Source organism: Gavia stellata, chromosome 18, assembly GCF_030936135.1.
Source record: "Gavia stellata isolate bGavSte3 chromosome 18, bGavSte3.hap2, whole genome shotgun sequence".
NCBI classification, from domain to species: Eukaryota; Metazoa; Chordata; class Aves; order Gaviiformes; family Gaviidae; genus Gavia; species Gavia stellata.
This window is the reverse complement of record NC_082611.1, coordinates 4,879,140-4,983,136: the sequence shown is the minus strand read 5'-3', so window position 1 is coordinate 4,983,136 and position 103,997 is coordinate 4,879,140. Positions and strand designations below refer to the sequence as shown.

Below are 103,997 nucleotides of genomic sequence, written 5' to 3'. Positions count from 1 at the left end.
ACTCGTCCCCAAAGCTGTAGCGTCGCATGGGGTTGTTGTGACCCAAGTGCAGGACCCGGCACTTGGCCTTGTTGAACCTCATACAATTGGCCTCAGCCCATCGATCCAGCCTGTCCAGATCCCTCTGCAGAGCCTTCCGACCCTCCAGCAGATCAATGCTCCCACCCAACCTGGTGTCATCTGCAAACTTACTGAGGGTAAGTTACTAACTTCCAGGGCCAGATCTTTGTCACCTGTCATCACTTCAGATCAAGACCTTTGTAAGAGAAATAGTAGCAAAAGACCTCTTGCACTGGACACTAAGGAGGACAGTGGACTTCTATTGGGGACGATTTTACTTCTCAACGACATAGTCCACATAAATGTAAGTGCTGATGAATGCTGAGACCTTGAAGCTGTGAAAGCCATTTATAAATATCTGTATAGTGTTCACCCATCTGATGCCTTGAGGTCGACAGCAGGTCCTGGAACAGGACCTGAGGACAATGTTGGCACCCAAGCTCTGCCTGGGTGTGTTGAGAGCTATCCCTTCAGGGTTAGCAACATAGATTAGGGACAGGTATGTGTATGGGTGGGATCTCCAATAGCCCAGATCCAAGGACTGAAAATACTTGGATACTTTACCTGGAGGGGAGATTTTGAAGTATTAGCACTTTATAGTTCTCAGTGTTGCTGATAGTATAAATCTCTGCTTTCCTTCTTATAAAAATAGTATTTTTTTATTTTTAACTTGGTACAAAACCATTCTAAACACCAGTAACTAAATGTGGTCCCTCTCAGCTAACCAAAGCTTGAAAGGCTAACATTTTAAACTCAAAGGCCAATGTTTCAAAAATTTATAGTACTCTTTTGACCCATTTTAATTGTCTTTCCTGATACGTGCTTGAATGTCACTGCCCCTCTGTAGGGAGGCTGAGAACTGCTCAGTTTTGCTATTGCTACTGAAAACAGATTTCTGCAACTGCTGTTGCTGGTGTTACACAGGAGCTCAGCACAGCAAGAAAATAACAACTAGGAACTGGTGGTAAGAAGGTTTCTTAAATTCAGGTTGTGGGTTAGTGAAGAGCCCGAACTGACCAATTCTATTTAAGTCACACAAAAAAACCCTGAAGACAGCAGTGTTTTTTGGTATTTAAATGTCACTGGTAAAGAGCAGTTGTATACCTTGGTCGTGCAGAGCAGGTAAATGCACTATGCCATGGTCTGGGCGCTAAGCTCCTCGCCCCCGACACTCCCCAGGTGGATATCAGACCTGGCATTGGAGAGTCTCTCCAAAGATGAAACAGATACCCCTCTGCCCTTTGTGTATGTATATTTGCACACATATGTGTGTGTGTATATATATCTACACATGCTTGCTAAGTCTGTAACAGCACAATCTGTCTGTGTTTGCTGAACATTCTGTTTCTTAGGGCAACATTTAGACTGTGAACTCCCTGATGAAAAGACTATCTTGCTGAGTGTTTCCAACACACCTAACCCTCCTGGGCTTTCATGTCCTGACTGGCTTTTAATGTAATGTAAAGAACAGAACTAATATCTTCCATTAAAACTTTATTAGGTAGCTCTTCCACTTAAGAGAGCTGTTTCACTTACTCCCAGCCAAATGAATTCCAGTCATTGAAAGCTAAACAGGAAAATTCAGGAGGGGGAAGCAGAAAGCCACCTGCAGTCTTGAAAAGATGGGGAAAAACAAGAGTGGTGGGTTCAGTGACCTGTCTGAGAAGATGCGCATAGCTCAGTATGGAGTCCTGGGCTGGAGCTATATATGAGAGGGGCATAAGTGCAACAGCCAGCGTGGAAACAGTTCATCTCTTAGCAAGAGGAATCTGCGAATGTGTGTCCCCCACTTCTACATCCTGCTGACTTCTACAGGAGTCTGTTCTAATTACTGGGAGCATCAGACATCTGCTTGCTTCCATGGATGTTGCTAAGGCTACTGGTGGGCTGATTGATGTGTGGTTACCACCAGAGAGCAGCCTGAGTGGCAGCAGCTGACCTTCTTAGGAGCATCTGTGTTGCTTCTCACCTTCCCTCTGGCTTTTGCTGTGACCTTTGGATACAGATCGATCCCAGATTAGTGTTTGTTAACAATAAATACCTTAAAAATTAGGATATGAGTAGTCAAGTTCTGAAAAGGTTAGACAAGCTGGGGGCAAGTTAGTGCAAGACTCTGCTTGCCATGCTGGCGGTTGGTCTGTGTGGTCTATTTTCCAAAAGTATTTTCCAGTCCTATTAAATACGATTCCAAAGCAAAACCAGCTGGACAGCCCCAGGATGGAGGAGCTGCAGTGTGGCACCTGTGCCTTCTCAGCTGGGCTGCACAAAGCCCAGACATAGACCGGGGATGGACTATAACTTACTTTTCTGGGCACTCTGTGGTGTGTTGATGGAAGTAGGATTTTGCCAAGCAAAGATGGGTAAATGCATCCAGCTGTACTGGACCGGCTTCAGTTCATAAGTGGCAGGCAAGGTTTTTCATTTTCCCTTGAACAGTTATATTGTCCTCCCCACTCCGTTTGCAAACTTCTAGCTGCTGCACAAATATATCTAAGTACACTTATACATTTTATGTATATATGATATGGAAGCTGTAGGCCATGTAACAAAATAAATTTGTATCTAGATGTTGTACCCAGCCATGTAGGAAAGCCCATAGAGAACATTACTGATCATCAACTATGAACTGGTTAAATGAAAACTTTGATCCATATCATCAAAGGTATTTTGTGCACCTTTGCGATGTCTTCAAGTGTTCAGTAACAAAAAAGCTCTGAGGGGAAAATTAACTGTGTCATGGGTGATATAAAGCTGTATCAGTACCTATAAAGTGCTCTAGCGATACAAGAGAATTGAAGTAATGAACAGAAATGCTCAGTTAGAGCTTTTTCCATATTTTATGTTAAACATTAGGGTAGAGCTGAAATTAGCTTTAATTGATATTAAGGTTGAAAAAATGAATTCTCTGGAGAATGAGTCTCTTTAACCTCTAATGATGCAGTAAATAAAATATCCTGTCAACATTTTTGCAGTAGTAAGGGTTTTCAAAATACCATATCTGTATGGTGAGCGATTCAATATACCTCATTCTCTCCGTAACAGCAGACAAAGGTGATGTCAGTGCATAAATTCAGCTACAGGTTTTCCATGTTTCCAAGCTATCTCTCGTACCCTGGTAATTCCCCACACTGGCTTGTTGCTTCTAATAGGGAGATGGAGAGAGGAAGGAGGGACTGTGAGAACTAAATAAATTCTGCATGCTGGCTTTTTCATTTGTGCACCTTCTGACTTGTAGGCTTCTGAAGCCAGAGTATCAATAGAGAAACTGTGCCTCAGTAGAGGGGAAGGTAAAAGGAACAACGCTGCTTATTCTTCTTTTCAGGTGAAATATGCCTGAAAAGGTTTCATTTTTCACTTTAAAGGCAAGGTGGAATTGCGAAAGACTTCAATACTTTAGGGACACTTAGTTTGGTAATAGTCAGACCATTCTTCTACCTGTCAGGGCTCAGCCTGGTATTGAAACACCTAATAACTGACTTGGTGAAGCACATGAAATATTCCTCTGCTGTAAGCAGGAAACCTGTTTTTCATAAAATCCATTTGATCATTGCAATCAACTGGAAGTATTACATCATTTAGGCAAGTTACTGTAACATTGATAGTTACTCCGCTATAGTTAACTGAGAAACAGAAAACAAATCTCCCCACTTATAACCATCTTTGTCTTTCATCAGGACTGATACAATAACAGTTCTCATGGGGTATTTATCTCCTTTGGAAAGTTCCCAGCAAGTCTTCCTGTATTAAGGGGAATATATTTCTGCATACTTATGGAAGTCTTCCTGAGTGATGCTTGTGTTTTACCGGGGTGTGAGTCCATTATGCTTGCACGGTGATTCAACAATAACTCCTGTGATGAGACACAGTTGTAAAATCTTTAAGAAAAGTGTATTTTTTTAGAAATGCTGGTCTAACATCCATTTTCTTCATTCTTTTTTCCTTCTTGCTCAGAGTGTGGGAGGATTTAGGGGGGGAAGTGAAACAGAAGTGTCCCCAAAATTAACTTCTACCTTTACTGTGTTTGGAAGCTCTTTCTTCTGACAAAGTCCCAGCTCTCTTGGGACAATACGGTGTCCTAGGCCTGCCAAGGAGATGTTGAAACAGTTAAAAGAATCAGCAAGGTCTAGGTAAAGTAAATATATTTACAGCTGAAACATTCGAAAGTCGAGTTGAGCAGTGATATGTCTGGCTTAAAGAGGAAACAGCCAAACCAGTGAAAACAAATCTGATGAATGCACAGCTACCAGGACCAGCAGACTCCTGGCCAAGTCGCATCCATTTCTGAGAGATGGCCAACAAAGCAATGGAAAGTGTTGGGTATGACGGAGGCAGCCCTTACAAGCACAGTAATTTTACGGATTTAAGACACAGAGGATCTAATTTTCTTCTAGAAGACTCATTACCATGATTTTGTTACACATTATTTATGGGCTGTTATGATAGTCCTGGCAGGTCATAATTGGCTGAAGCCGGAGAATTAGTCACATTTTTCACATTTGGAAGAATGATCTGTACAGTTACGCTAATGACTTCATTCCCGGAGATGCCACGTGCTGGGCAGGGACTGCCTGTCTTGGGGTATGGCTGGATTAACTCTTTCTGGTTCTCAGCACCATGTAAAGGCACTTGATTTTTGTCCATAAGATACCAAAATGACTTTACTTCAAAGCAGTGGTTTGGCATGCAAGTGACTTGCTGCTTTCATGATGGCTTCCCCGTCTTCCCCTTTCCTTGACTCTGGAGTTAGTTTTGCCTAGCACTTTTTTCTATGGGGAAAATGCTTTTTTTTAACTAGTCTGTCCATGCGTTGCACTCTCCCCATCAGAGCTGCTGCAGCATTACAGCAGTAAGACAAGCCCAGCTCTTCCACTGATGGTTTTTAACCCCTGGTAAGAAATGAGCAACCGTTTAAGCTGAGGAAGGGCCTTACTGGCAGCACTCCTAACTATGCCTTTCTGTGTACACAGCAAAACCCAAACAATTTTTCACAGATGATGAATCAGAAGGGAGCACTATAATTGTTTTATCTGCCTTTTGGGACAGCACAAGCTGCTTACTCTTGAATTAGAGCCTGGTGAATGTTGCTGTATCTTCCTGAAAAACGGACAGCTTTGATTTGGGGATTTCCAGTGATCAGGAATCCACTGCGCCGTTGGTTGACTGCTCCCAAACCCCTTAATTGTCACTGTTGTTAAAGAATGGACATGAATTCTCAATAAATTTGTACTATGTTGGATTGTAGCATTTGGGTCATGTTGCAGTTTTGTCCGCTAGACTAAAGAGAAAAGCATGTGGCCATGGGAGAAAATTTTTGCCCATGATTTGGAAAATATTGCCTTGGAGTGAAGGATGCTGCAAGAAAGTTAAGGGGTGACTTGATCTGGTTTGCAGCTCTCCTAAAAAACCTTTCCCATTTTCCTAGCATCCTTCTTTGTTTGTAGGTGTCAGGACCAGCACAACATACTGGGGTTAACTGGCATGTAAAATTCAGACCTGGGAGAACCTCCCACCTGCTTTTTGACATTCCCTGTTTATATGGTCAGGGATGACATAAGTCCTTTGGTCAAGGCATCACACTGATGGCAGGACCAGCCCGTAGCCCCAAGCCATAGACCGCTCTGGAGCAGTTCAAGAGCAAAGCAGCTCGCAGCAGGCTAACGTCCCCCATGGGCAACATGTAAACCCCAGCCGTGGCTCTGGGAGGCAAGGCTCAGCTACGAGCTGTGTCCAGGCTGTTTCTCCAGGAGCAGTGGCCCTCCTGCAGTGCTGTCACCACCTCCTGTGAGCTGCTCCTGCTGCTCGCTGCAATCCATCCTCTGTCGCTCCAGTGCGGAAAAGGGTTGGCCAGTGCTGAACTGAAGGCAACCTCTTAATCAAACTAAGAGGTGGGAGTTATAGTGTTTGTAAAATACTGTACAAATGGGAGGGTTTGATTGCATTAAATGAAGGATCAGATTCATTAAATTAAGTGGAAAGCAATGTACATGGATAATTTCAAGGGTTGAGGCTGAATATGGTTTTTAAATAGGAAGTGATCAGCCGCTATACACAACACCGAGCAGCTCTCAAACATTTTTAATGACAGTATTTGTACACACTTCAGTTAATTAACACATGGCACAAGAGAGGTTTGGTAACTAGGATGTAGTCTCACACCAGTTGTCTCAATTATAACATGTGAAACTTCAAGCATCGATACACCAAGAATGTCACCTGTCCCTGCCCAGCAAGGTCTGGCAATTTGAATTTCCATCACACCTTGTTTCTCTCGGATGCGACAGTAATTCCTTCTCTCCAGATGGAGAAACCCCCTTAGAAGTAAGTGGATGATCAGCTTCTCATTTGGATTTATTTCTTGTTTTCTGCAATCAAAATTAAGGGGACTGTGTATTGTCACTGCCCAGTGATCCACATTACATTTCTGACAGCTATGTTTATGGTAAATATGTAGTAATTGCTTCCAGAATTAACTAGAGCTGCTCTTTTGTGTCTGTACGTACAGGAGCGATTTCCTGCAATGTGTAATCCCTTTGTTAGCACAGCACTTGTTCAACGCTGGAGAATTGTTGCAGGCGCGGCTGGGTTTTATGCCTCTGCAGGTGCGGTGTTGGTCCGGGGGACTAACTTCAGAATAATCGGTTTCACTGGGCTTAGGAGTCCCTTTGAACTCAGCTTGAGAGGGATCTGCAACAATAAGAGGAAAAACGCCCTTGGAGATAGACAAATTAAATAAGTAGAGATTAAAGGATAGAAACTTGGTCACGGTTTGGACATAACTTGATCCATAGTGCCTGAAAGTGCACCTCCCCTGAAAGTGCAAAGCATCTGGTGTTAGCACCCGCGGCGCGAAGCTAGGCACCAGGCTTTTCCCGTGCGAGTTTCAAAACGTAATGTGCTCCTCACCTGAGTTTCTTTGCAGGTCTGGAAGGTGAAATGTTGCAACAGGATGGTGATGGCAACTTTCAGAGTCAGGAGAGCAAACCGCATCCCAATGCAGTTCCTGGGACCAGCTCCAAAGGGCAGGTACGTATACGGGTCTATGGTCTCTCTGTTTTCCTTACTGAACCTGGATAATGACATGGTTGGGGAAAAGAAATGAAGGCAGCAAAAAACCAAAAAGCTACATATCTGTATTACTTATCCAGGGATCTCTTGCTGGTGCCCTACGGAGACTTGTTTGTTTTTTCGCTGTGGTATCTCAGCGTACCCCAGCAATCGAGTGCTGTGTCAGAGCCCTTGTCCAGGACAGGGTGGGATCCCACTCCAGCCTTTGATTTTAATTCTGTCTGTCCAGACTAGCAGCAGTTGGAAGTAAGGTGAAAGTCTAGGCAACACATTCTCCCAAAGTGACTGATATTTCCTATATGTTGTATTTAGTGAGAGAGAAACCAGGAGTTGTCTTGGTTAGGAGCAGCCTATGGCTTCAGTCTTGCTGTGAATGAGAGGTAGATACCGATTATAAAAATAACCAACTAGGGAAAGTTATCACTTCCTTGAAAACAAGGAGGGAAGGCAACTCTGGAAGGATCAACTCCGGTATATTTGGCAGCAAAGCCTGTGTGAAGGAAACAGGTTCAGCAACGAAGATGGTACAGAAGGATGGCTATCAGTTACAAAAAAGTCACCAACTACCCACGCTGTCAACAAGCCTAAAAACTGCGTGCAAGATGTTGTGAGGCATCAATGTTATTCTCCCAATAAGATTATGTTGTTTGAAACCCTGCTTTAAGTGCAAAGCTCATTTTCTTCTTAAAATGACATTCCCATGAGCCTGCAATTTCTCATCGGTATTGTTTGTAAAAAGATAGGAAGAACACCATTAGGAAGCTAATCAGAGATTAATACTTAATTACTACATGAGGAAAAAGCAGAATGACATTTCTTCCCTTTCATTATGCTTTTTGTACCTTTCTGGTCTGAACTCTTCTGGGTTTGGCCAGTACTCGGGGTTGTGGTGCAGGGTGTAGGGTGGGATTATAACAACAGTTCCTTTGGGAATGGTTACTCCATTTATCTCTACATCTTTCTTGCAGACTCTCTCAATCCGTCCTCCGAGGGGAAAGAGCCGAAGGGTTTCATTCAGTGTCATGTCAAGATATTCCAATTGCATCATCGCTTCGTATGTGAGAGGAGCCTGTAGGACAACAGGAGCAAGGTGACCAGGTATGCTGGCATGAGCATTGGCTTGTCCTAGAATGACTGCTGAGACCAGAGTGTCCCCAACCCCTACTGCCCCAACTATGACTCAGACTCACTGAAGAACAAAATGCAAGGTAGAAATTGCATCACAGGTTTCATTTTCCATCCCTGAGTGATGAAAATGCCTACAAATCCACCTCTGCTTGTGCATGAGTGCAGGGTATGGCAAACGGGTTTGTGCAGTGGGGTGGCCTGGAAGGTTTCAGCTGCCAAAAGAAAATCGCTACAGGGCTGAGTTGTCTCAGTGTGTGTCTCTTAGAGCTCTTGGAAGATCCCAGGGGGAGGGTGTTCAGGAACTAAAGATTTCTCATTGTCTTGACTGAACAAGGAGGACAGCAGGGTCAGAGGGTCTTCATCACTCAACGTCCCCTTACCTTGTTGGGTAAAACTGTGTCGATTTCCTCCAGCAGTTTTTGCTGCACATCAGGATGCACGGCCAGTTCATACGCCAGGTAACAAAGTGTGTTGCTGGTGGGCTCGTACCCAGCAAATAAAAAGATGAATGCTTGCGACAGGATCTCTGTGTCGGTCAGGGCTGTGAGGAAAGAGGATGTGGGGAGGTGAGCACAAAACCAGTGTTGGCTGATGGTCTCAGCAAGGAACAGGTAGCAACGGGTGGGGTTGAGGCAGGTTTGTTGTGGTTGTTTTCTGAGAACACATTTTTAGCTACTCTGCTATCTGTCTGGAAAAAACCATTTGACAGAGGAACCAGATGATTTCCTGGGTATAAATGATTGACACAGCAGTCCTACTCCCTGGCAAAGGACCTTGGCAATTCCCCTTAGCCCCGGTGCTGGCAACAAGGGACAGAGACTTCTGCCTGGAGCTGCTCAGTGGAGATGGTGGTGACCCATTAAGCCTTTCTCTGGGAAGCAGGTCCCCATATTCTCCTTGCTCCCACAGCCCCTGTGCCCATGATGAGTATTTGGATGTTGTTACTTTTATATGGAGCTGCTCAGTGGAGATGGTGGTGACCCATTAAGCCTTTCTCTGGGAAGCAGGTCCCCATAGTCTCCTTCTCCCACAGCCCCTGTGCCCACGATGAGTATTTGGATGTTGTTACTTTTATATGAGTGATTTGCTTCATTGCTCCCGTGACTGGTTGAGTTCTGGGATTCGATCATCAGCTGCAGAAAATCTACTCTGCCCTGAGAAGAAAAGCAGGAGAGTTTCTTTGGTGACAGGTCCCTCAGGGAGGGCTTAGATAAGCAAATTTCATAGCCTAAGCACAATTTTTAAACTGAAAGCATCCCCAAAATGCAGTTTACTTCCTTCTTGTAAAACAAAACACTGGCATTTTATTTTGGAAACCTATCTGTCCTTTTTGTGAAGCCATTGGCTGGGAAAGCAGTGTCCCAAATAAATTTTGAGAAAGGGATTCAAACTCTAAGAGGGATAATTTTTCCCAGGAAGCCCATTCAATTTTTGAAAAGTGAGAGGGGAAGGCACAACCCTGAAAGGTGGGATTGTTGCTCTTGTGCTGCTTACTCTGCTCTCTTATCCTCTGCCTAATCTTCTTCAGGGAGTCTCTTACTTTGAGTTATTACAAGCTGCGCAAGCCCAAGCTTAATGCAATTCTACCAAGCCTTTATCTGGATTTAGCTTCAGATCATGGATGTACAAAGTCCACTTGCTTCTCTGCCAGGACTGGTCAGGTGAGGCTTTTCTGACAGCATTAAAATCAAGTGTTTACCCTTAAATAGATTCAGGGGTTTGCTGAGTCATTGTACTTTGGCTTCATCTTTGATATCATCGCCCTAATTGTATTTCACTGAAGTGTATTTTCTGCTACAACTGCTAGCAAATTCACACTTGCTTACTTTGTGAGTCTCCTTTTCACGATCCTGCTTAATTTTGGAGATGGATCTCATGAAGAAATCTACAGCATCACTGGGGAATAAGCTTACATTCATCTTGACCAAAAGAGGAATAATGAATGGGAATATAACTGAAAAACAAATGGAGAATGAAATCACACACTGGAAACAAACTCCACCTCATATAAGATAGCTATGGATGTTAATGAGGAAGTAATGATGCTACTGAGAAATTATTTCCTTTCTTGATTTCTTTACCTGGGAAAAGCCTGCACTTTGCCTTTTTTCCTCTTCCTCCTTCCCTTGGGATAGGTTGTCATGTTGCAACCCTGTCCCAAGTTTCTGTCAAATGGGCACAACTGAGCAGGGTATAACCATTGCTTTGAGAGGTAACCAAAGCATGTGCCACTTTCTTTCTCTAAGGCACCGTTTTCTAAGGAGAGCTTACTTCTGTACATTGTACAGCACTACAACAGGAATGTGGTTCAAAAGAGAAATATTGCAAATTCTGAATTCTTTTTTCAGGCTGAGCTATTCACTGCCATAATGTGCTCATACAAACATTTCCAAGGTTCCCTTCAGAGCATTTCCTTCATCATAGAGAGTGGATCTTGAGCTTGTCTATAGATTCATAAAATCTACAGCACCAGAACCTCCTCCATGCACAGATCACAACTTTCCTCATGTTCTTGCAAGGTATCTAACCTTGATTTAAGGTTGCAAGTGATTTAAGGTCCATCACCATCACTCCTAAGCTATTGCACTGCTAGGAAATTGCATTTAATTACAGTCCCCACTCAGCACTCTCTTCCAGAAAATGCATTTCAGATAGCACCACTCTCCTCAAGCCTCACAGCTTAACTTGCTTTTCAACCCTCAAATCGTTTTCCAGCACTTATTTGGATATTGGCTGGGGTGTTCATATGTTTCTTGAATTGTGGATGCCAAAGGTGGAGGAAGTTTTTACCCATCTCCTTCCCAGAGTTTTAGCATGAAGCTAAAAAGGAGGCAATGATGAGACAAGAGCCATGAGGACTTCCATCCTAGCTAGTGAAGTTATCTAAGCAATAGTTGATTGGTTAATGTATAGGATGCCCCAGTCTCTGATATGCTTGCTAAAGTCACGCTTCAGTAGTACTCTGACACCTGAATGAAGTTTTCAACAATGTTATTTACATGACACGATGAAGAGTGGGTCAAAAAAGTCAAACTTGACCAGCTTCTGCATCTCTCTGACAAAGGGGTCTTTGGGGTTGTTCATGGAGTCGATGTTCACACCAAATGAAGTGCTGGTGACGACATCCATGCTGTAGCTTCCAAAAATGCTGAAGAAAGATGGAAAAGATAGACTGTGGTGAAACATTTGGACCAGGTGGATGTATTTTCCTAATGCCTATGTGACATTCAAATATAAAGTCTCATAAGACCTCCTGCCCTGGTTTTGAAAAGTATATTGGCTACATGGTAACTGAAAAGCACTTATAATGAAAGGGAGAGATTTTTAGAAAGCTTTGGTTTCAAGCCTGCATGGGTTCTGAAATTGGACAGCTTTTCTGAGGATTTTAAAACAGCAGGTAGCTACATGAATGGGTTAGTGCAAGGACGGTACATGGTTCTCAAGCATGTTGGCTTCTTGTGGAGGGGTGGTTACACACCTTGCTTCCAACGTGCCATGAAAATGGTCTTGTTCAACCCAAAACAGCCCTATAATATTACAAACTGTCCAAGCCCTCTCCTTATGGGGTTTTTGATAGGGGAGAGCTTTGCTGATGTGTGACTACTGGTGTGCAGTTGCCCCTTCTGCATCTGTGCTTTGAAATTGGGAGTGGAGTACACAGGTTTTGTTCCAGAGCCCATATGGAGGGCATAGATGAGGATGACACACCTGGGGCCACACTACAGCCTCTCTCCCTGCTCTCCCCAACAATGGGGCAAGGGATGGACGAGCATCCCACAGTGCTGGGGGCAGGGCAGAGAGGCCAGCAACCCTGGTGTCGTATAGTATGAGAAGGCTGTGCACAGAGATCCTGAGTATATGCAGGGAAAACTGGGTTTTCCTGGTGGATTTGGGGTTATTTTGGATCTGTGGGTTCACAAAGCTGTGCTGGAGCATTTTTTCTCCTCATCTAATTCCCTTTGGAAGACTTCTGTCTGGGTCCTCAACCTCTAGGAAGTTTCACTAACACTCCAGCTTAAATTTTCCCTTTCAAATTTCCAGCCAGGCTTTCAGTTAGCCCTGTTCCTCGTTTCAGAGATCTGGTTTACCCAGCGAGTGATCTGCGTTGCCAGTAACGAATGAACCACAGCACTTGCTAACAAGGTTTGCTGCTTAGCCTGCTGCTCCTAGCAGCTACTTACTCCTTTACAGATAGAGTGTTGTCCTTTTCCACTCGCTTTTGAACATTTTTCATCAAAACTTCCCCGTAGTGCTTCATTATAGGGAACATCTGTAACACAAACCAGAGATGGTCACTTAAGTATAGTACATTTTACTCCTTTAAGACAGGCTTATGAAGACTACAGGGAGTTTCATGAATATTTACAAATAAGATCTGTCTGCTAAGATTTTATTTTAAGCCTTTTTGTTTTAAATTAGGCATAAATTAAACAGGCCAGCTTAGTTGCCAGGCTCTGACTAAAGAAATCAGACCCCTGTGACAATCTCAGCCTGAAAACACTGTCTACTGACTTTCTGATTTAGTTTGTACCTGCTCCTCTGTATTTTACCTCCTTTAGTTTCCCACTGGTGAAGGTTGGAGAGAGCACGGTACGAATCCTTTTCCACTGTTCATCTTCAGCTAATGAGACAGCGTTCTTCAGCACCCCTGCTAGATCTATACGCTAGAGGGGGGAAAAGGCAAGGTGTTAACACCAGCAAAGATAGTGGCTTCCTTGCAAGGATGGGAATGTAGCATGCAAATCCCTGCCCAGGCTATTTCAGGGGCATTACTATTGGCAGCAGGCTGAGGCCTTACAAACAGCCTCTCTCAAGACACGCATACATAGATAATCCCCTTTCCTGCAGTAAACCAGCTGTGAGATGCTGTTTCCATATCCAGAACAAGTAACCCAAGGAGCTGAACACCCATATGTATGTGTGTACCTACACCTAACCCTGCCACCCAGAGCCTGCATCCCAGCTGGTGGCACATGTGCTAGCTGGACCCTTATAGATTCCTGTATGCTTACACAGATTCAAATTCATCCCTATACACATATAGGTGTGAGAGCAGAATTTGTCTGATGTGCAGGCAAACAGCTTCCTCTGCCAACCTGGGTATGGAGTCCCCAGGCTGTAAGGCAGGGGAACAGTGACATACAGTGGCCATTTACAGTAATCCCTATAGTGCAGTCACTTGTCCCCTATGGGAAACCCTGCTACTTGGCTGGCATGCTTGTCTCCTCCTGTACTTTGTTTTTTGGACTCTGTGGTACATACATCACAATGCTTCTGCTCTTACCCTCCGGTTGGTAAAGGTGGAGTAACACTCTTTAACCAGCACAGATTTAATGATCTGGGGGTCCATGACAGCCACCACAGGTTGCCTGCCATCGTAAATCCTGGGGGGGGGGGAGAGGAGGAGACAGATAAACAACCCCAGGTAGTTGAAGTGCCCATGAAAAAAAATGTGTTAAACAAATGCTCCACCATCACCAGCCTTGCTGTTCTGCAGGTGCCGAAGTACAGAAACGTAGAAATTAGAGACAGAAAAGGAGTTCCAGGCCTTCTCCCATCTGGTTTTGTAAATGATAAAGGGGGCTAAACACCTTCTAAATTCACTGGGAAATGAGCAGGGCTCAGTCCCTCAAAGGACCAGATACGAAATGAAGCAAGTGTCTTCACTTTCTCCCCTGACTCCCTGTGTTTTTCCAGGCACTTAAACACATTACAGTATTAGAAGGAAACTTGTTCGACCCCCTTCAGGCTCTTGAATTGGGTGTCTGGAGACGGGCTGACAGCACTGCAATATCCTTGGAGACGCAACTTGATCCTTGTTTTTGTCTTTTTAAGCTGCCAGTTCTAAATGCTTCCCTGGAACAGATGTAGATTAAGCAGATTTATGCACTTCCCCATTTATGTAAAGATATCTTCTCCAGGCTCTGTTTTTTGAAGTTGCTATAAGAACTCAATGGATGCATCATAGAGAATATGTGCAAGTGTGTAGCCCAAGTTATAACAGCAGCGATAAAAGCCATAGGAGATGTCCAGAGCAGAGCAACAATAGCTGCACTAGCTCCCACAGCAGCAGCTAAGGACCAGCAGCCCAAGAAAGTCGGCAGACTTTGGATCTGCTTCTTCTCTTAGTGTTGGGAGTCACTCACATTCCTCTGCTGTTGGTAAACCACAGGAACGTGACCTCCCAGTTCCAGATTCTTCCTTAAGTAAACAGTAGTTTTGCTGCTGATTTTGTTAGGAGCAGGTGAGGACCTTTTATTATCAGCTTTAAAACAGTTTTCATAGTATAGGTCAAAGCAATGTCCATATAGCGTGACAGCGGCACAGCCGTGCAATCATCAGGCTTTAGTGTAAGCCACCATGAGCACCCTATCGTTGCTGTGCTCATCGTGCTGGGACTGTCAGGGCTGCAGGCAGAGAAAAGGGACCTTTCCAATGACTTTTTTTCTCCCCTTTGTGTTCTGGTTTTACCTTAAGAGATCAGTGGTTTATACTCACCCCCAGACTTTCCCATATTTCTGGAAACATTCATTGTCAAACTCCAAGAAACCCTGTGAAAAGCAATTCAAAAGTCAACTCGGAGCGGATGCAGCAGAGGGGACGAGGTTGGAGATGGTGGGTCAGGAGGGATATCTGTAAACTGATGTTCAGAGCTGCCTTCCAAGTACTCTTCCCCTCTAAAAATATCATGAAGGACAGCATAAATGTAGATCATGCTTGTGAATGAGCTGTTGGCCGGGAACCTGGCAAAGGGCAGCTGTAAATCAGCCACCCATGAGTGCTCATTTGGAGATGCTGTAAAGGCAGAGCCCGGAGGTCTGCGTTACTGAGCCCTTATCCCACACTGGCCTTTGCACAACCTGTGCGTTAGCGCGAAGCTTGGCATTTGGAGATAACTTATCATCGCCATGTATCTGTTTAGCTACAGCTGTATGAGCAAAGGCAGATATTTCTGGAGACAGGAAGGTTTCAGTCACTTACTTTGCGATATTCCAGGCACGTCCCAAAGAAAGGCAGAGGTCTTGGCCCGGGAATACTCAACTTCTGGAACAAACCAAATGGCCAGATCCCATAACTGTGGGACAGAAAAGACAGCTGAGTGCTACCTCACCGTGGCATTGGGGCTGCAAGCTCTCCTAAACCTGGAGACTGCAGCAACATCCCTTTGGCTCTAAGTAGAGGAGGTTGATCCAGGAGCTGGAAAAAAAGTGGCCCAAAAGAAAATTGCCCTGTAAAAACTACTTAATAAACATGGTAAAGCACACTGCTGCCCCAGAGAGTTTCAGACAGATCACTTGATGTAAAAGCAACTGTCTCCTAAAGGCATAGGTGCTCTGGTGGAAACAGGACCCTAAAGCCTTTAGCAAAAGTTAAAAGAGAAGCTCATTGCCAACCAAAGAAGAGGCAGAAAAAGGAGCTGGAAGAAGGAACACCAAGCTTACATGTTTCTACTGAAGAAAAATCAAAGCAGTGCCAGAAGTGATATCCCAAGCAGGGCTTTTGTCAAACTGCACTTTAATTTCATTTATTGTTTTTCCTCCCCTTAGCCTGGCATTAGCTCAGTGGTGCGTCAGGAATTCTTGTCTTGATGGTTTTCTTTTTAGATTTTATTGACAGCTTTGCAGGTTTCTTTCCTCTGAAGCACCCTTTTTGGCAGCTGTAAAGTTATTACTTCTACCTCGGGGCCTTCTGCTTCTCAACAAGGGCCTGGGCTGCAGCCCTTTGAAGTTTGTCTTGGGCTGTGTTGAAAAAGCTCCTCAAAATATTTGTTTTTAGTTAGTAGTGCAGCTTCCCAAGTGAGCGGTTCATTGCAGAAGGGATGTAAAACTGCAAAGGTTTGGCAGAGGGATGTTATCAGAGATCCTCTTTGGGCCATGTGGCAGCAGCCGTTCAGCCAGCATCTTGGGGATGCTTTCCTGAAAAGCCAGGGTCTAGGCTGAGACTTAGGGAAGTTTTCCTTGCAATTAGTAATACTCTTCTACATCTGGAGGACCCTAGATGAGATCAGTCCCCCCAGCACATGTTCTGCCAGAGCACAAAAGCGGACCCCATCTTACGGTCCAACCAGAGCAGGCAAAAACCAGGGAACCGGGTGTTTGCAGGTGCAGAAAGGTTTCACAGAGCTCAGTTTGTCAATGTTTAAGCTTTTCTGTCAAAGGTTAATTCAGTACTAGGTATAAAATGTTTGTGGATTCTCATTTGTATTGTTCATGGGCAGCCGGGGCTGCGGGAGGACCAGGAAATGCCAGGCTGGGCTGGTTACAAAGCCCAGAAACACTATAGGAACATAGGCTGGGCTTAATCCATTTGAAACACAGCCAGGAAAAGGCAGTCTAATGCTCTTACGTCTAAAACGTGACAGGGTTTTCTGTAGGCTGAGAAGGACCATTCAGTGTAAAGCTGGAGAATAATCATTACTTCTTCTTACCATGGATGTGAACCAGAAAAGCCTGATATTCCTTCATGTGTGAACTGGAACAGCATCGCCCCAGATGGACAAGAAGTATCTGAGCAACCTCCCTGGGCTAATGGGCAGTGAAATTTCTGTTTTAGCTCAGGTATCAGAGCACAAAGATCTGGGCTTTGTCCCTTTTGCCACAACAAAATTGTAAGTGGCTGCAGAAGGTGGGAATCTGGTAACCAGCAATCTTAGATGGCCACAGAGTTATTGAAATATGAGGGTTTGGGTCAATAATGAGGGTGGGTTTTTTTGTTTTGGTTTGTGGTTTGGGTTTTTTTTAAGCGTCTCCCCCAAACAAGCTTTTGAGTGATCCAAAACACAGGAAAGGGTTTGAAAAACAGGGCTAAAAGTTTCAGAGCTTACTGAACTGCTGCAGTTGGAGTATTGCCAGGGCAGACAAATGGATTGTGTTTGTGTGCACCACATTAATCATTAAGGTTTATGGGTAGCAACATGATGTCTCTGCCTAAGGGTTTTTCAACGCTACAAAGATTGTCAGTCCAGCCTTGTTGGCAGTGGCTGCCAGTAGAGACACTGTATGTCCCAGCAGAAGGGGATTTTCAGCCAGCCCTGCTACACAGCAGCGCCCAACAGCATCAGCAAAGCAGAATCACTAAGGTTGGAAAAGACCTGTAAGATCATCAAGTCCAACCATCACCCCAACCCCCCCATGCCCACTAAACCATGTCCCACAGTGCCACGTCCACACGTTCCTTGAACACCGCCAGTGATGGTGACCCCACCACCTCCCTGGGCAGCCTGATCCAATGTTTCACTGCTCTCTCAGGAAAGAAATTTTTCCTAATATCCAGCCTGAACCCCCCCTGGCACAACCTGAGGCCATTTTGTCTTGTCCTGTCACTCGTCACTTGGGAGAAGAGACCAACACCCACCTCACCACAACCCCCTTTCAGGCAGTTGTAGAGAGCGATAAGGTCTCCCCTCAGCCTCCTCTTCTCCAGACTGAACAACCCCAGCTCTCTCAGCCGCTCCTCATCAGACTTGTGCTCCAGACCCCTCACCAGCTCCGTCGCCCTTCTCTGGACACGCTCCAGCACCTCAATGTCCTTCTTGTAGTGAGGGGCCCAAAACTGAAGACAGCATTCGAGGTGCGGCCTCACCAGTGCCGAGTACAGGGGCACGATCCCCTCTCTGCTCCTGCTGCCACACCATTTCTGATACAGTCCAGGATGCCGTTAAAAGCATTTCCTCACTAGCACGGCTCCCCCGAAGCAGTGGGGTACACTTCTGCCTGATGGAGACTTTGAAAAGCCAGGAGCAGAGAGCTGACCGTGCTCCAGGCTTCATTTCTTCCCCCAGCAAAGGTGGGCTGTGGGTCGGGCGTGGGATGCTGGCCCCGCAGGCGTGTGGCAAATCTGACTTCTGCAAAGTATCCCTGCTGGTCCAGGTGCCCGTGCGTGGAGCATCTTACCTGGGCGCTACAGAAGGAGTCAGGAGGACTAAGAACTGATCCTACGAATGCTCTTTTTCTGGTGCCTTTCTGCTGCTCTCCACCTTTGCAGGTCACGCAGTAGGGTCATCTACTGCCTGCTCCACTCCGTAGGGCAACCTCAGACAGGGCGGCACAGCCTTCCTTATACTGTATTTCTGTGGAAAACAGCCTAACGGATCACGATCCTCACTGAAGCCAGCACCCTGCTGGTGACGAATGCCTGGCACCATCATTATTCAATTATTGCTTTGGTGCTTAGCAGCAAGATTGTAACAGTGCACGGGAACGTTCTAAACCTTGGAGCAAGATCACGCGTCTGTACAGTCTTTAGACTCCTCTGCTGCGTCCCAGAGCCTCGTTGGAGGCTGGAAATCTGGAAATCACACCTACCTGTTTGCTCTTCAGCAAACTAGCTGCATGAAAATAAACGATGGCAAGAACAGGAAAATGGCATGGGCAAAGAACCAATAAAGAATATTTTACTCACGCTATCAGGAGGGCTACGAAAATAAGCAAAAGGGCCCATGTTTCCATAGAGAAGGAGGGAAGAAGGTTCATTTTGGCTCTTCTCTGGTTGACTTTGAGTTCTGTCTTGATGTGTTTGTCCCAGGCCTGTGGGAAATAGGAGCGTTTCACAGTGTGCAATCTTTTGTCTCCAATCATACGATTTAGGGGCTGTCCTTCTGTCGTGAAGGAGGAGGAGTGGAAGGCAAAGGTAGCAAAGTATGCTAATCTGAAAAACACGATTCATGTGACAGACAAATGCCTGCCTGAACGGTCTAAGGTTCAAATTATTTAATACGTACGTTGCCAGGCATTTCTGCTAGTTTCTCTGTTGTAATAGTAAGTAATAACTGACTTCTTTTTGAGTGATGCTCCTGGGCTCCTACACCAAAATAAATAAAACCAAGTTACAATGAAAAGGTAAATCCCAAAGCAGGTGTCAGATTTGGTTTACAAAAGTGAAAGAGAAGTGAAAAGGTTATTCATATATAGTATGACAAGATCTTTTCTGGCAGCTGAATTAACTTTGGCAGAATATAAGATTTTGTTTAAAATATCTTTCTTTCTGCCTTGTGAAGAGCAAGCACTGCCTGCTTCTGCCTGTGGTGGGTCAGAAGCAGCTTCTAACAAAGGCAGGAATTTGCCCCCATAAAGGCTTTAGAAGTCCACCTTGTTTGCTGGCCTGTGGCTGGGCATTTTGTAAGATAAATACTGTTGTTCCACAACTGTAAGCAGTTCAAGTACCATCATTTCCAAAACACCAGCTCATGGCTCATGGATAAAAACAGCACCCACCCTTCTGCAGCAGCTGGCAAAAAGACGCAAGCAAAGGGGAAACACAAATTTTGTTGTGGTTCTCCTGTAAAGAGGTGCAGAAAAGTGATAGCATCCTGGAGGTATGGACGTGCTAAGAGAAGGTTAAGATGGTGAGAAAGCTGAGCTATTTGGATGGTGTTTGTTAGTGGCCGTAATGTTAGGGCAGGAGGCTACATGGTTTGCACAGATGTGTACTACAGCATCTTCAGGGCTACATACAGAACTCTAAATTGAACAGTTCTCTTCTTATTGGCAGAGCTGCTGTCTTCAAAAGGGAGTTTACTGACTGCACTGGGTGCAAATAACTGGGTGTTATAAACATTTGGCACATCAAATGCCTCATGTGTCCAAGGATGTTGCTGTGATTGATGCTCGGTTGACTGATAAGTGGATCTCAGTCCACGTGGTGATAGGAGAGACATTCTGAGAGTCATCATCTGACTTATCTCAGCAGCATTTGTATCTCATTTCACCTTTGCCTGGCCTTTGCTCTGACCTTCAGAGACAACTCAGTTGCAGATTATTTTGTAATAAACACAGTCTACTTTAGTTTGACATGAACAGGCAAGTTCATGACGTAGTTATAGAAGCCTGTGTCAGGTCCTACCTTGCTTGATTCAGAGATATTGAAAAAGCATGGGATTAAATAGGTGCTTTCCCATTCGGGAGCTTGTCACAGCAATGCTTGTTTTTCCAGGGTTCCCCTTTGCACATTTTGACATAGCCTTGAAATCTGAATTTACTGGGCACCGAATGTTCCTGACTCACTGTGCTGGGAAACAGGTTAATACAGTTTACTCATGAAATAGGATTGCTGTAGGGTTCTCCATCCTCAGTAAAAATAAGCCTCAATCCTTCTCCTGTCGGGTCATTTTTAAGGGTAAGAACAGTCTCTGGAAAAACTTGTGAAAAACCAGATAGGTGCCAAGTCTTGTTGCTGGTTTTGCATTGCGGTCTTACGACCTCCACCAGATGGACTGAGCCTATTGACTTCAAACAAACAAACAAAAAAACCACCACCCCTTGAGAAAGCTGATAGATAAACAAAAAAAACCACCTCATGCGATTAATCCATGCCAGAGGAAAGTCAATGACCCAGGAACGTCAATGACCCAGGAACGAATGACCGATTTTCACATCACATCTAAGTCCAGCTCAGAGCTGGCTTTATGCCCTAACTTGCCCTGTGTTAAAACTGTAAACCTCCAACTCCAGGCTGTGGTGCCCCTAAACTGCTACGGGGTATGGCAAGCCAGCTGGGAGGCCATGTTTGAGAGGTGGCTTGGGCATCTTCAGAGGGGAGCCCGGGGAAGACTTCTCTTCCTGCCCTCCATCTCTGGGAGGGAGGAGAAACATCAGCTGTTTGGAATCATCTTCAGCCAAGGCTGAACAGCACCTCACAGAAATGGTGGGAAGGAGGAGAACCGCATGGTCAAGCCCCAGTCTATCCTCTCCCTTCCCAGCTGAAGTCTCTGCCCACCTGGATGCAGCTGCACCGAACCATCACCATTGTCCCTTCACCCTATCCAAGTATTTTAGACGTGTCTTACTCCTTGCCGCCTTCAGCTTTTAGGCCCTTTCTCTGTTTCTCCTGGACATTTTGAAGTGCACTGCATCCCATCATGGGTTTTGGTGAGCACACCACCCCGGGGCATCTGGAGCAGAGGCACACTGCTCAGGGGCATGAGAAGGTGCAAGCCCATGTGGAGGTGCAGTTAAACCTGTGGGAACACCCTGCTAGTTACACAGCTAGTCTCGTTCATGGCTGACAATGTCACACACGACGTGCAGGGCATAGTGGATATGCAACGTTCACCCTCGTCATTTAGGCTGCTGCACCATATGGTAACTCCCGTGTTGCCACTGTGCTTCCAGGACAGCCACAGGCTGAGGGCGAGAGGTTTAAAAAGCCGAAGTTTGCAGCAAGTTCAGAAGAGAACTGAGCTGCTTTTCCATTTCTAATGCCACTAAGTAGCTCAGATTAATGGATTAATGGCTTTCAGGAAAGCAAAATAACACCGCGTTGTTATTTGCAGTGTAATGAAAGGACTGCTCCTAATCCAGGTTGTGAACAAGGTGTGATGAGCAGGAGGGATTTCTTATACAATAATGACTGGGGGCTGGGCAGTGAAATGGAAGAACATGTATTTCTTCTACAAGCTGTGAAACTAAATGATGTAGGGTAAGAAAAACAGTGCAGAATAGCAATTATGACTGGGGCACAGGTGTGGAGAAGAAAGAGCAGTTCAGACGAGAAAGAGCTATTGGCAAAAAAAAAAAGCCACAGTGGGTAACATTTTGTGTTCATGATGAAAAGGACTGCACGGGCATAAGGAGGGCCGGGCTGGATAAGCCTGAGTCTTTAGGTCTAACTCACTTTTGAGTACGATCATGAAAGAGGTTCTCCTGAGATACTTTGGGGAATTTGTTTTATGTTCCCAGGGCTGGACTGGTTGCGGTAGAGACTCTGCAGTGCTACTTGAGATATAAATATTGCTGGGGAGTTGTATCATTATGGAGTACTTTAAACTCTCTAGATACAGATCATAAAAAATGCTACTAATCATGCAGCATTCAGATAATTTCTGTATGGGAGGTGGCAGATTTCTGCACTGGAGAAATACCACACTGGCAAGCAGTGGAACTGGTTTAGCTTCTGTGCTGATGAGTAATTTAAGATATTCTAGAAGAACAGTTAGGAGCAAAATTACCTTGGGCCAAACAAAATGCATTCCGTTAGTTTAACATAAGTAGAAGTATAAAAAAAATAAGCTTATAATTAAGGCTCTCTTTTTCAAGAGGAAAAATCAATGAAACAAACCATTGGAAGACCTCAGGGTCTTTAAGGTAGACTCTGCCTAGCTTCCTTTTCAAGTCAACAGTGCTGGTACTAGCAGCCAGTTGTACACCAAGGGACTTGCAGGAATGGACTTTACACCCAACTGGCTGAACAGCTACGTTAAAAAGGATGCTCAGACTAAACCAACCAGGTAGGAGGTGGAGAAAAAAAAAAAAAAACAAACAATGATTTTGTAGTTCAAGGTATACTAGCATATGTTCTGCCCATAAGATCTTCTGGGATGGGAGCTTGTTTCTGTGTCCGACTTGGAGCAGCCCAGTGTTTGAACATACCAGCTCACTGGGGTCCAATTAGGGGGGGTCCAGCATATCGGTGGCACTTCTCGCCCCCCTGGAGACATGTCCCTGAAAACCTTTGTTTGTTTAGTCTAGCTAAAGGATAGCTGGGCTGGAAGGTGGTTGCTATGAGATAAATGCCAGGTAAAAGAGCTATTTAATCAAATTATGATGTTGGCACAGGGACAAATGGGTATAACCCAGCCACAAATAAATGCTAGGCTGGAAATGAGCACAGTCCTGGCCTGGAAAGCTCAGGAGTCTTCCCATCATGGGGTTAAAAGAAAGAAAAAAAGCTCCGATAATGGAAAATGGGGCTAGATAAGGCAGCTGCTGGTGGGAGGAGGGAGCAATACATTAAATTTCTTACTAATGCTCTTCTGCCAGAGTGATGTGGGGAGTTCACTTTCTGCATAGGCAGAAGATGTAGGGGGGCAACTATTTATTCTCCCTGGTACACAGTGGTTTAGTTACCCACAGGAAAATACTTCATAATGAAGGCTACATTTTGTTGTCAGTGGTTAAAATATTGATACGCTGCTGCTGGATAAAAAAATCAATGTATTTGGAGGGCTCTCTAATGATACTTTATGTAGTTCTGTGTATAGATGACTGATACACTCCTGCACATAGATTTCCTTGGGATTTAAAAAGCTCACAAAAAACCTCAACAAAAAAGTAATTCATTCCCCTGGATGTTTTGTTCCATATACTGAGCTTTGGAACTACACAGAAAGTAGGACATTTTTCTGATGTTTTTTCAGTTAAGGTAATATCCCTGACACATACCAATCTTCCTTCATAATCTTTACAGTATATCATTATATTCCTTTTCATTCTAAGAAATGACAGCTACAAAAACTCTATGGTATCTGGATAGCTAATTAACTCTGCACACTGCATTCTTCTGCCCAATCCAATACAAAAGTATGTTTGAGGTTCTCTCACTTTAACCTTATAAAGTTAGTTAAGAAAAAAGAAAGTATCCTGCTAGCTCTGCACATGATTTCTTACCTGCGATGCAATGAAAGATGGGGTTACATCCCACAAGGGAGCAGCAACAACAATCCCGGACAAACGCAAACTAGAAGAAATGTATTTCCAATACCAGGTGTAAGACCATGTTCTTTTCTGGATATTATAGGATACCTTGATGGGGCAGCTGTGTGCAAGTGCTGCTTTGTTCTGCCATAATTTGGGCAAAGTTATTTCAAGAAGTGTCTGCGCACGTCATTGCCCAAGCAGACTTCTGCAGTGGTATGTCACAGCCCGGTGAAGTCAGCACACTTGACTCATTCAGAGTGATTGATGTTTTAAAGGGTGACAAATCAAATTGTTCATCCGGAGTGTAAGGATTTTGTTATGCAAAGCACTGCATAAGATTGTGCCTAAAGCAGGAAGAACGTAATGTCTTCAGTCAGTGCCCTGCCACCGCTGCAGCTTTCCACAGGGTGACCTGCTCTGACTATCTCAGCAGGTTCGGCTCTAACCGTGGTTGTAGTTATGCTGGTTAGTGAGGAACATGAGACTCAAGTATTTGTAATACAAGAAACCAGAATCCTTCCTCAGCGTGCTTTTAGACCACAGATCACTTGCCTTTCCATCATTTGACCAGGTGGGGTTTGCTTTCTTCATTGTTCTTTGGTGGACTGGGATAGATGAGGCAGCCTCTCGTGATGAAGACGTGCAAAAGCGGTCCATGTCAGGGCTGTCATGCATGGAGGTTCATGGAAAGGGTCATACATGATAACACAGATGGCTGCTTTTTAACGCATTTCACCTGAATAGGAGTGTTTCCAGATTGCTGCTCCCTCATCCCCACTCCCTCTGGTCAGCTACTTGATCTGCTTCCGGCTACCTGTAATGTTAGACAAGGATTATCTCAAGGTTATTTTCATATCACATGTCAGTGCATCCTGATATATCCTTTTTCTCTTCTGTTTTCTAAATAGCATTTCTTCAGGGTCTGAAGTTTCAGCTTTAAGTCAAAGCTTCTTTTTGTTAAATGTAAATGGGATTATTTTGAGAACCAGTCCCTAAAATTTTCTTACGTGAGCCAAACACATGGGCAACTCAGCTGTACAGGCTGTTGTTTGAATCACTGTGTGATAAATTCTTTTTAATTGTGATAAGTCCTTTTTAGTATGCATTTGTGTTAAGATAGTTATGCTGTAAAAAGAAAAAGTAAAAAAAAAAAAAAAGTTGTGTCATCTCTGTTGCAGGTTGGAAATGAGTCTGAGAGGTCAAACGAGTTCTAAGTACCCAGCAGCATGGGTCAAAGAGTCCCCGGAATTGGCTTATCTGAACTCAGGAGCTCATGCGAATAAGTTGTTTGAGATATCACAGGTTCTGATCTCAGGTCTGTGTGTAAAAACATCTCTCACTGCCCGATTTGCCCATGCAGTTTACCTTGTTGAATATTTAACCAGTTACTAGTCTATGTGATGATACTTCAAATCACTGAGCCTGGAAATCCCTAGTGGAGGTGTGGGAAAGGACGGGTCCCACCAGAAAAATTTCCACCAGTCCCAAGAAACTAGTTTCTCCAAACCAGGGGACTTTTATTTGAGCTTTCTGTGCTTTTATGCAATTTTGTGCCCCTCTAGGTTTTGACCTATCCATACCAGCTGCCCCTCCCTGGCAGGAGGCACCTTGGCTGCATGCAGAAATGCTTGGCTTGGCAGATGAGGGCATCGCCAGCCCCAAAGCCCCAAATCTTTCAGGCGCTTTGAGGAGTGGAGAGCTTATCTCTGCAGCAGGGACACTTGCGCTGCCCCCAGCTTTGTAGGCTGTTCCTGCTGCTCTTTTTAAATTAGAGAGAAGTGTATTTTGGAAAATAGCTCGGCATGCTCTCACCAGAGAGCTCCGGCTGTGGTTCCGCAATGGCTGGTACCGATGCCTTGGAGGTGAAGTCAGGTGCAAATCTGACAAGACACAGATAAATGGCAAGGACAGAAATAGTAGCTTTAAAACACAATTACTCCCTTAGGTTGACACTCCTGCCCAGCAGCACGGCAGGTTCTCGAGGAAAAAGCAGCAGTAGGGAAAGCAGTTTCAAAACCTTTTTCTGAAGTTGCATGGCCTCATCCTGTAATCCTTATACACCCGAGAAATCCTTACATCTGTGAGCTGAGTTACTTGTGCTGAGTGTCTGAGTGAAGAGTGAGAATCAGACCCTAATTAAGAGATATGGATCACTACAAACAGTTTGGCCAGCGGCCCTCGTCCACCTCCGTGCTGATTTATGCATTTCAAGAAGAATTGCAGAAATAACATGACGTTCAGCAGCTCTGAGAGCTGATGCTGACCCTCCAGTCATTTCATCCCTTCACCAGGATGGTTTCTGGTGGCCACCGTGCCGTTAATTTTCCGTGTTAACTGAGGGAAGGGTCCTTTGGAGCCCCCACCATACACTTCTATTTCTCTCACTCCAGCACCAGCAGCAATTCCCACCCTTCCCAATAACCTTCAGCTTCCCCGAGCCTATATGTATGACAAAGACAGACCTTTAAAATGTTGGACAGAGACCCAAATTGAAGGGCACTGTGATAAATTCTGGCAGCGGTTTGACATGATGGGAAATTCATTCCTCCCACATAAATTATTTTCTGCACTTTTCAGGCTTTAGCCTTTTACTGTGCATTTTCAGCAATAAACAGTGAAATATGACATTATTTACTTGTGAAGCACTAATAATGCGTACACACCATAAAACCTGATGATGCTCTGGAGAGCTCGCAGTCACCAGCATAAACACAGGGAAGACAGAACGTGCCGGAGACCCTGCGCAGGGATGGCCGCGCGTGCCCCGGCTGCTTCCCTGCTTTATGCCTCCCTGAAGCATCACTTATTGCAGGCAGCCCAATTTATTCCCTGCTGACTTAGCTCCCCAAACGCATGGGATGCCCTCTTTAGGGTTCATCTCCCCTGATTTTATAAACATCCCTGAGCTACTCGATTGCTACCTGACCCAGCTGGTTTAGCGACACATCGCCGGTGGAGCCGAGCTCCACAGAGGCTGTGAGACGGGGTAAAACCTGAGCCTTGCTAAACCCCACCGCCGGGGCTGCGATGCTCGGGCACGGTTAACTTGGCGTGGCTGGCTGCAGGGGTGAAGTGTTGGAAGTGATTTTCAGCATATTTGTGTGGATAATGCCGTAATGAATTCCAGATACTCTAACTTTCCTGCATGATGTTTTGTTTTGTTTTGTCTTGAGGCCTTTCATGTTGATGTGGCTTGACTTTATGTTACTGAGCTTCAGCTTAGCTTACCCTGGCTTTGCGCGTTCAGACGTAGCCATGCCCACACCGCGTCCTCGTACCCACACCCTGTCCTTGGCACTTCTGTCCTTGGCTCTGTGGGCTGGGAGCTGCCTGGGACTGCAGCAGCAGCCTCCTCCTGGAGAAGAGGTTCGTGGGATGCCTTTGTGGCATCCCAGTGGTACCGTTTCTTTTGTTACGCCAAGCCAGGAAAGTTTCAGATGAAATTAAAGGTGAAGCCTGGGATGGCCCTGGGTGCTAGCAAGGCACTGTCCCAGAGGGATTCCTGCAAAAACCCCGGTAAGGGCTTGGGCTAACTGTGCGGGGTAGCTAGGTCATCCTTTGTCATCCTTTTGGGCTTTGGCAGCGTGAGGAGTGCGGTTTGCTTGTCGAACCCCGAGAGCCGAGAGCTGGCAGCGCGGTTAGCCTGTCTGCGAGCGGGGAGGAGGAACGTGGCCTCCTCCAAAGAAAATACAAAACAGCTTTGGCCGTATCTATTATCATTATTGGACCTGCCAGCTGAGATTCAATACAGAGCTTTAGATAGATGTTTCGAGGCCAGCTGACTTACCACAGCAGCGAAGGAGCCAGCTCCTATCTCATTTGTGCTCATTTAATCCCGTTGATTTTACCGGAGCTAAGGGTGAGGAGGAAGGCAGCAGCGGGCTCTGCAGACCGCAGCTCAGGGCACCAGCTTGGCTCAACGCCCTCATCCTCCCTGCACCATCCTCAGGAGATGACGGGGGGATTTGGGGCCTCAGTGTCTTGTGCAAACCCCAGGACCAATGCGCTGGGATGAGCTCTTCCAGAATAAAAGATTTTGCCCTAAATCAGGTCACTGGGAACCTGAACCCTCTCCTTTTCTGATTTCTATTATTCTCGCTCTGTAGTATGTTCTTACAGCTTAACTGTTCTGCTCCATCTTAAGGTTGTACCGAGAAAGGGAGACCGTTCGCTATTTTAGCAGAAGTTAAGCCAATATTTCTCTGTTTTCCAGCCCATTTCACAGAGCTGTGCAGCAGTCGGTCTGAAAGAAGCAGGGCCACGTCAGTTCTCCTGTCTCTTATAAAAATATTGTGTCAGGAGTTAGATCCCTGTGGGGTGCTGACTTACCTCGAGTATCTATATATTTCCGAAGAAAATGAGAATATTCAGGAGACGTAGTCTGTTCTAGGACTACAGCTAGAGTTTGCTGTCCAGATTAATTAAAGGGCTGCAGAGGCTGTGAATGTGATTACCTCTTCTTCTTATCTTGTTCCAAAGTCCTTGTAATATCTACAGTGTTTCAAAGTTATATATGTTTTTAAAAAAATCAATATCAGTGGAGTTCTCATTATCACCAACCTACAAATAAAGTTATATGAGAAGCAGAGAAGGGAAATCATTGGTGTGGAAACAGGCTTTGCCTTTACGTTTGTGAGTGGATTTTCCTTCTAAGAAAAACCATTGAAAACCTCAAAAATTACTAATGCGAAACAAACCAAAAACCCCTGTCACCCACCATAGTCACCTCCTGTAGGTAAGGCTTTAAAAAGCGATTGCCTGAGTACTCAGCATCAGGTACTTGAGGTGAAACAGATGCTGGATTTTGGCTTGGCCACCAAATTCCAGCCTGCGAAATTCTTCTGTATCTTTTTTTCCATGGACAAGGACAGTTTAACAGTAGGTCCCCACAGATGACCTGGTAGGACCGAGAGAGAGAGAGAGACAAGTCCGTTCTTTGGCCCCAAGAGCTGAATAAAGATACCTCAAATCTTCCCTTCTCACAAGGCAAGTGGGTCTTAAGTAATTGCTGCTATTCAAATCGCTCTCATTAATTGAGAGTGTAGCATTTGGTACGAGGCGAGACTTTATACCTGCGAAGGATGCTTTCTGCCATCCATCTCATGGGGAACTCACCATTGCTCCACTTGTGCCCTCCGTTGCTGCCACCACCAGCCGGACCTTCGGATGGAGGAAGGCAGCTTTATTTCACCCAGGGGCTCTGCTGATTTGGGGCATCTGTTGGTGGCTCAGCACCAGGCTGGCAGGCTGGGCTGGGACCCTCCAGCCTCAGAGGGGTTCAGGCGTTGCCTCTGCCATCGCGTCTCTTCCAAAAGCCACTGCCAGAGCGCTGTCAGCTCCAGGGCTGCCACGCACAGCCATCTGCAAGCAGTAAGGTCAGCAAAGCTGCTAGCGCCCTTTTAGCCTGCTGTGATAAACACACAGTCACAAAGGTTTTATAACACAGCTCAGAACAGGATCTGCCCTTCGTTATCCAAACGAGGTCAAATTTGTGCCGGCACATAGCTATAAGTCACGGCAGGTTTCGATTGGGATTTCTGATTCCTGAACAAGGACTGATGAGGCTCCCCGGTAGCTCCCATTAATCTTCCCTGCAAGCTCTTCATGGCTGCCGTTGAAGAGGTTTTGTGTTTGCTCTCACTCATTTGCACAAAAGGTGATGGTGCAATGGGCCTGACAGCCAGGACATGGATGGGAAGGATCTTGTCTGGGTTTCAGGCCATGGATTTCACAGTGGTCCTTTGTCATGTCTCAGAAGTGCCTTGGAGAAATGCAGCTGCAGGGAGAGGTCTCGCTCTGTGCTCGTGAGACATGGTGGCTCGAGACAGCTTCTCCAGAGATGAAGGGAACTGCTTCTCGCCAGTGGGGCCAGGGCATCCCAGCCCTGGAGAATTTCTTAGCATGACAGCAGTGCGAATGACTGTCCACCACACCAATACCGGTGTCCATAAGCAGCAAAGCCACCCGTGCTTTCCAGCTTGGGAGGCTTCCTGCTCGAAGTTGTGTGGTTTAGGTCTCTCCTCAGTATTTCAGGAAGCTTTCAGACCAATTAAATCTTTAATGATCGCCTCTCAGCTCTTTGCACAGTGGCTTCGCTTCTGCCTTTGTTGCAGACTAGCTGCGTGCCCGTGTACAAACCACCTTAAACACACCCGGGACAAGACAAAAATTCATCTCCCTGCTCCCCCACTCTCCTCCCCGGACCACACTCTGCCAAGGAGAGGAGAAACCAGCAGCACTGGGTTCACAGTCCCGGGAAGCTGAGGGAATTAGTTTTCTATTGAACCTTCCATTCTCCAGATATCAAAACACTTTGTGAAGTCGGGGCCTGTGGGGAAGCAGAGCTGCTATTTATGTGATCAATAAAAAGTTTTACATGGAGCCTTGGATGCTCACAAAAGATGGGAAAGAATGTAGCTGAAACAGCTCTTCATGTGAAAACACGATGTTTATTGGTATTGAAACACCCTGCTAGGCTGAAATCAGGTGCCAAGCGATGTGAGCTCAAGCCAGGATGGTTCTCGTTGGGGAGGGGAGAGGAGCAGGATGGCTTTTTGCATAGGACTAGCTAAAATTTCCCTGTCATTACGTGTAATAACAGAAGGATAAACGCACAGCATGGTGAGATGATTGAGGCTGCAGCCAAGGGGGACAGAGCCAATAACATTTTATATATTCTCCTGCCATATGAATTCTTCGCACCTTGAACTACTTTTCCTTGATTTTCTTCTTGTTTTTTCTTTTTTTTTATTGAGGCAACAGCCAATAAAAGAAACTAATGGGTTAGAAACCACGTAAGCAATCTCCCACTGAGCTCTATTCCCCACAGGCTCATTGCATCAAAGGGAAGGAAGCAAAATAGGGCGACCAAACGCTACGTAACAGTGAAAACGAGTTGGCTGCTGCCTGCTCTGCCCCAGGTTCGGGGCAGGTCACGTTGCCTGCAAGGGCTGTTGGACTCGGGACCGTGGCAGCCGCCTGGGCTGGGGTGAAGATGACATTTAGGGCCTTTAAACAAGGCAGCACAGCCCGTGCCTTTGCTCTGCATTCCTCCTCCCACACCCCCTTGAGCGCAAATACGTCTCCACTGCGCTCGCGTCTGCCCCGCTTCCTCCCGTGCCACCTCCACGGTTGGGGCAGAGGTTTCTTGCTTGCTGTGATGCCTCTCTCGCTGTGTTTCAATCCTTTTTTCTGGCTAGGAGGTGCAGAGAGACTATTTATGCCACATATCTCCTGCCTGCCCCTTCATCAGGAAGGGTAATTTCATCCCACTCGCCATGTCTTCCTTTCCTCACTCCACCTTACTGACCTCAGCAGTGTCCAATTAGCAAATCTGGGCCTCTGGTACACAGCAGATATTATTTCCACCTCATTTCAAGTTTACCGCTCCGCCGGTTTTTGTTATGCTCTTTCCAGCACTTGGTAACTTTGCTCCATATTAATGGGGTGAGCGTCTCATCATTAGTGCAAACCATGGTGTGACATCCTGGGAAATGAGACACGGTGGGAATACGCTGACTGTCCCCAATGCTTCCTGGGAGACATCAACCCTGAAGTTTCAAAGCAATCTGGAGGGGGCAAACGCTGGTTATTGCACACAAACGTAGGCTGTGGAAAGGGCAGCACTAAACCTTATGGTCTGGGTACGAAGCCTTACAGTCAGCGCAGAGCAATAGCAGCAACACGATACACAACTTTACTAGGGGCTCCCAAAGTTGGAATAAGGGCTTTGTGCAGGATAAACTCAAGGCTTTTTGTAAAGGCTCATCCTTCCCCTAAACCCTGCTAACTCCACAGCCAGTGCATTTGCTCAGCAGGGTGGGCAAGACAGCTCAGGGTGTCCTGCACCCACTGCCCCGGGCACCACGTCTCACCTGTGCTTCTCTCCAGAGATCTCCTCTCTCACCCTGTGCAAGCCACAGTCGTGGAGCTGCTCTTAATTTCCTGCGTTACCTAGCCACAAGCAGTGCTGCTGGTAACAAGCTCTGAAAAGATACAGCGAAAGAGCATTAGGAGATAATAAGTCTTATTTACAGCTTGGAGGATCTGCATTTTACAGTGAGACACTGTACTTGAAAATCAGGAGAGACAAAGGGGCACCTAGCAAAAGTGAGTGTTGCCTGGGCAACATCAGCATCTGCATCCCTGCCTCTCCCCAGCCCCATGCTTAGCAAATATCCTCACCGTGGTGCTTCCGTGCACGCTCAGACTTACACCTTGCTCCCTCTCACTCACGTCCGCATCTGCTTCTCCAAGGTGAATGTACAGGAATTGGCACAAGAAGTCCACATATGTTGCTGGCAAGAAATGAATCTTCCTTCAGCCTTTTGGCTTGTCTCACCTGCTGTGCTCTGCGAAGTCCCAGGTCTGTGCTTGCACGCAGCGCGGGCTTCACCCCACACACATGCCTTCAGACGGAGCCAGGCGCAGTTGTGCCCTCCCTGTTTGGAGCTGAACCATAGATCCTGTGTATCTGGCTGTGTCTTATCTCAAAGTTACATTTATGTAGTAGTTAGGCTTGAGGACAGATGCTTCCCCCCTCCCTTGCTTTTTTTTTAACACTGTAAAAGAAAAACACACTCATCTTCCAGAGTTGGGAGTTCTCTTGACAGCAGAACAGTGTGATGGATGTGCCAGGGCATCATTTCATCAGAATATCAAGCCGTGAGGTTGGCTACTGCCATTCATTCTTGTCATTTGAATCCTCTTGATGTGTAAAATCACATTAAATTCCTGTAAGAGAAAAGTGCTGCATATCTCCTTGTCAGAGAGGACTATGCCGGCTCATCCATCCAGTCCCGGGACAATGCAGGTGGAGGGGAGCTCTTCGTTGGACCATTCATTGAAGGTGAAACAAAAAAGTCTGCAGGTACCTAATCCTAATCCAGCTCCATTTTCCGAAGGAAGAGAAGGATAACTGCCATGGCACTTATTGTTTGCAGTCTTCTCCACCCCAATCATTAAAAAAATTGGGGTTTTCCTTTCATCTTGCCAACGACAAGAGGAATTTGTCTTTCTCACGTCTTTTACTCTTCTCTGATTTTTTTTTTAACATCTTGAGCAGTGGGCTGGTGGCCAGATTTCTGAAGGTGTTTAAGCATCAACAGATGCAGCTGGGTACCTGGAGGGATTTTTCAAAAGCATCTTGCTGTAATTGTTTATGATATTCTTCACTTCCCGTCATGATCTCTTTGGTAGGATCCCAATTCCTGCCAGCATTGCATCTCCTATTGCAGAACTGAGTTGGATTTTGCCTCTTTTCTTACTTTCAGTCCCAAAACTCCAGGAAACTGTATAAAGGGGAAACAAAGTGGGCAAAATTTGCCACAAATGGTTATATTTGGGTAGATTTTAGTGTCCTTATAAATACCAATGGGACGCTGAGAAGGTGCGCGCTTTCATTTATGGCAGCAGAACTCCAGCATGAGCAGAGTCTTTTCATAGTTGTGATCTTGCACTGAGAAACTACAGAGAAATCAACTGCCTGCTCCCTTTGAAATGCAAAATATTCCTGTGTTGCAACATCATGGCCAAATTTGCCAGTGGATTTTGGGCATTTGTGTGTTGTCATAGAAGCAGCAGTTAATTCGCAGAGAGCTTCCTTGTCACTTTTCCCCACTGTAAATTCTGGGGGTCACATTTATGGTAAAAAATTGAGTGAGATTTGCAGGCAGAGCTGCAGAAAGTAGTGAGCTGAGGTTGGCCTCCTCCACCGGGACAAGCTGCAGGAGCCATGGCAGCCCAGGGCTGTTATTAAAGAGCGAAGGGATCTGCAATTTCCATCCTGCACTGCCATCTATAGCGCAGCGCTGCGCACAGCAAACAGCACCGCAAAAATCAAACCAGAAGCCAAAAAAAACCCCAGCTGAGGCGGCAGGCTCTGAGAAACCCCGGTGCAATGAATTAAATTGGCCATTTAGGGCCCATGGCCCATGTTGTGTTGGAGTGGATGGGAGTGGAGGAGCTTGGGCGGTGAGTCCCACCTGCCTTCATGTCTGGACGTCCCTATTTTTGGGGGGTTTGCAACACAATTTCATCCCCTCCAAATCAACGCAGAAATGGCCAGCTTTCTCCAGGGGACAGCTCAAGATATACTAAATCAGAGGCGTGAAACCAAAACCCATTTTGACTCTGATGAGCAAAGGGAATTTCTTTTATTTTTGATTTTTACACCAGATGTTGCTTTCATGCTCTGAAACCTCTGAAACAGCTGAATGGATTTTCTTCAAACTCCTCACACACACAAAAATTCACCTTTGGGCTGCGAACAAGCTTAAGAAATTGCACTGTGATGGAGATTCTTTTTTTCCCCCCTCTCCTCTTCCTTTTTTTGATTTGGAAAGTTAAAAGGATCCTAAAATAGAAGCTGAGAATTGGATTAAACGTCCCTTTGTTAACTCTTAGCACTGCTCCAAGTCTGCAATTATAATTCTTTAAGGTGCCTGGCTCCCATCCTTCTCTACGCTTCCAGCTGCCACCATTTTTATTAAAATAACTGCTAAAATAACACTGAGGACCAGCTCATCTCCGGCGCAGTCTGAAAGGGAGCTTTGCTGAGAAAACTAAGAGAAAGCCCAGGTTTGGCCCAATTTCACGTGCCTCCAAAATTGACCTGTGAAATTGGGGAAGGAGATGGAGGTCACAGGAGCTGGGGAGCCCTAAATGAGGAGAAAATCCCTGTGCTCCTCGTGGCCCTCCAGCATCCTTTGGCAGGAGGGGCAGAGGAACGGCGCGGTGGTGTCAAGTGCTTTGGCCTGAGCCGTTTGGTATTGAAATACGTATCATGAGACCTGCGATGCTAACAGAGCAGAAACATAGCACAGCCTGTTCACAGCCAGGAATGGATAAATTCCTCTCAAGCAGCTTTCCTGACCTAAATCTAGCTAGAAAGGGACATGAGAAATAAAAGGTGTAGTTACACCATATACATACCATATGTAGTTATCTAAGAAACCTTGTAATACTGTGGAAATCCGAAGGTTTGTTCCCATCAGTTCTCTGTTTTTCAAGATCAACCTCAAGAGCAGCTTCCAACAGCAAGGTCGTGCGGGATGCCTGATCCCAACATCAGCCTCATGGTAATATTCATTAATGATCTTGGGAAATGCATATCTAGCTTATTACAGTCCCTTTCTGTATCGTATGGGAGTATCTAGGAGCGCTGGATGCTTGGGAAATGCTTTCATTGACAAAGGATGGACCAAAATCACCAGCTTCTGCTCTCACCATTAATTTTCAGTGCCCCTCATTTCTGCTGATGAAATGTCTTGCGTGAGTAATTACTCCCAGTCTGAACACGGAGCAGATGAAGCCCTGTGTTGGTACGGGAGGAAAGCGGGGTGGGCTCTGCTGGTCTCCACATATGGGATTTCAGACATCCAGGAGCGCTGGAGATTGAAGGGGAGCCGTTCGTGACCTCTGGAAAGGATTTGGTGAGAGCAGCTCTTCGCGTGGACGAGCCAGACAGGCTCTGTGCAGATGGATGCATTAGTCAGCTTGGCCACTAGCTGTTTTAACAGAAAATTATATGCTAAATCAAGCACTGGGAAACAAATCGCACACTCCACTTGGCTGGAAGGCCGGCCTCTGGCACAGACAGCCTTTCTCAGTGGGGCACGTCCACCTCCCGCAGGACCTGCCGCCGGGATTTGCCTTTAGCAATGCTGAACGGACGGAGCAAAAGCTGGAGTCTCAAGGGCAGCTTCAGCACATGGGTGCTGTGTTTGCTGCCAAAGTGTGGGTATTTTTCCAGGTTTTCCACTAAGGAAAGTACGGCATGGGGCTGCCTGCTGGAGGTTTGGCTTGCAGGGGGAAGCAAAGCACAGGGCTTGCCCAGGGAAAGGCTGGAGCCTGCTCGGCTAAAGCCCTTTTGGCAAGCCAAGGTGTTCCTGGAGGGATGAGATGCAGATTCTTGTGCCCTCGTGAAGGGGCAGCATCTCCTGCTCTGGAGCCGGAGGCAGGAAGGGGTAAACCTGAAACTCACTTTAGCCTCATAGCTAAAAAAATCAGCAGTAAACCCCCCCTGTTTACACCTACAGTAATTCCTCCCCTTGTTCTTGCAAGCCTAGTTCAATTCTCTTTTTATTCTTGTGCATGTATCTGCAAATAGCCGATTACTCGTCTTAGACCCTGCCAATAAATTGTATGCTTTTTATTTGTTTCCCTTCCTTCCGGAGTCAGTTTGCATTAAGTACCGCTGCAGCGTGCAGAAGGGGTTGAGGCAACGCCTTGGTGGCCACATAAAACAAGTTATTATTGAACATGGCCCCTCTTTCTCGCAAAAGGAGCCCTTGGAAGATGCAAGCAGTTGGAATATGGGTATTTTCATGACCATAAAAACTTCATTTTACTTTTATTGCTATTGAAAAGCCCTGGATAGGTGCATTTCTCATCCAACTGATTAATCCGAGGTTAGAGGCCACCGCACCAACAATTACACAGATATGTACCCTTGTGCGTGTGGAAGCAGTGTATCTCAACCTCTTCCCAAAAGAAAATCAAAGGCAAAGTGTTGCTAGCACAGAGACACAAAGAATGCCCTCTCTTTTTCATCTGAGACTCCAGCGCAGGCTCGCTACGCCCACTTAGGCTCCTTTCAGCTCCCAACATGCCTCCGGGTTGCCTAGCAATCCTAACAATATTTTATGAGGCCTTATTCCAGAGACATATTTTGCTAATGCCGAATTTTAGCCAGAAGCTCCCGGAGAAGCACAGAGGAAGCCTGAGATAGCATCGCTCCAGTTTATTACAGCCAAGATACGGGGGAAAAAAATAAAATACCAAATTATCGTGACGGGCATTTAGCAATAAGGTCTTGCATCGTAGCCCATGAGCCAGTGCACTGCCAGGGGTGGCCTCCGTGCCATCAGCCAGCTGTGGCAACAGAACCGCGGATCTGTGAATGTGCCGAGGCTCCAAACAGGCACCTCCAAAAGGAACCAGCTGCAGGCAGCCAGCTTTCCGAGCAAACATCTAATGGAAAGAAACGATGAGGGAAAGCAACTTCTGGCTGAATGCAACAGAAAGGATTTGGTACAACCAGCTGTTGCCATCCTGATGCTGGGTGCCTCCAGGGGAGCCTGCCTCCATCGCCCGGGGTCGCGCCCCAGGGTGACCGATGCTGGGAATTACATGGGCTGAAGGGACCCCGGGCTCCAGCACAGCTCCGAGAGCCTGGGGGGAGCTGCGACCCCCAATGCCTGGGCTGGTCACCCCGCTCCACCCCGGCGAGGCCCCCAGCATGTACGCAGCTCCCCAAAATCAGCAGGTTGAGGGTTGCATGCTCCCAGGTCTGCGCTTGGCGAGGTGATGCGCTAGGCTGGCACGACCTGGATGGGACACCCGTGGCAAAAGTCGTCCCGGCGGGGCCGTGGCACTGCTGACTGCAGCGTCCCGCCTGGGTGGCTGGTTCGCATCTCTGCGCACCGGCGAAGTTCGGATGCTGAGCGGGGACGGGATGGGGACAGGTCTGCTGGCGGAGCGGCGGGCGGGTGGAAGGAGGCTGGTGGGAGATGACATCCACCAAATTACTTTCTGCTCTGAGCCATATGGAAAATAAAGGTACCAAAATGCATAAATCTCTTTCAAATCACATTCCCTTGGTTTCTCCTTCTCTAGCCCCAAACAAACGTATAACTCAGGCATAAAGGAGACCTTGGGGTTAGAGTCAATGTTTCTGAAGGCTACAGAGTTCCTATTTTTATCTTTTAGTTTGGCTAATGCAAACTTTGTCCAAAACCCAAACTTTCTATACGTTACTTTTAATGGATGGGGGTTTTAAATCCTACCTTTGAAAAGAAAAATAACACCCTTAATTTCATCAAAGATTACTCCACAATATCAATCCCTTGCTAACTTAAACTGAATTCGATTCAACCACTAAAATCTTACATGATTTTTTTTTTGTTGATGAAGAATGACCTTTGGTTAAATTCAGCAACTGTTTCTTTTTTGTAAAACAGGTATTTATAAAAAAAAAAAAGATCAATAGACATGTTTTCATGCCTTCTTATTTCTCTCTCCCTGTTTCTGGAGGGTTTTTATTTTTTTCAATTTCCAGGGTGCACAGGTTTTTCCCTAAGCAGGTAAACGTGCCCCCTCCTGCCTGTAAAGCAAGCACATTAGCATGAGGGAACTGGTAAGTGAAAATTACTCTATACAAAAGCGAGACCCATTTCATTGATTTTTTCACTGGCCCAGCTGAAGGACAAGTAAATTGGATTTTTAAAATCCTTTCACTTTTAATACTGTATGGTATTATTAGTAATGTAGGTAAGTAAAAGTGTTTATAGCAGATGTTTTTCTAAAGTTGACAGTGTGCCCTTAAAGTGACGCATGATGATTGTAAATCTAGGGTTTTCCAGCACTTACAGCAAACGCCCTTATCACACTAATGTATCTAACTAATGCAACCAAGTGGAAAGGGGAGCACAGAATGGGAAAAGGAGAGAGTTTCGCAGTTAATCCAGGATTTTACGGGGAACCCACGTTAGTGCTGGAAATATAATCTAAGGTTAGATTTGCTCAGAGCTTTAGAGGTGTCCGCAAAACAGCAGGACATTTTCAGGAGAGGCCCTCCCCCAGCATCTGCTCCCTGTTGAGATGCTCCAGCCATCCCAAAGGATGCTCAAGACCCACTGAAAGCAAATATGGTTTACAAGTGCCTTTGCTAGTCTCTACTTCAAGGATAACCTGTAGACAGCCAAACCCAAGAACAGATCATAGAAACTTCAAATTTCCTCTACTGGGATGCCACGCAGCGGCTGAAGTCCAGGGCTGTTCCCACGTGGGTCGTTGGGCACCTCGGTTGGACCCGTGTTGGGGCACCGTGCTCTTCACCTCTGCCCTCAGTCCCCTGTCCCTTATTTGAGAAAAACCAGAGCCGCATGAAGACAGCCACCACATCCTTCCTCTAGGTCTAACCCAGCCGGGAGGGTGTCCAGCATGTACGTGCATCCCTGGGGTGCTCTGAGCCAGGAGACCTGAGCAGGGACAGAACGGCTGAATCCAGACCTTTTCCTTTTTTCCTGGCATGGCTTAGCCCAGTGGGGTTTTTTTGCCGTTCGGAAGGAAAGTTTTGGTATCCAGCAGGTTGATAGGTGATGGCTATTAAAAGAGAAAAGGGGGTTGTTAATTTCTGGAGGGGGAATTTGGTGAAGAAGCACTTGAACGCAGCCGTCCCCGATGCTGGGGGTAATGTGGCGTCCAGGCTGCTGGGTCAGATGTTCACGACATAGAGGCGACGTAGCAAGGAGGGCGTTTACACACAAGACCTGCTGTGGGTTATGGATCTGATTCCAGATTGCCCTGACCTTCCCTGTGTGGTTTCTGCCTGTGAAAATACAGGAAGGAAGTCGGGGTCGGGTGTGACCACTGTGGTTTTGGCAGCACATTACGCTGGCTGCATATCATGATAGATATATCATCATAGGTGTGAATCGTGATAAAAGGTTTCGGACAGTAAACATGCAGGTCCTGTGTTTTGTGTTTAAATGTTTTGTAATAATACAGGGCAAATTCTGTAGCTTTACTGGCTCCTCTAGTTTCTCAGGCAGGTTGTAGAGCAAGATATTTAAGATAAGCTGCTTCCAACCCTCCAGACAACGTATGGAGCTTGTTTTCAGCGACAACAGGCAGTATATGCTACAGGTGCTCATAAAAGTCCAAAACCATATTCCTTTTGGGCTGAAATGCTTCATGTTAGATAACAGATTTTATACTTATTGGTTCAGTTGTTTGTAGCTGTTGAAAACTATGTGGGTTGGTTTTTTTTTCTCTGTTCGCATCAACGGAAAGTGAGAAAATGAGATCATTCAAAAATGACTAAAGCAAATAATTCAGACCTGGCTTGTGTTATGTATTTCACCGAGGTCTAAGTTTCAAGCCAAATTGAAAGAAAGTTAGCTGAGCAGGTTTAAAGCACGAAGCGCACACACCAGTGTAAATTTTATAAATTATTTTAACTGCAACCCATGAAATGGCATTGCTTTTGTAAAATTATCTTGACAACAAATGGTCTTGTTCAAGGCTTTCCAAAATGGACTATCATACATCAGACAGTCTCTGGCATGGATTCTAGAAAAGCGACAGCATTTCTTCATGGGGAATGAGGAGATCATATAATATCTTAGGGAATGGCAGAGTCTGGCATCCGATGTTCCCAGGTCTTTATTGTGTTTCAGAGAACTTGCTGTGAAAAGATATTCTTGATAAGTATGATTCGAAAAAAATCCCTGTGAAACCTAAATAAACTGTGATAGAAACATTTCCAGCATACTGGAGTTTACAGTAAACAGGATCACAGCTGATTTAAAAATGAAAAAATTCATTACTATAGAAAGAACAATCTTTCCAGGCTGTGCTGCTCTTGGGAGGGAGCTAACAGATGCAGCATCTCATTTAGCCCCATCTCGCCAGGCACCGAGGCCGCTGCTCAGCACCCAGCATGAAGCACGCAGCACATTGCAGGAGGCAGCCCTGACGGAGCAGGGTTTAAGTGATGCCCGCGTTGTGCTAGGTCCCACTGCCTGCATGCCTTTTTCCGTCCCCGGTACTCCTCCCTTCAGCACAGCAGCCTATTGGCATTAGGAAAAAAATGGTGGGTTTGCATCCTTTGTGAGCTTTCGGGACCTTGAGTGCTCCCACCACATTTCCGACTCACTGGTGTTTTCTTCAACCTTCTGCTGATTAAAAGCTGTGCGGGAAAAGAAAGAATTACTCCATCAATGTATCACCTCCTCCACAGGCAAACCCTTTCTTATCAGGCCATCTGGATTAAAACCTGGCTCAGAGCCACCATGAAGGATTTGCAAAGCTGTTCTGATTGAGAAGGGGTATTTACGGGTGTCCCAGATGGTATCAGGGCTCCGCTGGTCTCCCCAGACCCTCAGCGGCAGGTCGCATCCTCGATGCTGCTGCGAGCCTCGCGAGTGCCCTCCTGGTCAGAGAGCTGTGCTGTGGATGCAGCCTCTGCAGGCAGGCAGATTTCTATGGGCTGCCCCAGGTCAGGGCCAAGGGATGTCACTGGAGAGAGGTAAGGATCGGGGTTAAAAGCACAGAAAACAGGTAGAAATCCCATGGGAGGCTGGGTTAGACACCATGAGTGCATTTGTGAGACAGATACTATCATGCGCCTGAATATGTCTCAAAACAATGAATTTTATTTAACTTCTTGCAGCCGCTTGGTTAAGAAGAAAATCCTACCAGACGCGTATAAGTGCAAACCCCTTTTTGCTCCTGTGCCACAGCACTGTGATTTCCCTGAGACAGAAAGCAAAATTAAAACCCACCCAGCTGGAGAAAGAACTGAGGCTGCTCCCGAGCGCAGGTGCCTTGGGGAAAGTAGCTCCACAGATACAGGGCACATTGTTCATCACTTACATTGCTTCAAATCAGTTTGGACAAAAATCAAAACAGCATTTAAAACCTACTTGATGGCTGAGAGAAGGGAAAGGGAAAAGGGTTGCAGAGAGCGGGGCAGTAATTTCAGGGAACACTGCCCTCTTCTTTTGTATTTTATCTAAGTATTTGTGTGATGCAGGTCCTGAAGTCTCTGCTCGCTTGCCAATGATGCATACTTTACATCCGTGGAAGCCCTATCGCCCTTAACCCCATCAGATTGGCACCGTGCTCAGGAGGAATGCCGGACTGGGCTAGCACAGAGAGAGCAGAGTCTCTTTTCCTTAGAGTAATTGCTTTCCTTCACTCTTCTCCTCCTCCTTCCCCAGGTCAGGGCTGTGCACATTAGGCTAGCTTTCATTGTGAGCATCAATGTGCTGTCTAGCTGCTGGGTAAATACATCAAGCGGCTCACGCCCAGCGTGCAGCTCACATCGTTCCTTTCTGTCGAAGCTGCTTTTCAATTACGCTGTGGTCGGGGGGGAGACCAGATTTCCTGTGGTGTCAAAGCCAGGCAGCTTCTTTGCTGAATTGGGGCTTGATAAATATGTATTCAGTCTCATGCATCAGGATAGTGAGCAACAGCCGTATGAAGTGGTCTAGAAATGCAGCATTTCACTTACAGAAACTAAGTGTTTTTAAGCAGATGCCAGTCAGCAGATAAATGCAGAAATGTACCCTTTTATGACTGTTTTTGCAAGATTTGTGTTTGCCCAATGCAGTGGTATCTGGGTGACCATAACAACCCATTACATTCATTTGCCCACAACTGATAGCGCGAAACAGATTCCTGCTGTATATCGTTGTATTGAGACAGTCAGCGATGACACACTGCCAAACAAATATTTGACAAAGCACAGCAGGGTTTTGCACTGCTCTCTGAGTAACACCGACTCTATCCCAGCTACTTTCTGCTCTCGCTGTCCCTTTCCCACCTGCTTTGTTTGAATGTTTAATTTCTCCTCCCGGTTCACATTGATCTATTGCACAGATGCAGTGGACCAGGGCAGCATCTCAAAATGGCTCAAGGTGTCTCTACGAAGTGCCAGGAGGGATTATTTCTGCACGTGCACAGGCAGTCATGCTTGCACAGGTTCTCAGCATCGCACCATGCTAGTGCCCGAGCACAGTCCTGGCTGGAGCAAGCCCACAGTTGGCCAGTTCGGATGGTCGGGGATGGCCAAGGTGCCATTCCCGCATCCGAGCGTTGCATCAGTGCCTGGGCATATCGCAGGGGTGGCACAAGGATCGTGCTGTCCCCGGCGGCCCCAGCTCCCGCCAGAGCTGCTCCCCACCTCGGCTCCCCACAGCTCACGGTACCTGGCTGCCAGCTCCCGGCCATCTGAATATACTTATAGAGTTTGGCCACACCTGAAGACATATTCATCTAAAACCCTGCCAAGGAAAATGAACCACTTTAAAGTCAATCCAGCCATATGGGATGAGATTAATTTAATTCAAACAATTTCGAGTGCATTTACATCAGGCATTTACACTAGGGCAGCCAGCTTGACTTTAAGCAGGATTAGTTGACTGGAGGAGCGCAAAGCATTTCCTTGTCTGAAGGGCCCTCGGTTTGATGCTGTTGCGGGGTGGATTAGAGCCGAGTCGAGCGTCGGAGGCTGCCGAGCACAGCGCTCTGTTCCTCACAGTGCAAGGAGCTTAGGGAGCGGATGCCGCAGGCGGACAGGCTGGTGAGACATGATGCTAAGCACAACCCATCAAGCAGCTCAGAGGAATCCTGTTTCTGTACACCGCTTGATCACATTTTGCATGAAGCCAGGATTTATCTCGGCAGCGGTGCTATCTTAAGCAGCAAATTACCCTCAGAAGAAATTTGCAGGCAGAAAGAAAAAGACTTGTTAGAAAAAGACTTGTTAAAGGAAGAATCTCACCAATTAGTGCGGCAGGAGTGTCTCAGAGGCTGCAGAGTGACCGTGACACGTGTAGACGTGCCCACTGGCATCCCCAGCTCCGCAGCCCTGGAGCAGTGAGGCTGTGCTGGGTCTGCCCCCGGCGCTCGGGAAGCCTCTGAGCGGCGCGAGGATCTTTACAGCCGGCCTCACATGCCAGCCCTGAGGTTATTCCCCGACTGGAGCTGCAGAAATCCGTAGCCTGTATCCAATGTGGGAGAGGTAATGGGACCCAGCCCTGGCAGCGACACGCCTCTTGGCCCCACATCAGACGGTCGCATGGGTCCACAGGGCTGCCTGCAACTCCTGTATTTAGAACCACCGCCCCGCTCCTGCCCATGCCGGGTTGGCTCCTGCCTTGCCAGCCGGCCTGCCCGCAATGTGTTTTCCCATGCAGCCGTGGAAACATTTACTGACAACATCTGGTAACAGCCTCACCCTATTTCTGATCCTTTTGGGGCCCTTCTGGTCAAACGAGAGGATTTTGGATTTTAGAAAAGCCTTAGACGGGAACTAAAATCTCTCCAGTGCTGCTTTCTCTTTTTTTTTTTTTTTTGACAGGTCAAACGCTGCTCTGATATGAGGTCTCACCTCGCCAGCTCCCACACGCCTGCCTACCAGCTTGGGTCCCTTTTCAAGCACACTTAACAGCACTCTCATCCTGGTGTGAACGGGCAGAAGGCATGAGCTAGCTCTCCTGTCAGGCAGTGTGCGACTCCAGCTCTCACCTATCAGATGGCCACATTTTGCTTTCTGGCCACGAGCGCTGGCTGATGCTGAGCGATTTGGGGCAGGAGAGGAGCTCAGGCAGCCGGGTGCAAGCGAAGCAGCTCCCCGCCAGGGCCCAGGTTATGCCGCTGCTGTGTGCATGACCCCGCTTATTTGTTCCTTGCCGTTTGAGAGCACTATTTCAGCTGGAACTTAATTCCAGGCCTCCACAGTGGCCACTTCTTGTGTCCACCTCCCTCCTTCCCATGCCCCGTCCAGGGATGCCTTTCCTTCCTCTCCTGCCCTGGGGACTGCAACCTTTTGCTGTGCCCGGCTCAGCTGAATCTCGCTGGAGAGCGGATGCTGCTGCGTAGGAAGCAGTATCGGTGTTTTTAGACAGTACTTTTCTTTCTTCCTCTTGGTTGGTATTGAACTGTAGTGGCAGAGAGCACTCTTACTGAAGATGATGTCTCGGGTGAGATGTCTAACTCAGGTCCCGACTGCTCAGCAGTCATTAAACATTTCAGAGAAGATGTTCCAGGAACAGGGATGGTAACCTTGTGGTCCTGGACCGATTCCAGCTCGTTTAATTACAGTCTTCATAGCTGAAATTTGCTCTGCACTTTTGACCGGTTATGGGATTTTTTTTCCCCCATCTCCTCTAAGCTGTTGAGCAGCCTGGCTACGAGCTGCCACAGTCTCCCCATAAGCTGAAGCAATAAGCAATTATGTCTGCTCCCTCTCCCAAGATTTTCAAACTCATTATATTTTCTGGTTACTTAACAATTCAGGATTTTACAAAGTGTCACCGGCTCGCCTATACAGAAAAGTTTTACCTGTTTAATCTGGATAACCTAGCCAGTACAGACTATTCATGATCCACATACGTGCCGTTGTTGCAAAGTACATGACCTTTATCATTCATACAAGTAACGTATAATATAAATAACTCCTGTGAAAAAAATATAAAAATGTAATAATATAAAAAATATAAAATGTAAATTGAAGTGAGAAATAACGTAACGCAAGCTAAACAACCTACACGCACTCCCTTCTAATGAAAAACTATGAGAGAATGAACACACTATATGAGTACATAGAGTATAGATATATAAAAACTATGCGAGTATAGAAGTGCTAATACACTTCACAGCTGTTTTAAACTCGCACCTTTGTGTGTCTGGGATGAATTTCCCCCCCCCTTGGGCAAGCCTTTGCAAGCAGTCCAGGGGTATTAATATCGCGTTGCGATTAAATCCCCCCGAACACTGCAGCGGGGTTTTGGAGGGATGACATGAAGAGGCACTGAAACGCCCTCTCACCCGGCCTAAGTCGGTTTGGGAACACGGGAGCCCTGTACCGAACCGCGGGCGATGCCCTGGGGCCCGGCTGTGGGGGGGACGCGCCCCTGCCCCGCAGATAGCCCCGAGCGGGGACGGTTCTGGGGTGGGGGCACCTCTCCAGCACAGCGGCGGGGGAGTTTCTGAGGCGATTCAACTCACGGGCCCGGCAGAAAGCCATCTTTCTGCCGGGTGCGGGGGCGAGGCGGCGGGAGCCCCCTCAGAGAGGGCCGCGCTCTCAGCACCTGCCCGAGGAAGGGGCCGGGGCCCGGCGCCCAGAGCAGCCGGCCCGCCCGGGCCTGCAGGCGGCGCCGCGCCCCCGCCGAGCCCGGCGCTGCCAGCCCCTGCCCCGCCCCATAAATCGCGGCGCGGCGGCCGGGCCCGGCGGTGCTGCCGGGGAGGCAGGGGAAGGCGGCGGCGGCGGCGGCGGCGGGCTCAGCTCCCGCTCCGCCCCGCTTCCCCCCGCCCCGCCGGCTCCGCCCCGGAGGCCGGCACGCTGGCTCGCTCCCTGCCTGGGAACATGGCCGAAGTCGGGGAGGACAGCAGCGGGGCGCGGGCTCTGCTGGCGCTGCGCTCGGCGCCCTGCAGCCCCGCCGCGGCGCCCCCTCCCGGGCCGCCGCCCCCGGCCGCGCCGCCCGCCTCCGCCGGGCCGGTGCTGGCGCGGCTGCAGGGCCGCGAGTTCGAGTTCCTCATGCGGCAGCCGGCCGTCACCATAGGCCGCAACTCCTCGCAGGGCTCGGTGGACGTCAACATGGGGCACTCCAGCTTCATCTCCCGGCGGCACCTGCAGCTGAGCTTCCAGGAGCCGCACTTCTACCTGCGCTGCCTCGGCAAGAACGGCGTCTTCGTGGACGGCGCCTTCCAGCGCCGCGGCGGCCCGGCCCTGCAGCTCCCGCCGCAGTGAGTGCCGCCGACGCGGGCCGGGGGCGCGGGGGCGGCGGCCCGCGGGGCTGGGCCCGCTGCGGAGGGAGAGGGAGAGCCCGCGGCCTGTGCGGAGGGACGCGGGGAAGGGCCTGAGGGGGCGGAGAGGGGCCCTTCCGCCCCGGGGAGGGGACGTGGGTCTGTGTGGAGAGGGGCCTTCTCCGAGGAGAGGGGTGGTGAGGGGTCCCTCGGCCCCCCCGAGGAGACAGTGAGGTTCTTCTGCCCCACGGAGGGGATGTGGGTCTACTAGGAGAAGGGCCTGAGGTGGTGGTGAGGGGCCACTGCTGAGGAAGGGGACAGTGAGGGATCCCCCTGCCCACAGAGGGCCTGAGGGGATGGTGAGGGACTGCCTCTGAAGAAGGTGGCCTTGAGACCCTCCCCAGACCGCAGAGAGCCTGAGGGGATAGTGAGGGGCCCTTTGCTTGAAGTTGGTCATGGTGGGTGAGGGACCCTCCCCTGATGGAGGGCCCGAGGTGGCTGTGAGGGATGTCCGCCTGATGACCAGCCAGTGGATCCCTCTCAACATCAACAAGAGATGTCCTCACCTTCCTGGCCTTGCTGCCCTCCGTGACTGAGAAAGGGGATGATGTTCGTCAGGGCTGAGGCTGCTCCTTCTGAGGGAACTACCTCTGGGAAAAAAGTGTGAGCCCGTTGCCAAGGGGCACTCCTCCAGCGGGCTGTCCACCATGGTCATCATCCTCCATGCCTGCCTGCCAACAGACTCATGTTCAACTGGTGGCCCTTAAGGGGTTTCCAAAAGATAAATGAGAGAAGAAGGACTCGTGTCAGTGGGCTAGAGCTTGCTACACCCAGGGCTTCTCTTTCCTGGTAGAGGTCTAGTGGAAAAAATTGGAAAACCACTTTGCCAGAGTGCTTATTTTAGGGTTGGCAAGTTGGGTGTTGTTCCTGGTGTGTCTCTGGGGCAACAGAAAAAGAGGAAGTTGCCCCAGGCCAGAGGTGATGTTGCTCACCAGGATGCCCGGAGAGCAGGTGTCCAAGGTGTCTTTGCTTCATTGAGGAAGGCGAGAGGGTTGTAGAAGGGTTTTCTGTACTAGCAGGGAGGTGGTTGTTTGTGCTGTGTTGTAGATAAACTCTCTTGCAGAAAGAAGAATTAGGCTGATGTTCATCTATTTCTTCCTCTGAAAACATCGTTTATGGTTGCTGAGCACTGTCCTACAACTGCAGTGCTTCACCCCAGGGGCGGCAGCGTGATAGTGGTGGGTGATGTAATTCCTGCGTGCATCTTTTCAGGTCGTACCAGACAGACTGTGTCTAATGCTGTCTCTGAGTGAAAACATGCTGTAAAGGCAGGAGGTTGGGTTTTTGATGTTCCACTAGGCTTTTTGTTGTTTGTATAAAACATCTGTTTTCATCTGGCAGGTTTTGGCTTTCGTACTGTTTACCTCCAGCACCAGGGTCCTTGAGTTATCCCTCTCTCGCCAGCGTGTTGCTCAGGGGAGGGTTTTTTAATTACTCATTTCCTCTGCAGGCTGCTTCATTTTGTACTTAGTAATCTAGTTATAACTCCCTAGCTGCTCGCTTTCCGAGGTGTTTTGGTTTGTAACGTGTTTCATTTTCTAGGAGATGTCCTTTAGTGTCTGTTTAATTAATCTCGCTTTGTAAAACAAGACCACCCGAAGCCCAGGGCACTTCTGTTGTCACTCCCTCTGGCTCTGGGTTTATCTGTGTGAGCTCTCCCCTCCCTGTCATTCTGTTTCTTCAGTTGGTTAATCATAAGCATTGTGCTCCAACTCTCTCAAACAGCAACTTGGTTGCTTATTTCTCTCCCCTTCCATTTGCTCGTGACTCCTGGAGTGGGAATGGCAATTTTCCTTCTTCATCGCTTTAAAGGGAGGAGTTTAATGTACAGTTACGAAAATCTGCACAATAAGGCATCCTCTTTGCTTGGCTGCTGTTTGAGCTGTATAAATAAACTTGATGCTCCTCCCTTTCTGACTTCCAGAGTAGGAAAAAGTTTTGCATCAATCTAAAGGAATTTGCCCCCTTGCTTCTATCAGGTAAACAACTCCTTGCCTTCTACTGGCCAGTCAAGGGTTTGTAACCCAGACCAGGAAGAAGAAAATCCTGTTGAAGCTTGGTATACACAGTCTTGATTGAGGCTTTAAACTGTTGTCCTCTTGAGAAATCAGACACTCCAGACATCAGAATCTCCACTCTTGAAAAATCAGACAATTCCCTTCCAGTCACCCCCTCCACACACACACATACATACACAGATCTCCCCCCCCGCCCCCGGAAAACAGTAAGCACTCGTTGGTGCCATTTCTTTTTCTGTAGAGAAGCCTGTATGCTTGCTGCTTAGCCAGCTAATATTGTCAAAAGTAGGACAAAGTGAAGATAGGTTGTAGTACACAGACTTTACAGTACAAACCATGATTTTTTCTGAATATTATTTTATGGTAACACTACTGCCCTGTTTGATACAGCCACACCTTCTCCATGTATCAGCAGAATTTACCATTTATGTTAAATTTCAGGAATTAATGGCCGTGCCATTCAGTGATTTAGATGGCAGGTTGTTGTGATGTGTGGAGCTCTTGCTGGTAATCTTCTAAGAACCAGTTGTTTGAACAGTTGTCCCTTTCCCTCCCCACCCCACCTGTAAAGTATAGCAGAACTATGCAAAGTCCTATTTCTTTTGGACCAATGCAGTCACTTCTGCTGTTATATTACAAGCGAAGGAGATGTTGTGCATCATGAGATCGTAAATGGAAGCAGAGAGTTCCAGGAAAAAAAGTGTCTTTCAGCTGTAATTCATACTATTTGTTAAAAAAAAAAAATAGATCCTGGATTCATAAATTCTATTTCTGAAGTTTGTTCTCACTTCACTTTTTCTGTATAAACTTCTCTGTTGTAAGCCCTCTTCTAAGTTTAAAAGTAGTTATTCCTAAAATTTTTGGAAGATTTTGTCAGGAGGGGTGGGGAAGGGAGGAAAGAGGAAGAGTTTGAGACCTTTCTTGAAGACCGTATATACCTCCTAACACAATAAACCTGCTCAAAATCAAGGGCCTTTGAAAAGTTTCATATCACTTCCTCCATCGACATCATGTGTATGTGTAATATGCTGTAACCAGAATTTCACTGGTGGGCGGGAGTGTCATATTTCACAGCTGTGTTGTTGTAGAAGATTATATTTCACAGATGTGATGACATAACTATGAAGTAGAATTAAACAATAATGACCAACAAGGAGGGCATTTCCTAGAGGTTAATGACAGTTAGAAACAAAGTGGGCGGAAGAGTGGAGGGCCTGCAGTACAGATGAAGACCCCTTAATCTATCTAATTAACATGAGTGCCACACTACAGCATGCATTACAAATACAAATCAAGATGAAATTATGGAAGTACTTACATCAAAAATAAGTGCTTTAAATCAAATTAAGGATTGCTAGAAACTCTTTTTTATCTGTGCTAGTGGAAACTGAAAATCTGTGGACAAATATCTGGGTATTTTTCTATAAAAAAGAGAAACTCAAGACTACCAGTAGAATATGCACTAGATTTTTAAAACTATTGATACAAGCAAAAACGTAAGATACAGCAGGAACCATTGGCTGGAGTACTTTTTCCTGCTGAAGACAGTAATTTTTTCAAATTTATAGTGTAATCAGGTGTTTACAGGATCAGGTTAATGCTGAATTATTAACTTTTTGTTATCTTCAAATTGATTCAATTTTTAAAAGATGTAACAACAAGTTAGAGACTTCCAGTAACTAAAATAAGCATTTATTTTTATATTTTTTCCCCAGATTCAAAGGAACTGAAACAGTTGAACGTTAAGCTTGCTAACCTGAATTTTAAGCAGCTATGGGTCAGGTTTTCAAATGCTCCTAAGTACAAAAGTTCTATTGGCTAAAAACTGCGAATGTTGATTGAGCGTAGCCTGGTAATAGGTCTTGAGCTTTCTGAACTGGGAACTCAATAGATTGGAAAATGGTGCTTGTCTGTGAATATTTCATGGTATATTTGCTTATTGCTTCTGTGACTACTTTGTATTTTTGCAATAGTGCTATTAATGGAGCCTGAAGTTTGTGTCTTTCAGTGTAAATGGATACTTTCAGTATGAGATTACTAAGTGTAAAAATAAGTTTGTGAACCTGTAGTTCTTTTAGCATTTAGGAAATGGAAGGAATAAATGGAAGAGGGAAAAAAACAGGTGGATGTACGAAATCAAATTAAAACATGGAGTTAAAATTAAAAAAAAATTATGTATATAAGCCCCATTATAAATTGAAAACTTACTGTGCATGTGAAGTTTTATTAAGAGCATGCTGCTTTATTTATAATGGGATTTTCCTAGGTACTTAATAAACTTGACAAAAACAAATAGTCCAATACTCTGAGCACGTATCAAGGTGCTGATCCTGCAAAATTTTATGCCTGCATTAATCTTTCTGTATTGTGAGTACACAAGTTCACTTCAGCATTTGGGTAGTGGGGGTGTCTTCGCAACTGGGGTTTAGTAACCAAGCAGAAAATTGGGAGCTGGATCCAACAGGTTTTTTCATTTCCCTTTCTAAGGGAGATTGTACAGTCTGTTAGCCAGTAACTCGAGGCACTAGTTAAAGTGAAAAAATTGACATGATCTAGAAAAATGGAGATACACACAACGTATCGCAGTGTTTTGATGACCTCACTAACCACTCGGCCTCCATTCTTGTGGTTAGAATGATGCCATCATGGGGTGTGTGAGTGCGGGTATCCTTACATCTTGGAGGGAACTGCAAGTCGTACCTACACATACTAAGGAAATGCTTTGACCACATAACCACGACTACAGAACTAGTTGTTTCTGAAATGCTGCATATGTATGTTGACTCTGATAATGCCTCATATAGTTTTACTTCTTAAATATTGCATAATCTGCATTTGCAACCATTTTTTTGTTCTTTGAAATGCGTCGTTTGCTTTGCTGCAACTTGTGGATGGTGGTTTTACTCTCACTAGAAACTCTTTAAAGATTTGCTGTCTTAGTGCTTCGTCTTATATTTTTCATGCTCTTATTTGATTTCAAAGACTGTCTTTGAGAACAGGTTTTTTTGTTGCACAGCGAGATGGTGATAAAGGATTACTTGATTTTAATTATGGAATTTATGTCAAGTAATAATTTTTGGCTAAGCAGCTCAATTTGTCATGGGTTATATTAAACATTTAAGGAAAGTTTCTCTCATGTGAAACTCCTGCTTGATTTGTTGAGTCAAAAATAGCTGTGCTGTAAGTCAGGTTGTGAATATAAACCAATGCTATGCAAACCTCAGTGTATGTTCTCTTACATATTTTTTTTAAACCAAGCTTGGTTCAGTTTAGCTGATATGTTGATTGTCAAAAGGTTAATCTAGCCAGAACATGCCACACTTGTACGTTCTTGTACAGAGCCTCAGCTATAAAGGCTTCAATGTAGGTTCGAGTTGTGCTGGTGTAACTTCTTTGTGTTAGCAAACTCTCAATCATGACATGTGTGCTTAGCTGACTGTGGGATTCTTCCAGTTGGTACTGTTGTGTTTATATAAAATCTAGGGGATGAATGAGTGTGAGTTTTTGCTTTTATGAAAACAGGAATAAAAATTACGAAATCTGTAGTAATTCGTATCTTAGTTTGGTGCCAGCTGTGTGAGCATCCTCACTGCAGAGTGTCTGGTTTGACTTCTGGTAACAAATCGAAACAATGCTTTTTTGCTTTTTTCCCCTCCAGAAAATGGAACACGCAATCTTGCACCAAATAACTGAAGCATAAATGACAACCAGATTAATGGGATTGTTTTCTTTGTAAGCAAGCTCTTAGTAACTGTGCTCCGATAGCCATTTGGCGTCAGAGCTGTTCTGTGGGATGCCAAATTCTCTTGCTCGGTGTTGCAGTTTCCTGGAGGAGTAGATGTGGCAACAGGATGTTGGTAAAGAACAGGAAACTACTTGAATTTGCTACTTATGCCATGCAAATAAAGTCTTATTACTGGCCCATGTGTAGTAATTAGTGTCTGCTATTGACAGAAGTTTTTGCAGCAATTGCAGAGTGTGGAGCTTGGCAAGTGTGTTCAGCTGTGTGCTTTGGGGGGGGTTGCACTCAATACTGTGGGGTAACAAAAGGGGTATGGACTGGTTAGGTCCTTGTTAAACCACTGCTAGAGATTTGACAGTTACCTCCAGCTGGCTTTCTTACTCGGGGTGGATCTCTGCTAGCACTCAGCTCCGTATCAATTCTTCTGACATGTGCTAATTTACTTTGAGCTCCTTCTAGCTCTAACAAGTGTCTGAGGAGGCAGTGTCTGGGTGTTCTGCAGTCAGAGCCAAGGGGCACTGCAACCAGAAATGCTTAACAGACCAAGGTTTGCCTTACTGCTGGTTAGATGTGGATGAGCCAGCTTTCCCTTCCTAATCCAAATGGAAATGTGGTTTAAAAAAGAAAAATCATGTGCTTTTGAGCTGGCGATTTTAATGAAAAGGGAAGAGAAATTATCTCATTTGCTTTCTGTACAGATTCTTTCCTCTCCTTTTTCTTAATAGCAGTCCAGAGCACAGAAGCCTCTCACATGTAGCCATACCTAACACCAGCTTTGTTTTATGTGTCTGGTTCAGTCCCCATGCATCTAGCGGTTTCCTGAGGTTGCAGACTCATGGCTAGGATATCCACTTCAGGATTACTACTTTAAAACAACCAAAAAAAAAAGTGAAAGCTAAATATGCTGTAGAGCTTAGTCCGCAGTGCATCGAGGGGTTAAGGTCTTTGTTGTCTTACAATTGTGTATGTTTAGGATGGGCAGTGAATGCCATGAGAAGACTGCTGAGCTTGTGTGGTGCTTTCTGGCTGGTAAGCTTAGGTAGCTTTGAAACATTGGTTTATGTATCTGAAGTGGCTGGTGGGCCCTGATGTACCAGACTGCAAGATGGACACCAAGAAACAGGGGAGTCAGAGGGTTTGCAGTGGTGTTTTGAACAAATCTGTAAGATAAAAAAGTTGAAGCAGTTTTTTGTCTCCTGAATGTGGGCTATGAGAAGACATCTTAAAGTACTTCTAGATTTGGTTAATCAACTGATTGTGAGTACAAATTACTGTGTGGTCTTAATGCATTCACTTCAGTCAATCTAGTATTAGCCAATGAATAGTTTTTTCAAGTATTTATAAGTCTCCCTGTTTCAGTTGACTTGCAGACTCCTTATAAAAGCAGATTGATGAGATGCTTTTAGAGCAGATGTATCTCTCACTTAGGTAAATGTGAGTGAAATTTTCTATCCAATAGTATATTCTTTGTTTTCATAGTACAGATACAATTTTACTAATGTCTATTCACTTTTGTCCACAAATGTGTTTTGCTAGTCATTCACATCTTCAGTTTCTTCAGAACAGCTCAATAAAATGCATGTGTGCATTCCTTCTGCATGGCATTAGTTTTTATGAAATACATATTTTATTGGGCAGTAAAACATTTAAGGATCTTAATGGCCTAATTAATACTCTGTATCCACTTCTGTCTTGTGTATTTTGCTCTTCGTTATCCTACAGCTTCTTTTTTCATGTCCTCGTGCATTTTTTATCATAAAAATTTCAAGCAGTCTTGAGAGAGCACTCTATTAGAAGCCTGTTCTTTGAATATTCAGCAACTCTAAGTAAGATTTGATTGATAGTCCCTTCCTTCCCTACCCAGTCTATTTTTAGTCATTTAAAAGCGAGTTTAATTTCTTGGGTTGTTTGTTGTGTATGCGCAATTTACTTTGGTTTTCCTCTCTCCTTTAAATGTACCAGATATGTAATTTTCATGTTGTTTGAGGACATCTTGACAGTTTGGGAGAAATAATGTAGAAATTAACTGGGAGCTCTGCCTTAGCTGAGGGAGCAAAGATGGACAATCTTTGTCTGGTTCTGTTAATATACACTGTGTGATTAGGATAGGAGGGTAAGTGGAAGAAAACTGAGCACATTGTTACCACTTACTATCCTGTTTCAAGAATCTTGTAGCATAAGAGACTATTTTCATGTAAAAGTACAATCCGCTCCATCTTTTTAGAACAGAATGAAGAGACAAAAAACCTTGCAGAGGTGGTCTAAGCACTGTGAGAAACGACGTCCCTCCCTTTCTCGCTGAAATTTAACATCATAGCTGTACCCCTTTTTTCTGCTTCGTGCCACTTTAAAGAGAGCCTTGGGAAGTCTTCCCACACGAACTGTTTTAATCTTCCATCTCCCTTAAGGCCACATACAGAAGCCACCAACATTTTGACTAAGCAGCACTGGACTCCCTGCAGAGCCAGTTTGTGCACTTGCTAAAGGAATTGCTCTTGAGCAACTTCAGGCCTTTCCTCTCTCGAGGGCATGAGAACTACGGACTCTTAAACACTCAATCCTGATTGTGTGGGAGGAGAAAAGGACTAGACACAGAAAGCAAATTTTGTTTCCACCTGACGGGTAGACCAAAAATGTTTTTGCTTTTCATATTTGGTTTGAGGTGTAGCCCAAACTAGTAAGGGTAGACTCTTGGTGTGGGAGATGTGCCAACTGCTATTTATTTATTGATCTTTTTCTTTTTTTAATTGTTTCATGGCTTGCGTAAGGTGGTGTACCTTGGATTGGCTGCCTGCCCACCGTGCGTAGAGGGGTGTTGACTGTCAACAAGCCTGGCAATTGGGTGGTTTTGCCTCCGTCTTGTCCATTCAGCTGTGTAATTGCTATCTCTCTCCTTCTATGTCTCCTTCAGACCCTGTCTAATGAGACAAGCCATAACGAAACTGTTCTAGCACTGCGAAGACCTGCAAAGGAAGTCAAAGGCTGGGACATGCTTTGTTGCTAATGTCTTTCTTTGTGCAATATTAAGGCAAGCACTGAAGTTTTCTTCAGGCATAGGAATTCTTAGGAGAAAATTCCTAATGTGTAGTGGTTCAATAGAAGTGTTGGTAGCATTTTTTGTATTTTGTGTAAACAAGGCATATGCAAAATGCTGTTAGAAACAGGCGCAATCAAGTAGTTTAGACTTGCACATGATCTGTTTACAGTTGAGTGTCCCAGATCACTGCAAACAGAACCACAGAATGAACTTGGGGAAACAAAATTGTTTTGATGGACAGTGATTCCAAATCTGAGGTCTCCCGGTGACAAGTGGGTGCATCCTCTTCTCCAAGTGGTTCACAGTTTCTTCTCAATTTCATCCTGCTTTGTGCTCCACCAGATAGTATTGCGAGTATGAGAATTCTTACTAAAAATACCTGTAGCAGAGAAGGGCTAGAATCCTGTTCCCCAAAAAGCTGATACTGCAAACTATGAAGTTTTTATGAAGCTTCCAGGTAAGATACATCTGTTAAAGTAAAATGTTTCCCTAATTCTGTATACTATACTGAAGCAAAGGAAGGAACGCATTAGAATATGCCGGTAATACGACAGGTTAACTCTCTAAAATTTCCTAATTTAAAAATAATGAAACCACTGCAGCAGCAACTTACATATGTGCTGTCGTTTTGCAAGAGTCATTGTCACTTTAGTTGGTTAAACTCCTTTCAAGAAACCCCTCAGCACAGTCATATATGCTGGCAGGATTTGAAATACCTTAATAATCTTGGGATTGTTTTACATTGTTCGCAGTCTTAGCCATGTCTTACTAGGTGGTTTTTCACAAGCCAGTCTAGTACATCATCTTCTCCTGAATCACAGTAAAATTTTCTTTTCCTCTTCTTTAGTAGGAAGGAAAGTTGTTCCTGGGATTCTCTTCTAACCTCTCTCAATATCAGTATTTTGGAGGCTGCAGGTAGATGTCACTTTGTAGACATTTGTGTGAGAGGTGTTCTGTGTTGCTGCAAACATTTATTTGGCTGTGAGTCCAGAAGATGTCATCTTTTAAAATGTTTAAATTACCCTCAGAGCCGCTTTTAAAACGGTAATCCTGGCTTCCTCTACTGGATATTGAATGGATTGTGAAATGTCTTCAGAGGGAGTGGAACGGACTTGAGTGAACATTTTGCAAAAAGTCTGACTCCATATGGATCGTTTTTTATAATGTACATAAATAGTACATTAGCTCTTTCAAATCACTTTCTAAATGAACTGAACCAGCCTCAAAGGAAAATACATCATGGTCATGCTCTGCATCTTAGAGCCCTCTTAGAGAGTCTGATTGAATTCAAAGGTTAGTAACATCCCACATGCAAGCTTATTCTGGCACATGTATGTGGGAATTAGGATCTTTTCCTGAGCTTTACAGAGGTTATCTTGTTTTGCACAGGCTTTGCTAAGGTGTTTATCAGTAGTTCCTTAGATTTGGAAGGGAAAGTCTTCTAGATGGCTTGTGAGACCTTTCAAGGAGATGGGCTGGCTCCTTGAAAGCAAACCCTACAATGATGAATGGCCCATTAGAAGAAAGTTGATGGCACTGCAAATGAGATTTACATGAATATTAAACTGCTGTAGCGTATCCAGCAAAGATGCTGAAACAAGTGCCTCTCTCTGATGGTTATTAAGAGATTTTATGAACTGATCTTTTCAAACTCCTCCTTCTCTGGGGTATAAAAATTTCCCAAGGATCCAGATACCTGTAGCAATAAAGGAAGAGTCTTCCGAGAAGATGGGAGGTAGGATGAAAATAGGAGGAGAATCAAAGCTGCGTGTTGCCTGTGGCAGCCATGGCCAGACTTGTGTGGTGAAAGCGGCAGGATCTGCGGCAAGCTGGAAATTCCCCAGCAATTGAGCAAAGTTTTAAAATGCTTGGTGTTGAGTTAGGTATGGAAATGAATAACCAGTGCTACTTGTAGAGGCCATCTGTGGCACTGCAGTTAGTTCCATGCTGTCACTACATATTTAATTCTCGGTGTACTGCTTAATTTCTGATTGAAAACAGAACAACTTGTAGAAGCTGCTATAGGGAAGTTCCCCAGAGTGTGGGTGCAGGTGGGGCTTTTTTTGGCACTGAGGTAGGTGTTAATTGTGGTTTATGATTGAGGGAGGAACAGACTTAGTTGAGTGTTTCTGCCAAGAAGAGCAAAGAAGTAAAATAGTTCATATTGACCTTTTTCATTTTAGCCAAGATCAGTGTGAGCAGCGGAGGCTTGGAAAGCCTCTCAGAAGGGCTCTCAAATTTCACAGAAGCAGGGAAGGAGTGAGAGATGCTGGTGGTGGCCATGCTCTGCTGAGTCACTTCTTGCAGTCTCTGCTATGGTAGAATGGAAGCCAGACTTAGGCTCTTATCTTAAGGTTTGTCTTGGAGGGAGGGAAAACTCAGCACGTCATGAATGGGGGCTAAGTAGCCTTTTCTGGCGCAGAAACACTGTGGGCCAATGTGTGTGTTACAGAGCTGGTAGTCACCATTTCTGTGACATCTCTGGAAAAGCAACTGAATATCAGACTGACTGCTCATTGCCTGGTGCTGTCAGAATAGCCATGGTCCAGGGGTCCTGAAGCAGCCGAAGGCCCTGTGTCATCACTGGGGCTGGGAGCTGTGGTTTAGCAGTACTTGCCTAGGACTGGGGAAGGTGAGATGTGAGAAGTCCTACAAGAAGGTGAGATGCATTGTACCTCTGAGCCCTTGGCAAGGGCTGAGTAAAACTTACTCCTGATCCAAGACTGTATGCGGTGTCTGCCATTTCAGTCTCACAGTGGAGAGTTTGCCGCTGCCTCGTGAAGGATAGGTATAGGACAAGGGTGATGACAGCAGAATATAGAAATAAGTATCATCCTATTTTATTTCATACAAGTTGCCTTTCATTGTGCGCTTGAATTAACTTGGTGGGACAGCAAGTTAGCATGGGGGTGGATGGAATAACCTTGTTTGTCACTGTAGGGTGTATTATATTTTTTTAATAGCATAAAACCTTGGCTGCTGTCAAGCACATACTTGAAGAATATTTCTCTCCACAGGGTGCTTTTTTTATTTTAAGCTTCTGTTCCACTCCATAGTTCTGCCAAATTGATCTGTACTTTAGCTTTATGTGATAGGTATTATCTGGTAGGGTTGGGATTTTGTTTTGATTTGGCTTTTTTCCTTTGAAACATCACATTGGGATCTAAAATGGAGCTGCTTTAAAACCAAACACTAGGATATGGTATATATTTTTTTCAGCAATGTTGTCAGAGTGGCAACCATATAAAATGAATTTGTGTCCTCCAAATACGCCCCAAACTTAACTAAGTGCCATGCCAATGAAGAGTTCTCCAGGGCTTTGTGGAAATGCTGGCTTGAGACACATCTTCGCTCTCTGTCAAAGCAGGAGTGACAAGTATGGTGTTGATTTTTCTAAAATGGACACTGGCTTAACAGGACTGAAATCCCCACTTTCATGCAGCCCATTTTAGAGGTCCATAGAGGCCAGTAATGACTAGAAGGTGTTCAGAAGTATTTGAACTAGGTTTGTAAGAGCTACTTATTCTGTTGCCCAGTCTAAACAGCAATCCAGCCCCACGATGAATGCGGTTAAAATCCCATTGGGGGTCCTGTAGGTCCTAAATATGCATCTACCATGTAAGCAAGGTGGGCTGCACTTGTGGAGAGAGACAATTGATCCTGCCCTTGTGTTGATTTTCATGGCACTAGCATGTGCACTAAGCAGGAAGAGAGGAGTTAATTTTAGCTTGATTAGCAACACAGAAGGGAATCAAGATGACTGCATTGTAAATGGCAGTGGGATGAAATCAATGAGTGTGGTTTATTTCCATGCATCTAAGTGGGTGTCCTAAGCAATTTAATTTTTCTTTTTTTGTTTGTTTTTAAGAGAACCAAGAATGTTAATGCATTTAGTCCTTGAAATCCTTCTGTGGTCACAATTCTGGATACTTTAATGTTGTTGCATGGTGGTTGTTTTAAATGAACACCAGGTGCTTGTATACTGTTCCTTAGCAGTTCCTTGTTTCTCTGCTCTCTGTTACCTGGTTCAGCAGCAAGTGGCGAGTGATTCCTAGTACTGGACTCTCAGTTCTCCTACTCACCTTTGTTTATATTCTGGAGCATGTTCAAAACTGTTTATGATTAAACATTGCTCAAACAGCCAGGTTAGGATTTATTGACATAAAGGAGGTTGGGAAGAGGGAGTGGCTGGCTGGTCATCTGTGTCTACTTGAGCCGATAGTGATGTTATGGAAGTTGTACACGTGTCTGTGCAACGGCTGTGGTGTGTCAGGCCGCTGTTCAAAAGCATGGTGGCAAGGGACTGATACCTGTTGGCACAGTCTTATTTTCCTTTGTATGGTACAGTAAAAGCTCAAACAAGACAGTGTATGTAGGTGATGCACTCCTTCGTCTTGAGTTTGAGGTTCTGAAAATATCCCCCGGCTCTTGAGCAGGGAACCGCTATTTTTCTTCTCGGTGGGAGAGGCTTGCACACCTCCGAGGAGAGAGATCAGGCTTTGAAACATGCTAACAGCGTTATGACCTACAGGAGTTTTAAGCAGGGATCCTTTTAAAAAAAGACACGTACCCCTTAAAAGGTAATGGTGTTATATGGAAGGCAAGGAGGTTCAAAATAGAAGATTGGAAGGTGAGCACTATTTAGGAAAATAAATTCAAATGAAAATACAGAAATATCAGAGTTAGAGGGTAAATTCATAAAAAAAACAAACCCTACCATCTTTTCTGAAGATAAAACAATTTGTTTCCTGCCCCCTCTTAGCTACATAACACCTCTGGTTTGTAAATAGCTATTTAGCTTTTGAAGGAGTCTGTATGAAGCATGTTGGGGTTTGTTTGTTTGCTTTAGAATCACAGATATTGATGATTTTCAGGCTTTAGGAAAAAAAATGTGATGCTGGCAATATACTAAAAAAAAACCTAACAGCTTGATCAGCCTGACATGGAAAGGATTTTTGCAGTTAAAAGGCTTGATAGTAAAAGTGAGATACACACATAAATGTTGCACATAATTTACATTTTCTCTGAAGATCAAATATTTATTGGCTGGTGAAAAAATGGTTAAGATAGGATCTAGACCTCTACAGGCTAGAATACCTGATTAGAGCAGCAGTGGTACGCAGGCTGTTGTGTGTTTTATAGAGTCTCTTAACTATCGTTACTTTTATGTATACAGCTACACACACAACAAAATAACATAATAGGCTTGCCATGTGTTACAGATGATATCAGGCATCTGCAGTGCTGATAGCGAAACTTTCTGATGCTGGCAGCCAACCTCATTTAAATAAAACCATCATCTGCTCTTTGTTCCAGCCCACTTCTTCGGTGGCAAACTTTCCTATTAAGTATTTGGTGTCAGGCCACTCATTCTGACTCTTAAAATAACTCCCCTATTCCCAACCATCAACATAAACAGCAGCTTTATGGTTAATTTTAGACTTTAAGGACAGCTTACTAAGTGTTCTCTGCAGGTAGCTAGCTGTTGACATCCTTGGGAATGCAACTGCAAAGTTTTTCTCCATTGTCGTTATACTGAGAGGCATGATAAATGAGATAGACTTTAATTGACTGGCAGAGTGGTGTCAGGTTAAGATGTGGCTTACCGTATGACACACAGAAAAAAGTTCACTGTATCTCAACAGTTTGCTCAGAGACATGAAGTTGTTTATAGTAAGGACTGCACAGGGAAACAGAGCAGCTTCTGTAATGGTGTGGTCGAAGTGGGGCCAGAATTCACCCTCAGGAGACTTTAATAAAAAAAAAATCAGACAAAGAAAAACCCCAACCAATATTCATTAAAAGATAATGTCACTGATGCTGCAGATTAATTTATATTGATTTAAAATCACATCTGATTTTTGCGGGTGTAGGTAAGACCTTCGAGCCTCAGATGTTTAGCATGTTGGCAGACTTGAGTTGGATCTTGCAATGCTTCAGACTGGCTGTACTCCATGTAATCTGCCCTACGTGCTGCTGAACTGTAGCTTGCTAGTTTTTAAAGGAATAGGAGAGCTTGGGAGGGGGAGAGGAATTTGTCTTCTGATAGTGAGCCCTGTGCCCAGTACTCCTGGTTTGCAGTGAATGGCATATTTTGAAGCTGACTCTAATGTTTTGAAATGTGAAACTAAGTGAGGTACAATTACAGCACCACCTCTTTGTTTCTCTGTGGCTGGTGGATGGGCACCAAGTAACTACCATGTTGTCTTAGCATACATATTTAACAACGTGGGCTTTAACAGAGTCCCTGACCAAAGTACCAAAAATCTGCCTTAATGGTATTTGTTATAAAAGCCCATTAATTATATTCCTTTGATGATACCAAGTCTTGGTTTCTGAGGTCATCTTACATATTTAATCCATCTGGAAAAAATTGTCAGGATTTTTCCAGATTAATTTTAACGTAAGTGTTTATAGTTGGGGTTTTCTGTGTTTTAAATAGAGAAGTGAATTCATCCTCAGTCAGGTGTGGATTGACCGGTGTTCCACTGAGTTTGTAAATAAGTAGTGATAATGATGGTATTTCAAGAATATCCCTTAGCTTTTTTGCAGGCATTAAAGTGAATGAAGGACACTACTAGCTGGCTTAGAGTGGTTTCTGCTAGAAAAGTTTCAGAAAGGTCATTTTTGAAACAGCACATTCCTGGTTCTTGCACTCTGATAGCTTTCTGTAGGAGACTGGAGCAGCTTCTGGTAGGGTTTTTGGCATTGGACTGAGCAGGATTATTATAAGACCCATCCCGCAAAGCTGGGGCTGGTAGACTCTGGAAAAGACCTATCCATAATGTGAACTTCCCAGGCAGGGTGGTGACTCCAGAGGAAACCTCCTACCATTCCTGCTGGCTCTCCATTAGCTGATTGAAAAACCCTTCTCAGCCATTTTGGTGATATTCTTTCCCAGTCTTCTACGAGATGCTATTTTGATACTCCGTGAATTTAGTCCCTGACCTTGTTGTGGTATTTCATTACTGAAAAAGTGGCAACTACAGTATCTTATGTGTTGGTTTTTCCTTTCCTGCACTGTGCTTTACTCCTCAAAGGGAAGAATCTGGAAGTGAAGCTGTGTTTGATGTTTCAAATAATTTTCGAAGAGTAAAATCAGAGCATTATTGAAGAGATGTAAGGGATGTGAAAATAAAAATACAGCTCTTGATTCTTTACTACTAATTCTCCAGTGTGAAACAGCCTTGAATGTTCTCACTTGAATGAAAAATTAACTGCCACTGTTTGTGTTGGTGGTGTTTCTCGATTTATCGGTTTGCTCTGTGACAGCAATTAAAAGGCTTGCTAGATAAGAAATTGTAGGGAAGATGTGTAGAATAAAATGATTGTTGAAGTTTTACAGCATGGTATCATAGTGCATACTCTCCTGAAGGTTTTGGTTTCAACACCTAGTTGTTGGAGCCTCAAAATCCAAAGTGCTTGTCTTCTCCTGTGCACTTATAAAGAAGATATATATGAACCAAACCAGCATTGTGATGCTCTTCGAGTTGGGCTTCTGGTATCTCTTTTCCTTCTTAGCCTTCCTGATCAGCCTAGGGGTGTTTACAGTCTTGCCGCTCTGCCACCTGCTTGTCTCAGTTCCGCTTGCTGCCTTTTCCTGGGATGGGCAGTGGCCGAGACCTTGCTGTTCATCAGCACAGCAAGGTGGGGTGTCTGTGGAGACTGGAGGGACTGAAGAAACAAAAATAACTTTTGTGTATGTGTGTGTGGTGCTGGCAGGGAGAGGAATCCCAGAGTTTGCCCAAACTTTCCTGTGAGCATTGCTGTCTTCAAAGGATTTTGCTAAAATACCTATTTGAAAATCTGCCTGTGTGTGGAAGTGTTTCTCGGTGTGTTTGAACCTTGATGAAACGGCATAAAGGGAAGCCCTGTGCAACTGAGCTCAATAGAAACATTCATTACAGCTAATTTACTTGCTGCTTTTAAGAGACATAGCTATTCATAAGTTGTGGTTTTGCCTGATGCTGCTGGTAGTATTTGTTTTAAATAGATGCACTTGCCTGCACACGCTCTTTGCCCATCTGAAATCTTGTCTGGCTGTGTCGGAAACCTCGTTTTAAACATGGTAATATGCAGTGTTAGGCAAATACCAGTGTAACCTGTGGTGCCTTCTCGTTAAGGGAAAAAATCCTTTACTGTGTGTATGGTTCCAGATAAACAGTAGCAAGGACCGTAAGGAAAAGGTCTTGTCTGTGACAGAGAAATGGCAATTCTAATTTTTTCTGAAGCATTGTCCTTGTTCAGCCATCTTACTGCACTTGCTTTTCTCAAGGACAATCGGTGAATAAACTCTGGAAGCACAAAGGTACTAAAAAGCACTTATTTTGCAGCATGCAGAGGCTGTGTATCCCACCTGAGATGACCACAAACCCGCTCCTGCTGGTTGCTATGGGAGAATTGCCATGGGTACAGGGCCATGGAACTTGTTGGAACACAGAAAACACTTTTGGTCTTTGTTTGGTCCTCTTGCATACAGCTGAGTGACTTTGGGTTTGAAATAATTAAGCTGAATCAAAAAAAGAATCGTGACTTTTCTGTTTCAGGAACTTTTGAAAATTTCCAGCCTTAGAGCAGCAGCATGGTGGCTGATGTGATTTACCTGATAAAGACCAGAGCTTTTCTCAAAATGAATGAATTGCATTTCATTTTCTGAAAGGAGAAGGCAGTGTTTGGATCATGTGATGCTTAAATTTGAGTCTGTGGTTACATGCTCTGTTTTTTATAATCTGTTATAAATCTGCAACACTTCTGCTGGTACCTCCTCCTTTCCTTCCTCCCCTTGATGCTTGTCCCCTCCACCGCCTCTGTGTTGGTGCTTGTGTTGCCATGGTAGGCAAGATCAGGGAACTGATCTGCCTGACAACTTACTCCAGTAAAAAAAAAGAATTATTATTTCAGCTACCTGGTTTGACTTGCTGTGCAGTTGTTTGGGTGGTACTTTTGGCACGAGGGTGACATGGAGAGGAAATGGCTGAGGGGAAGGAATGGTGGTGGGGGTAAAGGAAATGCCTCTTACAGCAGAGAAACAGATTTAGATTGTGCTAAAATAAATCTGCATGAGATTGAGTGGCATAATTGATATCTCTTTGGGGAGAAGATTATTTTTCAGGCAGAAGAAACCAGTGGGCCATCCATGTGAGCTGCAGAATTTTACCCAGTTGTCCAGTTACTCACCCCAGCAAGTCCAGGGTGACCATGGAAAGACGAGGATTTCTAAGTAACTCAGATGCATATCAGCAGAAGGACAGAAAAACCTTCCAGTAATCTGGAATTATAGGCTAGTTGATACGAATTCCACTGGATCAGGTATGAGGAATTCCAGTGTGAGCTTGCCTTTACTAAAACCAGGCTTATACTATCTCTAGTACAGGAACAATACCTAAGAAGCAGTTGATGCCAGGGAGCCCAGTACACTGAAGTTGAGCTCCTGGTGCATCTGGCATAACGGGGCAATGGAAATAGTTGCTGGTACTTTTTCTGGAAAAAGTTCCCAACAGAAGAGAATTAAAATTCATGAAGTAGCAGTAAGAATACTCTCTCTTGAATTCAACTAATTATTTCAAACTTGTGCTCACTCACGTATGCACACGGACAATTTTAGTTCAGTCCCAGCTGATATATGTACTTCTTTGTATATCTGTAATGTTAAGCATGACTATATATTAAATTGTGCTACAAAGCATGCAAGGCAAGTGATTTGTGAGCGCAGGGTAACTGAGGTTAGAAACCAGTCCTCCTGATGTAAACTAATGTTGTGGCTTGATGATCTTACAGGTCTTTTCCAACCTTAGTGATTCTGTGACTTACGGAATAATTATGACCAAACATTTCACCAGGTTGCTCTGTCTTTTCAGCAGTGATGGAGATCACTGTACTCCTTTATTTGCAGATGATCTCAGTACTTTCTAAATCTTGTTTTCCTTCAGTTGTGTTAAAAACACTAACAGTGACTTTTATAGCTTTTCCTCTAATTAAGCAATAGTGGATAATACCAGAGGCGTTTTTTCAGGGAGCTCTGCAGTTTATTTCCTTGTCCTGCTGCTGTCTGGCAATGTGCTTGTCTTGCTTGTCTTCAGATTGAGTTGATTCATTCCAGGAAGAACAAATGTGGATTCTGGGCTTCACCATTTACTTGCAGACCAGACCCTTGCTTATCTCTTCTTGAATGCAACAAATTATTTTACCATCATATTACAGATATTTCTCTGATGTGTGTTTGATAAAGGACTTTATGGTAGGTGTTCAGTAGGATTTCTGTGTTAAATCTGGTCAGATCAGTAGAGCAATTGAAAGGGAAATAGCGAGTTTTCAGCATTTCCTACTTTAAGACTCGGGTAACCTCCAAAATGAACAAAGCACTCTTAAAAACCTGGCAGTTATGCTGCCTGTGTCCCCTAGCCTAAAGAGATGTGTAAAGAAGAGAATTACAATGACTCTTATACTGCCATGGTGATAGGTACATGCTTGTTTTGTAATGTGCATTTAGACTTAAGAGAATAAAATGTATTTGTCTTCGTTCCTCCAGAACTTTTCCTGTAGTCTCAGTGCAATTAACTTTTTCGTTTGGAATGCAGATAACACTAGCCAAGTGGATGATATAACTGGTTTCTTATTGGTATTGCTTACAAAGTGTTATTTAGGGAAAAAAATGCTAAGGTAGGGAGTGAAACAGGAAATGTTGGATGATTTTATCATTATTATTATTTTATTACAAAGGAGCGGTGAATAGTACCTAGTCTCCTGTGACAGCTCAGACAGCTTTCAGAGCTTGTTGTACGGTTTTGACATTCATTCAAACTAATATTCGTTTTAATTCACTTGTGATTGAAAGGTGGTTTTGTAACTCATGTTTTTGCCCACCTTGCTGCTTCAGTCTGCTGTGGTTCCAGCAAAATAATCATTTTGAGCACAATACTTCGGTTTTTCCCATTGGGGAGTAAGGGTCTAGTTTATTTTTGTGAAGATGGAGAAAATTGATATGGTTATTTTAGTTACTGAAATGGGGGGGAAACCCTTCTAAATATTTTGCAGTTGAAGTGTTTTGTTTTGTGCTGGGTAATGCGGTGAGACTTGTTGTAGAAAAGCTGAAGTTTCGAAGAGCGTTGCTCTCCCTGGGCAGAGTGCAGCATCACAAAGCAACAAATCTTGGTCAATAAATGTTCCCAGCTCAGCTGTTTTGCAGTGGTCACAGCAATTATCAGAGCCTTGTTTTTGAAGAAATGTGGATCTGAGGTGGTTGTTCTTGTCTCAATTTGCTTATCTCTCCATGGGCAGACCTTCAGGGCTTAGATACATGTTTAGTTAAGTGAAGCAAACTCTTATCATTTTCTAACCAAATTTAGTTTGATACTGGGTGCACTGGTGCCTAAACTTTCCCAGTGAGTCTTTTATGTTGTCCAGGGCAGCTCCTTTCAGACTGCTTCAAAGTATTATGAGAATAGGGAGTGGATTTATGACTTAATGGGAACTTGATTTTCATAGATGCAGGCATGTGGTTCTTTCCTTAGCTGATTACAGAAGACGAAGAAAATTAGTTACAGGAGGTAATTGGGACACTTTGCTGTAACGGCTGCTACGTACAGTACCTGCACATTAATCGTGGCCTGAAACTTTGGTATATACCCTACACATTGACTGAAAGGGTGAGAAGTATCCGCCTTGCCCTCCGATAAAATCACGTCAAGTACCTTGAAATAACTGGTAACGATAATAGCTTGACAAAGATGACGGGCAAATTCTCACTTGAGCTGAGAAACCCAACATGTTTTTGGAACTTTGTGCATGGGAATAATACCGTATTCTTCTGAGTGAATTACATGTAATTGACACACACAAAAAACTGGTTTCAGAGCAGTTACAGGGGACAGAGTAACAGCTGTTGTATGGGGCTTGTTTGGGATTTTTTTCTCTTATGAGGGTTTTTGTGGGCATCTTTGGTCAAACTTTAGCTAGTAATGACACACACTGTTTTATTGCAACATGTGCTGCTGTAATTAGAGCTCTGGCTGTTCATGTTTGCTGAATCAAAGGAATTTACTGATTGTAGAGATAACTGCCTAATCCTTAAGAGTTGGGCTACTGTCCCCTCACATCATGTGGCAGAGGGAAAGATTTAGATACTGAGAGTCAGTGATGCGGTAACAGTATCTGCAAGTTTAAAAAAAAAGTGGCAGTTACAGCACAGGGAGACAATCATGCTTAACTAAGTTTTCTGAATGAAACCCCAGGACTGTGTAGTGTTACTGTTCTGATTCAAATTGTGAAAAGTGTTATTTTTAACAAAGCATTTCATAAAATGTTCCTCGTTCAACCTGCATCTCGGCGCTCTTTGTAAAACAGATGCTACTGGTGCATTTAAGTAAGTCTTCCAACTTACTTTTCTGGTTATTCCTTTTGCATAATAAACTGGAATGATGTTTATCTATGACATAACATATGATATTTTGTTATGTTTATATATGTTACATAATACATAAATATCATTCCAGGTTTTATATATACGTTTTTGTATGTATATTTTTATGTATGTTTCAGCTTGACTTTTTCATTATTTGTCTTCTCCATTTTTGTCACTGTGCTTTTCCATGGTGTAAATGTAAAAACAGAAATCCAGCACCATTTCCTGTTTCCTTTTAAAATCTCTTTAAATGGCCTTTTCTTGCTCTTATGCAGCAGATCTTAGCAGAAGTCATTTGGTGTTGAAGAGCACTCAGGGTGCTCTAACAAAGAAATTGGTGACTGCAATAGCTTCTATCGAACCTGGTACTATGTTTTGGCAAATGCATCTCCCTTTCCTTTGCATCTGTGAGTAAAAGGTGCTTTGAGGAGGGGGAGAATATGTCTACTTTTTAGAGTCATGCAGGGTATGGACTTTTTCCTGAAGTCTGCTTTGGGGGTGACTGTTGTTGTAAAGTCTAGTGTTTCCTAGCACTTTATTTTCAGACCTTACGTAGATGAAATGCTTGTGGTCACTGTCACTGGTTCACCACATGAAGGATGCCTAATAGCATGGGTGCTATGTTCTCAGTGTGAAGAGCTTGTCCAGGAAATTTTTGGTAAATCTGTTCTGTTTAAAAGAAACAAACAAATTCGAGCAACAACTTCTATATCTCACTAACCGTGTGTGGCCTGTGCACTCCTTCTCCTCCCCTTGGTCTCCAATGTATATATAGCATGCATTCAGTGAGTGCTACGGAGTCTGTGAACTCAAGCATGCAGCTGGGAGCCAGCAGTCCGTTTTCTTTGACTTTCTCCTGCTTGTAATCTCATAAGGCAAGAATTGTTTCTCTGCAGTTTATGGAGGTTGTGGTGTGTGTGTTTGTGTGTGTTTAGCTTTAATGCAAACTACAAAAAAAACCCAACTTTTCTCACTGCCTTGCAAGGCATCCTAGAGAAATGGGAATCCTTTCCCACAAGGAACTGAGATGTATGCAACATACTATAACTGTGTATGAGTACAATATATATGGTTTATATGGCCAAGGATTACAGGATGTATCTGTCTGTAGCAGGTTATTGAGTAAAACTCAGCAGTTGTGGACCTGAAGCAGTTTGCTTCCTGCCTGTACCAAGACCAAGAGATTTTGCAGACCATTAATTTACTCCTCTGTAATCAGCTGGAAATTTCAGAGGTGCATAAAAGAGCTGCCTCTTGGGCACCCTTGGAAATACCAGTTAACTTCATTATGCTTTTTATGTTGAGTCTAATCTGTGCTTTCAGATTGATCCTTTTCTCATGATGGAAATGTTAAGCAGCAGTAGTAGTAGTAATTGCTATGCATCTTTCATAGGAATCATACAACATGGATCAAATAGAAGAAGTCAGTTTAAATAACTTGAGATGTATGCAGTAGTCTTAAGGAATGCATGCTCAGTTCTGCTTGGGCTGTCTGCCTTGTCCTGCTTATCTTCTGTAGAAGTACAATTCTCATAGGCTTAAATCCTGCACTAATGTGCCTCACTCCTAAATAGGACTACCTGATATAATTTGAGTTTATCCTCTTTTGGTCGGAAAGAGGTTAATTAAGGGAGCAATTAGAAAAGCTCATTAAAACTGCATTCAGGTTCAGTGTACTGAAAAGTGAGCTTTCTGTAACAAGATGATTCAGAAATCGTGCTTTTCTGATTTCTCATTGAACACAGTTCACCAGTATTAGTGCGTGTATGGTGATTTGAAGCAGTGTCTTGGGTTGTGCTGTTACTGTTTGCATTGCTGTGGTGGTTGTGATAGAGACTGGAACAATAATGTTAATCCCAGGCACCTTCTCACCCCTGAGGGAGGGGAGGAGTTTGGCAGGAATTTACACTGTATTTTGCATTGCATTTCCATTTCTTGGGTCCTGGGTTTTTACAGCAGTAAAAGCATAAATTCAGATAAATGACCCCCACATTGGTTTTGCAGGCAGTGTCAATAGCGGAAGCCAGCACAGTTCAGGCTGCGGAAGCCTTCTAAAGCTGTGAGCACCCTTACATATATCCACGCTCTGATTTTCCTGGGACTGGTTCCTTACAAAATGGCCATGTACGTGCTAGCTAGCATAATGTGTGAAAGCGAGTTGTATGTCCTGGGTTCTGCTTCAGTGGATTGGGAAGCCTGTCTTTCTAAAAATGAAATCACAGTAGCCAATAAATTGTTTGCTTGTGTAGCCAGCCCAGCCTCTCTGATTCTCTTCCCTCGTTCCAGTCTGAGGTTGTGGGTAGGTCACGTGGCTGGATCGGATAGCTTTGGGGAGGCTCTCAAGGAAAAGCAATGTTAGACGGGCCTTTTCAGCACACGTTTATCGGGTTAGTTTAGACTTTGTATTTCAGGTTGACGCATGATTTTGGAAAAGTACGAGTTAGCTTTTGTTAAGATTGCCCATACTCGCAGACTGATGGGGCTGCCTCACAGTGTTTTGGGTGCAGGTATCAACTTACCTAACACTGTTACAGCATCTGTAAGTATACTATTGTTGAGGAGATAGTTGCACTGTCACCTGGAAGCAGTAAAGTGTAGATGTGGATCTTTCATTACTGAGTCCTTCTGAAAAGGAAGACTTAAGTGGCAGTGGAATAGAGCTTCTTACTGCTGTGAAGCTGTAGTGGGGGTCTTCTGGCCTCAACAGTGCTGCAAAACTGCTTGTCTGTGCAGTCAGACCTGTTGAGATCAGCAGCAGGTTGGGATTGCACTGAACACTGTTAAACAAGGGTGGATTTGTCCTTGACTCAGATGTTGAAAAATGCTGAGCACCTGGCGTTACAGCAGAGAATTCCATTGCTCCGTGAAAGAAAGCTCAGCTTTTCCCCGGTAAGGTCTTGAGAAACGATGAAACTTTGCTCATACTGGTATTGAGCCTTAGTCCATGTGATGCTCATTGCGAATCTATGCATTCTCTGCTTTTTTTCTGTAAGCAAATCCATGTAGCAGTACAAAAACTTAATCCTGAGTAGTGCTTCAACAGCCTTGTTTCAGGTTCATCTCAGTAAGCGGTGTGCCTGCTGCTGGCAGACACTGCAAGGCACGGACACTCTGCTGTTTTGTATTGTGCGTTTGTATTGAGTCTGCAGGGAACCATGTTTAGAAGGGTTAGATAAACATGATTAGGCTGCATTGCCAGCAATCATGTTCTTATTTAATGTATTAATGAGTGCAGGTGACAGGACCTCTGAAGTGAATTAAATGCAATGCAAACTCCTGCTGTACGTAGCAGAGCCATTGTGAGTCCAAGCTGCTGAATGCTGAGCTAGCTCATTTGAGAGATGAGATGGGAGATGGGAATGAGCTTCCTGTGCTTGAATGATAATGTTGCACTCTTCACAGCAGGTTTCTGAACACTACCTTACAGCAGAGCTAGCTTGCGTGGAAGAACCAAGGGCAAGAGAGTATGTTTTTAGAGCTGTAATAGGATGTTTCTCTGTTTCTGTCGATAGCATTAAGATGAGGTGGTCACAAATATGAATTTTCTTGCTTGCCACCTTGTTCTGCTACCTGGCAGGATTCAATAATGCACTGGTTAAAAGAATTATGTTCAGCCTACACCTGCACTTACAGTGCTAGAACAACTGCCAGAGTCCTTCGTTTCCTTCTGTAGGCAAGATGCTGGAAGTCAGCACAATTACTGTGCTCTGCTGGCCTTTCTCACGGTGAAACCTGGTTTTTATTTCCTGCTTCTTTAACCTTAGTATCAGTGAAATGATCCCTGGAAAGCTTGTATTGATTGCACATTATTGTCTAATTAAAGTGCAATAAGAAGAATTGCAGAACGCTCGCTCTTACAGCCCTGTGCCTTTTGTAGACGCAATAAACTAGCTTTCCATTCAAATATGGAAAATGTCAGTGCTTATTTCCTTTTGACTTTCCCAGCATCTCTTGAAGGCTACACTTGTAGATGCATGATTAATTTTTTTCTTAAATAACAATTCGAAAGAAGTGTTATTTAGAGAAAAAATGAGGCCCTGTAGGCTTGCAGGGGCCCTGTTCTGACCCTGTTAGCTATAACCCATGCTGTCTAAAGGGAGGCACTTCTAAATGAATGTATTTTAATCTGAAACCTGCTGGATGATCCTTTAGCATCATGTGCAGAGATATAAATGGGTAGTAGTTATACAATATGTAGAGGCCAGTCTTTAAATAGTGCTGACTGGTCTTACCTGGAGGCTGTTTGCTTCTCTGGCAGGACTTTATGGCTCTTTTGCTCCATGTTGTAGTTTGACACTTTCTAGTAACTTGTATCTTCCTGAGTTATGTGCAAGGAGCTAATAAAAGATAAATCCTAGTCCTTGATATAGCAGGAACCCAAGGGTTTGTCATTGTGGTTCTGCATCTTGCTTAGTCATTGATTGAATACATGGCCTTGGGGAAATGACTTAACTTACCCAAACCTTCAGCTTGTGTCTAATCACTAGGTGATACATGATACACTGTGATGCATTTACAGAGATTTATAGATGATCAGTAATTCTGCCCAGGATACTGGGCATTCTGTAGAGAATGGTGGACTTCTATGCTATGAATGAATGAATGATTTGCCAATTGCATACAAAAACACTTAAATATGTTTAGTGACATGTGTGAAACTGACTTTCCCTTTCTTTCTCTTACAGATGTACTTTCCGATTCCCTAGCACGGTTATAAAGATCCAGTTCACATCTTTGTACCATAAAGAGGAAGCAAAAGAGGAAGCCTCATCGCCTCCCCTTCGGCCACTTTACCCTCAAATATCGCCTCTGAAGATCCACATCCCGGAGCCGGACCTCCGGACCGTGGTCAGTCCCCTCCCGTCCCCCACAGGCACTATCAGGTAAGATGGTAACTATCCAAAGTGTGCTTTCTGGAAATCCCTCTGTGTTCTCTGACATCAGTGTGTCAGCCCTGTTTTGTTTGGTATACTTGGTGTATGAAATGCCACATAAAAAGTAACTGGTTAAATATCTGATGTTCAAAATGATGGAAGACTGCTTAAAAACTGTTATGGTGGCTGGAAGTAGGGCACAAGGGTTTTGTTTAAGAACTTCAAGGATTGGGGTGGGGAACTTGAGTGTTAGTTTCAAGCTATAGAGTTACTAGTCTATCTTTGGCAGTGGAATTAGAAATATCTATGAAGAGCTACCTATATCCATGGAGAAAAGAAAGCAGGCAAATACTTTCTATGTTAGGACTGCCTGTTTTATTTTTATCTCAATAATATTCTGTTGTTGCTGGGTGGTGCCGGTGTTATCTGAAGTTAGGGACAAGGGTGGCCATTGGCACGTGGTTTCCTGGGAATAGAAGGAAATGGGGGTAGGATGCTGACCGTGTACTGAGGGGCTGTAGCAATCTCAATGTACATCTGTGCGAGTATCCTGTTTTGTAAATTCTCATTCATGAATGTGCAGTAGAAATAACCTGAACATCAAGTTACTGTCTGGAGTATTTTCTTTCTTTCTTTCTCGGCAAAGAGTTGATATTATGGAGTTGCAGTGTAATCTCTTTTAATGTTAATGAAGTGTAATAAATTTTATAAAGTAAAGTAGACTCATGGTACAGGATGATGTATTATAGTTTTAAAACGTGCAGGCCTCAGCATAGCAAGAGTGTACCTGGTAATAGTAATAGCCTTTGGTTTGTTTTCTTGTCTGTACATTTGTAAAAAGGTATAATACGCAAACATCTTCTGACAGTTAGCACTAATTCAGTGAGTGGTATTCAAATTTACGTGGCTGAGAATGACTTCAGTGTCACAATGAAGCCAGTTTGGTTTTGCATAGATCTGGAGGCGCTTGCTTGTTTGGGTTTTTCCCCTGGTCTTGCAGAGCTGCACAGATGTGCAGTGCAGATATTCTAGAAAGAGGGGGCTGGAGGTAGCTGTGGTTTTAGTCCTCTCTTCAGGCACTGCATTTAGTTTATATTTAACCTTCTCTTTTTAGATGAAGCTTGTTGCTGGGAGGGGAGGGGGATGGTTTCTTTGCCAACATATGGTAGTTAGTTTCCATTCAGTCATCTTGCGCAAAACAGCACAGTGTGGTTTGTGTTACTAACAGAGGCTGTATCTTTTGACTCTGGCATATGCCTGCAACTGATACTTGACTCTGCGAGAATGTTTCTTTTGCATAAGGAGAAAGTGGAAATAGTAGTGTTGAATTGTGCTCGGCCCCTAATGGAGTGTTTACTAAGGATGATTAATGATCGCATCCGTTTGTCTTGAGCAGAAGCTAATCCAGCCAAGTCTTCAGAAAACCTCAAAAGACATCTGAGGTTTCACTTGCCAAACCCCTTTCGTTTCCGAGTTCCTCTTACAGAGGAGGGGCTGACACGTTTGTAAACATCCCTGCTCAGCCCCTTCAACCTTCCCCTCTCCCTCTGCAGGGTCTTGTAGCTCTCATACCCTGTGGGCCACTCTTTGGGAAGTGATTTGGGTGTTTCTGACCAAGAAAGGGAATGCTCTTCAGGGAGCACGTAGCTATGCTTTCTGGCCACCTAGCTTTCAGGGAAGCTCTCTGCTGTCTTGGTGGCCTCACAGTGGTGGGTGAGGCTAGCACAGTGTCCTCTCCCCCTTCCCAAGGGCAGGTCTGGGAAGGCTGGCGGGGGCTCAGTTTGGGACAGACGCCCCTGTCCCATCCCTGGCTTTGGGAGGTGGTTGCATGATCTGGGCTCTCCTCCTCCTTCCTCTCCCCCTTCCAGTATTTACTTTCCTAATTTGGTGTGTTTGCCTCGCTCCTCCCTGATTGGCCCATGGAAAATTATTGCAGTTTGGAAATCCTGGGCAGGGTGAAATTTCCTTTTTGGAAAGTGGTTCCTGGCCCCCTTTTCCTGCCTCTGCCCCGGAGTGGGGCAGGGGCTGTACCTGTGCCTCCACCACCAGATCCAGCCCTGCCCTCCTGACCCCCAGCCCTGCTCTGCCTCCCTGTTTACATTGCAGCTTGCTTCCCTGCAGGTTCCCCCCTGCAAGCTTCTGGGTTTTTCCCAGTGGATTTATTTTCCCCTCTCTGAAGTGCACCGCCTAGAGAGGGAATGAGCTTTAGTTAAACAAAACCGAACCTGCCACCCTCAGCAGCTTTGCAAAACAAGATTCCTGCTTACTCCTAGGGAGAAATGTTTTTGCTGTTTTCTTAGCTAGGTGTTTTATCTCCAGGAGGGGCCATTTGTAGATGTGTTTTGAATGCTGTTGTACAGCTTTAAGGGAAAATGTTGGCTGGCGGCATGCTGTGAGGCTTACACACAGGCATGGCTTATTTCTTCCTGCTTTGAGTTCAAAATTCCTTTTAAAAAAAGTCAGACTTGCATGTTCCAAAAAGAAGGCCACTGCGGTTGTAAGAAATTGGTAGAAGCAGCCTGTCCATTTTACACAATGTAAGAAAGGACAGAGCAGCACCAAATCTCTTCTCAGTAGATTTAAAGCATTGAAAAACTGTGTGAAAACCACGTGTAGTTTGGTTAAATTCAGCTCTGCCTGTTGGGAGATAGAACTGATTCACAATTTCAGGATTTAAGGGATGGTCTTTTGGTATGTGACTTCAAGGTTCTGCAGCTTGCGCTTGGAGGATCCTCTTTGGGTGACACCCTTACTGGTGACATGAAGCTCCTCACCTATGCCACAGACATTTAGCTTTGCCTTGTTTTGCTTTAAGTTCATAATATCTATATGAATGTGACTCCACACGTGTGGTAATCTAGTCCCCAGAGTGGCTTGTGCTTGCGTTGTAAACAGATCCACAGAGACAAGGTGTGATGTAGGAGCCTATTCGTGTTCTCAAAGTCATGCTGAGTTGGAGTTTAGATTTACGGTGTTTAGTTTTCCTTTTATCTTCCAGTTGGTGTTAATGACCCTGTAGTAGTAACTTAACTCGGTTTTCTAAATAACACATCTCTCCAGCACTGCCCCTCGGGGTTGGGTTTTTTAGTATTTATGAGAATGAAATTATTTCTCTGTACATCCTTCCCTATTCTAAACAGCAATTATGTTCTCACTGATATATATATATATATTTTTTTAAAAAGCTACAATAAAGAAATACTGAATGCTGTACGGTGGAGGTCAGTATCGCTATTCATATTTTACAGCTGCTACTTGTTGCTTATCTCTGCACCAGAATGACTGTGGGCTTGAACACTTTGTCTTGTACTTGTTTGGTTTTTTTTCACTGAAAGGGCATGGATAGTTAGCTCACATACAGTCTTTATCATTAAAAAAAAAATATTCTTTGACACGGAGGAGGAAGAGCCCTTAGAGCCCTGTGAAAACCACTGCTTGAAAAGTGGCTGGTGAGGTTCTGTGCTAATAGCTAAACTGGTACATATTTGTGTGGGGACCCAAATTTGTATCTTGATTGTTAGTACTTAATGTGCCTGCCCATGTTTGGCTGTTGCTGGAATACCTAGTTTACAATCAAATTAATGGTATGAGTAATGAAAGATCAGCTGGTATCTTTATGCATCTTTTGTTTTATAAACTTGATTAGTAAACCAGAAGATATGAGCTGAATTGACATGGTTTTATGAGCTATACTGTTTAAACCTTGTTTCCTTTTTTCCTTGTTTTCACTAGGTGAAATTAGTTCAGTAGCATGTTGCATGCTTTAATAGTAGATTACTCAGAGGCCTGCACTCCAGGAACTGCAGTTATCTTGGCTTAGCCACCAACTTGTTTTGTGGCCTTTAACAGGTCATTTAAATTCATTGTCTGATTTTTATGCATGTATAGTGTAATTACTACTTTCCAAGAGTGTGTAGTAGATAAATTATGTATTGAGCTTTTATTCTGCAAAGCATGACAGAACAGTGTATGCGTGTGAGCCATGTTATAGTAGATGTGCAAATGCTTGCTATGCTTTGATTCAGACTTGGCTTGGAAAAAGGTAGTGCTTTTTAATAGGCTCTAGGACAGCCGTACAGCACTGTTTCAGAACACTTGGGATTTAATCTGAACTTGCACATTTCCTCTAAAGGTATGTAGTGGGAAGCTGAATGAACCCTGACTTCAGTGGATGCATTCACTCACTGGAACAGGATGCATAAATACTGCCTGCTCCATTTCATTCAGGCTTTCCTTCTTCCTCTAGCACTATTAGCTATTTAACTGAAAAGCCGGTGAAGACCTCCAAGGCAGGTTTTTTGCAGGCTCTTTTGCATTGTCTTGGTTATCCATTACTTCCTGCATTCGGGCAGAATATACAGCTCAGGTAACTCCCGCAATTGGACAGAGCAGTGATTATTTTTAATCACTCTTGTCTCCAAACCACAAGCCAACTAGTGTGATGCATATATATCGTGTAAGTAAAGCAATGATCTATACTGGGCTTGGGAGTTCCTATGCATGTTTATTTCAGATAATGGACCGTGTACTAGAAGAGATGTGCCAAGCCATGTGCTGGAGGAAAGGTTGCAGATGTCACCAGCTACACGAGCACTTCCTCTTCCCCTGATCAGTATAAATGTTCACTGAATCCACGGTTGGAGTGAGCTCACTTCCTTTTGAAGAGGGGAACCACTGGAGCACAGACAAGTAATAAGAATTCCAACTTTTGCAGATAGCTAACTTTCTCTCACTGTAGCTTGTTCGACAGCTTTGTTTTTCTTCAGCGTTAAGCAGGCAGGGTAGCTCTCAGATTTCTCCTTTCACATCAAAATCCAGCTTGGTTTGGCAGTCTTACCACTTGTGATTGTTTCTGAAACCTGCCTGAAACATGCAACGTGCAAGGACTTGCCTTTCTTTGAGTTACTATTTTGGGGCTACGCCGGGGAAGGAGAGAGCGGCAGAGAATTCTCACCCATTATTGCTGATTGGCATATCGTGGAAATGCTCGTTTCGCAAGCCAAAGTGCTGTACTTTGACCTGATTCTTGCTTATTGCACCTGAAAAGTGTCCCCGTATCTTTTGGTGCTCTTTTTGCAGGCTCGTGAAATGGAATATAGGTGTAGTCTGAGGTCCTTGTGTGCAGGGCAACACACCCAAATTTGCATTTGAGGAGGAGACTGGGGAAGATTTCAAGAAGCAGGGATTCTCCCTTTGTACTCAATAGGGGCTTAAAATTACCTATTCAGACAGGAATCTGTATGCTGGCAGTGCTGCCAAGGTTGTAGCGCTTATCACTGTCTCTTGTACCTGTTTCACAAATGTGCAGTTAGGCATTTTTCAGAGGCACTGCCCATGTGCTTACCATATCCTAAACCACAAAGTTGAAGAGATGGGTTTTTTCCTCTTTAGCAACACAGATTCAAAGTCAGGTGAACAATTTTATGTGGGATCCCAGGTAATCTTTCTTCTTTGTCATAGAGAGGATAGGTGCTTTATCCCTATACCTGGCTTAAATTAAGTCTCTATAGCTTGATCCCTATAGATATCTATCTTGCAGAAAAGAATGAAATTAAGGGCAACTTTCCTGCATTTGTGTACTGCCTCTCCTTCTAGGGAAATTGGCACTGGATTTTGGGAGTGTTTCTGTTCCCAGCTTGTTCATAGACTTGTAATATGACCATAAATATATCATTTAACCACTTGTTGTTGCTTCATTTTTATTTTTTTTCCCCAGTCTGTAAAATGTGGCTAGTATTGAGAGAGTCTGGAGATTTTTACCTAAGAATCTCTATATGTGCTCAGGCAACAGATCCATATAGCCCAGTATTCTGCCTCAGACGGGTATCTTTGGGGTAATATAAGAACACAGAAAACAGACAGTAATGCTAACTTAGGTGCAGTCTGCCTCCACTGTTTTCTTGGATCGGGGACTGCCTCGAAGCAGGGACTTCCTGATCATCTGTCTAATAAGGCCCCTGATGGATTCCCTGTCTTCCTCCCTTCCCAAAAAACTTGTATAATGGCCTTTTGCATTCACAAACTTTTAGCATCAGCCCTGTCTTACAGCATGTCATTCCACAGTGTAACTACAAACATAGAAGCACTTTCTTTTGTTATGGGCATGCTGCTTAGTTTCATTTTGTGTTCACAATCTGTTCTATTGGAAGAGGCCAGGAGCCGGACTCCTCCTCTTGGCTTTGTTTTTATAGGCTCTATCACTTTGCACCTCAGCTTCTGTCTTAAACTGTTTGTTTCCTGTATGGAATCCATTCCATATCTCTGATCATCCTAGGTATCCCTGTCAGTACTTTCTCTGGATCTGCTGTGTCCTTTTTTGAAATGAAAAGAGACAGGGAACACACAGCGTCCTAGGTGTGGACACACCATGCACACAGTGGTACCTCCTATTTTTCCACTCTGATTCTTTAGTTAAAGCAAACTGATTTTGGACATTCCAGCAGAAATGCAGTAAGTTGTACATATTCTCCAGTAGCTGGCATTTAAAGACTTAATTGTTGCTAGAAATTGCTGTGAACTTAAGAGGCTAGATTCTTGTTGGCAGGAGTTGAAAGTGAATCCTGATGCTACAAAAACCTGTTACATTCTCAATAGCCAGAAGTTAAGCCCTGTGTTTAAAAGGCATTCTACCCGTTACATGGGTGAATGTATTGCAGACACTGCATTCAGCCCTCATCTTTCTGGCCTTCCAGCTGAAGAAGGGTTAAGCATTAAATGGAAAACATGCTGCAAAGGACTGATGTGATTCAGCACATGGTTGTAGTCTGATTCTAAAGCTGAGTCTCAGCATGGTATTTGGGGAACTGCAGCTCAATGGCTGCCTGCAGTCAGTGTTTCAAGTTGAGATGCTGAATCCTCAGTGGATATCAAAGATCTCTGGGACTTGGGGCATTAAGCATGGTGCCATGGGATTAAGACTGTAGGTAACTGCAACTGGTTTGCTTACATGCTCTGTGTGTCTTTCAATGGTATAAAACTTCCCCTCCAAAATGCCCTCTTCCATAACAGACAAGCTTAACTCGAATTAGCTTGGACTGCATGTAAGCTAAGACTGCCTGCATTGACAGTAAGCATGGATCACAGCAGTAAGTATGTCAGAGAGCTGGGTGAAATTGCAAACCTAGCTGTAGCTTTTCTCAGTAAAAGGTTATAGTATCAAAATGGATCAGGTTATCTCCAAGTATTGATGCAATATTAATAGACAACAAATCATAATCACTGTCCCTGCACTTGATTTTTTTTGTAGTGCAAACAGGTGTTTGTAGGGAAAAGTCTTTTTGTTCCATAATATTTTGAAAGGGGGTGTGAGTGCATGCAAGTGTCCCTGGCCAGCCCCAGCTCTGGGTGGCGAGGAGAATTCCAGGAACTCCAGGAAACTGATGTCACTGCATTGTTTGCTTGTTTTCTTTTGACTGCACTAAAGTTTAATTTTAACTTAACCCTCAGAGGGGTATTTTTAGTAAAACTGCTTTTTCAATCCTTCTGTCCCATGTTTGGGGGGGGCAGGGTGGGGAACAGATTGTGCCTCCTTGTTTTTTTCCAGTAGTCAGCTCTTTCTCCCTTCCCTTTGAAGAGCTCTCTGATTGACTGACATCATGAACACTTATCAGTCTGTGTTACTCTGTCTCTTTGCATGGAGCAGCTAAAAGTTTGTGGTGTTCTGTACCCATGTCTCTTGATCCAGGCTGAAAGCAAGCAGGTCTACCTGGACAGAAGTGCTCCATTCTGTTAAAAGAATAATACCTCTTCCAAATCTTCAGCTACTGCTGTGGCTGTCCCAAGGGACAGCTGCTTCTTTAGGGGACTATCATGTTCTTCAGTGACTATCTACTGGGAGAGGCTAGCTTTTCTAAAAGTTAACGACACTTCAGGTTGGAGGGGCTTTGTCAGCACTCAAGAATCACAGCCCTGCAGGGTAAGGATTTCTCCCTATGTTTTGGGTTTTTTTAAAAAAAGCAAGATAGCATACTTAAAACTCATTAGCAGCCTCAGAAGCTAAAATTTGAAAGCAAAAACTGGACTACTTGCTCTGCTGATCTTGAAGAAATGAATAAATTCTTGTATCTGAACTGCATGGGACAATCTTTGAAGCCATACTAGTTTTATTTATTTAAAAAAAACCCAAGCAAACAAACCCCAAAGAAATACAGCTCTGTGCAGAGCATGGATTTACTGGAGAACTTTTCTCTCTTCCATATCTTTGACATGAGTTTTGTCTGCTGTCGCCGTGGTTTGCTGTTCATGTATTTCTGCAGATGAAGAACAAAATAAGAAAACTCTGTTTCATCCTATTCCATTTCTAGTCCATGTGTTACAATAATTGCTCGGGTGCCAAACACAAAGATAAAAAGAATTGCTGTGTTTTTGGTTTGTCATTGTTTCATGTATGAAAATGGCTTTCGTTTGTAATTATCTACACATTATAAGAAGTGTGTATGTGGAGAAGCTATTGAAAAATGTCAGTGGAATAATTAAATTCACACCAGCTCCCCATGTGAATACTAAGACATCAAGAGCGTCTTCTGTGGTTTAGCATTATCCACTTCCAAAGCAGGCTCAAAGCGTGGAATAGCAAACTTTGATTCATTTTCCTGCACAAACAGGTCTCTGCTTTTTGAAAGACTAGGAAAGAAATGCCTTTATCTCTGGCAAAGGGAGATTTATACGTATGGTCTCATCAACATTACATACCTTGCACCTCCTGAAAGCTTCACCTGCTGCGCTTCTGAATGGCATCACCAATTAATGCCGAGGACTATCGGTGGGCTCTGAAAGGGTTACCAGGTGCTGTGCAACATTTTGCATGGCTGGTGTGTGGGAGATGAGTGAGCTTGGGTTTCCTATTGCAACGGTTTGTTGTGGCTGAATATTTCTATTGCCTTTCCCCTCTTCCCCCAGCCCCCCCATCCTGTAATTCACTTTTAAAAGAAACCAGTCTCCGTTGTGCTGAGCTCAGCACTGCAGCCATTTGCAAAGACGCCACAAGGAGAAGCAGCACTTCTCAGTTTACAGGCTGGACTGCGGTAGGAAACGGTCATTCCTTACACTGTCAGATTGCTTATGCACCAAAGGTATTGCCCATTGAGCAAACAAGGGTTGTCTCACTGTTTCCTCTCCGTCTGCGTGTGTACGTGTGTGTGGGGGAAGCTATTTACACAGTCACCTTTTTGAGGAAGGGACAGCATTCTGTGGTGGTTTTTTCATGCAGCATTTAGCACAGTGCTGTGATAAGTGTTGGTAACTGCATTTATTTGTGTCAGGGTTACCACTGCTGTTAGGCATTTGACTGGTAAGGGGATTGTTTATGCCAGTTTTACTGAATTCTGGTTCCCAGCTGTGGACTTCAATTTGCATCTTTTCATACAATTTGAACTGCTTGTTTGGCTGTGTAAGTCTTCTGTGTATTGTTTTGCTTTCTTGTCACTGCTTCTCTGCTCTTATATAGAAGACTTAGTTAATCCTGGGGTTTGGCTATGCGTCATGCTGCTCTGGTGTTGCACCCCTCAATGCCGGACAGCACAGAATGGAGAAGAGACAGAAAAAGGGAACTTCAGATTCCCAGACTTGTCCCTCTCCTCCTAGCCTTCCAACCCCACAAATCAAGGATGTGTGATCCTTAGACAAGCCTTCCTGATTAGTTCTCATCTTGTAGCACTTACTTCTGTGTGCCTGAGTGGTGCTGCAAATTACAGCGACCTTTTATTTGTTTGTAGCTTTTTATCAGCTTTAGTATGGCTTTCCTGCTCAGCAGCTGTTCCTGTAATGCCATCTTGTGGTGGCCCTGGGCTGGGACTCTAAATGTGTCTTTTCCCCATGCTGATGAGTGATACAACCTTCCATATTGTATGCTAGTGATTGCAGCTCCCTTTGTTAGCTGCATTTGTGTGCTGGTGAATCAAGGAAATCCTTGTCTGTAGCTGTGTGGTGCTGATCAGGATATGATCTTCTGAAGCTCCTGTGTTGTGTTAGACAAGGACCCTCAGGGCAGATGCCTGCACTGGGTGCTTTAACTATGATACTGTAAAAGAATATAGCCCATATTTGTTAAAAGGATTTATTAAATATTACCTGTGTTGTAAGGAGAGTGGTGTGTTGTTCATTCACAAGTTATAATAGCAAGCGTCCTGCATTGTTTTAAGTGCTTCTCTAAACACAGAGGAGGAGTTTAATACTTCGAGATCACTGTCTTGTGATTGTGGAAAGGGCGGGGGGGGGGGGAGCAATGTCAAGATTTTGTAGAAATTCCAATTTTGTCTCTGACAGTTGTGGGGGTTTTTTTCTCCATCTGTCTGGGCTTTGGATTAGCTGCACGGGTAAAAATAAGTCCAGTGCATATCTGCTTCTTGGTGACCTGGGAGCTTTACTGTACCATAGGTGTGTCTTGTAAAGAGCTATGTGTCTTGTTAATAAATGAAGTCACGAGTAACTGTATTTCCTTTTTGCCTCTCCAGTGTTCCCAACTCTTGCCCGGCCAGTCCACGTGGTGCTGGATCCTCAGGATATCGTTTTGTTCACAACATTACCTCGGATCTGCAGCTGGCAGCAGAGTATGCCGCAAAAGCAGCATCGGAACAGCAGGCAGATGCATCTGGCGGGGACAGCCCAAAGGTTCAGAGAAACATTACTTACCCAGCAGGGCTCATTGGGAGGCTTATTAAGAACTGGCAGTTTATTGCCAGTGCTGGATATAGTTAAAAGGGGTCTAAGAATACCAAGGCTGTAAGGGCACTGTCTACAGTATCCTCCAGGGGTTTGAGACCATGCCTTCAAACCAGCGTCGTCTTAATGGTAGATGAGGAATCTGCCTGCTTAGCTGCCCAAAGTGTATTCAAGTCACTCACTAAAATGGCTAAGCGAGAAAAATTTTTTGCTTGTTTGATAAATCAGGAACCCATAAAGCAGAGGTGCATTAAAAATCAGTCTTGTTTTCTCCTTTTAATTAATGGTATTTTTGCAAAACACAGTTGGAGAAAAGGGATGCAGGGGAAGAAACCAGATCCTTGCCACGAGAAGTTAGAAACAAACATGAAGGCCTGTCAAGCAAGCATTAAATGAGGAGAGTAGCAAGTGGAATGTAGATTAAAAAATAACTTAGTTATAATGATAAAATTTAATTTTGGTGAGCTGATCTTCAGATCAAAGTTAAAGGTCTAGATCCAAAACCACCTGATTTGGGATTGGGTGGAGGAGCATGATACTAGGTGGCTTTTTTGTAGATTGAATTCTCCCTTGAGACAAGAAGGGCTGTTCTTCGTGGAGTAATAGGAAGAGCTGGGAATATGAGATCTGGCAAACAAATTAAAGTTCCTAGAATGAAACAAATCCTGCTGGAGAGGGAAGGGACAGGATCAAGTTTCATATTGGGCTTGTTGCTGGGAGGAGAGCTGATAGCATACTTTTGTGAAACCTTTCTAACAAAGTGTAGTCATAGCTGGGCAGAATTGAAGGCTTTGGTTTCATGAACACTGAAAGCAATGAACGTACCCTACACCCTCTAACTCTTTGCTTCCAAATGCTTGTCCTGATCCTGTTCCTTGTGCTGGTGTAAGCACATGTGGTAAATTAAGTGGGGAATGGAATCAGATTAAAGTTAGCTTTTCTGTGTTTGTGGGGAGAAGGAAGGAGATACTTTAATCTCACTCAGACCTCTAGTACTGTTTGCACAAAAATGCTTGTGCTAAACTGGGAGGTGGCAGTATAAAACAGGAGTGAAAGGGAAGAGGGTGATGCTGCTCTTAGTTGCCCCTGATGGTCTCTTAGCATTTGTGAAAACTACAGCCCAATGTGCTTTTTTTCGTTTGGGTTGTTAGTACACTCTAGTGTAGGAATTCTTCATTAGTGACTAAATTTCTGGTTTTTTTTCTTTAGGATGAGTCCAAGCCACCCTATTCTTATGCTCAGCTAATTGTGCAGGCTATATCTTCAGCACAAGACAGGCAATTAACACTAAGTGGGATCTATGCCCACATTACCAAGCATTATCCATATTACAGGACTGCTGACAAAGGCTGGCAGGTGAGTTCTTGACACTGACAAGCTTTTAAACTACTTTGACAGGGCTTATCTGCTTTGAAATGCATTTATTAAAGATTTGGTAATAGAGCTGCTTTGACTATTCCCAGAGTGAATTTGTTTAACGTAAGCTAACTAGTTTGTTTGTGGGTGATTAGTTTTTTGAAATACTTTCTAGGGCAATGTAGTGTGTTACTCTTGGTCTCTCTGGTTTCTGAAACCCTTTTAATGCTGCAGTCATGTGTCTTTCACTTTTGTTTTTTATTCTTCCACATCCTTGCTATCAGTCACTTCTCTGCCCAGATACTTGCCTGAATCTTTTAGTCCTTCACCTTGTCTTTGTTTGGCATGATCTGTCCAAGCAGATGATGTCCAGCCTAAAACTGAGGTCCCAGTTTTTAATCGTAATATCTTAAATCATCACACATGTTTTGTTTTCCCACTGTATCAACTGCATTGCCTAAGTCACAGTTCGCAAGTTTTGAATCTCAGAACGAGAACTTGGGGAACTTCGAGTCTGTGCCGTCCTTGTGGTATTAAAGGAAATCTGACCAGCTTCATAGGAGAGTTTGGATGTAGTTAACACATGCTAAATCAGGCTTAAATGTTCACTTGAGGGCTGCTTTCGAAGTGCCAGAAACCTCAGTTCCACCTGCTTTCAGACTTTTTCTTGGCATTGCACCTCTGAAATGGGTGTTGTCATTTGAATATAATACACTAATGCAGCTGGAAAGACTCTTGCAGCTGCTGATTTCATTGTATTCAATTGGCAGGAGCAGTACTGCTTGGTGCACTTTGAGTACAGTTGGAATAAATACATTGCTGCCTCTCTGGCTTTTCCCTGCAGTTCTAATTAATTGTGGAATTCACTTCCTGCCTTAACCTGCTCGGCAGAGTTGTGCTTTGCGAACCAGTTGCTGCATCCTGCTTCAAAGAGAGCTGCGTTTCAGTGGAGGGTGAAGTTGCCTTTTCCCCTCCCCTACCGGTGGCATTGTAAGGCTCCACTTGTGAAGAGCTCATCTAAAGCTGCTGCAAAAGCTCTTGTTTTGTTTTGAAAGTGGAAGAGGAACAAGCTTGTACACACCTAGGCTTACTGAGCCTTTCCCCTAGCCCAAAAGGCGGCGCTACACCCAGTAAGAGGTGGGCTTTTGCAACGAAAAGGATACAGACTTGTCAACATTGGGAGAGCTGTACAGTGCTAGACTAGTGCCGTATAGAAAATGGATTCTTCTCAGAGACAGCTGTCTGAGGGCATGTTGGCTGGCTTGCATTATGATTACCATGAGATGCAGTGTCCTTTAGGGCATGTTTGGGCACCCCGGTGATAGCTTGGCAGGTAAGCAGTTAGCACAGGCTCAGGCAATTTTTTCCCCTTGCCTAGAATAAAGCCTGTCTTTTGAGAGAGTTCTGATGTGGTTTACAGTGATTTCCGCCTGCCTCAGCAAAAGCTCTGCTTTCATTGCTTTCCACAGAAAAGTCACTGCACTGTCTGGCTCCAGATGTATTTAAGTGATAGTGTAGTACCAAACAAACCCATCTTTCAGCATGATTAGTAGAAACTCTGACACATTTTCCCAGGTTTTCTCTTGCAGTTCTCCTGTGACTTTGGAGCTGTGTGAGTTGAGTGACTTGTTTCTGTCTTCAACACTGACTCTGGTGGTGTGGATTTTATTTTTCCGAGCTGTGTGGCAAAACCCATTAGTCTTTGTTGTATGCTTCCTTATGGCAAAATAATCATCTTGTTCCTCTGCTTCCTGCAGAATTCCATTCGGCACAACCTCTCCTTGAACCGTTACTTTATTAAAGTCCCACGCTCCCAAGAGGAGCCTGGAAAGGGCTCCTTTTGGCGAATTGACCCTGCCTCTGAAGCCAAACTAGTAGAGCAAGCATTTAGAAAACGAAGGCAAAGAGGAGTGTCCTGCTTCCGAACACCTTTTGGGCCTCTCTCCTCCAGGTAACTTCAACTTCCTCTAATCTCTGTGCCAAACTCATTACAAAGAAAACAAACAAACTTCTCCTGAAGTACAGTGAGCATAGTTTACTTTTGTTTATAGTTTGAGAGGTAATATAGTTAGGTAGTCCAGAGCCATAATCTGAAAATTGTTCCGACTTCTTAAGTTTACAAAAAAAAAATCCAGAACCAAACTACAAAAACACATCAAATAACATATCTGTTTTGGCATCATTTCAAAGAAATTCAAAGCAGTTATCGCTGAAGTAAGTGTTTTCAGATGCTAATCTCTCACTTCAGGAAAGCTGTGTTTAGATGTGGATTAGATCATAGTGGGAATAACTTTTGTGGTATTTAAAACACTCTCCTATAGGGAAGATCAGGTTGATCATGGTTTTCAGCAGTAATGCAATGGGGGGGTGTTCTGTGTAGCCGCTCCAGTCAGCAGCATAGCTGCAAAAGAGGAGCTGTGTGCAATGACAGCTTTCTCAGAGTCCTGTAGCTGTGAGGATAAGACTTGCAATTCAACACTAGCTGGAGAGTTTCATGTATCATTCTTCCCACACCTCATTTCTTTTCTGTCTGTTAAAATGGGGGGAAGCAGGAGGAGCGGTTTTCAGCTGATCATCTTCTCTTTCTTGTTTGTCATTAAAGAAATGTTTAATTCCTCATGTGTTTGGTGGCCATGTGGGACCAGAGGTGGAAACCAAGTGGTTGGGGGGGAGACAACAGGGAAAAAAGGGAGCAACTGCTCTGTAAGCATATGCGGGGCCAGACACTTGCATTTACATTTCCTCTTTCTTCCTCTCCCCATCACTCTCAAACACTGACAAAGATCCTTTGAGAGTGGCCTGAAATGATAAAACTGATTTGAACATGAGGCACTTCCAGCTTCTCTGTTAGCAGTGGATCTTAAAATGAGGTGTTAAGCGTATTCTGAAGGGTCCGGTTTCCTTCAGCAAGGAGTAATATGACAGTATTTGGTGCTAGAGCATTTGTGAGGTTACTGTGTACCTTTCAACTCTTCTCAGCAAGACTGTAGTGGGTAGCGTGGAAGAAAGGCTGTCCTTCTGCTAGAGAATCCTGTGCTGGAGCTAACTCTTGGTCTCTGCTGCTGTCTTGTGGTCAAAATGCATCTACACTTGCCAACACTACTTTCTGGTGTTTCAGGAGTGCTCCTGCCTCCCCTACTCACCCTGGCCTGCTGTCCCCTCACTCTAGTGGCCTACAGACTCCAGAGTGCCTGTCACGGGAGGGCTCACCCATTCCACATGATCACGACTTTGGGTCAAAGTTAGCCTCAGTTCCAGAGTATCGGTATTCACAGAGCGCACCTGGTGAGTAGGTCTTGTTTCACAGAGGGTGACTGTTCAATTGCATCACGTGCCATGCTGAGGACACAGCAGGAATGCTTCTGTCAGTGTGTTACAGGAGTATCTAGGTCTCTCTTTCCACTTTGTTGTTAGAGACTGATGATGCATATGCAACTTCAGACCATTTTTCTTATTAGTCTTTGGATGAGGGGGCAGGAGATAAAGGAATGTGTAGAAACACATGAGCTAACCTTGAACTAGGTGGCTCTAAAGAACTGACAGCAGAGAGCCGCCATGGTAGTGTGTAGCTCACTAATTTACCAGCCTTCTGGATGAAATCAGCTTGGCTATGCAGAGCTCTGAGGTGCTGTAGCCAGGGCCTTGGTAATTTATTAAGACCTGGTAAGTATCTGCTTGTCAGCTGTGCTGTAGCTGGCCTGATGTATAGGGTATCCCTGGTGAAGTTGAGGGTAAAGCTCATTAAGTAAAGGTTCGGGTTTTTTGTGTGCTTATTGTGGTTTTTGTTCACAGAAATGTGCTTAGGTGGCAAGTAAAGTTTTTGTAAGTTAAAAAGAGAAGATTGAAGGCAGTATTTTTGAAGCCTTATTTTTTGTTCCCTCCTCCCACTCCTGCCAATGCTGAAGGACTGAGTATTGCAGATTAGAAGTGCATAGGTGAAATGAGTGGAGGCCTTTTTGCCTCTCCTATTAATGTATGCTTCTCTCTCTGTTTAGGATCTCCAGTCAGTGCCCAGCCGGTGATTATGGCTGTTCCTCCCCGACCGTCTACTCTGGTGGCAAAACCAGTCGCATACATGCCAGCATCAATAGTGACTTCTCAACAGCCTTCATGTCATGCAATTCATGTAGTTCAACAAGCTCCCACTGTTACAATGGTCCGAGTTGTCACCTCCTCTGCAAACTCTGCAAACGGATACATCCTCACAAATCAGGGCACAGCAGGAGGAGCTCATGAAGCTGCAGGAGCAGTGTTGGACTTAGCTGGTGACCACCGAGGTAGCTTTTCACCTTCCTTGCTACTCTGCTAATAAGTCTTGAGCAGGCTTGTTGGGGGTGGGTGGTCAAATGCTGTTTCACTCATTGAGTGCTTAGCCCTTAATAAAAGATGTTCCTCCAAGTAAAACTTAAATGTAGTAAGAGCTGATCCACCAGTGGGCAGGACAACTGTGCTCCCTTGTCTCCTGTGGGGAACAAATGTAACAGACTTTGGAGGCTGAAGAAACATGCAGTGCTTTAAATATTTATATTATCCCCAATATCAATATTATGCTGGTGTATTGGTCAGCAGGATGTGCTATGGACATGTGTGCTTTTTCTGGCCAAAAGAGATGGCCTGAGAAAGGCTGAAACTCTCTGCTTCAGGATAGCCTCATAAATAAATGATAGAGCCCTTCTCTTCCACAGGCCTGAATTCCTAGAGGAAAGCATGTGCTTCTGGAAGTGCAGGCAGTGCCCCATTAAAGCAATCTTCAAAAACCAGTTACAACAAAGGCTTCTTTTTTTCCCTAAGCTGGAAATTCCAGCCTTGGGGGATTTAGTTAAACATTGTCTTGCTGTGATCTAGCCAACACCCTGTCTGCTCACCATTTCAGAAGGGCTTAGTGCTACAAGATAGATGTGTGTTGTACCAGCAGCAAGACTAGTTACTCTGATTGCTTTTATGTGGGCAGTGGGGCAATGGTTCTTCTCTACGGGAAAGAAAAAAATGATAAAGACCTTCCCTTACAGCAATAGCAGGACCACTGGCATTTTTAGTTCAGTACTGGTTATGCTGCTTGAGTTTCACTTACATTCTCTAGAAATTCCTGTCTGGATCCTATACATGTTCCTGAAACACCAACAGTTGCAGCTGCCTATCTGTCACCTGCTCCCTTCTTTCATTCACTATTCTTGGTGTTACTTGTTCTTTCCCTGCTTGTCCCCCTCTTATTGCTACTCATATCCTTTTCTAGTCTTTACCTTCCCTTTGTTTTTCCTGGTTGCTCCATTTTCCTTCCTAATCTCCCAGCTTTCCTTGCCTTTTCTCTCCCTGCTTTCTATCAGCCTTCTTGAAGGTCTCAGCTCAATGCTTATGTTCCATCTAACTCCACTTGTGTTGTCTTCTAATGTTAAAATGGGCAAAGTCTTCTCTTCCTACAGGACTAATGAGTTTGTGCTTCCTGCCTGCCTTCTCTGCTTTGAGACCCAGAGAGCCCCTGGAAGAGAAGAGTGGCTCTCCTCTCCTGCATGCCCAACAGGAGGCTGTCCTGTATCTGTTGCATACCTGCTGAATTTACCCCTTACTTGTCCTGGGAAGTGAGATAAGTGGTTGGGCTGCTCTCAAACAGTTATCTCTATCCAGGAACTCAGCCCTCCTTTCCTACTTTTTTTTTAAATTTTTTTTCTCCCTCCTCGTTTCTTCCTGCACTTCCATAGCTGGCAAAAGCTTGCAATTGTGGGAGGACCTCCTTGTAAATCAACCTATGTGCAGGCCTGACAGCAAGCTGTTGCAGACTTTTGCCTCCAGGCATTGTTTAAGATCTTAATGCCTTCTCCTGGTGTGTGGTATTGAGTCAGGCCAACTCGCCTGTAATTACAAAGTAAGCTATGAGATTTGCAGTGGCTGCTGTCCATATCACAGCTATAATGTGCCAATAAGGGAGATGATGCCTTTTTAGGACAAAGGGTCAATTTTATAATCTTGATGATTTTTTTTGTCTGGGTGGCTTACGCTGTAAGAAAAATCTTCTTAATATTGATAGGGTATATGTGCAATAGAGACTATTTTATTGTTTTCAAATATTCATCCCTGACCTTCTGATGTGCTTCAAAATAAGCATTTCAGAGGGACTAATCTTCCCTATTCTTACATCCCTGATTGCAGGGTTCTTCCCCTAATGAGCAGGGTGAGTGAACCATTACCTTCTCAGAGCTGACTACACTGTATGAATCAGCCTGCAGAAAGTGTGTGTGTAGAGCCTGATACTGCCTAAAGAGTTCTGGGCACTTCTCAAAGTATTAGGCCTCTAGGAATACTCTCAGCTCCTTGGAGCCCAAATATGTTACTTTTGTGACTAAGCTGCCTCAGCCTAAGAAGCAATGCTTTCTGTTCCCACTCTGTAAACCTTGTAGGACACATCAAAGGCAAGTGACTTTGTGGTGCTGAGGTATTTTCACATTTGTAAGCCTGGGGTGTGTATCACTGCTAAAATATTAATGAGAATAAAGCCTGTTCCTAAGCCAGGGTGGTAAATGATTGTTGTCTGTTCTACTGTTAAGCAGGCATGGATGAAAAGCCAACGATTGCCTTTGCTACGATACCTACAGCCAGCCGTGTTATTCAGACAGTTGCCAGTCAGATGGCACAGGGTGTTCCAGGACAGACAGTCACAATCCTTCAGCAGGCAGCTCCAGTGACCATTGGACAGCATCAGCTCCCTGTGCGGGCAGTCACTCAAAACGGGAAACATGCTGTCCCCACCAACAGCATCACTGGCAGTGCTTATGGTAAGCTCTGTTTCCATTGCTTTCTGGTTTTTGATTGCTTTCTGAGCTTAGCAGTTAGGTTGTAAAGCTGTAAGGGTCTTATCTTACTAGTTATGCAAGTTATTCCATGTGTCCAATTCCAAAGGTTATCAAGTCTTCAACTTCTGTGGCTGTAAATGTTAGTGGTAGATATCCTTCTGTCCACCTCTGTTTGCTCCCTTTCCCCAGTGGAAAACTTTTGCTATGTACCATTGCTTCTGAGAAGTCCAGTGTCTTTCCTTTGTCCTTGGCTATGCATTTATTACTACTTATACTCTCTACCTTTTGAGGGTTACTTGTTGAAAGTGTTAGTGATTCTTGTGTAGAGCCTGTTTTCATTTGTTTTCCTCTGACAAACAGCCTTTGCTTTCAGCATGCCAAATAATAAAATTTCCATAATGCTCTTTAGATCTTGTGAAATATGACTCCATAGAGTATTAAGAAAATAACATAATTTCCCATCTTAAGGTCTTAGAGCCTGAGAGAAATAAGATCTGTTTCATCAGGTGAATGAATGTAGGATTTCTTATATACAGGATGTGTTCTAGTCATTTGTCAAGCCTGATTTTTAAAATCCCATACTAGCTATGTCTTGGCAACCTCCTCTTATTGCTTGCTCAGCACCTCCAGGTTTTGTTGAGTTAAGGATGATGACTGGGGGTGGTATTATCCAGGCTTCTTACTCCCCTTTTCAATGACACACTAAGTACCTCTGCTGTCCCAGGCTGGTGTTTACAGGGAGTTTGAAGGTGTTTACAGGGAGTTTGAAATGAAGGGCACTGGTGAGATTTTGATGGCTTTCATGAAGTGAAGTAGGAATCTTCCTACAAAATTTTCTGCCACGTCTATTCGCAGTATCACTTGACTTGCACTTGAATTGCAAGAATCTTACTGGAGCAATGAAAAAATGATAGCAATAAGGTTTTTATGCATATTATGATATTAAATAGATGAGATAGGTGGAGTTGCTGCTACCCAGCAGTAGTGTTTGTCTAATGTAGAATCAGACAGTTTTTTATTTAACATTTATTGTTAAGATATTCTAATCTCACTAAAACTTTTCTTGCTCTCTCATCGAATTGGAAAGTATTCCAGTTGCATCTGAGGGGGTTTTTGTAAGCGATAGTGAATTTTCTAGTTGACGAAATGGAGCCTGAGTCTTTTGACTCTTGTCTGTACGAAGTTAATGTCTTTTCAACTGCATGGTTTAAGTTCTCCAAGTCACTGACCTGTAACTGGTGACCGCCCTCATTCTTACCCTATTTTTTTCCTTCATCCTCTTGATACTCTACAGCCTTCTTCCCATGCCTTGGTAGAAGTTGCTGGGCTTTGAGGGCCTTTGTTGTGTTTGCTTTGTTTATTTATCCTAGGGCTCCTTTTTTGATGCACTTAGGAGTGAACACACTACTAATGTTCTGTCATTCCATCCTTTGCAAATCAGTCTGGAGGGCAGAGGATGTGCTGTCTCCTGAGTCTGCTTTGGCTGCCTCTCCGATTGACGCAGAGTCCAAAAACTGCATGTGTTTTGTTTTCCAAGCAGTGTTGTGTGCCAAAGCCAGTGTGTAAGCACATTCTCTGTCTGGAACTAGGAATTGTAGACATTTTTATGGAGGGTTGCTACTTAAATTGTCTTTTTTCTCACCACTTTTATTAATGGGAGGGTGAGATCTTTTGTCAGTACTGGAAATCAAGATTGGGAGCCAGAAATTCCTATTTTCTTATCCCAGTTCTGATGGGAATGCATTTGGTTGTCTGGGGTAAGCTCTTCCCAGCCCCTTTTACAAGTGAGGTATCGGTACACTCAATATTTGGATTCTAATCTAGTTTCCCAACAGACTGGTAGTTCTTACTGTGCAAGCAGGGCTAAAGAGAGCCCTCTAAATTGAAGGCACAGCACACAGAGGATGTAGCTTGCAAGGAGTTCTGATTGTAGGTGGCCAGAGAACTACCTCTCAGAGGAGGTGTGCTGTAATTCTAACAGGGGATTCATCCTTCCCTTCTGGAGATGGTTGCTTAGCTGGCAATGCCTTGTTTGACAACGGATAGGAAGAAGGAAGTTCTCCTATGAAAGGGTTTATTACCAGTTTGGTAAACTTGCACAAAGCTGAGATTGGTGGGGGGAGAGGGAGAGACAAGGCTAGCAAGCCTTTCAAAATGGACTTGAAAACAATACTTGAATATGTTCCAGCTATCACATTTGACTATATTATTTTGTTTTCTTGCTTTCTGAATAGCAAACATTTGTGCTACTTCATCGCATTAATTCTCCTTCTTTCTCTTGTCCTTCTTTCCAGCTCTTACAAATCCATTGCAGCTTCTTGCAGCCCAGGCCAGCTCATCCACTCCTGTTGTAGTCAGCCGGGTATGTGAGACAGGGACCGACGAGACAGCAGCAGCCTCTTCCAGTGAACCTGAAGTCAAAAGACCCCGGATAGAAGAGTCCAGTGGAGCAGTCCCAGCCCAAACTGGAGTCATCACGTCTACAGTGCCACAAGGACAGGCAACCAGTGAATGAAGAACCGGTGGGAGGAGCTGGAGTGATGCGGGGTGGGCATGGGATGGCAGCAGCCCCTAAAGCAGCTTTCAAAGAAAACAAACCACAACTGTAACAGCTCAAAACATAGTGAATAAAGAGCTCTTTTTAAAGTCAGATTTTTAAATGGGAGGTCAACAGCTATTAGAATCACAAGGTGCCAAAAAGAATGGAAAACCCCTCCCAAGAACCCATACCTGGAACTCTGTTCTGTTGTTACCTATGGGATATTTTTTCCTTTTTTTTAAAAAGATTCAAAAAAATACAGACAACTGATTGTATGACTGCTGGGATATTTTTTTAACTGTCTTTTCCCCTTTTGGCTCCAAGGGGATGGGATTTGCAGTTCAGCATCTAAAGGAATGTAACACAAAAACAGTCTACTCCCTGGAAAGAAAACTCCTCATTTTCTATGCCTTAATACTGTGCTTCTCAGAGCTTTGAACCATAGGACCATTTTAAAAAGGCCACCTAAGGCAATCAAATGCTGAAAGATGGGTGCAGTATCTCGCAACAACAGCATTAAAGAAACATGGTACCAAGCGTAAAGAAAAAGGCAGATGATTTTGGTTTTTAAAACAGAAAAATTCTGAATATGAACCAATGTCTATTTATGTGGGGATTCAGGAGGAAGAGTTACAGGGCTCAACCACCTGGATTTCCAGATGCAATTTCTCTTCATTCCCTCTGAGGGAGAATAAGATGACAGAGGAACTGTATTAATTTGGTTCCTGTAAAGGTATTAAAAACAAAGGGTTTTGTACCTTCAGTGATTTCTTACAATTATTCATCACTTGCTCTGGACAACAGCCAAAGTATCTTGATGACTGAGGATCACATGGGGAAGGGTGTCTCCAAAGTTTCTGTGTGCATTTGATTGATCGCGTCCTGTGCTGGAGCACCAGGTTTTGTTCAAGATAGCACTGTAGGTGAAGACATCACCGCTGTCTCTGTGAACTTGAGAAAATATTAGCTGGTCTTCTGCATTAAAGCAGTGTGCCATAACATCCTGCTGGTAGCGTTGTCCTCAACTAGATGGATGATGGTCAGGAGGCCAGGGCTGGGTTAGGAGTTTGTCACTGACCCTCTGCCATGGATAACAGCAAAGCTCCTGTGTTATTCTTCTGAGAGGGAAGTTGAGGGCTGGGGTGAGAGGCAGCAGAGTTCATACAGTGTTTAATACACATTCTGTAAGTGTATAGAGACCAAGGCAAAAGAGGCCTTTTATTTTTCCATGTGATAAAAGTCACTGGAGGTCTTAAAACAGGTTTTCCAAAAGGAATTTGGAGGTTTCCTTTCATTGCCTGGCTCCCTCTCCCATCTCTCCTCCCTTGAGGACTATTTGGGTTGGCCAATAGGAGGAGGCTTTTACTCAAACTGTATTCTAGGCTCTTCATGTAGGACAAGTATGTCTTGCAAATAAAGCAGACTTGAGTCACTTCAGCTACATGGAACAGTGGGTGTGTGTAATGCCTTGTGACTGGCAAAGAAATCAACCCCTGTGTAGCTTCCAGTTAACCCTTTTTGTTTTACACCTGTTTGCGATCCCCTTGGCTAATGTGTCTTCCAGCAGCACAGCAGAGATCTTTTAATTCAGAAAATGTTATGGCTTTGGTGATGGCTAAAGAGACTTAAGAGGGATGGGATATGCCTTTGGTAGGTTATTCCACTATCTGTACTGATTTATTGTCAGATTGCTGTCTTGTACAGTCTGACAATGCTATCGCAGAGCAGAGAGGCAAGCCCACTGCATAAACATGTTGCAAAAAGATTTCCCCAATGTGCAGTAAATGATACTTATCAGTATGTCCGCAGGGATTAGGGAGTAAGGCATAACCATTCAATGTCTACTGGAATGTGGGGAGGGGGAGGAAATCCGCATGGTAACAGCTGGCATCGCTTGTTCCCTTCTAGGTTTCCTTTCTCTTTGCCAAATCCTATTCAATAGCCAAGTCCCACCACTTGAAGAAAACCCAGCCATGTTTTATTCTCAAGCCAATTGTTTTGTGAGAAATACTTCTGAAAGAAGGAAAGAATTTCTTGGTCTCGTGATTTGTGGTTACTTTCTGCAGTTAGAGGCACACAAAATATTCAGAACAGTTCATTTATCTACAGCTAGGCTTTCATAATTTAGGTGTGTGCCTTTAGTGACAAATTATTAGATTGGATTTTACACTTTGAAATGATTTTGTGAAGGAGGATTGTTACAGACCACAAAGTAATTGAAGCAGGCCAGCCGCCAGCTGTCACTTTTCCTGCTAGGAAGGCTAGGCGCAGCATAGCGGAAAAGCACACAGATTAGCTCTGTTTTCTATAGCCTTTTCAAAGCCAGAATTCAATAAAATGGACTTCAAGGAAGAATGCACAAGTTGAGAGTGCAGCATAGTTTATCTGTGATTAATCATTACTGCTGGTGATTGCTGGTTTAGATACAGGCATGCCTCTGAAACAGCCGTAAGGCTAGGGAGCCTTCCTGAAGTGGAGGAGTCTTTGGGTTTCCAGTACCTTGGGTGAGTCAGTGCAAGACAGCAACCAACACAATACTGTTCGAGATGTGAAGCTGCCGAAGTTAAGTTTTGTGGATTTTTCTTTAGCGCTGCTTTTCTCTTGGAAAGTCTCAATTAGGCCCTAAACTTCTGTAAACCAGTCCAGCACCATAGAAGGACATCAGCTGAATCACGATGTTTTCATACACCAGCTGCTGCTTTATAGATACTGCTTGAAAGTCCATCCTCAGGTTGCATGTATACATCTGCCTCCTCAGTATTTAGAACAGAGTAACACCTTCTCACTGTTCCTTTTGTGGCTCACAATGCCTGCTGGTTAAAATGTGAGTTGAGGATAAGCAAATATCTTCGATCTGTTCACCCATTCTGCTTGAGGTGCCTGGAACTTGTCGGTTCATCCTATCAGGGGATTTTGCTTTATCAGTCTGCTGCATCCCCCTGCTACTGTAGGAAGAAGCCATGCCTCTTGAAAATTGTTTTTTGTAGGTTTGCCTATACATTGCCTATATAACTGCCTGATACTAGGTAAAATAACAGTTCTTACTGAATCCTGTTGAGAGCTGTGGAAAAATGTGGTCCTCATCTGGAACGCATTGAGATGAGGACATCTTGTTTCAGGCCTCCAGATTAATTCTTTCAACACACTGCTCAGTCTGGAAGACAGCACCACTCTTCTTACATATCAGTACTGATTCCCCAGGCTTTCAGTTTTGAGCACGGCAGAGGAATGAAAATTAATGTGATGGTAGAATTAAGCCTTCAACTAGAAAGAAAGTATTAACTTAATGGTTATATGCAGTACTCAGATTATTTTTAAATTGATTGCCTAACTTGGTTTTAGTGTCTGAAAAGTTGCATCTCATGTCCTCAATTAATGATATTAACTGAGGGAGGTTTGAGGGGGAGAGGAGTAGGAGGCTTCACTGCATCTTCTGCTGTCTGTATAACAAAGGTCAAGGTATGTTGAATATTTAACCTGCTATAACTTAGACCTGGGAAAACTTTAAAACTGAGTTTTTAATGTGTGAATTCACTTTCCACCATTCCCTATTGATTTCTTTCATCTTAGGCAAAGACTAATTTTACTTTGATTGCGGTCAGTTGATAGCAACTTTTGTTGCCTCAGTTTGCAAAAGCTGAATGCAGTTGTTCTTGGTTTTATTCCACAGGAATTCCTTAGTTACTGTTTTGTCTTGGCCTTGGCTCTTGTGATACAGGAAGCTTTTACAGTGAGATCAATCTAATTTGATTTAGTGATAACACAACACAGTGCTGAGCACAGAATTGAAGTTCTTGATTAGCTCATATATTCTTTTCAACTCCTTTTTTCTTCCCATATTCCTCCCTCCCCCATACCATTAACACTGTCCCCTGTAGCATATCCAGTCATTTTTATCCACTGACAGGAGCAGCACCTTACATTAAGCTCTGCCTAAGGACTCAAGGACGAAAATACCTGTGGGATACATGGGGCTCCAGAGCAGGTTGAGAAAGGTCAATTTGGTCACCCTGTATTTAATTTTCATGCTGTGTTTTAGACATGTTACTGTTGGTCACAGCTTGTTTAGGATTGTGTTTTCAGAGACATGTTAAAGCTTTCTGAGAGGAAAGAAATAGTTAAATAACAGCTGAAGCCTTTACAGTGTTTCTGCAACCAATGTTATGGTCTGGCTTCAGGTTGTGGGGGGAGTAAACTTGGTTTTGCATGTTTTAGATGTCTGTCTTGTGTACTGACTTAGAACTGTCACTCAGAGCTAACTTCCACATTTTCGCCCTTTTTTCAGTAGGGAAATGCCAGCAGTGAAATAAAACTTGGGGCACAGAAGACTAGGGACCTATATCCAAGCAAGTGAGAGCATCTGACCTGAGCTTTCATAGGGTGTGGAGTGGAACACTTGTCACTGACCGCTGGGGATGTTAAATTGTTGTTAGAGCTTTTCATCTGTGTTAGCAAGGGGGTTTCCCAGGGAGATATTTGGTATTACTCTGATGTGTGCTAGTGTGTAAATCAATGTCAAAATACAGGGCGAAAGGAGAAACGTTCTCCTTCTATACCTAGATTTGGGTATCTTGGATGACAAAGATTTAATCTAGCAATAGTTCTGTACCTTTCCACAGAGGATCAAAAGCTGTTTCTTCAAGCTTATTGCATCTAAGGATTAAATTCCAACTGGTTGGTTGTTCCATCTTTGTTTCTGAGGTTTAAACTATGACTTATAATATAGTTTATCACTGTGATAAACATAGATCACATAAAACTGCAGTATTAGTGAAGATCAAATCTCTATTTGTTTTCTCTGCTGTTGGCCAGTTGTAGCTGTGTAGAAATACAGAATAATTTGGGTTGGAAGAAACCTTTGGAGGTCTCTGCTATAACCTCCTGCTGAGAGCAGGTCCAACTAGATCACGTTGCTGTGACCTTGTCCAGCTGAGGTTTGAATGTCTCCAGAGGTAGAGGTTCCATGACTCTGGTCCCTGTTCCACTCTGACCACCCATGAGGTGAGAACTTTTTCTCAGCTACCCAAGAATTATTTCTCATGCAGGTGCATGTGTGTGTTGCCTCTTGTCCTATCACGTCACACGTCTGAGAAGAGCTTAGCTCTGCATTCTCTGCATCTTCCAGATAGGTAGCCGAAAACACCAGTAAGGTTTTTCTCATTTGCTTCCTTTTCTTAAGGCTGAACCAACCTGGTTGTCTTGGTCTCTTGTACATCATGTGCTGAAGCCCCCAGAGCATCAGGTGGAATTGCTGCAGATGGTCTGTCTGTCTCATGCTGGGGAGGCCAAAATTGAACACAACGTACTGCAGATACGATCCGACAAATGCTGGATGGACTGGAAGAAGAATCTCTTTCCTTAGCCTGCTGGCTGCACTTTTGCAAGTACAGCCCAGTACCTGTTCGCTCTCTTTTGCCGCAAGACGCGCTGCTGGCTCACCTTCAGCTGCTCTGAGTATAGTGTAAGAAACTAGAGTATTTCTAGTTCACTTTGCTACTCTAGATTGCGTTTGTACGTATGCAACCATCTTGTCTCCCTTGTCCAAGGAAGAGTGCCAGATTGGGTCTTGCAGCTTTTTGAACAGGAAGCGGTGCTGAAGGATCCTGATTACTTTTAAAAATATCTGTGCTTTACCTTATCAAATGATAGTTTCAATCCAATGTGGAATTTACCTTGAGTTTCTACCTTGATGCAAAAATCTTTCCCGTTTTTTAGTCATGCTGCTAGTAAGTTGGACTTGGGCATTGGGAATGAACCTCTAAAGGAACATGACTAGCTTCATAATTTTTGCCCTTGCTGCACACTGAGCTTTTGAGTTTGCAAATGCCATCCTGCAGCAAATGATCAGTCTTCCTTTGCCAGCCGGTCTCTCGGGCAGCTCCTGTTTCAGCTCCCCATCACAGTTTTTCCCCTGTTTGTAGCTGTTTCTGTCAACTCCAGAGTCCTTTAATCCAACACCTAATTTAATGCCATTGCTTGAAGGTCTGCATCTGGTGAGAATCTGTGTGTTAGGTTGCAGTTATACAACAGATTGTTCAGTCATGTAACTTTTTGTTTCCTTCTGGGTGAAAAATTATGTGAAAGCTGCTACTACTATAGCATACACTACTGTTGTGAAGTGTAGCTTACAATGGAGCCAGCTGTGCTGCAGAAAACAGTTACACTACAAGGTCATCTGGATTGTGGGAACTGATGGGAGTGGGAAGTGATGCCTTCTTGCATTTTGATCTGGACCTGATCAAAACATAGCTGTGACTTCATGCTGGAGTGCCTCTCTCTGTGGCTGCCTGGTGGCTATTTGGCTGTGATTAGTTAGATCAGCATCTCTTTGTCTGCTAGGTGGGTTATTTGCAGGATGGCACATGTGTTTGTGCACACAGCTGTGGATATGTGCATATATAATAATTGGTGAAAAATACCTAGCTGTGATGGTGAGCTTTCTCTGTTAGGTTGTCTTTCATAGGGCAGTAATACGGCAGTGAGCATTTTACTTTGGCCTGAGCAAGATGTTTTGAAAAATACTTGGTTTTCTTGGAGCACTATATTTAAATTCCAAATTTTTAATCAACTTTTAACCTTTGTATTTATATGTTCAGAAAGCTCTTTTGATACCTTTTCAATTTACCAACACTGAATGAAAACCCTTCAGAATGTATGGCTGGTCCTCTCCTTATGTGTCACTTTACGTTTCAGAGCCTGAGGGTAGTCATGCCAAGTCTACCCCTTTGCTCTCAAGGTAGAAGAAACCATTGACAATTCATGGGTGGCAGCTAAGGAAGAAACCCTTTAAATATTTTTTTCAGAGAATATTAAATTAGATCTGTGTAAACATAAAAACTTATATTTATTAACATGTGTGTGAGTGTGTGTGTAAATATAGATATATAAATGGTCCATGACTATTTCTTTCTCTTAAATGGTACTTTACACAGACTTTTATACAGTATGTTGGTAAATTCCCGCACCAGGCACTGATTCTAAAAGAACGATGTACCTATATTTGTAACGAATGTGGGCAGCTGGTAGAAGCAGCTTTACTTCAATGATTGCTTTCATTCCTCTTGCAGAGCAGAAGAGACAACTTGCTACTTGCATCTTCCTTGTGTAGGAGCCCTGCTTCTGGCTTTGTCATGCTTTCAGCAACCTCAGTCCACACTGCTTTTCTGGCAAGAAAATCCCCCAAGTGGCACTAATGAAAGCTGGAATCCTCTCTTGCCTCAAATTATCTCTACATGCGATATCAGGGAGTTCTTTACAGATTCTGCTCTGTAAGTAATGGGACCTTATTTCTAACAGAGGAAATTAATGGAGGGTCCATGAGGATGCTGTAAGTTTGAGGAGTTCCTCTCTTGTCTGTCAGGTGGCTAAGCTAACACTGGGGCACTATGAAATAGTTTCTTTTCCTCTGTGGTGAGGTTATTCTCCTTTTATGATACTTCTGTCTCTTCATGGGGCATGAGGTGTGTATATCCCCTTAAATGCATAAGAGTTTTTCCTGATGTCCCATTCACAGGGAGTAAATTTTACCTAACTGGCCAAATTTCAGTCGTGGTTGAACTCCACAAGGACTGTTAAATTCACAGAAGCATGTGTTTTGACCCACTTGGGCCTTTTGAGAATTATTCTTAAAAGCAGGTGATACTTGGCTTCCTAATCCTAAGAGGTCTTCCAGAAGCAGAAATTCCTTTCTTTGTAAGGACCTGAGTGAATGCTTCACCATGGTTTCTGCTTACTGTCTGGTGGTTGGGCTTTTGATAGTTAAGGGAGGACAGGATTGGTGATAAGAAGAGTAACCAGAACAGGAGCAGTGAAAGGAAACAGCTTTCCTCCTCAGCAGAAAACAGCCCTTGTGAAAACCAGACTTCCCCTAGTATTTGGTTACTGCTTTGCATCTGCTGCTGACTTAAGCAATGCACCCGGTATCCCAGACCCTGGCACCTTTGCCATGATCTAGACCTTTCAGTCCTGCTTCTACCCCACCTCAATTTCACTTAAAGCAGTCCGAAATGGAGCCTTACTTAAAGCTAAGGGCAATGTTGAGGAGAAATGTCTGTCAGCTGAAGAAAAATAACATTTAAATGGAGCAGAAAAAGTGACATTTCCTTCTGTTTCACTGCCTTGCTGCTAAAAGTCTGGTGCAGAACATCCTAATGTTCTGCTAATTTATATGCCACTCTTTGGGGGTGGACAGGCTGCTAAGTAGGCAAGTTGGCTCTGTAGCAAATGAACTGCTGTAAACCTAAACTCGCTTTATCTTTTTTTTTCTCCCCCAAATGGGCTTGAAGTGGAGGGAGGGAACCAGACTATTGTTGTTTGTAAGATCTTTTTGTTTTAATGGAAAAGAAAACAGAGAATGTGTTTAAAAAAAAAAAAGCTCATTCAAATATACTGATACGGAAAACAGAATGGCTTTAAAATACAAAAATCTTATGAGAGCCTATATTGTCTTGGGTTCTGGACATGGTGTTTGTACTGTGATGAGACTGGCCTTAGCCAGCCGGCCAACCTCTGCGTAGCCAAAAAGAGCGTTTAAGAGTCTGTAGCTATCCAAAGGACTGTTATCCAAAGGACTGTTAAAAGCTGTTTAGGGATAAATCAAAAGATGTATGTGAGCAATAGATGGTAAAGCTGGAAATTCAGATTCAACTCTGAATATTTGCTTTAAAAAAAAAAAATTCAGAAAAATCTGAATCTCCCCCTATTCTCTGTATATGCATTCCCACTGAGTCCTTAGGGGAAGGCTGCAGTCAGACGAGACCTGGAATACCTCAGTGGCTTGACAGAAGTGTTTTTCTACAGAGATCTTGGGCAGCCTTACCCCTTTCACCTAGATTTGGCACTTAATTTAAAGATGGGGATGGATAGGGGAACTAAAGCCATGCTTGCATTTCAGTTCCTGGTGTTGCCTGTACAAGACACCTCCAGCCAGATGTTTTGGGTTTTGTGGTTTTTTTTACAGCTGATATCAAAAGTATTTTTTGTGACTTGTTTTCATTATCAGTGCTTTTTAAAAAGCAGGTGTGTATCCCAAGGCGGGAAAACTCCCATCTGGGGCAATGGACGCGAAGTTCATCATCTTTATCTGGCCGTGTTGCAGCACTGCTCCTGTGAGATGCTTAACTGCACAGGGAGACCGTGGCTCCCACAAGGGGTGGGAGAGTGTCCTGGTCGTGCTGAGGAGGTTGCTGCTCACCGGAGGAGACAGCAAATACGAGCGTCTGAGGAGCAGGGCCTGCATTTCCTCATCAAATGGGATACAGTGGTTTTGGTTTTTTAATATGGAGCCATACATTTTTTTTATGTAATTAGAGATCTGAATGTGATTTCTAATGTATCAAGAACGTTAATATTTTAAAGCTATATCAAAGTTTTAAATTTCTACTATTTTTTTCATTTATTTTAACTGTTCTGTTACCTTAATTTGATGTATGTGGTTGGGGAATGTTGCTTCTCCTCTTAGCATTTGTTTCTATAACCAGAAATAAAATTATATATGAAAGAGAAAATGCCCTGAAATTGCTTGCTGCTTTTGAGTGACAGACTTGCATCCTTCCAGTGTGGTATCGTAGGGGGGTTAAGATTCTTGCAGCAGTTTGTGTTGTATAGTCTACCCCTTCTCACAACGTGAGGGGACAGTGGTTTAGTATTTTTTTTCCTTTATTTTCATTAAATGCTGTAGGAGGGAAGTATATGTCTGGACACCTTGCACTGTTTTAAAGTTCACAGATATCCTGCTTTTGATCCCTTGTCAGTTATTTGGGAAGCTGTTGCCTCACAGCGGAGTGAACATCTGTGTGTTTGAGATCCCTAATGCTTCCCCTGGGGATTATAAACTTCCTCCAGCTCTAGCTTTCATTTTGTCATGCAGTGAAACATTGTTATTTTGAAAGATAAACTGTTTCCATGCATTTCCCTGTAATTTATAATAATTGTTTCATTTAAGCATATGAGGTCAGAAAATAGTTCTTTATCCACCTACCTTATAGTTAGGTTTTTCCTCTCTTCTCCTCCTAACAGAGCTACAATTCAAGTTCAGGGTTTATTTTGACTAAACAAAGTCATTCTGAGATCCAAAATTGAATAGGAATATCTTTTTTTAAGACCCCAGCTGATATAAAGTAGCTGTATTTGACTAACTAATGTTTAAAAAAAAATTGTACAGAGCCATTTGGGAGGGGCATCTTTTAAAATTGTCATATCATCTCTGACATGTTCTCTACTGCAGCCAGAGGAGATGGCGTGCGGGGACAAATCTGAATGCTCGTGCTTGCCCCCTCTGTGCCTCAGCCTGCTGCCTGCACTAGCTCTGGCTGTTAATAGCTGGGGTGACGGATGCTGCTGTGTTCTCGGAAGGTGAAGGGGAGCTGATGCTCTGCTGGCTCATTGCCAACGCACGCTGTTAATGAACTTTAATGCCAGGAGAGCATCGGTCGCGCAGAGAAGTACCAAAGGGCAAAGCCCCAAGCTTCTTCCCAGGACATCATCTCCTCCCCACAGGGTGATGCACGGCACGGCAGCGAGCGCTTCAGGCTTAGTAGCAGTCACGAGGAGAGACATTTCCAATGGGGAAATGTTAATGCGTTTTTAACCTTTTGGAAGCTCTG

General features: G+C 44.2%; 2 protein-coding genes across 2 annotated transcripts; one reads left to right on the top strand and one right to left on the bottom strand.

The window, feature by feature from the left end:
- Positions 1–6,645: 6,645 nt before the first annotated feature.
- On the bottom strand, positions 6,646–18,725 carry LOC104254938 (cytochrome P450 3A9). The gene is made up of 13 exons (XM_009808838.2): positions 18,655–18,725; positions 15,235–15,328; positions 14,752–14,804; positions 13,538–13,637; positions 12,804–12,917; positions 12,435–12,523; positions 11,253–11,401; positions 10,080–10,207; positions 9,323–9,407; positions 8,634–8,794; positions 7,968–8,194; positions 6,964–7,126; positions 6,646–6,744 (listed from the first exon to the last, which is right to left on the bottom strand). Exons 1-13 carry the CDS (start codon positions 18,723–18,725, stop codon positions 6,646–6,648), a joined length of 1,533 nt encoding a protein of 510 aa, XP_009807140.2.
- Positions 18,726–45,543: 26,818 nt separating this feature from the next.
- On the top strand, positions 45,544–93,403 carry FOXK1 (forkhead box K1). Its single transcript, XM_059826461.1, has 9 exons — positions 45,544–45,923; positions 71,866–72,063; positions 82,506–82,662; positions 83,923–84,069; positions 85,827–86,020; positions 87,188–87,354; positions 88,065–88,346; positions 90,612–90,836; positions 93,149–93,403. The coding sequence occupies exons 1-9, from the start codon at positions 45,544–45,546 to the stop codon at positions 93,367–93,369; spliced, it is 1,971 nt and encodes a 656-aa protein (XP_059682444.1). The 3' UTR covers positions 93,370–93,403.
- The last annotated feature ends 10,594 nt before the right edge of the window (positions 93,404–103,997 follow it).

Coding starts and splice junctions, on each gene's coding strand:
- FOXK1 (XM_059826461.1), top strand. CDS start 45,544: ATGGCCGAAGTCGGGGAGGACAGCAGCGGGGCGCGGGCTCTGCTGGCG. Junction 82,663..83,922: donor CTGGCGGGGACAGCCCAAAG/GTTCAGAGAAAC, acceptor TTTTTTCTTTAG/GATGAGTCCAAGCCACCCTA. Junction 87,355..88,064: donor GTATTCACAGAGCGCACCTG/GTGAGTAGGTCT, acceptor CTCTCTGTTTAG/GATCTCCAGTCAGTGCCCAG.
- LOC104254938 (XM_009808838.2), bottom strand. CDS start 18,725: ATGAACCTTCTTCCCTCCTTCTCTATGGAAACATGGGCCCTTTTGCTT. Junction 14,805..15,234: donor CGTGCCTGGAATATCGCAAA/GTAAGTGACTGA, acceptor TGCTTTTCACAG/GGTTTCTTGGAGTTTGACAA. Junction 6,745..6,963: donor AGACCTGCAAAGAAACTCAG/GTGAGGAGCACA, acceptor TTATTGTTGCAG/ATCCCTCTCAAGCTGAGTTC.